This window comes from Lactuca virosa, chromosome 7 (assembly GCF_052849685.1).
Source record: "Lactuca virosa cultivar CGN04683 chromosome 7, Lactuca_virosa_CGN04683_v6, whole genome shotgun sequence".
In the NCBI taxonomy this organism is placed as follows: Eukaryota; Viridiplantae; Streptophyta; class Magnoliopsida; order Asterales; family Asteraceae; genus Lactuca; species Lactuca virosa.
This window is the reverse complement of record NC_136432.1, coordinates 190,889,829-191,034,007: the sequence shown is the minus strand read 5'-3', so window position 1 is coordinate 191,034,007 and position 144,179 is coordinate 190,889,829. Positions and strand designations below refer to the sequence as shown.

The 144,179-nt window shown below is 36.5% G+C and overlaps 1 protein-coding gene across 1 annotated transcript; it reads right to left on the bottom strand.

The window, feature by feature from the left end:
- Positions 1 to 73,906: 73,906 nt before the first annotated feature.
- LOC145127407 (uncharacterized) lies at positions 73,907 to 75,916 on the bottom strand. The gene is made up of 4 exons (XM_079062610.1): positions 75,491 to 75,916; positions 75,318 to 75,437; positions 74,800 to 75,087; positions 73,907 to 74,626 (listed from the first exon to the last, which is right to left on the bottom strand). The coding sequence occupies exons 1-4, from the start codon at positions 75,914 to 75,916 to the stop codon at positions 73,907 to 73,909; spliced, it is 1,554 nt and encodes a 517-aa protein (XP_078918736.1).
- Positions 75,917 to 144,179: the final 68,263 nt, after the last annotated feature.

Here is a 144,179-nt window from a genome sequence, read left to right as displayed (position 1 = left end):
TAATTCAATTAATCCCAAAATTAATTCCAAATTAATATCTGATTAACTATCAATTAAAAATATGATTTCTAATTAATATATTATTTTCATAATACATTAATAAATCATTTATATCAATTTATTATTCCAAATAATAAATTCTTCCTCTTCCTCAATTAATCATATTGTCAAGTTTCTTGTATGAAGGCAACCCAAAAGGACTGTGCTACTATCAATTCAAGTACATACCAATTATAGTTATGGGCTTAGACACCTAATCCAACAGTCTCCCACATGGATAAGTCTAATAACTATAACTACAAGTATAACTTCAAAAATTGACTAGCAAATTGTAGCTCTTAAAGCCGCGGTCAAACTCTGACCTAGTCAGTTATGCGCCCTAATATAAGGGATCATATAATCCTCCATTCTACAAGATATCATGTGGACAAATGACATCGAACAAAATGATTCTCATTGTCCAGCAGTTTGTTTCCCGATTTTTGATTTCTAATGACAAAGAACTTAATTGAACACATCAATTTAGTCCTGACCGGGCCTGGCTGATGAATCAAAGAATGAAGTATTAAACAAATCAGAGTATGAAATCAATTAAGAATGCGAGATTGAACACCAGATGTAAATATGATCTTGTTTCAGCTCTATTACGCTTTCGAATGTTTATAGAGTACAATGGACAGGTCTGTAAAAACTCTTATCTAACTCTAGTAAATATCCCTATTTATAGGGAACTGAAAGCGTACAAAAAATATACTAAGGCATAGACACTAACGCTTCGAAAAAAAACACCTTAGTAAAATACATTATAAGACATTCGAAGAGTACAGAATACAATTCGACTTATTACAATAATTTGACCCTTACAATCTCCCCCTTTGTAATCAAAGTCGAACTGCTTAATTTGTAAGAAGCTGGATGGAATACAGCATTACTCTTCGAATCTCCGTCTACCAGGAGATTATCTTCTTCAGCTCTTTCTTATCTCCTTCATTGTTCTTTTTACAGTGATTCATACGAACAATGAAATTCGTATATTGAGACGTTGAATACCTTTCCACTTCGCATGCCTGGAACAAGAACCGTTTTGCTTTACCAGCCTTGTCTTTTCCTGCGAAGACCATTCCAAAAGGCTTCAAGCAAATTTCACAATCAGCATACTTCTTCAATTCTGCCTGAGTCTTCGTAGGAGCCATCGGAGCTTTAATTTCCATACCTTTAGCCGTAGCTAACTCCACATCTGTAAGAGCCAAGCACTCATAGTAATTTTCGATGAAAATCTTGATGTGAGCAACCCCAAGCTTGAATTCATCAGGTTCTGTGTTTTGAAGGTATGAAAATGATTTGTCTTTTAAAATTAATGCAACTTGTATAAGATCATACAAGTTCATTAATGGAAAATCTGCAACAGTAAACTCACAAATATTTCCATTTGCCCTGGCAACCACATACTTGAAATTTTGGACTGTGTTTTCGAATACCACATCCTTTTTCATACCGATCACTTTCTTGATTTTAATCAATGACCACATTTCCTTAGGGGCTTTTGCAAGAACAACATGAAAATGAATTTTCATGTGTGTACCTTCATCCCTTTCTTTAAAATTTCCTTCTGCTTTGAACTGAGGCATGATGAACATCATTTCGTTTATTGGAAAATCCAGCTGGCTTGCATCAGTATTCCTGACCAACTAAATTTGTTTTGGTTTCTTCTCAAACGAATACATGTGATTATATGCTACCTTGGCCTCAATTGTTTCGTAATTGTAGTGTTTGGATGGATCACCTTTATCCATACCTTTCGGATCACCAGCACGCTGAGCCATAATGCTTTGAATCAACCTTAGTTTTTCAATTTCAGCTTCTGCTTCAGCCTTCTTTTCTTCTTTTGACTTTTCCACAATAATCGATTTCCCTTTATCTTTCAAGGCTAGATTGTCAATTGACTCTTTTGGTTTCGAACCACTCTCACTAGTCTCCGTAGATTTACCAATTACAATTCCTTTCGAAATAGGTCTTGTAATAGGTAACGTTGTAACAACTGTTCAAGTAACCATCCCAGCAGAAACTATAACTGGCTTTGTTGTTGGGATCTTTGAAGAAAATACCTTTCCTACAACTTTCGCATCTTCATCACGCGCCTTCGATTCACCATTTTTTCTTTCTCCCCCTTGCACCCCTGTGATAACAGGTGGGGCATATGTTGTTGGAAGAAGGCTTGATATGCGAAAGAGAGGAGCAAGTTGCTTGTTGAGAATGGCTTCGAATTGGATAAAATTTTGTGATAAAAATTCAGGAGTAATCAGGGAAGAAGAAACCGGCCTGTCAGAAATTTCTTTTAAGTCCTTGAGCAAAGTAATCACTTCCTCAAAGTTTGCACTTTCGGATGTTGAAAGTTGAGTTAGTTGTGGACTCAAATTTTCATACAATTTAACAAATCTTGTGACTGCATCACAAATGATATCAACCTTTTGATTCAGAGAAGCATAATCTTGTTGAAAATTTCCAATTTCTTTTTGCATGTCTTCGCGAAGTTCACGAATTTGCAAATTGACATCCTCCCTTACTTTCTTCACTTCTTGAACAAAAAGAACATGCCGTTCTTTTGTGACATTCTTCAATTCTTTCACATCACTGGTAAACTTTGAATTTTGAGAATTGATCCGAAGTTCATTATTTTGATCATTATGATCAACCTTCTCCAAAATTTGAGATTCAGAGTCTTGAATCATCCCCGATACTTTACTGACAATTCTGGCTTCGAACATTTTCAACAATGAATCAACCTCCAAACTTGAAACAGACGAACCACCCCCCAGATCAGCTTGAGATTGAATTATCGAATTCAACTTCTGATTCAGAATTTTAAATTGCTTCATGGTCATCAGCATATGATCTGGAAACTGCTCTTCTTCTTCATTAAATTCCAATTCTTCAAACATACCTCCAAACCCCTCAGTATCAGTTTCTGTCTCCATAAAAATGTTTTCTTGAACATTCGAATGCGGTTTGGGTGTGTCAGTGGATTGAGAAGAAAAAATAGAAGTGAATGGTTGATTGATAATGTTTTCGAATGTAGGAGAATCAGTGGTTGAAGTAGTGGGAATAATGAATGGTGGTAAAGAAACAATACCTTCGAAGGAAGCAGAAGTAGATTGACCTGGATCTTCATTCTTCGCATCTCCATCACCCATATTGACATTTGCATCCGTATCAGATACGTTTGCAGGGATGCCTGAAGTTCGTACCGCCTCAGAAACTGATTTGGCAACCGAATCTTCGGGTGGTATGACAACTGTCTGCTCAGGAGTTGAACTTCCTTCGTGAGGAGTTAACTCAGGTGTTTCTGGAATTCTTTCATCATCATCTTCTGTTGAATCAGTAGAGATCATGAGTTTTCGGGTCTTTTTCTTCTTCTTCTTTGACAAATGTTTTTCCATATCCTCATCCCTTCGTTTCTTGGACACCGGAGAAACAGGTGTTGGCACTTCTCTAATTAAAACACCTTGATGAGTGATTTGAGGTGTTCGAACCACTTTATTTGTAGGAGACTTGATTTTATGAGTTGACTTCATTTTGATTCTTCGAAACATACCAGTCTTTGAAGGAATGACAACATGCTCTTGTGTTTCTTCAATTATAGGCTCAATCACTTAAGTCTCAGCAACAGACACTTCAACTGTTTCAGGCTTCTTCTTTGGAGATTTCGAAGATTTTAACTCTGTTTCAGTCTTCTTCGTTTTCTTGGATTTCTTATCATCTCTTTCCAATAGTATGCCAGTTTCGATTGTAGAATCAACGGTCTTCAAATATGCCACCAAGACAGAATTCGAAGGATCAACTCGTTTAAGCATTGCGTCGGGAATACGAGCAACTGATGGAAAAACTTCAACACTATCTATGACATCCTTCGGATAGTGGTACGATTGAAAAACGGCTTTGTCTTCATCATTGGGTACCAAAATCCCTTCCTTGTTGTAAAAGTATTGCAAAATCAAGCTCCAGTATCTTGCACACGAAATACCATGAATAGCATTCGTGTGTTCTACACCCTTTTGGAATTCCTTCCATAATTGTGTAGAATAATCCACTTGAAGATCATAATAGATTCCAGCAACCATTGCATAAACCTCCATTCTTCCTTTATCAAGACCAACTGTTCTCCCAGTTAAACATCTTAGAAAAATTCCAAATAAGAAATTCCATAGTCGTGGAAGACCAGATTTCTTAAAATCACTGATCTTTGATAGTGGAGGCTGATATCCCATCTCATTAAACATATTGACAATTTGTGTGACATCCGCCTAAAATGGATTCGGGTCAACCCAACCCAATTGGAAATTTAATAAACCCTACTCAAGATTACTTGACGCTAATAGGATCAAAACCCATACAATACGATATAACTTGACGTTAATAGCAACATAGTATTGTACAACGTTATAACTATAATCAAAGTAAATTATGATACCATATTAAAATCAAATCAAAGTATAATGCTCTAATTAAATTAAAAGAATCAAACTTGAATTCTCTAATTAAACTTCAAATCAAAGTAGATTGTTATAATCAAATAATAACCTATCTTTTATAAAACTCCATTTTTATAAACTTTACATTAAATTTTATAACACTCTATTTTTTATAAACTTTACTTTAAATTTTATAAAACTCTTATATTAATTATGTAAAAGATGCTTGTGTTAGTGGGAAATTATGAAGACCACCAAAAGCAAAAAGATTATTCCCATGGTCTCCCACTCACACCTCACATCCACTTTCCTTTCCTTTTTCTCCCAACACATTATTCTCTTCACCACTTAAATATTCTCTATTCTTTCTCTCACTCTCAATCTCGAAATTTCCTCCAAGAATACTCATATTCCATCCAAGAACAATCTATTATACTCAAATCTTCATCCCTCTTGAAGCATTCATCAAGGTATGTTGTTAAAAGTTTCAAATTCATACAAGAAACAAATTAAATCCACCAAAATATCTAAAACTCATTTTTTGCATAAACCTGATTTTTCTCAGAATACCATCAATAAAATAAGAAGTTTTGGAAATTTTCAGAAAATAACTTATTTTTATTGAATTATCATAATTTTTGCAATAAAGTAGGGCAATAATTCACATAAAATACTTGTTGCATTCAATAAATTCTGAGAAAATTCTGGGATGACTTGTATACTGATTAAACATGATATATGAAGTTTCATGCATTTATATTACTGTTTACTATTATTTATGATTTTATTGATTAATTAATAATGAAATATATAAAAAATACTTCCCATAGTCACAAATATCTGAAACTTATACACTGGGCTCTACATCATGTTATAAAACTATGATTAATTTTACAGATTTTTTGAGAATCATTTACTATTTTTCCCGAATTTTGTGTTGTTTAATCATTAAAATATTAAATAAATAATAAAACAGTTCAGAAAAATATACAAATTTTACAGTAATTCATATTGTATGAAATAATGATTTCCTAATAATTTCATAATTTTTCAATATTGTTTACTATTTAAAACTATTTTCCTAAGTATTTAAGCATGTAAAAATGCATTTTAATGATTATTTCATATAAATAATTGTTAAAATCTGTAAATAATTATAATTGGGCAAGTTATTATTTTAATAAGAAATTATTAAAATCTGGCCTAAATTGAAAATATAAATTAATTATGCAAAGTAAGTAATTCAATTTAAAATTCATTTAACAAATAAATACCTTAATATTATAATCAAAATGAATTATTGTTAATTCATCAAATATAAGAATATGTGTCTAATTATTTATTAATACTCCATTCTCGTTTAGCAGTTCCTAAACCAAAACTATTAATTATATTAGGTTCTACGCCATGTTGACCCGAATCGTCTATCGTACGACACACGCATTTCGTTTTGGGACTAAAGTGAGTAATCTACCCCATATTTTATAATTTTCAATACTTTTGGGGTGTATCATGTGGTTCTAATATGTTCCAACTTCATTTTATTGTTTTAATCACAATTGAGACATTGTTGGGACATTTATACGTCATTAATTGTATAACTATTGTTTGTTTACGCTACATGTACTTGTAGTGCATTACCATTTTTAGTCTAATCTCCATGACTATGCCCGTATTCTTGAGGTACATTATGGACAATAATAGCGCTATTGGGTTGACCACCCCGCCTTGGGACGCTAAGGTGATTGATCACACGTGGTTGAGTGTGTATGATGATTAGATGCTCCATCCTATATATATTTATATATATACATATGTATATATATAGGGTGAGGACTTATTGTTGTTGTTATCAATTGTTAATCAATTTTTGATTTATAAACCGTTATCTCAAGTACAATTGTTTGGCGACTTCAAAAGAAAACAGATTTCAAATTATAAATGTTTCAACTTCACAATTTTCTCTACTAAAATTTGATTACTCACCAACTCTCGTAGTTGACCTGTTTTTACCCATGATGCAGATTTGAAGAATGAAGAATGATGAAAAATAGGTTGTGCCTTAGAAATCCACAAGACAATTTAAATTTGATGTAATAAATGTGGTTTGTATTTGTATTTGTACTTGTATGTTGTGGATTTTGTTTGCATACTTAGTACTTAATTGAATCTAATCACATTATAACCTAGTTGTCATGAGACTTTGAACAATATATCACGCCCTGATCGATTCCGACAAGGATCGGGGTGTGACAGATTGGTATCAGAGCCCTTGACTATAGGGAATTAGGTTAATTGCCTTGACCTAGTCTATAGCTTCTAGGGTCCTCTCGTATGCTAGTTTATAAAATGCACACACAACTGTATGCAATTCGCACTTAGAAAATCCTAGGAATACCTTTGTGTGTTAATTGCTCCCTTATGTGCATACGTATTACTCCTGACACTTATATGTGTGCATACACTTGTGAATATTCTCCACTTTCTCTGAAAATCACACACATACTCAAGTTGTTTAACAAAATGTATATACATATATGTATTCCTTAGAGCTCATAGGAAATTCAAAGTCATCCACTCTAGTTGGGTAGGATCATAGTAATGGACGCGTAGTAACTGGAAGGGGGAGGTGCCGGTAGCCCGAAAGTCCTGACTAGGTAAGCATTCGTATACATCCCAATCAACCGAGGGACCAGTTTGCTTATCTGGGGACCAAAGGCGAGAGTTCCCAAACCTATAGGCCAAAGCGCGTCATTCACATTACTTTTGAGCCATCAAAATACCCGACCTTATCAAACGTATCCGAAAGGATACACTCCAAAATGGCCAACTCATTGGACTATTAAGTTCCCTAATGGGCCTAGAAGTGGGAAAGAAATGTGAAAACTTAGTTTTGTGGGGGCCCACGCAAGTGCTACCTGTTTCACATTTAGTAACCATGGAAAGCCCAAAAGGTGCCCAACACTCCTAACCATGGCCCAACAAGTGTTTTACAATTATTTTACCCAACAATGTCTAAAAACTTTATTTCCATAATCAATTTACAAATAACTCACAAGTCCATATGCGTGTTTCTCGTAGATGGCATTACGACCCCCATACGCTGCTCGCAACAACAGAAGGCTAGCTGCCCTGGTCGCCAAGGAGGTAGCAAACGTCATCCCAACAATTGCAACCCAACTTCATTCTCTTCAGCCACAAGCTCCAGCAACAACTCCTCGTTGCTCGTTCAAGCACTTTCGTAACTGCAATCCGCCTTACTTCAAAGGCACCGATGGTGCCACCGCACTCCTCACATGGATTGAAGAAATGGAGAGTACGTTTATCCATAGCGAGTGTCCTGAGGACCTGATGGTCCGTCATGCTACAGGGTGCCTCCTAGGTCATGCTCTCACATGGTGGAACCTAGAAAAACGGGCAAAGGGAGAGGCTGTTGCCTTGGGAATGACCTGGTCAAAACTAAAAGAACGCATGATGGAGAAGTTCTGCCCTGACAGCGAATTGCAAACTCTCGAGGATGAATTCTGGAATCTGAAACAGGAGGGAGGCGACAACGCGACCTACACCAATAGATTCCATGATCTCTCGAGACTCCTACCTCACATGGTTCAACCTATGAAAACTGCAATACGCCGCTACATCAAAGGGTTACCACGCCAGATCCGTGATTCGGTGACCAGCAGCAGGCCATCTACCTTAGAATCCGCCATTGAATTAGCAGGTCAACTCAACGAGGACAATGTGAACGATGGTGTCCTCCCACGCAAGGGTTCAAAGATGTCAACTGAAAAGTCGACCCCTGAGACCCCCCTAATTGTCAAGTCCGAGTCCTCCCACCGACATGACCAAAAGAAGCGGAAAAGTCATCACCACAACCATGCTGTTATTACCCCTGCTACTCCTATCACCCAAGTCACCCCACCAGCCCAACCAAATAAAAAGCCGTATACCGGACCTCACCCCCTCTGTAACCACTGTAACTATCACCATATGACCACCAGCCCGTGTCGCCTCTGTACGAATTGTGGTCGCTATGGCCACTTGGCGGACACATGTCGTGCACCAAAAACTCAGCGACCACTCTATCTACCCTCAAATCAGCAAACACAAACCCGATATCCAACTAGAACATGCTTCAACTGTGGTGACCCCACCCATTTCAAAAACGCGTGTCCTAGGTTAGTCAATGTCATCAACACCCAAGCCCAGGCAAATCCAACAATTCAGGTTCTAGCTCCCAAAGGCCGAGCCTTTGTCATTACCGCAACCCAAGCAAAGACCGATAACAAGGTCGTAAATGGTACGTTTCTCATAAATAACTGCTACGCGTCAGTACTTTTTGATTCAGGTGCCGATAAAAGTTTTGTGTCTTTGGAATTTGAGCCTATACTTCACACACCTCGCACGATTCTTAATGAGTACTTTACCGTAGAAGTCGCCGATGGAAAATACGTTTCACTCAATGCAGTCATCCAAGATTGCACTTTCGATTTTTCCGGTCATAAATTTTCTGTCAATTTAGTTCCTATGGAACTTGGTAGCTTCGACATCATCGTAGGAATGGATTGGCTATCCCAAAACCATGCTGAAATAGTATGTTACGATAAGTTCATTCGTATTCCTCTCGCCGACGGTCAAAGTCTTCGTATTTATGGCGAGACTCATTCGAAAAAGCTTAGTCTTATGTCATGTACTCAAGCTCGATCATATCTACGAAAAGAATACATGGCTTTCTTAGCCCATGTGGTGGAAACAAATGTCAAAGAAAAGAAGATTGAAGATATTCCGATAGTACGAGACTTTCCCGACATCTTTCCCGATGACGTATCTGGACTCCCTCCAGTACGTGAGCTAGAGTTCCGCATCGATCTTGTTCCTGAGGCTACTCCCATAGCCAAGTCTCCATATCGGTTGGCTCCAACCGAGATGCAAGAATTGGCAAGTCAGCTCCAAGAACTAACCGATAAGGGATTTATCCGCCCTAGTACTTCACCCTGGGGAGCCCCGGTTCTCTTGATCAAAAAAGAAAGATGGTTCGTTTCGTGTGTGTATCGATTATCGGGAGTTAAATAAATTAACCATCAAGAACCGATATCCGTTACCTCGGATCGACGACCTTTTTTATCAGCTTCAAGGAGCTTCATGCTTCTCAAAAATTGACCTTCGCTCGGGTTATCACCAACTTCGAGTACGGGAAGAAGACATCCCCAAAACCGCTTTCCGAACCCGCTATGGTCATTACGAGTTCACCGTTATGCCTTTCGGCCTAACAAATGCCCCTGCCGTATTCATGGACTTGATGAATCGGGTATTTAAACCTTATCTCGACCGTTTTGTTATCGTCTTTATTGATGACATCCTCATTTACTCCAAGACAAGGGCAGAGCATGAAAGACACCTTTGCCTAACTCTCCAAACGTTGCAAGGAAATCGGCTCTACGCCAAATTTTCGAAATGCGAGTTTTGGTTAAATGAGGTACAATTCCTTGGTCATATTGTAAGTGACAAGGGTATTTTAGTCGATCCCGCAAAAGTTGAAGCAGTCCAGAATTGGAAAGCCCCCCGTACCCCCAAGGAAATTCGGTCCTTCCTTGGTTTAGCCGGCTATTACCGGCGTTTCATTTCAAATTTCTCAAAGATTGCTTTACCGCTTACTTCTCTCACTTGCAAGGGTACACCATTTGATTGGGGACCCAAGCAGGAATACGCTTTCCAAACCCTTAAACAAAGTTTGTGTGACGCTCCGATTCTTACACTCCCTGAAGGATCCGAAGATTTCGTGGTATTCTGCGATGCCTCCAATCTCGGTCTAGGTTGTGTTTTGATGCAAAGGGGAAAGATTATAGCTTACGCATCACGACAACTCAAAATCCATGAAAGGAATTATACGACTCATGATTTGGAGCTCGGTGCCGTGATTTTCGCTCTTAAAATTTGGAGGCATTACCTTTACGGCACTAAATGCGTAATTTTCACCGACCACAAGAGCTTGCAACATATTATTAATCAAAAGGAACTCAATATGAGGCAAAGACGATGGGTCGAGCTCCTAAATGATTACGAGTGTGAAATACGCTATCATCCGGGCAAGGCAAACGTCGTAGCCGACGCGTTAAGCCGAAAAGAACATGCCCATGCGTTTCATCTAATATGTTCTCCTATCTTGTCCAATCTCAGGGACCGAATTCGAGGAGCCCAACACTCGGCAATTACCGAAAATTACATGCCCACGGGAATTGATGGGGAGTTGGAAACCAAATCTGATGGTATTTTCTATTATCAAGATCGCATCTGGATCCCAGATCGTGACAATCTTCGCATATTCCTGATGGAAGAAATCCATAAAACCCGATATTCCATTCATCCGGGCACTGACAAGATGTATCATGGCCTGAGAACCAATTATTGGTGGTCGGGAATGAAAAAGGATATTGCTTTATTCGTGGCCAAATGTCTTACATGTTCCAGGGTCAAAGTAGAACATCAACGACCCTCTGGACTATTGGTCCAACCAGAAATCCCCAGGTGGAAATGGGAAGCGATCGCCATGGATTTCGTAACCAAACTTCCCCGTACCACAAAAGGACACGACAGCATTTGGATAATCATTGACCGTTTGACCAAATCCGCTCATTTCCTTCCCATCCGGGAAAATTTCAAAGTCAAAAAACTTGCTCGGATTTACATCAACGAGATAGTTAGTCGGCATGGCATTCCTCTCAGCATCATTTCAGATCGTGATGGGAGATTTCTCTCTCGGTTTTGGCAATCACTTCAAACAGCCATGGGAACCCGCCTCGATCTCAGTACCGCCTATCATCCTCAGACCGATGGTCAATCTGAGAGGACAATTCAAACACTCGAAGATATGTTGAGGGCGTGTGTCTTGGATTTCGGAGGAAACTGGGACTCTCATTTACCGTTGGTGGAATTTTCCTATAATAACAGTTATCATTCTAGCATCAAGATGCCACCATTTGAGGCATTGTATGGCCGTAAATGCCGATCTCCTATTTGCTGGCATGAAATCGGTGAGTCCCACGTGATTCGCGCAACAGTGGATTCTCCAATCGTTGGTCCTGAGCTTATCCAGGAAACAACCGACAAAATCACTCAGATTCGCGATAACCTTCTCGCAGCTCGTAGCCGACAAAAGAGTTATGCCGACAAGCGACGTAAACCGCTTGAATTTACCATAGGTGACATGGTCATGTTAAAAGTGTCCCCATGGAAAGGTGTGGTTCGATTTGGACGCAAGGGTAAATTGGCACCACGCTACGTAGGCCCGTTTAAGATCATAAAAAGGATCGGACCAGTAGCCTACGAGTTGGATCTACCAACAGAGCTTAAGAAAGTTCACCCGGTATTTCATATAGCCAACCTCAAGAAGTGTTTAGCAGACGAGAACCTTCATGTTCCTCTCGAGGACATCCAAATCGACGAGACAATGCAATTTATCGAGAAACCCTTGGAAATTGCTGACCGAAAGGAAAAGCAACTCAAAAGAAGTCGCATTCCCCTGGTTAAGGTCAGGTGGCAGTCGGCACGTGGACCTGAGTATACATGGGAGCGTGAGGATCATATGCGTACCAAATACCCACAACTTTTCTCTTAAGGTACTCTCTTCTTAAATTTCGGGACGAAATTTCCTAAAGTAGGGGAGACTGTGACATCCGCCTAAAATGGATTCGGGTCAACCCAACCCAATTGGAAATTTAATAAACCCTACTCAAGATTACTTGACGCTAATAGGATCAAAACCCATACAATACGATATAACTTGACGTTAATAGCAACATAGTATTGTACAACGTTATAACTATAATCAAAGTAAATTATGATACCATATTAAAATCAAATCAAAGTATAATGCTCTAATTAAATTAAAAGAATCAAACTTGAATTCTCTAATTAAACTTCAAATCAAAGTAGATTGTTATAATCAAATAATAACCTATCTTTTATAAAACTCCATTTTTATAAACTTTACATTAAATTTTATAACACTCTATTTTTTATAAACTTTACTTTAAATTTTATAAAACTCTTATATTAATTATGTAAAAGATGCTTGTGTTAGTGGGAAATTATGAAGACCACCAAAAGCAAAAAGATTATTCCCATGGTCTCCCACTCACACCTCACATCCACTTTCCTTTCCTTTTTCTCCCAACACATTATTCTCTTCACCACTTAAATCTTCTCTATTCTTTCTCTCACTCTCAATCTCGAAATTTCCTCCAAGAATACTCATATTCCATCCAAGAACAATCTATTATACTCAAATCTTCATCCCTCTTGAAGCATTCATCAAGGTATGTTGTTAAAAGTTTCAAATTCATACAAGAAACAAATTAAATCCACCAAAATATCTAAAACTCATTTTTTGCATAAACCTGATTTTTCTCAGAATACCATCAATAAAATAAGAAGTTCTGGAAATTTTCAGAAAATAACTTATTTTTATTGAATTATCATAATTATTGCAATAAAGTAGGGCAATAATTCACATAAAATACTTGTTGCATTCAATAAATTCTGAGAAAATTCTGGGATGACCTGTATACTGATTAAACATGATATATGAAGTTTCATTCATTTATATTACTGTTTACTATTATTTATGATTTTATTGATTAATTAATAATGAAATATATAAAAAATACTTCCCATAGTCACAAATATCTGAAACTTATACACTGGGCTCTACATCATGGTATAAAACTATGGTTAATTTTACAGATTTTTTGAGAATCATTTACTATTTTTCCCGAATTTTGTGTTGTTTAATCATTAAAATATTAAATAAATAATAAAACAGTTCAGAAAAATATACAAATTTTACAGTAATTCATATTGTATGAAATAATGATTTCCTAATAATTTTATAATTTTTCAATATTGTTTACTATTTAAAACTATTTTCCTAAGTATTTAAGCATGTAAAAATGCATTTTAATGATTATTTCATATAAATAATTGTTAAAATCTGTAAATAATTATAATTGGGCAAGTTATTATTTTAATAAGAAATTATTAAAATCTGGCCTAAATTGAAAATATAAATTAATTATGCAAAGTAAGTAATTCAATTTAAAATTCATTTAACAAATAAATACCTTAATATTATAATCAAAATGAATTATTGTTAATTCATCAAATATAAGAATATGTGTCTAATTATTTATTAATACTCCATTCTCGTTTAGCAGTTCCTAAACCAAAACTATTAATTATATTAGGTTCTACGCCATTTTGACCCGAATCGTCTATCGTACGACACACGCATTTCGTTTTGGTACTAAAGTGAGTAATCTACCCCATATTTTATAATTTTCAATACTTTTGGGGTGTATCATGTGGTTCTAATATGTTCCAACTTCATTTTATTGTTTTAATCACAATTGAGACATTGTTGGGACATTTATACGTCATTAATTGTATAACTATTGTTTGTTTACGCTACATGTACTTGTAGTGCATTACCATTTTTAGTCTAATCTCCATGACTATGCCCGTATTCTTGAGGTACGTTATGGACAATAATAGCGCTATTGGGTTGACCACCCCGCCTTGGGACGCTAAGGTGATTGATCACACGTGGTTGAGTGTGTATGATGATTAGATGCTCCATCCTATATATATTTATATATATACATATGTATATATATAGGGTGAGGACTTATTGTTGTTGTTATCAATTGTTAATCAATTTTTGATTTATAAACCGTTATCTCAAGTACAATTGTTTGGCGACTTCAAAAGAAAACAGATTTCAAATTATAAATGTTTCAACTTCACAATTTTCTCTACTAAAATTAGATTACTCACCAACTCTCGTAGTTGACCTGTTTTTACCCATGATGCAGATTTGAAGAATGAAGAATGATGAAAAATAGGTTGTGCCTTAGAAATCCACAAGACAATTTAAATTTGATGTAATAAATGTGGTTTGTATTTGTATTTGTACTTGTATGTTGTGGATCTTGTTTGCATACTTAGTACTTAATTGAATCTAATCACATTATAACCTAGTTGTCATGAGACTTTGAACAATATATCACGCCCTGATCGATTCCGACAAGGATCGGGGTGTGACAATTTGAGGGAATGTGAAAGCAACATATGGAGGTGAATTCGGAATTTCAAGAATTTGACAAAATAGTTTCTTGGATAGCCTGACCTTTTTGTCGTTCACCAGATGAAAAGTAATCGTATCAGAAGCTTTGTTGTAAGTAGCAGTTGATCCTTCTTGAGAAAGCCAGGACATTGGAACAGAGAATGAACTGAACATCGCCTTAGACAAAACAGAGTTCTTCAAGGCAACGATTAGCATCTTCAATTCTTCCGGGTATTGAGAAACATCACCCTCCAAGTGATAGTTTGTTGCTTGAATCTTCATTAATGGTAATGAAGAGGCATCTTCAGTGGTATGAGAATCAACATGAGCAGAAGTCACCATTGTTAGGGTTTGAAGATTTTGAAGATCAGAGAATTTGGGAATTGTTCTTTTTGATCGCGTAAACTAATAATGAACCCTTGAATGCCCTTTTATATGTAACCGTGAAGTTTGAATTTGAAGCGGGATAGGTATTTAATGATATCCGATGTGGCACCTTGAAAATCGGACCATTACTGCGTAAAAGTAGCCATGCGTCAAAAAGTAGCTGTCACATCTCCTTGAAAATCGGACAGAATACCATACGTCATTTATATACAGCCTTTATTGTTATCCCCATGATGATTGTAACCGTCAGAACCCTTCGTATGGAAGCAAGGCTCTTTCACTTTTGGGATGAAAAGCGAAGTCATATGCCAGATGTTTGAAATCATTAGCCTGAGTTGGTATTACTCATAACCTCAAGGATTTCGTGAGTGCAGTGTTCCAAAGAATTTAGACAAGAAACAAAGATAAGAAAAATTTGGGATATTGTGATGTCAAAATTTCAATTTGACACAAAAGCAGATGAAATCCCGGGCAAAGATTGTTTTGTTAATCATTAAGAAAAATGATCAACAGCTTGTGTATGTTCCCGTGAATTACAATCGAGTACTTGTTCATAAGTATCGAAGGGTTTCTTTTATAATGCTTCGTGGGTAGGAAAAAAAATTGGTTACATATCATCCTAAACATAAGGTGAGAAATTGTAACAGAAATTACTTGTTTAACCAGTGTAGTCAGTGACAAGTGTGTTTTGAAAATTTTAAGTGACATGGACTTTCGAATGAAACTCACACGGAAATCATATTCAAGAAAAAATTTTGTGTTGGATCTTGTTGGGTAACAAACATCATGGTTTTCGAATGTTTGATCAAGACCACTCATTATGTTGAAAAATGTTTTTATATGTGATCATCACTGAAATAAGACGAATTGGTTTTATATTATCTAACAAATATTATCAGTTATTTCAGGTTGCGTGGATTCGTGCTTAATTATGAAATAGAGAAATATGCAAAAGACGAAATACGCAAAGACGGAAAAATAGACGCAATATTTGGTCGTTTGAAGACAAAACAAATCAAGACTAAAATTGTCAAGAATTTAAAAACCTCAAGGGTCAAAAATGGAAATTCAATTCACAATTGGATATATATATATATATATATATATATATATATATATATATATATATATATATATATGCATGATTCATATATATATATATATATGCATGATTCATATATATATATATATATATATATATATATATATATATATATATATATATATATATATATATATATATTGGAAAGAAATCTTCACAAAAGCAAAAGTACCAAACATCATGTGTGCTTCCAACCTTTACAATCATTCACTTCATTACTTTTCCTTAAACAAACAAGAGTTGTTTGATTCCTTTGCATATATATAGATGCATGTTTACATGAGTTTTTGTGTGTGTTTTGTGTTTCCTTGTAATATATCTCCTATTACTCACTCAACTCCAGAAGAATAAACACATAGCCAACCTCAAAATACTCTCCAAACACCCTCCAAATACCCTCCTTAAACCTCCTCCAAAAACCCTTTCAAATCACCACAACCATCATCACCTTGCTGATTTTCGACTTCAGAATTTGCAAGTTAAGAAAAAATTCACCGAGCACAACTCAACAAGATAATACGGGAGAGATTTGCAACGCAAATTATTCAGGACCTTACCTACATCCAGGAATTTTTCTCGATTTTTTTGACCACTGCAAACCCCAGAGAGACGCGAGAGAGAATTGGCTATCCAGAGAGATTTACTACGAAAATCTATATTCGTAACCACCCAAAGCTCTTTCAACATCACCCTCTTTGTTACCTTATACCACCAAAACTACAACCTTATTACACCTTCTACCACCCTCCAAATACCCACTTCAACCTCATCAAATCACCTTAAAAAACCCCATACCCACATACAAAAAAACATTACCCGTGTATTTTGTATCGTTTTGTAAACAATTCATTGTTACATAAAAAGAACTTATTGTTACTTACCGGATTGAACTTTGAACAAATAGAGACACAGTCTATTAAGATCCAGTCCAACCCTAAGCCTGTTAGTCATTTATTTGACTAACAACTTGACAAAACAGTCGTTCCACAAGTCCCGTTCTAACACCACCTACTATATATATATTTATATATTTTATTAACGCTTTATGTCATTTAAATACTATCATTTATTTCTTTTATAGCTTTCAGTCATTTATAGCTTTCCAGTATTTATTTATTCCGCACTTCTTATCTTTCCGCATCTAATCTCATTAAATATATATATCTGTCACCCAGTAACTGGTAACCGAGCCTTTTATTCGTGGTAATCAGATTGTTATATATTTCTAACAATTGGTATCAGAGCTTGTGTGATTTACCTTGAAATTTTTGTCGAAAACTTTTGGTTAGCGTTTATAAACCTTCCATAAGCTTTTCTTTAAAAATTTCATTTTAATATCACTTGTTCAAAATCCTTAAAAAAAAATTTATTAAAAAAATTATAAAAAAAATTATATAAAAAAAAAAATCTTAAACAAAAAAAATTCAGAGCTTGTGTGATTTACTTTGAAATTTTTGTCGAAAACTTTTGGTTAGCGTTTATAAACCTTCCATAAGATTTTCTTTAAAAATTTCATTTTAATATCAATTGTTCAAAATCCTTTCAAAAACAAAAATTTTATTATGTCTTCTGCTAATTATTCCAACATGAACTCTGTTTCTATTGCTAACAGCTTGGGATCTGGTTCACGGGCACCCATACTTATTCCTGAAGAGTATAATTCGTGGGTTGGCCGTATGAATCTTCATCTTAACACCATAAGTGAAGATGTCTGGAATTGTGTAGAAGGAACATATGTTACTCCAGAAAATATGGCTACTCTTGCTACAAATCAAGCCACTCTTGCTGAAAACGAAAAAAGGCTGGAACTCCAAGCCAAAAAGGAACTTGTGTCTGGAATTCCCCACAGTATTCTAAGTCAAATGGATGACATAATACTGTTGACTGCAAATCAAATCTGGGAAAATTTAAAAAATCGTTTTTGTGGAAATCAAAGAATTATTGGAAACAAAAGAACATCTGTTTTAAATGAATTCGATAATTTCAAGATGCTTTCATCAGAAACCATCCATGATGCTCATGATAGGTTCAATTTTATCATGGTAAAAATGAACAATTTGGGCATCAAAAAGACACAACACGAGATAAATCTCAAGTTTCTAAACAATCTTTACGAAAGCTGGAAGATGGTTAAACTCATCATTCAGGGAAATCCAGCCATTCATACTGAAACTTTATACAATTTGTATGGAGAACTTCAATCGTATGAATCCTCGATTAACCCACCAACCACTACAGCTTTTGGAGGACCACTTGCTCTCGTTTCCACATCTTCTCAAAACCAAACACCTTTTAATGAACAAAACTTCAATCATTTTAATCAGACATCTTTTCAAAACCAACCCTGTTTGAACAATTCTTTTGATCAATCTGATTTAAATGATGAAGCAGACTACCAACAACTGTGTGCTTTGGTAGCAAACACAAACCTCCAGAGATTTATTCCAAATCACGGTCAATCGAATTTCAAACCAAATTTTCAAAACCGACCATCATTTGGACAAAATAATTCTAGATTTCAACCAAGACCTCAACCTGTTCAAAACAACTCAGGTTTTCAACCAAGACCTTATTTTGGACAAAATTTTCAAAGACCTTCCTTCCAAAACAATTCAAACCAAGGTTTTCAAAACCAGGGATTTCAAAACAATCCCAACTCAAGTCATCATAACAATAACCAAAACAACAGTTTTCAAAACCAAAACAGAGGATTCCAAAATCAAGGTTACACTAATCAAAACAATGGCTTTCAAAACAACCAAAATTTTGGATTCCAACAGAACCCTTCCCAATCTTCCCAACAAATCCAAACTCAAGCTCCTGAAAGACTTTCGATTAAAAGTCAAAAGGATGACAGTGATGAAGAAGTGATCATTTGTCACAACTGCAAAGGAACTAATCACTATGCCAGAGAATGCCGAGCCAAAAACAAAACCAAAGTCAAAGACTCAGCATACTACGCTCAAAAAGCCGATGAATTAAAGAAACAGGAAAATCAAGATAAGCAAAGAGCATTGATGGCAATCCATGAACTAAACGTGGAATACTGGCCAACTTCTGAAGACGAAGGTAACAATGAACCAACACAATCAAACTTCTGTTTCGTAGTTGGTGTTGATAGACCTTCAAGAGCTCCAAACGTCATAGAACAGGTATGGTCTATGATCTCTGAACTTGGTCTTTCGAAATCAATTTTTGAGTCCCATATAACCAAGATTGAGAAAAGTCTAGAAGCTGATCTCAAAAAATATCATGACACAATGATCAATTCCGATATCTGCAAATCTGAGTTACAAACCTTGCAACTCAAATTTGGAGAATCAACAAGGATAAAGAACAAATTGGAAAGAGACGTTGAAAGAAAATCAGAAGATTATAATCACGTCTTGGAACAATTAAATCAAACCCTAATTCAGAAAAAGGATTTGGAACAAAAAAATCAGTCAGTCATTTCCTCTGAAACAAAAGATGTTTTAGAAAAGGAAATCCTTCAGTTGAAACAAAACTTTCAAGAATCAACTGAAAAATACAAAACTTTAAATGAAAAACTGACTGATTCTTTAAACCAAACCAATTTTCTTGAATTTGAAAACAAAAGATTGATATGGAATATGAATTCTATCAAAATTGCTAGAAAACTAAGTGATGATGTTTTCACCAAAGCAAACACCTTAGGAACTGGCAAAATTGATACGAACTACAGACCAGGAATTGGAAGAGAATCCTTTAAAAATGAACTAGCTAAACAAGAAAACATGACAATTTGTGAAAACTCTGAATCCACTCTTCCAGATCTTTTCACATCTGCTAATGAGGAAGATTCAGATGACGAAACAGTTATCAACTATAGCCCAGATGACACTGCTTTCACTGTTTCCAAAAAGTCTATCAAAAGAGTTGTAAAATCTGAAACAAACTCTGCTAGTTCTTCAACAAACCAAATCAAACATACCAATGAAGCAATCATAACCCCACTTAACAAACCAAAGGCTTTTGAAAACAAACCAAAGAAACCTGTTAAACCATACGTCATACCTCAAAAACAGGTTTCCAAACAAAAACCAAAACCTTTTCAAAAACCTTTTAAAAACCGCTTTCAAGAGATCACCTTTAAAAATTCAAGGAACTTTCAGAAACGACCAAATCAGAAAGTTTCAAAACATCATCTTCAAAAAGCCTTTCATAACCACCAATCACATCCCAGATATGAAGATAATTTTTCAAAAAAAATTTCACATCTAGGATATCATTCACCAAATCACAGATTTTATCAACCAACGAATTTTCAGAAACAAATCACTTTTTGGGAAAATTTGATAAATAAAATCAAACCTCAACCATTCCATCCTTATAAACCAAACTCTTATAGCAATATGAAGTCAAATGCTACAAGAAGTTCAGTAAACAAAAAACCCAAAATAAAAACAACTAACAAACTAGGACCCATTCAGATTTGGGTACCTAAATCTTCTGTCTAAATTACAGGTATCTAATGCTGGAGAACCCAAGGATGATACATGGTATATTGATAGTGGCTGCTCCAAGCATATGACAGGAAACCGAAACTACCTTCGTGACTTCAAACCCACCCAAACCAATCAAGACGTTACCTTCGGCAACAACATGACGGCAAAAATCAAGGGTTATGGAAACATAACAAATGGTAACTTCACCATAAAGAAAGTTGCCTATGTCGATGACCTGAAACACAACCTCATGGACGCCAAAACCAAAGAAATCATTGTTGATTCTTATCGTGCCGGAAATATGTATCCACTTGACATGGATCTTATCTATGGTAAACCCGATATATGTCTGCTATCAAAAGCCCCAGCAGATATCAGTTGGTTATGGCACCGCCGCCTTTCCCATCTAAACTTTGGGTACATCAACAAACTGATCGGCGATGATCTTGTTAGAGGACTGCCACTTCTGAAGCTTGATAATGAAACTCTGTGTGCTGCATGTGAAAAGGGAAAACTTTCCAAATCCACTCACAAAAGCATCTCAGAATCTAGTGTATCCGAACCACTAGAATTGCTGCACATAGACCATTGTGGCCCTGCCAAAACCCAAACCATACAAGGGAAGAAGTACATTCTTGTTGTCGTTGATGGCTTCTCGCGCTTTACTTGGGTCTTTTTCTTAAGACTAAAATCAGAAGCACCTGAAGAGATGATCAACTTCATCAAACAAATCGAACTGAAGCTCAACCGACCTGTTCGAAGAATCCGAAGTGATAATGGTTTAGAGTTCAAAAACAAGACTCTAGATTCATTTCTCAAAGACAAAGGAATTGAACATAACTTCTCAGCCCCATACACTCCACAACAGAACGGAGTTGTCGAAAGAAGGAACATAACTCTATGTGAAGCTGCAAGATCAATGCTTATCTTCGCTGATCTGCCACAATACTTCTGGGCAGAAGCAATAGCCACAGCTTGCTACACTCAAAATCGTTCCTTAATCCATAAACATCTTCATAAAACACCATATGAAGTCATTAACAACCGAAAACCAAACATCAAATTTTTCCATATTTTTGGTTGTCGATGCTTCATAAAGAACAATAAAGATCACCTTTCAAAATTTGAATCAAGGTCGGACGAAGGAATTTTCCTTGGTTACTCGTTTTCCTCAGCTGCTTATCGTGTACTGAACAAACGTACCAGAGTAATTGAAGAAAGTACCGATGTTCATTTCGATGAATTTTATGTTAGAAAATTGGATCGTGAACATTTTGGTTCTAAAATGATTGATAATATTTTTCAAAATCCAATTCAACAAACATCTTCTCCTGACATAGACATTGAAATCGATCTTGATTTACTTTTTGAACAACCCAAAACCGCTTACAATTCTGAACTTCTAACTACTTCTATTGATTCTACAGGAACGACCACCGAAGGAACTCCACAAACAAACCGAAATGATGCAGATCAATTCAAGGGGGAACCACCTACACATACTTCTTCATTGGAACAAACACCAAATCCTCCTTTAAATACCCCATCCCCAAATATCCAAAACAATCCCGATGCATCATTTATGAGGAAACCTTCAAACCTATTCCAAGATGAAACTCACGGAGAAGAACAATGGGATACTGAAATTCCAATTATTATAGCGGAAGAGAATCGCTTAATAAAATGGACCAGAAACCACCCAACTGACCAAATCATCGGAGATCCAAACTCAGGCATCCAAACTAGAGCCGCAACTTCTAATGATTGTTTATTTGGAGCCTTCTTATCCATGACTGAACCCAAAACCATACATTCTGCTCTCAAAGATCCAGACTGGGTAAAAGCTATGCAAGAAGAGCTAGAAGAATTTGAAAGAAATGACGTATGGAATCTTGTCCCTACCCCACCCGATGTTTCTGTTATAGGTTCAAGATGGGTATTCAGAAACAAAACTGACGATCAAGGAATCGTTTGTCGAAACAAGGCACGTCTCGTAGTCAAAGGATATTCACAACAAGAAGGAATCGACTACGATGAAACATATGCTCCAGTTGCCAGAATTGAAGCAATTCGCATCTTTCTTGCATATGCTGCACATAAGAACTTCAAAGTATTCCAAATGGATGTTAAATGTGCATTCCTACATGGAGAGTTAGATCGCGATGTATACATCCAACAACCACCAGGTTTCGAAGATCCCAAATTTCCTGATCACAGCTTCAAATTGCAGAAAGCTGTCTATGGCTTGAAACAAGCACCCCGAGCCTGGTATGCCACATTGACAACCTTTCTCGAAGAATCAGGTTTTAAAAGAGGTTCAATCGATCAAACCCTCTTTCGTAAAATCTATAATAAACATCTTTTAATCGTACAAATATATGTTGATGACATTATTTTCGGTTCTACTGATGAATCTTTGAGTATTAAGTTTGCAGATCTAATGAAGAGCAAATTTGAAATGAGCATGATTGGGGAGATGACTACTTTTCTCGGACTTCAAATTAAACAGTCAACTGATGGCATTTTCATCAACCAAGAGAATTATGTCAAAAACCTACTCACTCGCTTTTCAATGGACAAATCCAATACCGCAAAAACCCAATGGCTTTTGGATACAAAATTGATGCAGACTTAAATGGCAAACCTGTTGATCAGAAAAGATATCGTGGAATGATCGGATCACTCTTATACCTCACTGCCAGCAGACCTGACATCATGTTTTCTACATGTGTCTGTGCCAGATACCAAGCAAATCCTATGGAATCCCATGTAGTTGCTGTGAAACGCATCTTCAAATACCTAAAAGGCACTCCCAAACTTGGCCTTTGGTATCCAGCTAAATCCGATTTTCAGCTGAACGCTTTCACCGACTCAGACTATGGAGGATGCAAGTTAGATAGAAAGAGTACATCTGGTAGCTGTCAATTCCTAGGAGGTAGACTAGTGAGTTGGACTTCAAAGAAACAGACTTGTGTATCCACATCAACAGCAGAAGCTGAATACGTCGCTGCCGCCAGCTGTTGTTCGCAAGTCATATGGATGCAAACTCAACTGCGAGACTATGGCTTCAAAATTTCACAAATTCCCATATTTTGTGACTCAACCAGTGCAATTGCCATTTCTCACAATCCCGTTCACCATTCCATGACAAAGCACATCGATATTCGATACCATTTCATCAAAGACAACATTCAAAAGGGTCATATCGAATTACACTTCATCAACACCGAAGATCAAATTGCCGATGTCTTCACTAAGGCTCTCGATGAAACAAAGTTTCAATACTTCCTATGCCGTCTAGGAATGTTAAATCCAGATAACATCCATCCTTAAACTTTTACTTTTTGTTTGTACAAAAGTGTCTTTACTTTCATTCAAAAGGAAAATTCAAAAACAATTGAAAATTGCTTTCCTTTCAAAAATACCAAAAACATTCAAATAACCAATATTTCCAAAAACATTCAGAAAAACAAATCATCAAAAAAAATTTAATAAAAGACTTGCCATAATAAGCTTTTATAGAACCTTGTGATTAATCTTCTCTTGACTTAATTTTCAGATGCTTATGCTCGATGAAGATTTTAAGTCCTATTGATTCTCAATTGGAGTGAAGGTTCAAATATCCTACTTTTCATAATGTATATAACTTTATTTCCTTCGATTTTATTTCATTATTGACGATTTTAAACAATCAAGGGACATAAGGTAAGGAGGTTCAGATGAAAACAAAAACCCATGTGAGAATTTGTGCCTCGTCGATCTAAATCATTGTGGAAATCATTTCGTGTGAGCTTAGGTGTGTCACTATTGCTTATAAGGTATACCCAATTATACCTTGTCACGGTCTCATTTTTGCTTAGATATCAAAATGACCAGGGACGATACATTCATTTCTTACATACTAGACAAACTGTCTTTTATGCCACCTATCCCTACCTAGATAAAAGCCAACCAAAAATGAAGACTTGCGATCCTATGATCCATCAAGCAAACAACGACATATCCTTACAAGAAAACCAAAGGAAAAACAAATATCTATCAACATCCAATCCTCAAAGACAAATCAACAAGAAAACAAATGGATTCAATAAAGATATACCAAACAAAACAAAAAAAATATATTCTATATTTGGTATTTTCAAACAAACTTTCAACCAAATGGTTATTTCAAAACAAAAATCATAAAATCCCGCGATTTTTTTTAACCATTTTTCACAAAAGAAGATATCTCAATCACTCAAGTCAAATACTCTTAAAAAGGTCTCAAATGTAGCAAATTCTCAATGCTAAAACAAAATATCTTTTTACAATAAATCGATATTGATCAACAAACAGGATACTATCAAAGAAGAAGCTGCAACAACAATGGATTTCCCGGGATACTGTAGCCTTCATCACTGAAGAATCTTAGTTGCAAACTGCACTATGAAAATTGCTAAACCCCTCTACATGTGTTTCCCGACGGAGAGAGAGTGAACTTTAATGGCATGAATGAAGAAACCCGCTGAGTAATGCCGAAACCAGTTTATGTGATTGATTATCTAATAATGAGACTAAGTGACTTTACAGGAAAAGCATAGCTGAACACCTCCAATATGAGTGTGAGTCGTCAGAGAGAGATATCACTCATTTTTAGTGATCATTAACTTGTTCTGCTGCCAGAACAACCAAACACCCAAGTGAAGTGTGAGCTTTACCTATGAGCGTTCATCTGAATCGACCTGTTAGACCACTTGTCGTCATTAATAATGCTATAAAATCTAAGGAAATTTCTTTAGATACATATATGACTACCCTTTGATAACCGAACCCGAGACTTTGATTCGGAAACAAATTTCTGAAAATCTTTTACATAAGATATGTTAAACCAAGTCACAAACTTTCAAAATGATTACAATGGTTTTATATATATCTTCTCATTGACAAAACTTTTATCCCAAATCTTCAAGATTAAAACTGTTAATGTGATTATATCTATCCTTATTTCATCAATGATCACATAGGGGGAAATTGTTGAAAAATGTTTTTATATGTGATCATCACTGAAATAAGACGAATTGGTTTTATATTATCTAACAAATATTATCAGTTATTTCAGGTTGCGTGGATTCATGCTTAATTATGAAATAGAGAAATATGCAAAAGACGAAATACGCAAAGACGGAAAAATAGACGCAATATTTGGTCGTTTGAAGACAAAACAAATCAAGACTAAAATTGTCAAGAATTTAAAAACCTCAAGGGTCAAAAATGGAAATTCAATTCACAATTGGATATATATATATATATATATATATATATATATATATATATATATATATATATATACAAGTGTTCGTGTGTATATATATATATATATATATATATATATATATATATATATTATATAAATATATATGTATATATATTATATTATATATATATGTATGTATATTGTATATATTATATATATATATATATATATATATATATATATATATATATATATATATATATATATATATATATATTGGAAAGAAATCTTCACAAAAGCAAAAGTACCAAACATCATGTGTGCTTCCAACCTTTACAATCATTCACTTCATTACTTTTCCTTAAACAAACAAGAGTTGCTTGATTCCTTTGCATATATATAGATGCATGTTTACATGAGTTTTTGTGTGTGTTTTGTGTTTCCTTGTAATATATCATATTACTCATTCAACTCCAGAAGAATAAACACATAGCCAACCTCAAAATACTCTCCAAACACCCTCCAAATACCCTCCTTAAACCTCCTCCAAAAACCCTTTCAAATCACCACAACCATCATCACCTTGCTGATTTTCGACTTCAGAATTTGCAAGTTAAGAAAAAATTCTCCGAGCACAACTCAACAAGATAATACGGGAGAGATTTGCAACGCAAATTATTCAGGACCTTACCTACATCCAGGAATTTTCCTCGATTTTTTTGACCACTGCAAACCCCAGAGAGACGCGAGAGAGAATTGGCTATCCAGAGAGATTTACTACGAAAATCTATATTCGTAACCACCCAAAGCTCTTTCAACATCACCCTCTTTGTTACCTTATACCACCAAAACTACAACCTTATTACACCTTCTACCACCCTCCAAATACCCACTTCAACCTCATCAAATCACCTTAAAAAACCCCATACCCACATACAAAAAAACATTACCCGTGTATTTTGTATCGTTTTGTAAACAATTCATTGTTACATAAAAAGAACTTATTGTTACTTACCGGATTGAACTTTGAACAAATAGAGACACAGTCTATTAAGATCCAGTCCAACCCTAAGCCTGTTAGTCATTTATTTGACTAACAACTTCACAAAACAGTCGTTCCACAAGTCCCGTTCTAACACCACCTACTATATATATATATATTTATATATTTTATTAACGCTTTATGTCATTTAAATACTGTCATTTATTTCATTTATAGCTTTCAGTCATTTATAGCTTTCCAGTATTTATTTATTCCGCACTTCTTATCTTTCCGCATCTAATCTCATTAAATATATATATCTGTCACCCAGTAACTGGTAACCGAGCCTTTTATTCGTGGTAATCAGATTGTTATATATTTCTAACACATTAGAAATGAATATGATTTGGAGTTTCGAATTTCGGTACTGAAACAAATGTTTCGTGAAAATCTGGAACATTGTTCCCCGTCAATTCCTTAAAAGTATATTGAAAATTGGGTTTCACGTTCATCACGGTCTCATGATTTCAGATCATAAACACAGATTTTTGATACATCTAAGTCTCGATGGGTTTGATCAGAGACCTCTCGGACATATGTCTTTGTGTGTGATCGTGTAAGAACTTTATAGGTGAAAAAGATTGATGTTAGACACGAAAAGTACCTCTGTTATTTTTGGACCAAACAGTAAACTCTTAACTCATTTTGAGAAGACTCAGGTAGCTCAGAGACTAATGTGAATATAAGCCTGATTGGGAAGAAATTTTCCTATGAATAATTTCATTAAGGCTTTCGTACACACACATCGAGTCATTGGAGGCTTTTGGTCAACATGCAGCAGCATGCTTCTAGGGACAACTTTGATAGTTCAAGTGATGAAAAATGTATTGATTCATATGAAAAAAAATGTACCTGACCCTAGAACTGCAAGCATAATCCACTTTATATCTTCTTGATGTTCTGCAACAAAATACTAAAAAGAAATAAGATTCAAAATATTTTTGTTGTTTTGAATTTTTCGAAAGTAGAGACAGAACAAACAAAAATCTTTTTGGATTTTTAATTTTTCGAATATTGAATGACAAAACAAAAGAAAATGTTTTTGGATTTTTGATTTTTCAAAAATTGAATGACAAAATAAAAGAAAATATTTTTGGATATTTGATTTTTCGAAAATTGAATGACAAAACAAAAGAAAATCTTTTTGGATTTTTGATTTTTCAAAAATTAAAAATAAACTGTAATTGTTGCAAAAATGCAAAATTTTATCATCCCCTTATAAGTGACAAAAATACGAATTCGAAGGGGTCGAAGCATTGACTATGAATAATAACCTCTGAATCAACCCTTAAAATAAGTGACAAATTTACGAATTCGAAGGGGTCGAAGCGTTGACTATGAACAGTAACCTCTGAATGTTGACGGATATTGCCTTGTCTTTCATTCAGCGCCTCTTAATCATTCCTGGTCATTCATCATTCGTCTTTTTCACATGGAACTGAGCTTCCATCGATCATTCCAAGTCCTTCTATAATTTTCACAAGAGATTTTTCATCTAAAGGTTTCGTGAAAATATCAGCTAACTGATCAGTTGTTTTCACGAAATGTACTTCAATATTCCCATCCTCCACGTGATCCTTGATGAAATGATAACGAAGTGCTATATGTTTAGTCTTCGAATGCTGCACAGGATTATGACAATTTCTTATTGCACTTTGAGAATCACAATATAATGGAATCTTTTTCAAATTGATTTCATAATCATGCAATTGACTTTGAATCCATATAATTTGTGAAGTGCAAGCAGCAGCTGCCACATATTCTGCTTCAGCTGTTGAAATGGATACACATGTTTGCTTTTTCGATTGCCAGCTCACCAATTTGCCATGTAGAAATTGACATCCACTACTTGTGCTTTTTCGATCAAGATTACACCCACCCAAGTCTGCATCTGAATATGCTTGTACAAAGAACCCAGTTTTCGAAGGATACCACAATCCTAACGAAATTGTTCCTTTAAGATAACGAAATATATTCTTCACAGCAGTGAGATGTGGTTCTCGTGGATTAGACTGATACCTTGCACAATTACACACAGAAAACATGATATCAGGTCTACTTGCTGTAAGATAAAGTAATGAACCAATCATGCTCCTATAAAGAGTTATGTCAACTGCAGGTTTATCTAACGAAGGTGTCAACTTTATGCCAGTTGCCATTAGAACTCGTAACTTTGTGTTATTCGTCAATCCAAACTTTTCTAGCAGATTCTTCGTATATTTTTCTTGAATAATAAAAATTCCTTCTCTTCTTTGACGAATATTCAAACCAAGAAAATTATTGATTTTTCCCATCATGCTCATTTCGAACTTACTTTTCATCAAATCTTCGAATTCTCTAGATAAAGCAGGGTCAGTTGAGCCAAAATTAATATCATCAACATAAATTTGAACAAGCATTAGATGATCCCCAACTTTCTTTTGAAATAATATGGGATCAACAGATCCTTGTTTAAATTTAGATTGTTTCAAAAATAAAGTAAGAGTTAAATACCATGCTCGTGGTGCTTGTTTCAAACCATAAACTGCCTTATCTAAAATATACACATGATTTGGAAATTCCTCATTAATAAAACCTGGGGGTTGTTCCACATAAAAAGTTTCTTCAAGCTCTCCATTTAAAAATGCACACTTCACGTCCATTTGATAAACTTCAAAATCTTTGTGAGCTGCATAAGCCAAAAATATACGAACTGCCTCGAGTCTTGCGACAGGGGCAAACGTTTCTTCATAGTCGATTCCTTCTTGTTGTGAATATCCTTTAACAACAAGTCTGGCTTTGTTTCGAACAATATTTCCATCTTTGTCGGTTTTATTTTTATAAATCCATTTTAACCCGACAATCGAAACATTTTCAGGTTTAGGAATTAATCTCCAAACCTTGTTTCGTTCAAATTCAGACAATTCAGATTACATTGCAACAACCCAATCTGAGTGTTCCATTGCAACCTTAACTGTTTTTGGTTCAATTTTAGAGATGAAAACATTGAACACGCAAAATTCTTGATGAGTATTCAATACCTCATTTTTTGCACGAATTTGAGCTCTGTTTAAAACACCCTCTTGTGGATTCCCAATCACTTGACTCTTCAAATGATCTCTTGTCCATTTTTCCATTGGCGGATATGCTGGATCAAATTCCAAAGGTGCATCTTCGTATATATCATCATTCTCTGAACCTGCAATCGAACAAACATCATCAAAATCATTATTATTCTCAATGTTTTCTAAATGCTCCCCCTCAACATTATGCTCCCTCTCAACATCACGCTCCCCCTCAACATTAGCATTCACTTTTCCATTCTCCCCCTCGAAAGAATGCTCTTCCTCAACTAGTGTATTCGAATCCAATTGCTCCCCCTCCACTGGATTGTTTTGCATGCTTTCGCCTTTCTCTGGAGAAGTTGATGTTGAATCATCAGTAAGCTTTGTTAGTTCAGAGAGATGATTATCATTTCCATTTATTTCAGCATCAACCGCATGATCTGAAATTCCAAAAATTAAATCATAATCAATATCTAAGGTTTGTGAGGATTCAGATTCATCTTTTATGTTTTTCAGAATATGATGATTTTCAAACTGCAATGTAGTTTGTTTTATGTAGTAATCATCAAATGTAAGATTAAAAGTTTCTTCAACTTTTCGTGTTCTTTTGTTTAACACACGATATGCGACTGAATTATGCGAATATCCCAAGAAAATCCCTTCATCTGCTTTAGCTTGAAATTTTGTAAGATTATCCTTGAGATTCATAATGAAGCACCTGGATCCGAAAACATGAAAAAATTTGACGTTAGGTTTTCGATTGTTGAGAATTTCATATGGAGTAACGTTAAAACGACGATGAATGAAAGATCTGTTTTGAGTGAAACATGCAGTAGATACTGCTTCAGCCCAAAGGTATTGTGGAAGATTCGCATATGCCAACATTGTCCTTGCCGCTTCGCATAGAGACCTATTTCTTCGTTCAACAACACCATTTTGTTGTGGTGTGTATGGAGATGAAAAGTTATGCGAAATTCCTTTTTCCACCAAAAATGAATCAAGAACCTTGTTCTTAAATTCCGTTCCATGATCACTCTTAATTTTTCGAACAATCTTCTTCAATGTTGTTTCCATCTTTTTGATAAAGTCAATCATGATTTGTGCAACTTCAGATTTAAGCCTAAGAAAATAAACCCATGTAAATCTGGAAAAGTCATCAACAATAACTAAAATGTACCTTTTCTTGTTGAGAGTTGAAATGGTTGAAGGACCACACAAATCAATATATAAGAGCTCCAAAGGTGCAACAATTTTCGAATCAATCGTAATTGGATGACCTTGTTTATGTTGCTTTCCAACTTCACAAGCTGCACAAAAAGAATCATTGTCAAATTTAAGTACATGTAAACCTCTTACCAAATCTTGTACCACTAGTTTATTGATGTTTCGAAAATTAAGATGAGAGAGTCTTCGATGCCAAAGACAACTTAAGTTTAATGTTGCTTTCGAAAGAAGACATATAGCAGGTTTCCCTACTATCGGATTGATGTCCGAAGTGAACATGCCACCTTTCCTTTTAGATTTCAGTAACACTTCTTTTGTGTTGACATTCGAAATAACACTTCCTTCTTCGTTAAAAAGAACTTGATTGCCAGTGCCCACAACAAGTTGGGAAACACTTATCAAGTTATCTTGAAGACCTTCAACATATGCCACACGACTCACTGTGAATTGTCCATTCGTGATCTTCCCATATCCTTTGACTTGACATTTTTTATTGTTCCCAAACTTCACAACTCCAACATTTTTTAGACTTCGAAAATCACGTAAATTCTCCTTCTTCCCAGTCATGTGACGAGAGCAACCACCATCGATGTACCATTTATTATCATATTGCTCGTCACATAGTACCTACAATCAATGGAAAAATTTAGGTACCCAAGGCTTTTTGGGTCCTTGGAAATTAGATTTCAATTTCGAATGAAATGAAGAACTTTTAACCCAATCACAAACTTTGGTTTTGAGACTATCAATTAAGTTTGCATCTTCATTTAAAGGAACCAAAACATAAGTTTTTGATGGTTTCTATTGTTCACTGACATTACCCTTCGAATTCTGAGTTTGTGAATGAACATTCTTTGCTTTTATTACTTGTTTCCAAGCTTTGACTGAAATGTTCGAATCCTTAGAAGATGAACTGCCGTTTGATGAAGTATTCACATATTTCTCATAAGCTTCGTGAATTTGCTCCTTTGAAAATGTATTCGACTGATACATCTTTCCTTTGCCTTCAAGCCAATGATCAATGTTCTTCCTTGAAGTCATTCCTTTTTCTCGTGAAATTTTCATAGTTTCTTTCTTCTTTTGATTTGGAAAATTTGGCTTTTGAGGAACAAAATCAACTTTTGGTTTTGTTATAAAAGACTGAGCATATGATTTATCAACTGTTGATTTAAAATGTTGACTTTGAAGAAATTTTTGATTTGGATTTGAGTTATTTGAAAATTTTCTTGGAATATTAGTTTCTGAAACTTTCGAAAACCTTGGTTGTTTATTCACTTCAGACTTTGAATGATTTGATTGAGATGAATGTTGAGGTTTGTTGAAAAAGAGGAATTTTTAGCTTTAAAAACAATTTTTGGTGATTGTGATTCAGACATCTTTTGAGACTCAACATTTTGCCAAAATATTTTCTTTCTTGCTTGTCTTTTTGAAATGTTTTATTTCGAAAATCTGTCAATTTGATCTTTGAATTCCTTGGAGTTTAGTTTGACAACTTTTTCATTTTCCTTTACAACTTGTTTTGAATTCTCTTTTTCAATTTTTGATTTTTCAACCCATTTTCTTTGTGGTTTTTGACGTTGGAACACATACGAATTCTTTGTTAAGTTGTTTTCAACTGTGCTTTGATTTGCGAAAAAACCTTCATCAGTTGTTTTTGAATTATCCTCTTCAACTAACTTATTTAATTCTGGTTTGATTTTCTCAACATTTCTAGTAGTTACGAAAACTTGATTTGGAAAATTGACATCATCTGTACACTTGAAATTTGGATAAACCACTATATTCGTTTCAAGATAGTGTTCACCTTTTTCATTCATTACTTTTTCGAACTTTTGTGTATCACCATACACTTGATCAACCACTATTCGAGGAGTTTCTTCATCCTTTGATGATTTATTTTCCTTCGAAATTTTCTCTTCATCTTCATCATCACTATCATCAGTTTAACTGTCTTTGAGATCCACGAAGTTTATATCATAAACTTTCGAATTGAGGGTATATCAGTTTTATTCTCAACCATCAAATCCTTAACCTTTTCCTTCCCTTTAGATGTGGATGCAACATTAACAACAGATAACTGAGAACAATCAACATCTTCAAGTTCACTAATTTCACTAATATTGTCAGAATTATCTTCAATATCAGCAAAATTAGATTGAGAATCAGATGTTGCATTCTCGGTCTTTTTCAAAATTTGAATTTGTTCAGATTTAGTCAAAGTATCATTCACGATGTTAACTAATTCATTCGCATCAAGATATTCATCAATTTTGACAATTCCATATTTATATCTATCATCAGGAACTTTGTCAAAATCAGCTATTATTTGCTCACAATCATACGAAATATTATCTACCTTAGCTCTTTCGAATGCTAGAAAAGGTAGTAATTTTCTATGTTGCTCTTTACTTATGTCACATGAATGATGTAAATCAGTTAATTTGCCATAAAGTCTTTTAGCAGAATTACAATAAATGTTTCTTTGTGCTAGCAAAAGTTTGACTTCACTCGTTAAAGTATCCCTATCACACATAATATTTGTTATTTGTAATTCCAAACATTCAATTTTTCTTATTTTCAAGTCTAATCTCTTTTTGGTCTCTAATAACTCCATGGACAATTTGTTGGCCTCATTGCTAGCAGACACAACAATTGAATCAAAATAAGTAACCGTCTCATCAAAAGATATTAGTTCAGAATCATAAGCATGTGTAGGAATACTAAAAGATTCGAAAATTTTACGTACCTTTGTTGTCATTGGAGATTTGTCTGCCGTTTTGGATACAAAGCATCGTCCTTTCACTTCGAATTCCTCATCATCTGAATCCTCCTCCATTTTCGCATACATCGCTCCATGTGTTGGATTTCTCATTTCTTCATCGTCTGATCCGGATGACCAGATTTGATAAGTTCCATCTTCATCCTTATGTTCACCCTTTGCAACCAATGACAAATTCTTGGCTTTCGCACGAACCTCCTCAAGCCTCTCTTCATAATACGCCTCATCCTTGACTTTATTCTTCCTCTCATCCTTCTTCCGAAGCATCCATTCATTCGCAAGATGATTAGCACCGTTGCAATAATGACAATCTATTCCAGCATCACCTTTCAGCTTTTTCTCAATCTTTCCTTCAGACATTTTCGAATCTTTCTTCTCAACTTTCTTTTTCTCCTCATTAGTAGTTTTACTCACAACACTTCCTTTTACCTCAGCTAGCTTAGTTTTCGGATTGAACGACTTTTTGAAAAACTTCTTAACACGATTATTCGAGTAAAAAGCTATCGCCTCATCATCCGAATTCATGATGAATCCTTCTTCTTCCTCAGAATCACCATTTTCAGCTTCTTTCTCAGATATCTTTGACACAAGTGCCAATGGACCTCCCAAATTTAGCTTCGTCTCTTCAGCAATTTCATTAACCTCAGTTTCGTGTGTTTTCAACTGATTGTATAAATCATTGAGAGTTGATGTATCAAAACTTTGCTGATTCTTGACCATTATACTTACACTTCTCCATTCTTTTCGAAGACCCATCACAAAGATGAGATTGAATTCCATTGAAGTCCTGGTAATTCCATAGCGATTACAACGATAGATTAACTCGTTCAGTCGATCATAGTAGACTTCGATTGTTTCACCTTCTTTTTGTCTGAAATCTTTCAGCTCAACCAAACACTGTTTGACTGAATTGATTTTCGTCTTCTCACTTCCTTGAAACTTATCTTTCAGATTGTTCCAGACCTCCTTTGCAGTTGTACAACTCCTAACGTAATTGTACACAACTGGAGGTAAAGCACCTCGCAGTTCCCTCATACACCTCTTCTCCAGTTTCTTCAGACGATCAGATTGATTATCAACATCAGAACTTGTGGAAGAAGATCCGATTGGTTGAACATTCACTGGAACATTGACATTTCCAGTGATACATGACCATAATTCTTCATCATGACCATTCAGATAATCCTGCATACGATCAGCCCACTGATCATAATATTCAGGAATTAGCATTGGAATTTTGGTTGATGAACCTAACAGATGAGAAAACGAGGTCATCGAATTGAGATTGAAACTCACCATTGTTGTACGGAAGCTGAATTTGAAACTTTTTAAGAAAAATGGAAATTTGAAAACAAACTAGTTGATTCAAATCGAAATTGAAAGAAAAACACTCGATTCAACAATTCAAATGCAGAATCAAATCACAAACTGAAATCTAGACAAGTTTTTCACGATCAAAAAGTGCGGAAACTTTTGAACCAAAAATTTGATTCAAAAACATTTTGAATGGATGAAAATCAGATCACAGATGTAATTCCTGCTCTGATACCAATTGATGAATCAAAGAATCAAGTATTAAACAAATCAGAGTATGAAATCAATTAAGAATGCGAGATTGAACACCAGATGTAAATATGATCTTGTTTCAGCTCTATTACGCTTTCGAATGTTTACAGAGTACAATTGGCAGGTCTGTAAAAACTCTTATCTAACTCTAGTAAATATCCCTATTTATAGGGAACTGAAAGCGTACAAAAAATATACTAAGGCATAGACACTAACGCTTCGAATAAAAGCGCCTTAGTAAAATACATTACAAGACATTCGAAGAGTACATAATACAATTCGACTTATTACAATAATTTGACCCTTACACTGGCACATAAGTCAACACCAAATCATCGAGGGGCCCAAGATATCGCTTTTTTTCCCTTTAGGGTAAAAGGAACATATAAACTTTGACTTATATGCTTGCACTATTTACTCATTAAATCATACACAAGAATGCGTTTTATAACATCAAGTTACTGATGCGTTTACACATTATCAATACACAACCAACTCGTAAAAAAACAACTCATATATCTCGGTTTAAAGATTATACAATATTATCTTCTCAGAATACTCGTGATAAATTCCATGAAGTAATTCTCAGAGCGTGGGTTAATCCAATACTTAAATCCCTATTTCAAAAGTACTCGTGAATGTTGCAGCAAACCATTACCATGACTAAACCCTTAGACAATCTACAACCCAATTCGCGACAGTCTTAATTCACTACTTACTTCCAAAGTATGATCGATTGTGGATGTTTTGAATAATCCAATTACTCGGGAAGTAAAACATGCAAAATGAAACACAATGATAAAAAATTGACAAAAGATACTAAACAATACTTATAAATAAATCTCCATTATTTAATCATCAAATGTCAATTACATATATTTGTTACAAGTTTCTAAATATCTATCTAATCACTAAAACTAATCTCATCCTTCAGACCAATGCTCCTTGCATGCTGAATGTGCTTAACCCTACTCAGACCCTTCGTGAGGGGATCTGATGGATTCTCTTCAGATCATACCCTATTTACGACGAGGTTTCCTTCTTCTACTCTATGTCTGATAAAGTAGTATTTTTTGTCGATATGTCTTGATCTACCATGATCTCTTGGTTCCTTGGTCAAGGTAACCGCTCCTTCAGTATCGCAGAAAATCTCCATTGGCTCCTTTATGGATAGCACTACTCTAAGATCTCTGATGAAGTTTTTCAACCATATATCCTCCTTCGATGCTTCGCTTGCCGCTATGTACTCTGATTCACAGGTAGAATCAGCCACCGTCTCCTGCTTGGAACTTTTCCAAGTCACAGCTCCTCCATTAAGGGTAAACACCCAGCAAGATTGAGAATGAAAGTTGTATCTGTCTGTCTGAAATTTGGCGTCACTATACCCAGTAACTCTTAAGTCATAACTGCCACCAAGCACAAGGACCCAGTCCTTAGTTCTTCGCAGATACTTAAGAATGTTCTTGACCACTATCCAATGAGCTTTACCTGGATTTCCTTGATATCGACTAACCATGCTCAAAGCAAAAGCCACGTCAGGACGAGTACATGTCATAGCATACATGATCGATCCAACGGTGGAAGCATATGGAACTCGACTCATTTCGGCTATCATCTGCATCGGTACTCGGACTATGAGTCTTACTCAGTTTAGTATTGCTCTGGATATGCAACTCTCCTTTCTTGGAATTCTCCAAGCTAAAACGTTTCAACACTTTATCCAAATATGTGCTTTGACTACGTCCAATTAGTTTCTTACTCTTGTTTCTCAAAATCCTTATTCCAAGAATATAAGCAGCCTCCTGTAGATCCTTCATAGCGAAACAATTTCCAAGCCAGGACTTAACTTCCTGCAAGGTTGGAATGTCGTTTGGTATGAGTAGTATGTCATCAACATACAATACCAGGAAAGTCACTATACTCCCACTAGCTTTGACATATACACAAGATTCATCCTCAATTCTAGAGAAGCCAAACTCTTTAACTTTCTTGTCAAAGCAAAGATTCCATCTGCGAGAAGCTTGTTTTAATCCATAGATTGATTTCTCAAGCTTACACATTCAATTGGGCTATTTAACATCCAGAAAACCTTATGGGTGACTCATGTAAATATCTTCAACCAAATTCCCATTAAGGAAAGTGGTTTTGACATCCATCTGCCAAATTTTATAATCATAAAACGCAGTTATAGCCAACATAACCCTAATAATTTAATTTTAGCCACTGTGTAACAGTTCAAATTTTTACGGAAAAATTTAACTTTTAATTTCATAAATATCAATCACAAGATGTCCAAAAATCATATTACATATCCATATCATTTTAAAATCCAGAGTACGGAAACAAAATATGAAAACCTCGGGGGAATGCATGTCGTGCCATCAAGCCGGGCCCTTGCCCTTATTAAAAGTAGTGCCTGAAACATGCAATAAAATTGTAAGCACAAGCTTAGTGAGTTTCCCAAAACACTCGAATCATATAATAACATAATACCATGCACACACATAAACAAATATAAGTTTTCCATGGACTCCCTCCATGGTCTTCATTGAAACACCATGGGTTACCCCATGGTCTTATATCCCTGAGCCATGGGCTCCTCCCATCGTCTTGCCAAATGCCATGGGCTCCTCCTATGGTCTACACATAAGTCAACACATAATTCCAATAACAAAGAATTACATATTCCCATACAAATCATTCCACAACCATTAATTGACCGACTTTGGTGCCTTCGACCCATGAGTGTGGCGAGAAGACTCACCTCAAATACTGAACAATAGCTGACTAGGTCCCGACTCCGAATATAAACTCTACTCAACCCCTAAATAGAAACAATTCCTTAAATACAACTCAAAATGCCCTAAAACCGCTTAAAAGTCAAACGTGGTCAAAGACTAAAGTCCAAGGTCAAAGTCAACGGTCAGAGTTGACCCAACTCGCTGAGTTGTCCTTCAACTCGTCAAGTTTCTTCGTCAACTGTACAGATCAGGAAAACCCTAATCAACTCATCGAGTTCACTAGTGAACTCGCCGAGTTAGCCAGAAATCCAACAACTTAATGCATTAAGTTGTTTCCATCGAATCAAGGAACTCCAATACTCAGATCTCCTTCAAAATTATGTCTAGAAGGGTAAAGTTTCCAACTTTACCCTTAGGAGCCATCCTAGTTGAGTCAAAACCAAACCCTAGACACATTATAGTGGCGCTTGACCCATTAAGCCCCTAAACTCTCAAAATAAAGTCCCAATATGCAAATCTGGTCCAAAAAAGTTGGAAAATCACGTAAAGATTCCAACTTTACGTCCATGCATGCTAAAGGGAACCCTAGGGCTCAAAATGGGTTTAATAGAGGACTTAATGCATTAATGGGACCTAAGACCTAGTAAAGTTTGAAACTTTAAGCCAAATGAGGACATAACATGGCTAGATCTAACATGACAACCCATGGAATACTGAACTTCTTGGACAACTCAACCATGACCCCAAAATCAAGATAAGACCCCAAAGTTATAGCTCCACACAATAACAAGGTAATGTATAAACTTTATACCTCCAAATGACTGAAATGGGTGAGGAGATTATGGATCTAGGTCTTCTCTCCAAGCTATGCACCTTCAACTTCAAGGATCCTCCAAAAGCGAACAAATATCAAGTCTAAAGGCCTCCACAAGCTCACACACTCACAAGGACGATGACACACACTTTTAGGGTTTTTCTAGTCAGAGGAGACTGGTAAGGACGCCAGCCAAGAGGATTAAGGCCTTTAAATAAGGTGCAACACCCTAAAATTAGGGTTTCCTTCCCAGCCGCCAACTCGTCGAGTTGAGGCACCCCAACTCGTCGAGTTGGTCCATTAATACTCATGGCCAAAATCCAATCAACACGTCGAGTTGAAGCCTTCAACTCGCCGAGTTCAAAAAGAAAAATCAACAATTTAAAGAAATAAATTCATACCGGAACTAAGCATTACACACTGGTGAGAAGGTCTCATCATAGTCAACCCATGACGTTTGAGTAAAGCCCTTCGCAACCAGTCGAGCTTCGAAAGTGTGTACCTTTCCATCCAAGTCGGTCTTCTTCTTGAAGATCCATTCACACCCAATTGTCTTATGACCTGGTACATTGTCAACCAAATTCCAAACTTGGTTGTCATACATGGACTTGATCTCGCTGTCCATTGCCGTTTTCCACTTGGTAGATTCAGGGCCCGCCATGGCTTTTTTGTAGTTAGCGAGTTCATCCAAATTTACTAGTGTACTATCACTTGTAAACATATCACTTTCTATAGTTATATGGAATCCATACAACACAGGTGGAATGCTAACTCTACTAGAACGCCTAAGAGGTAACGATTCGTCAACTCGTTCAACCGAAATTTATTCCTCACGTTGATCGTTAGTGTTAGAGGTTCCTTCACCGTTTGACTCTTGAATTTCTTCAAGATCAAATGTACTCACACTGTCCTTTTTGCATATGAGCTCTCTCACACGAAAGACTCCCCTTCGTGCTACGAAGACCACATTCTCACTAGGTTTGTAGAAAAAATATCCAAAGGAATTTTGTGGGTAGCCAATGAAAATACATCGCTCATTTTGAGGTTCAAGCTTGTCGTGAGTCTTTCGTCTAACGAAAGCTTCACAACCCCAAACCTTGATATGTGCCAACAAGGGAACCTTCCATGTCAACATCTCGTTTGGTGTTTCGGCAACCTTCTTTGTGGGGACTAGATTAAGAATGTGGGCGGAAGTCTCTAAGGCATACCCCCATAATGATATTGAAAGTGAAGCTCGACTCATCATGGAACGAACCATGTCACACAAGGTTCGATTACGCCTTTCAGCCAAACCATTAAGTTGTGGTGTCCTAGGAGGTGTTAATTGTAAAACAATTCCACATTCCTTGAGGTAGTCGTGGAACTCGATACTAAGATACTCACCACCTCTATCAGATCTGAGCATCTTGATCATCCTGCACAATTGATTTGACTTCATCTTTGAACTCTTTGAACTTTACAAAGGATTCTGACTTATTCTTGATTAAATAGATATAGCCATATCTGCTATAATGATCAGTAAAAGTCACAGAGAATCGATTTTCATCCCTTGTGGTGGATCTGAAGGGATCACACACATTTGTGCTTATGAGATCCAACAATCCTTCACCTCTTTTACAAGAACCGGTGAAAGGTGATTTAGTCATTTTTCCAAGCAAACAAGATTCGCATGTATCATCTGACCTTAGGTCAAATGATTCCAACACTCCATCCTTTTGGAGTTGGGCAATGCACTTCTTGTTTACATGTCCAAGACGACAATGCCACAAGCGTGCTTTGTCTAAACCATTAGACGAATCAATTTGCAACACAATATTTCCTAAATTGTCTACAACCATCGCAGTTTCATACACGCCATCACAAGGTAATGCTTAAAAATAAAATACACCATTTTTATAAGCATAAATAGAACCATTCTCATTATCAAAAGAATATCTAAAACTTTGTCAATATAAACCATGAAAAGAAATGATCTTTCATGTAATCTCTGACGAGCAGCAACAATTATTTAAATATAAACATAACCCACCACTAAGCACTAAAGAGTAAACACCAATCTTGGTAACAAGTGACGATATCCTATTGCCCATAATCAAGTTCATCTTCCCATGCTCCACATCTTCACTTCTTTTTTAATCCCTGCAAGTCATAACAAATGTGAAAACCACATCATGTATCTAGGACCCAAGAATTCGATTGTGATGAATTTTTAGATGGAATAGTGTAAATACCTGCCGAGGTTGGCTTCACCTTGCTATCCTATATCTCCTGCAAGTATTTGGGGCAGCTTCGTTCCCAATGACCTTTTTCATGACAGTAAAAGCAAGTAGCCTCATTAGGATCAGAGGCAGGGAGAGCTTCAGAACCGAATTTTCCTTTAGGTCCATTGCTTAACCCTGCTTGGGACTTTCCCTTCCAGTTCTGCTTGGGAGCAGCTTTCATCTTCTTCCCTTTTCCTTGCCCTATTGCCAGGACAGGAGCAGCAACAGTAGGTGTGGATGCAATAATTTTTCCCTTCATCCCACTTTCAGTGGTTCTCAGCAAGCTTTGAAGTTGACTCAATGTGGTTTCCTCCTTGTTAAAGTGATAGGTCATAATGAACTGATCATAACAGCTAGGCAATGAGTGCAAGACTATGTCAATAGCCAATTCCTCATCGAAGTTCACATTGGGTTTTAACAAACGATCCACAAAACGTTGCATACGTTGCATGTGGGTCGTGATGGACTCTCAATCCTTCATCTTGATAGTAATGAGGGACTTTACTATCTCATATCTCTCTTGACGAGCTTGTTGATAGTACTTCTCCATCAAGTCCTTGTTCATCTTATACGGCTAGTAATCCTCATAGAAACTTTGTAGCTCAAGAGTCATAGTAGCCACCATGATGCAAGACACTTTGGTTGCATCATTGCATTGTTTTCTATACTCAACTAGTTCTTCAGGAGTAGCTTTTTCTTCATCAAGCTCGTCTATTTGCTTTTCGAGCACATACTCCTTGTCATCGAAACACAAATCCATCTTGATGTTGCGCATCCAATCATTGTAATTGGAGCCATCAAAGGTGACCTTTGAGCAAATTCCCAATAAAGAGAAGTTGTTGGAGGAACCAGAAGCATTGTTGGAAGTTGACATCTGAAAAAGAAGAAGAAGGACAAGTTTTGCTTACATAGTAAAATCCTTAATATAACACCCAAATGAAATAATAAGGCTAGGATCCAACACAATAATTCACAATTCAGAAAAGGGATGCTGTAATCCAGTTGTAACTTATCTGAAGGTAGATATATGACGATTTACCAATTTCACCACGAAAAATGAAATTTGAATGTATTAGGTTTTAAATGAAATTCCTAGGTATTTTTTGAGATTCATTGAACTATTCAATGACATGTTTAATCTCGATTATTCCCTTTCCATTTGTGACTGGGATACTGAGGATCATAAAAAAGGTGTGAATAACCATGCAAATTAGTTTGGTACTCTCGATGTCATTTATCACCTAATTAATGTGTCGGTTAACCACACATGCTCCATTAATCAATGATAATTTAAGAGACACCCATTGCCACCCTTTATAAGTCCATATTACTGTGCCAATTAACCACACACTCTCCACTAACGACTTTTATAAATTGCAATGTGCAATTTCATGGAATAGCATCAAATTCACATTTTCCTAAAGTATCTATGATTGGGAATTTAATAAAAGAATTAAGTTACTTTATTAGTTTCATTATACTTGTTAATGAGGTTTAAGTGTCCTATCAAACCCGTTCGGCTAACGACCCTCCACTAGTCAAGGAAGCGGTGGGTGAGAGTTGACACCCATTCAATCGTCATTTTGTAGGCAATTTCCTTATACCCCCTTATAGAGTAGCTTCGTGAATGAGACCTACAAACAGTAAGATTGACTTTTCTTATACATATATAATATTAAACATTTAATTTTATAATATATATATAAGGTGTATTTTAAACTTTTCAAAATACTAGGGTTTTTAAATTTATTAAAATTTCAAAAATTAAAACAATTTAATTTAAATGTTAAAATTCAAAAACTTTTGATTTAATAATTATCTATTAATTAAACATTTAATTAATTTATTAAATCAATAAGGCTTATCCATTAAATTAAACAAATTAATTTAACATAATCCCTTGTCCCCTAATTTTCGAAAATGGGAAGAGATTTATATGATTTCATAATTATATAGTCAAGCAACAAGGAAGATAATTACCAAATACAACAACCCTATCAATCCCTAGAATTTCTGAAATCTTGGACATGGAGTGGAAGGCGAGGCTTTCTACAAACCCTAGGGTTAGGAAACCCTAGATCTCGAAATTTTGGAGGCCAAAGGAAGGGTTAGAAAACCCTTTGCAATTTTCGAAAAGAAGGGTTACGAAAACCTTTTTGCGAAAAATAATCCCTAGGGTTTAAATGCCATAAACCCTAATTTTGTCAAATTCAATCAATTGCATCAAATCTAATTGAAAACAAAAACCAAAAGCTCTGATACCACTGATGGGTTTTGAGCATAGCAAACAATCTTATGTGTGCATGAAACCCTAACTACTTGGATATATGTTTTGTCTTAGGAATGATAGCCGAAATCTCAATGGGTTGGAGGCTCCTTATATAGTTGAGGTGGCTTAGAGCCAAAGCAAGGATTAAGATAAGGAAACCCCAATTGCTTTGCTTAACCAATCAAGCCTTAAACCTTCCATAAGGAAGCCTTATGGCCGAAAATTGTAGAGTCCCTCTAGAATATTTCTTCCAAGCCTCTTAGGAGAGTTCTAGGGCTTCTTCCTCAACTATAAATAAAATACCAAATAGCCCCTAGACTTTTAATTAATTCATTTAATCCCAAAATTAATTCCAAATTAATTTCTGATTAACTATCAATTAAAAATATGATTTCTAATTAATATATTATTTTCACAATACATTAATAAATCATTTATATCAATTTATTATTACAAATAATAAATTCTTCCTCTTCCTCAATTAATTATCCTTTCAAGTTGCTAGTACTAAGGCAACCCAAAAGGACGGTGCTACTATCAATTCAATTATATATCAATTATAGTTATGGGCTTAGACACCTAATCCAACAACACATACACCATAAAATCTAAGTGTAAAATGTTTCGCTCTAATTCATGAAAATGATTATGAGGAAACACTTTCGTTAGTAGATTTTAAATCTGGTTAATATCGTTTTGGTTAGCAGTTGTGATAATTGCGTTCTCCAATTCACATATGATTACAACATCCCTTTTCATAGATCGAATTGTGAGAAATGGCAATAAATAGTTTGGACGTTCAGTACTTATAGCTATAAGTTCTGAAAGGTTTTAAACACACATATGCTATCTAATGAAGGTGTATGAGCTTGAGAAGTCTAGATGAAGACTAATGAAAGCGTCACATATCAGAAATATGCATTATAGTAAGAAAGTCAATAGTATTGATTTCTAAAAGTCCAGTTGATTTCTGGATACATGTCATAGCTAGTGGGAGCATAATTGTTATGCTGAGTATTGAAGGTTGGCAATACTAGTTGTAGGAAACAAAGATTTCAATTTTGCAAATTGTAAAGTTTGGGAATAGTTTCGCTACAAAAGGATTTAGGGGAGAAGACACTTATACTTCATTTCAAATCTAAAAGTTTGGATTGAAAGTATTTTAAAGAACTTGGTCATGGGCATATATGAATATCGTGTTGAAATTATTCAACATAGGAAATTCAATATATGGAAATATTATAGCAAGAGACTGATCAGATATCAGGTATTTATCTAAGACATCATGTATCAATCCCATATACTTTAGATATAGGATTGATGCTATAATACTCACTTGTTCTTATTTTCCAAATGCCTAGGGCATTAAGCGGGAAAAGGACTAGAACTGGATGTGACTAAAGTTGTTAAACAACTGTTAAAGAACAATCTAAGGTTTGCTAAAGATTGGTTGCTTGTGGGAAGTTGAAGGTATAGTAATATTTGGATGGACCATACTGACATAATTCTGAGTGGAGGTGATTTTTATTCAGAATTGACTCTTGTTCAGAATGTATATTCGTATGGAATATGGAAATGTTTCCGTAGTAGGATTTTCTTATTTAGAATGTACATGTGAGTTAGAAGCTTTAATGCAAAGAAGGTGTTCAAGGAGTGTATCTTGAATTTGAAACTTGATTACCATGAAACTATTTTAAGTAACAAATTTTCAATGGAGCATTTTGTGACATCGTTGGCTATGTCTCGGTGACTTTGACGCCACGCCATCATAGAAGGATATTGCATGTAAGGTTGAACTCAAACACATTTAGAAATGAAAAGAATTTGGAATTCTTACTTTTTCTAATAAGAATTTGAATTTATGAAATGAGCATCATTGGCATAATGTCCAATCGATCTATTCACAAAGGAAGGACCATAGAGAGACATAGTATGCATGTTTATTACATGGCATGACTGATGTTTAATTCAATTATTTAGTTGAGTAATTGAAACATTATACAATTAATAAAGTCTAATTAATATCGTGATTAAATAATAAGTTATTTATTTATATTCAATAGTTTTGAAACCATAGTTAATTAGGTTATTATTGTGTTACACTTCGCATGTTTTACTTCCCGAATAATTGGATTATTCAAACATCCACAGTCGATCGTACTTTTGGAAGTAAGTAGCGAATTAAGACTGTCATGAATAGGATTGTAGATTGTCTAAAGGCTTAGACATAGCAATAGTTTTGCTGCAATATTCATGAGTACTTTTAAAATGGGGATTTTAGTATTGGATTAACCCACGCTCAGAGAATTACTTCATGGATTTTATCACGAGTAATTTTGAGACGATAATATCTTATATTCTTGAAACGGGGATATATGAGTTGTTGTTTACGAGTTGGTTGTGTATTGATAATATGTAAACACATCAGTAACTTGATGTTATAAAACGTATTGTTGTGTGTGATTTGATGAGTAAATAGTACAAGCATATGAGTCGAAGTTTATCTGTACCTTTTGCCCTAATGTGAAAAGCTATATCTGTGGGCCCCTAGATGATTTGATGTTGACATCTAAAGCGCTTGGCCAAGCCTGGACTGAATTGATGTGTTCAATTAGTAGTCTGATATCATTCGTCATAAATCAGAAATCGGGAAACAAGTATTGGACAGTGAGATTGATTATAATTCATGTCTCATATCTATATGATATCTTGTAGAATGGAGGAATATTTGATCAATTATCTAAAGACACGTAACTGATTGGGTCAGAGTTCGACAACGACTTTTGGTAGCTACAATTTGCTAGTCAATTTGGTAGTTATACTGGCAGTTATAGTTATTAGACTTATCCAAGTGGGAGACTGTTGGATTAGATGTCTAAGCCCATAACTATAATTGGTATATACTTGAATTGATAGTAGCACAGTCCTTTTGGGTTGCCTTCAAACTTGACAATTGAATAAGGTAGCTTTTAGAGAAAGAAAAAGGATTTATTAACTTATTTCTTGGTTAATAAATTAATTAGAAATCAAAATAAATGATTTCTTAATGTATTATGGAAATAATATATTAATTAGAAATCATAATGTTTAATTAATATTTAATCAGAAATTAATTTGGAATTAATTTTGGGGTTTTAGGAATTAACTGAAAGTGCAGAGGCTAAAGGTGACATTGTTCAATAGTTGAGCATTGGGCAATTCTAGAACCTCCCATGTAGGGTGGACGAATTCTAGATGCTCTCTAGGGTTTTCTTGGGCTCTAAGGGTACCTTGGATGCCTTAGGGTGGAAGTTAAGGGATTAGGATTATCTTAGATATACCTCCCTTATCCAATACCTTCCTAACACCTTATAAACCCTCATAGGGTTGAATTTAATTTATGACTATTCTAAGAGGCTAAGGGCCGAAATTCTTCTCCATTCACTCTCTCTCTATAGTTTTTCTTAGTTGCTAGGGTTTGTTTGTGAACCATTAGAGGCGTGACACTTGTGATGCTTGCTACCAAAGGTTCTTCAAGTAAGGATTTAAGAGTGTTTACAATAACAATCTGAAAGGTATGTTTACTATCTTATTTCATGAATTTCCAAAAATAGTATATACCTTTTAGAGTTTATCTTTTGATGTTTAATACTTGTATGATCAATTAAAGAAAACATAGATCCAAAACAAATTAGGATGAACATATAGGATCGTTTGTTATGCTCAAAATCCATCAATTTTCCCGACACTGAAGTTCACAGGGCACCTTCCCTAACACCATCACCCAAAAACTCCCCTACCCATGAGCCTCGAGAAAAGAAAGCACAAATAAATGATCCATCTCACCCGCCACCACCACCACCACCGCTGGCCGCTCACCCATCAACTGACAAGGATCAAATTATTAGTGTCTTGCAAAACGAGGTCCGTCAATTGAAAAATAAGCTTAGTGAATGTCACGAGCAGTTGAGGTCACAGGATCAACATTTAGCAAAGCATGACACCACTTTAGCCAGGGTTCTAAAACTTATCAATAAGAATCCTGGAGACAATGTTGGCACCTCGAAGGGGGTGGAGGTACATTTTTAATTATTTCATCGTTTATGGTCGTTATGTTTATGCATTGTTTATAAGTATACATCATTGAACAGTACAAACATACTACATTGATGATGACTTATGGGAGCATAATTATGTCTTAAGCACCCTGGAACAGCCACTGAATGACGACCCTGAGTAGTCGTCTTTGTGTATTAAATCGTCGGATGTAAAAGAGATTCCACATGATGAATACAAAACACCGTCGCCAACACCTCTTAGGCGTTCTGAGCGCCAAAAAGTTATGTCCATATGGCATAAGTCGTCGTGGATACAAATGAAGAGGAAAGGTGTTACATGGAAACAACCAGCACCGTTTGACAATCTTTTAGAGCCTAGCGTACACAATGTATATAAAGAACAAGATGATTCGATGTTGTTTGGTCACAAATATTGACCGGTTTTGCTACGATTGAGTTTTGGACATGGTTGTATGCAAATAGTCATGAAGGATGGTTGTCATGTGATGAAAGTAATATAATTATTTTCTCATTACATACTACGCTTCCAATAATAATACTTACTTTACTACAAAATAAATAAATAAATAAATGAAAATGGCAGCACATCATGATGTGGATTTCATTGCTGGTAGAGTGTAGAGCGGATCATGCTCGGTGGACGGTTGTGCCATCAACTTTCAACACTGATACGTTTAACTGGAGTGATATGGTTGACGGATCTGTTAAATCAGCTTGGGAATAGTGTGATACGATATAATTTTGTTGGATTACAATACCTGAATATATATATACTAATTAATTATTTCTAACCTTTATTGTAGCTTTACATCCCAATCAATTTACCACACGCTCATTGGTTTTGGGGTGCTTTGGATTTGAAGACATTCAAAATGACTATATAAGATAGCCATTGGAAGGGCGGCTATTGTTCTGAAAATGAGGATTGTTTTATAGGTATGAGAGCCCACATCCACAAACTATAGTGGGAGTCAACTACTGGGATACCGAAACAACTGATTCACTCTCACTTTAAAGCTTCAAGATGACCCTCGAAAAAGCCCCAGACGTGCCACAACAGATTAGTAGCAGAGGGGATCATGGGGTGTTTTTGTATTGGTTCTTGGAGGCGTTGATCACTGGGAAATCGATTTCTATACAAGTTAAAACCGTTCCATGGGCTATAGGTTATCGAAAAACACTAGCAGAATTTTTTTGGGTTACAAGGATAAATATAGTTTGAACATCATATTTGTATTTAAACATCGTTTTTTGTGTTAGTTTATGTATTTATTAGTTAGTTGCTGATTTTAATTGCATTTTATATTTTATAAAACCAAAAGTTATACATTTTATAAAAGCAAAACTTATACATGATATAAAACCAAAATTTAAACTAAAAGAAAAAGCACATGTTACATGCAAAACAAAAAAAAGTATTCCGAAACCATGGTTCGGAATCATAATCCGGATTTCCGGATACCTCTCCGAAACAATGTGTTCTGAAAAATGTGGTTACTTTACAAAAAAAATAATAATAATAAATGGTCATTTTTGTCAAAAAGATCATTTATAAGGGTTATATTACAATTTCCCTATAATAATAAGTTAACCCTCCTTTATATCTCCAACCTCAAATCTGTTTATTTTTTTTTCTTTTCATGTAGGATAAATTTCGAAAAGAAGAAGAATAAATTTTTGATCCGGTACTCTATTGTTCAATTGATGATTCAAAAGTGTGTTGTTGCTTTAGTTTGGGTATCACTCCTTTTTGTTCTTTATCAACATCTGCTGGTCCAATTAATGCTAATTGGTTGTCGTTATCTGTTAAATTTCTACAACTCAATCTATGTTGTTCCTTTCTGGGACGTATTATGGGCACCCTATGGTACTATATCAACTCTAACTTATTCTTGTATATTAGATAACACATAAACATTGTATCTTGGTTCAAAATTTTAGGGAAATATATCAAATGTATACGAGGAGAAAGCATCTTGATAAAAATTTCACACTTTTGGAATTTTGTTATCTTAATAAAAATGTCCTGATTTTTGTGTTTAATTCGTAGGTTTGTTGAGTTTTTTGATAACTGGGTCGACTTTTCTTCATTTGTCAACCCTTCAACCAATGGCTTAAAGGGGAAAACCTATTGTATTTGAAGCTTAATATAGCATATTGAACAAGATAACTGCTAAGCTCTAAATTTTATATATTTGTAGAGGATTAAGGTTGTAATTTTGGGGCATTTTTAGTGTTTTACTTTAGGTTATGCTTACATCTTTTTTTTCCTTTATAAATGTAATAAATTGGTTGTGTTACATGCATCTAAAAGTATAGCGACAGGACATTCCTAGCAGATTTGCAATAGAAAACACACATCATTCAGTGGAAATATAATCAGTATGTTTCATGATGTTGACATTAATCACATACTAGAAAACATTAAGGTATCAAATCACTTTGTTAGGAGTCGTGGAAAAATTCATAGACAAATTTTTATACTCATTTATGTTTATTTGTATACTCACTTTTTTTATGAGAGAACCTTTTTAATCTCATCGGAACACTAATAAAAAACTAAAATGTTTTTTGACAAAAATAATGCAATATTAAATAATCATCATTTCATTATCATCATTATATACTTATAAAGCTAGCATTTTTCCTTGCACCACATTCATTTGAAACTCTCATTCATTTTTCCTTTCACCATATTAATTTGAAACTCCCATGACTTTTCAATTTCTTTCTAATAATGATTATAAGTTGGTTAATATGGTTAAATAAATATAAAACCTAAAGTTTAATCATATATAAACTAAATTTCAATATTAAAATTATATATTTTCTTATATTTATAAAGTTATGTTTTTAACTTTTAACATATTATACTTAATTTATTAGGTCTAATATGTTGTTGTATGTAAACCATTACCATTTTAAAGCTACAACTTTTGAACAATTTGTATAAAATACTTAAATTGCTCATTTAAATATAATCTTACAGGATCAACTTAAATATAAATTTTAGTTCAACTTAAACAACCTAAAGAATATTTTGTAAATAGTTAAAAGTGATAAATTGTAGTGACTTTCTAATAATGATTATAAGTTGGTTAATAAGGTTAAATGAGTATCAAACCTAAAGTGTAATCATAAATAAACTAAATTTCAATATTAAAATAATATTTTTACTTCTACTTATAAACATTGTCTTTAACTTTTAACATATTATACATAATTTATTAAATTTAATATGTTGTTGTATATAAACTACTATCAGTTTAAAGCTACAACTTTTGAACAGTTTGGACAAAATACTTAAATTATTAATTTAAATATAACATAACAATGTCAACTTCAATATAAATTTCAGTTCCACTTAAAAAACCCAAACAATATTTCGTGAATAGTTAAAAGTGATAAATTATAGTGCTAAATGCAAAAACTAAATTGTAATATCAATGTAACTAAAATATTTCCTAAAGATATTTTTATAATCGTTAAAAGCTTTCAAATAAGTAGCGTAAAATAACTTACAATAAAAATAGTTGAAAATAACTCTATATAAATGATTATATTGTTACCTTTAAAATAAAAAAAACAAAAAAATATTTGATGTTTTAAATAATTACAATGATAGAAATTAAAACATTAAGCAAATAAATTTTAAAAAATTAATTAACAATAACAACAACTATAAATAACATTAAACCATATATTATATATAATTTTATTCATGAGTCACCTGCGGGTAGAGGTCATTCAAAAGATTGAGATTATACAGTTTTAATAGATGTATATATTATCATATAATTCAAAATAGTTAATATATTATATCAACTTAGTATACGAATTATTATATCAAATTTAACAACAACATTATTGTTATATTTAAAAAAACATATATTTGTAAATATTTCAGCTATATAGATGCTTTTGCCCAACGCGCAGGCATTCGCCTAGTATCTTATAAAGCTAGCATTTTTCCTTGAACCTCATGCATTTGAAACTCCCAAAACCAATTTTCCTTAAACCTCATGCATTTGAAACTCTCAAGACTATTCAACTTATACAAATTAATTTATGATTAATTAAAATATTATGATTTGTAACTCTTCAAATCATGCTATTTAATTGATGAGTTAAATGAAATATTTAGCCTATATAAGAAATTTGTAGATTACATATTGCATGTATGTCAACACAAAATTATAGATTATATTTGTAGGGTTTGAAGAGTTATGTGAGTGCTTCCATGCATGTAAGAATATAATTGCAACTTTTCCAAATATAAATTCATGTGAACTCAAATTGGATGCATGTAAAGTTTTAGATATTAACCAATGTTCAAATTTAGATATGTTTGTAAATGTATACTTGAGATCATTTTTTAAGTTTATGTGTTATGCATCTTTCTATAATCACATGATGATGAAGTGAGATTGATAATTACTTCTCATGAGCTTTTGGTAAATCAACCATCAAGCTATTTATCAGTTAGAACAATTAACTTTGTTTGTTGTCTCTCGCTTTTTATGTTAAAAATATATTTTATGTACAAGAGAACATTATTCAATATGTATTTTATGCTATGTATATACTTTGTTAGTTACTATCGCTTATTTTGTTGTAAATAACATCAATTAAGTTTTTTATAATTGATTTTGAAAAAAGGAGTTCACAATTATTGTTCCAAATTGTTGGGGATAATGAAGAATTAGAACAAATGGTTTTTTATATGATATGACTTTATTGTTGAAAACCAATAATTATGTGTGTTATAAAAATGAATTTTTTATGTTCTACAAAAACTTATATGGATGTACCCAATTTTAATTGTTTTTATAGTAATAAAAATAAATTATCTTATTACATTTGTCAATTTCTTTTTTCTCTATTCGTTCTTTATCGTAAGGGAAAAGTAAAATAAATAAAATATTAATATTTTCATAAGAAAATATAAGTGATAAAAATATACCTCAAGTGTAACACTCATTCTCCCCTAACTCACTATTAACATATTTTTTTAAAGATTGGTCGCACTATATAACAATTACTATAGTTTTAAAATTCAAATTACCATTTTATTTGGACCGTTCATTCTCTTCAAATATTTCATAGATTTAAGGAAAAAATGAAAGTACAATAAAAGAGTATGACAGTTTTTTTAAATATAATAATGAAAATTTTCAAATAAGTAGTTTTTAATTAGTAAAAAGTAATAATTTTTTAAAATAACATAAAACTAAATAATAGATTATATTATATAAAAAAATTATTGTTATTTGAAATAATAATAATAATAATAATAATAATAATAATAATAATAATAATTAGAAAAGATTCTCCGGCGTTGCCGGGGTCGGAAGGTATTGCTTTGTAACGTAAAGTAGCATGTTGGTTGCTTTTTGTCTGTTAATGTGAGGGTAATTTGGTCTTTTCAGGTAGTAGGGACTGAATTTGTCACCATGGGTAAACCATATGGACAATTTATGTAATTTTGGCGGTGGTGGTGGTGGTGGTGATGACAGATGGTGGGTGAGTTTATGGTATTGGGTGGGTATTTTCTAATAAATAAAACATTAATTTAAAACCAAAAAGAGAATGTTAAATCTGGTAAACCACAGGGACCAATCGTGTAATTTTGTCTAACAATAATAATAATAATGATGAGGGACCATTTTTGCCAAAAGACAAAATACTAATAATATGTAATAAAAGGCGAGGGTTATGAAAAATTCAAATCAAAGTAAAAGAGTTGTTTGTGAACAAAAGCATAAAGATGAAGGGTCAATGTTGTAAGTTGGAGGACCAAAATTGACAAAAAAAGTGCCACTTTACTGTTAAAATCTTTCGTAACTTTAATATATATATAATAATAATAATAATAATAATAATAATATAGGTAATAAAAAATATTCAAATAAATTATTTATAAATTAGTTGTAGTTTAAAATGATTTTAAATCAAAAACTTAATTCAATTTGATTCAAACACAACTTTTTATATCTCTTTTATCGTATATTTAAAATTATTATGATATTAGTTACAACTTAGTATAAAAATCATTATTTCAATGATAAATACTTATAATATTGTTTTTATAACATAGAATTGTTAATATTTATATTATATTATTGGGCACAAATCAAGAGTTTAAAACTCTCACTACAACTCAATAGTTTTTTATTTAAATGTAATTATGATTTCAAATTTAATGTAATTTACCTTTATATTTTCCACTACATTCAAAAGTTTTTTAAACTTTTGGTTATTAATGTGCAGTGCTTTTTTATTTTCCACTTATTCATTATACACATTGTAGCTATTTAGTAGTATATAAGTAAGTTTTGATTAAAAAAATCATATGTTTGAAAAGATTTGTGATTCAAAAAGAAAGAGTTGAAAAAAAATACGTTTTGTGGCATCAATGGTTATTTCAACACAATTTTTTATAACAATGTTTCTATATATGAAATGTATGTTTATTTCTAAATATTCATTTTGAATGATTTATAAGTATTTAATAAGTTTTATTTGATGTAAATTTTATAATGTTGTAGTGTTTTTATTTTATTAAAAGCTATAGTGTTTTTTTATACTATTTGTTATTTGTTTTATACACAAATCGACAAACATTTTATATATGATTTCCACAACATAAAACTTTTTATAAAATCATCAAAAGTTGTACTATTTATTTTTCAAACTGCTTTGTTTTTTTATATATAGAAATTAATATATGTTTGATATATAATTAAACAACATAAAATGGTTTATAAATCATGAATTAATAGTGGAAATAACTAATGACATAAATTTATTAAAATTAATAAAACAAATATGTTAACTATAGAGTTTATTTTTGCTATTTACATTGGTTTTACATGTATAAATATTAAATCACAATTTGTTAAATGTTATTATTGTAATTAAATAATTATATTCATGCGCAACGCGCGGGGATTCGACTAGTATACTTATAAAGGAAGCATTTTTCCTTTCACCACATTAATTTGAAACTCCCATGACTTTTCAATTTCTTTTTAATAATGATTATAAATTGCTTAATCAGGTTAAATAAATATAAAACCCAAAGTGTAATCATATATAAACCAAATTTAATATTAAAAGAATATATTTTCTTCTATTTATAAAGTTATGTTTTTAACTTTTAATATATTATACTTAATTTATTTAGGTCTAATATGTTGTTGTATGTAAACCATTATTATTTTAAAGCTACAACTTTTGAACAATTTGTATAAAATACTTAAATTGTTAATTTAAATATAACCTTACAAGATCAACTTAAATATAAATTTTAGTTCAACTTAAACAACTTAAAAAATATTTTGTAAATAGTTAAAAGTGATAAATTGTAGTGTCTTTCTAATAATGATTATAAGTTGGTTAATAAGGTTAAATAAGTATCAAACTTAAAGTGTAATCATAAATAAACTAAATTTCAATATTAAAATAATATTTTTACTTCTACGTATAAAGTTATGTCTTTAACTTTTAACATATTATACTTAATTTATTAGATTTAATATGTTGTTGTATGTAAACCATTATCAGTTTAAAGCTACAACTTTTGAACAGTTTGGACAAAATACTTAAATTGTTAATTTAAATATAACATTATAGGGTCAACTTCAATATAAATTTCAGTTCCACTTAAATTCCCAAAGAATATTTTGTAAATAGTTAAAAGTGATAAATTGTAGTGCTTAATGCAAAAAGTAAATTGTAATATCAATTTAACTAAAATATTTCCTAAATATATTTTTATAATCGTTAAAAGTTTTCAAATAAGTAGCTTAGAATAACATACAATAACAATAGTTAAAAATAACTCTATATAAATAATTATATTGTTACCTTTAAAATAAAAAAAAATTGTTTGATATTTTAAATAATTACAATGATAGAAATTAAAACGTTAAGCAAATAGAATTTTAAAAATTAATTAACAATAACAACAAATATAAATAACATTAAAGCATATATTATATTTAATTTTATTCATGAGTAGCCCGCGGGTAGAAGTCATTCAAAAGATTGAGATTATGCAGTTTTAATAGATGTATATATTATCATATAATTCCAAATAATCAATATATTATATCAACTTAGTATACAGATTATTATATCAAATTTAACAACATTATTGTTATATTTAAAAATATATATATTTGTAAGATTTCAGCTATATAGATGTTTCTGCGCAACGCGCAGACATTCGCCTAGTGTTATATAATGTTAAGTAACTCTAATAACATTATAAGATTTTATAACATAAGCTCAAACATCTTCTAATATTTATTATTATTGATAATGCATTCGTTAGATAGATTTGACCTACAAGAAAGAAAACACTTTAAATTTTTAATTTTGCAACTTCGTGATCTTGACCGTCTTTCGCTAACTAAGTTGTTACAAAATCACTAATTAAAATAATCATTATAACAAATTTCAGCAATTCATTATTTCATTATTTTTCAAACATCTAATTTTAAAATAAAACTTTTCAAAAATTGTATCTCCAAAATACATTTTACATCAAAAACAAATGCCTTTTAGTTTTTTTACAACAACAAAAAGTATACTACGAAGGACCAAAATACCCTTCTAGTAATATTGATCAAGAAGGTTCAAGTCAAACATTGTATTTTTAGGATCAGTTATGTCATTAAGATGTCATTAAGATGAATGTTTGATAAAGTTGTTAGGTGACAAACTTAACCTGCTTTTCACATGATAGGATTCATGATAGGATTGAAGATGAGGGTCTTTTTTTTTGGAAAAAGTTCTTAACCATTAACTTGGTAAAGGACCTTAGACCAAAGAGGTACATCTGGTCTACTTTATGTACTTCATTGTAAATTAAAAAAGTTGTTCTTTCAATAGTTTTTTGAATAGTACCTAGGTTCACTTTTAAATTTGAATTCAGGAGGACAAACATAATAAGGAGTCGATTGATTGAAAGCATGGCTGCAAGAAATAGTCATTGCAAATGCCATATAACTGTTAAAAACCAAAAATGTGTTAGCTTATATGTTTAAAACAGGACCCACAAATACTAGATTTTGTTATATGATGATAGAAACAACAATCAAATAAACAGATCAACTTATATATTGATACAATTTGAGATATATGTCACGTGTTTTGTAGTTTAACAGTTTAAGTAGATTGGTGCATATGTTCTTTTGTAGTTTATATAAATTCATACATAATTAATGAAACGATACTTTTCACTTATAAAACACCTTTTTAATTGAGTTAAGTCATATCCATTCTCAGTTGCTAGGACTTTGAAATGAAGATATTTTGATGTTTATAAAGAGCCTCAAATTGCAAGTGTTCTTTTTATTACAAGTATATACATCTAAATATTTTTTCTTATTAAGACATTGTATTTTAAAAAAACCTGCCCGATTAAAACATTGTACTTCCTTTTAGCGATAGAAAAACTGCCCAAATGATCCATTGTGGGCCATGCTTAGCACGACCCTTTTAACTTCACTAGTGTATGTGTGTGTGTCTATATATATATATATATATATATATATATATATATATATATATATATATATAGAGCGACGTTCAATGGAGAACCATAATTAACAAGGAACCAAGGAACCAATCGTGAGCGTCAGAAATCATAATAATCAACGGCCAATGAAATAGATGTACACTTTTATATTGGAGGCACACACACGGGATTATACCAAAAAATTCACCTCCTTACCAAAAACCCCATATCTTTTTTTCGTTTAAAATTTTTTTTGGCCACATTTTTTATCAAAAAAAAAAAAAACTGAATATACCGTTGATCTCGACTTTTCGTCCTTTTTCCATAGAGATCAATGTTGATATATAAAAAACGAATTTTTTTCGAAAAAAACCCACTTTATTTTGTTTGTTTTTTCAATATTTAAATTTATTTTTATAAAAAAAACTATTTATACCAAAATTATTAATTTTTTGTACTCTATTAATAAACATCAACACCGACTAAAAAAAAGAAAAAAACCTCGAAAAGTGTAGATTAACACTGTGAATCTAAACTCTAAATATTTCAATTTTCAACATTCACAATGTGAAAAACTCGATCAGGTCAGATTCACAATGTGAATCTGACTTACTATTATGCAAACTGTGAATCTGAGAAGGTTAAAAAAAACTCCAATCAGTGTAGATTCACACTGTGAATCTAAACTGTAAATATTTCAATTTTTAACATTCACAATATGAAAAAGCTCGATTAGTTCAGATTCACATTGTCAATCTGACTTACTATTATGCACACTGTGAATCTGAGAAGGCTTACAATGTGAATCTGAATATGTTCACAATATGAATATAAACAGGTTCACAATGTCAATCTGAACATAAATATTGTTTTTTTTTGTTACATGAATATGAATCTATGTTTAAAAAGTACAAAAAGCATGAATTTTGATATATTTATTAATTTTTTTTCTATAAAAAAATAGACCTTAACTTTTCAACAAAGAAAATGAAGTGAATTTTTTTCGAAAAAAAAAGTTTGTTTTTTATATATCATCTTGGATCTCTTTGGAACGAGGACAAAAAATCGTGAACAACGGTATACTCAGTTTTTTTTTTTTCGATAAAAAACATGGCCTGAAAAAAATTTTAAACGAAAAAAAAGAAATGTATTTTGTTATAATTCGGTGCATGTCCGTCAATTGTAAAAGTGTACAACCCATCATTTTGTGGTTGATCGCTTTAAATTTCGACGCTTTGGATTGGTTCGTTGGTTCATTGATTAATAACGGTTCTCTATTGAACTTTTCTATATATATATATATATATATATATATATATATATATATATATATATATATATATATATATATATATATATATATATATACTTAAAACCAAGGAAACAACTTTTTCTTAACTTTTAGAGCTTATTTTTTATAAAAAAAAAACAAAAAATGTAGAAATTCATAACTTTTTTATCTTATTTCCATTGCAATCAAATTCGATATATATATATATATATATATATATATATATATATATATATATATATATATATATATATATATAACCTTTTTTTATTTGTTTAGACTGTGAATCTGCACAGATTCACATTTATCAAATTTGATATCAATGGAAAGAGGATAAAAATTTACGAATTTAGATACTTTTAGATTTTTTTTCGATAAAGAATATGCTTTAAAACTTGAAAATATAATGGTTCTTTGGTTTTATGGTTTAAAATAGTTTATGGTTAAACTTATATATATATATATATATATATATATATATATATATATATATATATATATATATATATATATATATATACACTCGTGTCTCGAATTGTGATTCGAAATCATAAATTTTGAATCGTGACTCGACTCGTAACTCGAATCATAAGAGTCAGGACTAACGTCACTAGAAATTATGTACAAAATATTATATATAAAATCATGTATAAACAAAATATAAGTTTAATATTTAAGCTATAGCCTTCCAATTTTCGGTTGTACCAAGTGCGATGCTTAAAGAAATAAAAAAGGTCTGTAAAAAAGATAAGGAAAAAAACAATAAAAACACCAATTTTACAGCTTTTACTTGAGAACCATCATCTGGAAAAGTTTTCCCCACTTTTGGCTACGCAATGAAAAAAGATATCAAAATCGTTTCTTGTCTTGGCTTTCCATAACAAACACAAACAAACAAAAAATGGAAACCAAGAGAATTAAACAAGAGAGAAGCATGAATAAGAAAACTCTCTCTCTCTCCCACCTTCCATCTCTTTCTCTCTATAATGTCAACATTTTTAAAGTTTGCATCTGATTTGTTTCTCTTAAACTCAACATGCTCCAAAAAATGAAGTTATTAACCACTGGGTAACTCGATTATATGTTGGATCATGATATTAACCGAGGGATACATTACTCGTGCGAGTCACGAGTTGACTCGATTCGCTACAAGTCAGGCGGTGAATCGGAAATTTTGGTCGAGTCAGACTTAAATCTGAGTTATACTGTGAGTCGCCTCGTTTTACGATACAAATGGCTCGACTCATACGAGTCGACTCATGACATGTACGAGTTTGACAACTATATATATATATATATATATATATATATATATATATATATATATATATATATATAAAGCATTTGTGACATTTCTTGAAATTTAAGAGGTACCACACCTATACATCATATACAATGAACTTATGCTTACCATTCAGTACATTTATTACATTTCCGTGTTTCAGTTTTTCTCTCAAACAAATAGCAAAAATCCTAATTAGAAGAGCCGACATGCACCTCTACACTTAGTTTTTCTCTGAAACAAGAAAACAACCCTAAATAAAAGGTTGACACCAAGGGATGAATAGGTGTTAACGTATCCCTCAGGGAGAATGTCAAAAAAGGAGAAGTCAATATAACGCCAAGCTTGGCCTGGTTAGAACCAAGTCATATCCAGTCTGAGGCTAAGGTCAGGCCTTCGCCAACGCCGAGTCACTAGTATGGTAGTTAAGGGGAAGAACTGCGCCTTGCCCTCTTCTCCCAGAAGAAATACCCCGGCAAACGTGGGACCAATCAGACAGTCCCATTTGCCCATCTGACGATAGCCACGATCATCACTATATCAAATATTCTCCTCTAGACAATGAGGCAACGAGGCAAAAAGACGCGATGAAGGATCCTTCAATACGGATCCGCCACGTCGCGCCTCACGAGGAAATACTCAACAGAATCAGTTAGGAGGCACGCACCTCACAACCAGGTATAAAAGGACCCTTCTTCTTCATGAGGAGGGGGACAAAACTCTTTTTCCTCAGATTTACCCTTTCTTCTCTCAGAATCCATTCTAACTTGATCGTCGGAGCTTCGTCCTGGGAATCCCTCCCGGACGTCGACTAACGATAACTTTTCTCTTTTGTACTGTGATATCAGCAGAAGGAACCAGCACGACTCTCACCCTTAATCTCAATTAAATCGTCTCCGACATATCACAACATTTGGCGCCATCCTGACGTATCTCCAGAACGATACATCCACGAAGCACAACCAAAGAGCAAAAATGGCAGGCAAAATTCCGGCGACGTCAAGAGTACCGAAAATGAGCCCAGTGAAAGATCTAGTATGCCCAAGAGTTATTATAGAATGATATTGCTAATAATATATGATCCTATAGGGTCACACTATATAGCAAGTTACCGTCAATTGATTATTTATTAGTATAATTTGATTATTAATAAATATATCAACACTTATATTTAATTGGAAAATTATTATTTCATGGAAATAATATTTTACTAATTGAGAATTTATTATTTATGGAAATAATATTTATTGGAGAAATAACAACTTATGAAATATATCATAAAGTATGATTATTTATAAGTTATATTTATATCTTAATAAACTAGTTCAATTTATATAAAAGATAGTTTTATATAAAATAAGATATTTATATATTCATATTTATATCTTAATAAGCTAGTTACAATTTATATAAAATATAGTTTTATATAAAATAAGATATTTATATATGACTATTTTATATATATATATATATATATATATATATATATATATATATATATATATATATATATATATATATATGTGTGTGTGTGTGTGTGTGTGTGTGTGTGTGTGTGTTTGTTGGGAATTCTTTATAAAAATACTTGATTTTTATAAAGATAACATGTATGTGTATAAAAACTAGCAATGAGACAACTTTTGTCTTCTTTTGGACATGCCTTTTTCGAAAATTGTAAGGAGACCAAGCATGGTCTTCTTTTGCCATGCTTGGGAAAAAGTTGTCCCTCTTTTACTTTATGGTCTCCCTTTGCTTTTTTGGCCTCTATATAAGGGAGGGCATGGAAGGTTAGATGGTATGCTTGAAAGCCCTCATTCTTCCTCTGCTTTGGCTAGCAAAACCGAGAGCAAAAGTGCTCCCAAGAGGTTGCCAAATTTCGAAGTTAAAGTATCCTTCTTCTCCTCCATTCTCTTGCATTTGATGTTAAAAGAATGTCCCTTTTGTTGCTTCACCTTTGAACATATATTTGGTATATATTTCAAAGGCTTATGAACAACAAATTACAAGTGAATACTAGCATGTTTTGATGGTTCTACTCTTGCTTTGTGGATACTTGTAGATAACTCTTGCTTTAGAGTTTCATGCCACACTTCATCAACGTCCAACCTCCCATGAAGATCAAAGTCTTCAAAGGTTGTTATGCTTTCCCTTTTATGGTTGTTTTAATCTTCCTAACTCTTGCAAAATGATCCTTGGTGGGTAAAATAGTTTTAGTTTTATTCAACATTTTTAAAGCTTTCGTTTTCAATTTTATCGATTGTGAAACCGGATTTTTGAATAAAATCCCAACACCTAGTACGTCCAATGCAGCCGTTAGACGGGGGGCAAGTTCCCACCCAGGAAGAACATCCTTCAAATCACACACCAGTTTCATAGACACCATCCAACTCTACAGCTGAAACGGCGACAACCTACATAGCCAGTCTATGGCGCCATATAGTTAACCCACCTCCACAAACATCAATCGTAATCACAACTCCACAGATCGCTGCAACACAACAAATAGAGATACCTGTTTTGCAACAATAATCGTTTCCACACACTTCGGGCATCGGAACCTGGATCCCTCACAATATTCAAATCTGGTCACAATATTCACAAATGGTCTACCCACACGCCACCATGGAAGGCTTTCCCCACGTGCCGCTATTCGTACAACAACAACCGATCTTCAACCCGTATGCACAACATGCCCCAGGTTCAATCCAAGAAGTGTCTCAGCCGCAAGTCACACGTGTACAGACCTCGATCAATCAGGGATCCAACTCTTAAGGATCTGGCGTTCAATTCTCAGTAGCACCTGATTCAGCCCCTTCATGACGGTCTCTCAACCATTTAATCCGTCCACGCAACAGTACACTGGAGCAAACCGATACATAGGTCACCCGACAGGGCAATATGCATTCCAACAATTTGGATTGCAGCCAAACTTACAACAATATCAACCGTATATATCGCCGACGGCCATGCACAATCAGGTATATGTGATCCCCTACCAGACGCAACAACATATGGCCTATGGCGGTATTTCCTACTCGTACATTGAGAACCCCATGGGAAGTGCAAGCTCCAATTTCAGCCATGAACTTCTCCAATACGAGATTCCGCACAATACCATGATACCGAACATGCCAAAATACGACTGTACTACTGACCCAGATGACCACATCAATAACTACGAGTGGACGATGACATCTCTTAAGGTGGATCATCACTTCACCTGCACCTATTTCCCCTGTACCCTAACATGAAACACAGGTAAGTGGTTCAAGTCTATGAGGCCAGGCAGTATCTCGAGTTTTGAGCACCTAAATACGTTTTCCTCAACAACTTCATGCATTTGAGGAGAGGAAAAGGGGACGCCAACTTTGATGGCGTGTAAGCAAAAAGAGGGAGAGTAGATCCGTGAGTATTACGATAGATTCACGTTAGGTACCGTGAATATCCCAGGACGTGAAGAGTTCCTGGTAATGGGCGCCTTCACCCAATGTCTGCTTCCAGGACCCCTATCCAAGAAGATGCAAGGTACAATCTCCAGATCCAGGGACGAGCTCAAGTTATGTGTCAAAAAATACTTGAGATATATCGAAGGGGAGGAGCGGAAGGAGGCCAATTTCAAAGTTGTGGCCAATGCATACATCAAACAGGAGGAGGCGGTGTCCCGGCCGAGCTCAGCCCAGCAGGAGAGGCAAGATGGCAACCAACATAAGCACAATCGCCACTCCAGACACATGTCGAGGAGATACATGCCTGTTGTGATAGGCTCTACAGGGGGTTTGGATGCTTAATGATGTAACTGCCTTGAGAGATTTCCTGAGAACACAATCACAGAAGAACCGTTAGAGGATGGTCGGGTGTTCTCCTGGGACGTCACTCCGACGATCAAGTTAGTTATATGAGAGAGAGAATTAGGGTAAATTCGTGAGAGTGAAGATGGATCCCTTCCTTGAGGCGGAAGATATACTTTTATACTTGTTACTAACGGATCATGGGGACCTCGTCCAATGAGTGTGATACGTGGCCTCCTCTAACTGGGAGAATTATGCCCATGTTAACTAACTTGTGACAACCCGAACCTTTTTCAGTCAACGAAAGTCAAATCCCGTTAAATAAAATTTCAAATTTTAATTATTATTATGTCAATTTTGTCAAGCTCGTAAGGGTTGAGAACAACTTAGATTATATAAATTAAATTTATATAAGTGTCGGTTCTAAAATCGTGCGAAGAATCAAGTTTTTCTATGAAAATCAGCCAAGTCTCGTTCATCCCGGTGTTTACGGCCGTAAACCGTTCACGGCCTGGGGACCCCGCCTCCAACCGTAAACCCAACCTATATATATATATATATATTGCTGATTTTTACCCTCATTTCTACATTTCTCGCCGAAAACTCAACATTCTCTCTCTAAACCCACCAACCGAAAAGTCAAGTTTTCTCTCATCTATCCTGCGGAAATCACCCATTCCACCTTGGATCTTGTTTTGGAGCATCAAAAATTCATCATTTCATCAAATCAAGAACTCTTCATTCTTGGGTTTACGGCCGTGAACCTTCAAATCTTCATATTTTCACCAAGAACACCAAGAACATGACGCAAACCATTCGAAGGCCGCAAACAATTCAAGGGACAAAAGATAGTTCATGGCCGCAAACAGCCCCGAATCGTGAATCTTGGCTGTAAATCCACTTTTTCCACTTCGATCGAGTCTCGATAACATTCCTTAACCAGAAGCAAGTGTTTTCTAACACTTTATTTAATGGGTTTGCTAATTTAAATACAAATATGTGTTTAATTATTATTAGGATTTCGTTAATTTTGCGTACAACAACTCGAGGGTCCTCATTCCAGTCTCGTTGTCCGACACATACACGCAACCAACTCTGAGTTCATACCGCTACACTTTTACCGTTTTTAACGTTTTCAGGGGGAGGATACAAGCAAGACACAAATGAAAATTTGTGATTATATATAAAGGATTTAAACATGATTAAAACTTATGCGATTAATACAATCAAAAGATCATTATATTTTATAAAACACTTAGATATTTTATCCCTTTTGTAAAATACTGAGCATAAGGGAAGTTTTCAACCATAATTGTTAGGTTTTCAGAGTAATACACGAATTGAATACGTTAACAAACATATAAACTATAATAAGTATAGTTTATGGAGCAATTACCTTATTAATGCACGAAACATAGATTCAACATGAATAAACATATAAACTATATAGGGTATAGTTTATGGATCATATAAACAATCATTTAAATTCAAGGGATTCATTGTATTCTACACTTAATCGTTAGCATAACATTATATGAGTGAGCATATTCGCATACTTACCTAAGTACTAAAAAAAGTCCTGAGATTATAACCGGAGTCTCCTGGAGGGAGAACGTGAGTTTGCGTATAAACGTATGCGGGACTGACAATCCCACACCGCAACTGTTAGCTACAGTTAGGCCGGCAGGCCTGGGTGACAAAGTCATTTCGATTTCGACACCTGAAGAATGTCGTTCAGGCAATTCAATGGTCAAGTATGGTTATAACAACTCATAAATTTGGTACTAAATAATACGATTAATGTATGAATGGTAACAACTTCAATTAGTTTTATTTTAAATTAATAGAACTACTATACATACTGGAGGATTCCAAGGTTTTCATAACATACAATACATTACTGGTGATAGCCAGGGATTTCATATCATAGTTTTCATACTAAAAAATACTATAAAATATCACTGTTGTATCCACGTATATAAACTAACAATTTCATATACAGCTAAAGAATACAATATCGAACTAACACTTCAGTCTTAGGGTTTAAGACTACTTTTTAATACTAAAGAAAATACTGGATTTTCTTGAGAACATGTAAACATTTTCACAGATTCACAGACATGTTTTCATTTCAAAAACATATTTATGAAGTCACCATCTTTAATGCTGATACTCTTTCAAAACCACTTGTATTCTCAGGAAATCATAGACAGGTACTCCCGCAGGCTTTTGAGAAGACGGAGCTTATAGTGTCTCGTCTTTTACACTTTTGTTATACTCTTGCTGTATACAAACTATGTATCAAATAGATGTAAATATTTTACTTATTCAATGTAATGGTTGTGTTTACTTTGATTACTATGATGCAATTGTTGTGATATTGTACATGATGTCCCCCACCCTGAACGTTTCCCCGTTCCGGTTTGGGATATATCTTGTACTATATCACCTGTCTTCTGACAGGTATATAGGACTTATTTTCGTTTCTCTCATTAATTATTTTAGAGAAAGATGCCTCCGAAGTGGAAGTCCAACCGAAAGAACAACGATCCTCCACCACCGCCGCCTCCTCAGTTCGATCATGTTATGTTCCAAGAAGTGGTTACAGCCGCTGTGGCTGCCGCAATGTCGCAGATCAATTCTGGCGGCACTAGCGGAACGAGAAGTGGAACCCACCTCTTAATCTTGATGGTCGCCAGGGACACCCGAAGGAGTGTTCCTATAAAGACTTTATGAACGCAAAGCCCAAATCCTTTGACGAAAATGGAGGTGTCATTGCCCTAACTTGTTGGTTTGAGAAGATCGAATCAGTTTTCGAGATCTGAGCGTGCCTCGAGGAAAGCAAGGTGAAGTTTGCCGCCTGAAACTTCACCGATAGAGCACTGACTTGGTGTAATAGCCGAGTCAAATCCCTAACTCTGCCGGTAGCTAATGGCATGGGTTGGGAGAATTTGAAAGAACTAATGCTTGTGGAGTATTGCCCACGGGGCGAGATGCAAAAGCTGGAGCACGAGCTCTGGAACCTAAAGATGAAGGGTTCGACATTGCTGCGTATACTGCTAGGTTCAGCGACCTGGCTGTTCTGTGTCCCGGGATGGTCACCCCGGAAAGCAAGAAAATTGAGAGGTACATATGGGGATTGACACCCCCAACTCAAGGGAGCGTCTTGGCTGCTAAACCTCTCACGTTTGACAGAGCCAAGTGTCAAGCCCATACTTTGATAGATCACGGGGATAATCATGAAACTGTAGCAGCCGTATGGTAAACACCTAAGGAAAGTGGTGGGAAGAAAAAGTTTTGGAATAAGCGCAAGGGACAGTCTTCGCAAGAGCCTTGCAAGAAGCAACAGACAGTGGCAATCCATGCTGCTACCGTTCCTGCAGTTGTTCCCACTACTCCAACAACTCCCAACAGTTATACTGGAAACCTGCCCCTGTTTAACAAATGCAACTTCCATCACTTGGGAGTTTGTATAGAAATGCAATGCGACAAATGTGGCAGAAAAGGGTACACGACTCGTTTCTGCAAGACACAAGTCCAACAAACCAATCAGGCCTCTGGAGCTGGAGTAGGCCAAGCCTGCTATGGTTTTGGAGAAACTGGGCACTTCAAGAGAAATTGCCCCAAGGTAACAACTGCTGGAAACACAGGGAAGGTGCTAGCAATGGGCCAGGAGGAGGTAGTTGCTGATCCCACCGTAGTTACGGGTACGTTCCTCCTCGATAACTCTTATGCATGTATTCTCTTTGATAGTGGTGCGGAGAGAAGTTTTGTCAGTCATGCATTTAAGCACTTACTCAAACACAAATCCCAACCTTTAACCAAAACATTCACCGTCGAGATGGCTAACGGAAAGAAAGAGAGTACTAACGACGTATTTGTAGGATGCACCCTCACTCTGAACGGTTATTCCTCTCCAATCGACCTTATGCCGGTTTCCATAAAAAGCTTTGATGCCATCATCGGCATGGATTGGTTGAGCCCCAATCGTGCTGATATTCTCTGTTATGAAAAAGCCATTCTCCTCAATCTGCCATCTGACGAAGCCCTCGTTATCTATGACGATAAACTCAGCACTAACCTTCGTATCATTTCGTGCATCACAGCCCAAAAATACCTACGAAAAGGCCGCAAACCATTCAAGGGCCGAAAACAGTTTACGGCTGCAAACAGCCCCGAATCATGAATCTTGGCTGTAAACCCACTTTTTCCACTTCGATCGAGTCTCGGTAACATTCCTTAACAAAAAACAAGTGTTTTCTAACACTTTATTTAATGGGTTCGCTAATTTAAATACAAATATGTGTTTAATTATTATTAGGATTCCGTTAATCTCACGTACTACAACTCGAGGGTCCTCATTCTAGTCTCGTTGTCCGGCACATACACGCAACCAACTGTGAGTTCATACCCCTACACTTTTACTGTTTTTAACAGTTTGAGGGGGAGGATACAAGCAAGACATGAACAAATTTTTGTGATTTTATATAAAGGATTTAAACAGGATTAAAACTTATGCGATTAATACAATAAAAAGATCATTATATTTTATAAAACACTTAGATATTTTATCCCCGTTGTAAAATGCCGAGCATAAGGGAAGTTTTCAACCATAATTGTAAGGTTCTCAGAGTAATACATGAATTGAATACGTTAATAAACATATAAACTATAATAGGTATAGTTTATGGAACAATTACCTTATTAACGCACGAAACATAGATTCAACGCGAATAAACATATAAACTATATAGGTTATAGTTTATGGATCATATAAACAGTCATTTAAATTCAAGGGATTCATTTTATTCTACACCTAATCGTTAGTATAGCATTTTAAGAGTGAGCATCTTCGCGTACTTACCTAAGTACTAACAAAAGTCCTGAGATTATAACAAGAGTCTCCTGGAGGGAGAACATGAATTTGTGTATAGATCTATATGGGACTGACAATCCCGTACCGCAACTGTTAGCTACAGTTAGGCCGACAGGCCTGGTGACAAAGTCATTTCGATTCCGACACCTGAAGAACGTCGTTCAGTCAATTCAATGGTCAAGTACGGTTATGACAACTCATAAATTTGGTACTAAATAATACGATTAATGTATGAATGGTAATAACTTAAATTAGTTTTATTTTAAATTAATAGAACTACTATACATATTGGAGGACTCCAGGGTTTTCATAACATACTATACATTACTGGTGATAGCTAGGGATTTCATATCATAGTTTTCATACTAAACAATACCATACAACATCACTGGTGGTATCTAGGTATATAAACTAACACTTTCATATAGAGCTAATGAACACAGTATCGAACTAACACTTCAGTCTTGGGGTTTAAGACGACTTTTTAATACTAAAGAAAATACTGGATTTTCTTGAGAACATGTAAACATTTTAACAGATTCATAGACAGGTTTTCATTTCAAAAACATATTTATGAACTCACCAGCTTTAATGCTGATACTCTTTCAAAACCGCTTGTATTCTCAGGAAATCAGTAGACAGGTACTCCCGCAGGCATTTGAGAAGACGGAGGTTATAGTGTCTCGTCTGTTACATTTTTGTTATACTTTTGCTGTATACAAACTATGTATCAAACATATGTAAATATTTTACTTATTCAATGTAGTGGTTGTGTTTTACTTTGATTACTATGATGCACTTGTTGTGATACTGTACACGACGTCCTCCACCCCCGAACGTTTCCGGCGTTCCGGTTTGGGGGTGTGACATAACTGCCTGACGATATCAATTCTGGGCGTCACCAAGGCTTTTGTCACATCATGATTGGTCGTGAGTAAATGAGAAGATCTCGGGGAATATTCGTCCCTCGTGGAGGGAAGCGAACTGTTGCCCCGGCGCTGGATTACTTGGGACAAGTCTGGGCCTTGGCCAAGGTTCTGACGAGATAACGTCTCGTTTGTACTTCCGTTGCGTTTAACGTGACCGTTCATGGAAACGTTAACAAGTCCCTTAGGCCAGTAGACTCATGCGTTGGTGACGTAGCGGAGTTATTCTGGTCTACTCACATACATGTGGTGGCCTGCTACTGGCAGCTTGTGTAGTTGGCAGGGCAAAATCGCCATTGTTCGGCAGTTTCATCATGAAAACGGTTCGCTGCCCCATTGATGGCATTAAAACCCCTTCTACGTGTTTCTCTTTGCCTTGTTGTTCTTGAGAAAAACCTTTTCAACCCTTTCTTGATATTTTTCCATGGCTACCACTTATACATTGGGGAGAGATCTTACCACTGAGGAATGGGAGTCTTTCGAGTTCCGATTCGGGTTTGTCCCCGAACACGGAGTGTAAATCCCCCTACCTGATGCATCAATTTACAGTCCTCCCCAGGGCAAATTCGATATCCCAATCGCCTTGTTCGAGGAAGGTATGCGCTTTCATACCACCTATTTCTTCAACCTGATCATCCGGGAATATGGGTTTTCAGTGACAGAGTTGACACCTATCTCTATAAACAAGATAGTGGGTTTCGAACTCCTCTGCCGTGCCCTAGGTCGCCTGCCAACTGTTCTGACTTTCAAGCACTTCTTCAATGCCTCTACTCAGTCGGGGACTCGAACCCTTTCCCGCCGACGGGGAGTCCATACTTTTATCCATGATAAAAGTCAAAGAGAAACTGGAGGATAAATTATTATGGGTGAACAACGATCTCATGGTGCTCAGTTACCCAAGGGATAAGGTGTACGTCGACCGTGCTCCCACACTGTTCGGTGCTGACCAAGAACTGGCTGATATCCTGGAGAATATCAACATCAATGGTGACGATTGGCTTGACTGGTTCTTGGCCACTGGCCGAATGAGCGCTGCTTGGAGGGCTTGCGGGAAGATGCCTGAGTTCTTCGTTGAGAAAGAGGGTATTCTCTTGCTCCTCTCCCCCCCTCCCCGCCCCTTTTTTTGAAAAATTGGTAAAACACGTTTAAATCGGCATTCTGCTTAACCATCATTATCTTTTGTTTTGTTTCCTGGTGTGGAGGAAGTTATTTCTTTAGAGAAAGCTCTTCATGGTCTGTTTGACATTGATCTTCACTGCCGTGACGTCGATCTTGTGGAGGCTCTTCCACCCCCTGTTTCTGGTCAAGGAATCGGGGCTAGACACGAGTCTCCTGCCGGTTCAGGCGGTGCCGTGGGTGATGGTGCTGGTGTTGACGATGAGTCGGATTTCCACGACGTCGTTGTCACTGGTGCTTCCCAGAAGGATCCTACCCCTTCTGGGTCTCCGAGGAGTCTTCACCGTGTCAAGAGGTGCTTCACTGTTATGGAAACCTCTGCCGGCGGTCTTGCCAAGACTGCTAACTCTGAGCCCCCTCTTCGCAAGAAACGTAATATGAGTTTCTTGCTTGAGGGTTCCAGGAGCTCCACCCGTGCCCCCGATGAGTGTCCTTCGAAACTGTCGGAGGGGGCACCCAATCGGGCAACTGAATCGCCCTGTCGTATAGTAGAGGGAAACGCCGATAAGGCCAGCCCTATTCCCACCGCTAGAGGAGTCGAGGCGAAGACTGGGTCTTCGCCTTCCCATGATCTTGCATCAACTTCTTTTGATAAGACCACAACCATCCCCCTTCTTGTAGGTTCTCGTCTGGATGCCTACACGCCTGCCTGGAAGCTAACTGCCCTAGACCTTGTCTCTGATCATAACGCCGCTCTCGAGTGGTGTCAGCACACGTTTCCTCCTGCTACCAATGAGGCCCTATCTGTCCTTTCGGACGAGCATATGGCCGAAAACTTGTTTTACGACGCTGCCCAAGTGTCATCTTACTTATTCGTAGCCACTGATGGTATTTCCAATATGGAGACCCTCAAGTCTGACTCTGACAGGAAGAACATTGAATGTGAAGAGCTAAGGGCCCAGGTGGTAAAGTTAGAAGCCGACAAGTGTGGCTTGTAGACCAAGCAGGAGGTGGTGCTGATCTAGAAAACAAGATTGGCGGATCAAGTGGCGAAGTCGGAGGAACAGGTGGGGCGGCTGAACGATCGTGTGGGGGCCCTGAGTCTGGAGAACGCCGATCTGAGCAGGCGGACGGCAGAACTGGAAGTTGATTTGGATGCTGAGAACGTCGCAAGGGGAGCGCTGGAGAATGATATTTCTTGGATCCTTAGCGACGGACTCAGTCGGGTAGTTGACTGGGTGATCGAGAGCCCCCAGTTTCCCCAGGGTTTGGTACAGGTGCGGGTGGCTTTTGAGGTGGTGGGGGTGGAGCAGCGAAAGAGGGCTGCTACAGAGCTGGTGATCGCTGGGGATTTTAATGTAGAGGCTGAAGTGGACGTGGACACCAAGGTCCAAGAGATGGAAGATGCCCTGGCTGCTTTCACTGAAACAGACTTTTCCAGCTATCTTCGCCTGGTTAATTTGGACATCGTCGGGCTCCGTAGTCACTGTCAAGAAGCTCAGAGCGATGGGTCAGGCTCCGGCCCAAGCTCTGCTCCTGGTGATAAGTAGCCCTGTTTTGCGACTTGTTCTCATGTGATTTCCTTGAACAATAGTTTCTTTTCCTTTGATTGTTTATGGTCTTTTCTGCCCTCTGTGGCCATTTGAAAGTCTGGGGGTCTGGCAACTATGACAATGTTTTCTTTATATTTGTGGGTATGAATGTTTGATACTAAAGAACATATTCTTTTTGTTTGGTTGCTTTATGTATGGTTTATGTTGGCCATCACATTGTATTGATGGAGGGTCTGTTTACACCTGACCTGAGTTCTTTTACTGGTGAACTCTTTATGCTTTACTGAAGCTGGTCTTTGAGAAATTTCTTCTAATTTGCTTCTTAAAGGCCCTGGGTGTAGCCAAGATCGTCCTCTTGAGGCTCACCCAGTTTTGTTTTTTTCTGATTAGTGGAAGGTTATGACTCTTCTACACTTTTATCACATGTTCTTTCATATGTATACTATAATGTATTTGATGAATATGTTTTGGGGGAAAGGTTATGAGCCTTTTTGATAAAACCCCCTGGCTACCTCCTTGTGACGATTTCGCTCGTGTGACGTTGGATGATCAGTCGTTGTTTTCACACAGTAAATGCACATAATCTCTTTTGCTTAATTTTTTAGGCTTAAAATAAGAAGCAACTAAATTGCTTTCTCTTTTTTGCTTGTTTTATTGTTGGAGCGTTATAAAACTAAAAATGATAATGTAATTTCTGTTGTTTACATTTATATGTCGAAACTAATATAAAATGCCTTTGCTAGCATTGAACGATGCTCATTTTAAGAGTAAAAATGGTGCAGGCTCTGCGCATTGCACGTTCTTGGAATTACACGCCCGTCCTGAGCTTCCAGGACATAAGCACTATTCTTACGGGATTCCACGATTTTGTACGGTCTTTCCCAAGTGACACTAAGTTTCCCCAATGGTTCAGCATGGCTAGACTCATTCTTTCTTAGCATCCATTCTTCAACTTTGAAGTTTTTGGCCTGGACTTGGCGGCTGTAATAGTTCTCAGTTCGTGATTTGTACAGTGCTTGGTGCAACTGTGCCGCCTCACGTTTTCCGTCGAGCATGTCCAGGTCTTGGCGTCACCCTTCTTCGTTGGCTGTTTCCTCGAAACTCTCTGTTCGTCGGGAGCCGACCACTATTTCCAATGGGAGGACCGCTTCCGTACCGTAGGTTAGAATAAATGACGTTTCTCCCGTTCTTAACCTTGTTGTGGTACGATAGGACCACGACAGTGTCGGGAGTTCATCCACTAGAGCGGACTTTGACCTGAGTAGCCTTTTCTTCAAAGCATTAACTATGGTTTTGTTTGATCTTTCGGTTTGCCCATTGGCCTGAGGGTGTGCCACTGACGTGAACCGGCGATGAATTTTTTTGTCTTCACACCACTCTTTGAAGGGATCTCCTTCAAATTGTGTGTCGTTATCGCTTATTAGGATTCTAGGTGTGCCGAAACAGGCCAAGATATTCTTGGTCATGAATTTTATCATTTGTTTTCCAGTAACGGTGGCCAGTGGTTCTGCTTCTATCCACTTCGTGAAATAATCCACGGCCACCAGAAAAAATTTCACACCCCTGCCGCTGGTAGGAAAGGTCCCACTATGTCAATCCCCCATTGGTGGAAGCGCCAAGGGCTGGTGATGCTAGTCAACGGAATGGCCGGTTGATTTTGGAAAGGAGCGAATGCCTCGCATTCCTTGCATTTCTTGGTTAGGGATGAAGCGTCGTTGTACACGTCTGGCCAATATACCCCTAGGCGGAGTATTTTTCTTGTGAGTGTTCGAGCGCCTTCATGTGCCGCCACATCCCCCGAATGACTTTCTTCTAGGAATGTCTTCCCCTCTTCGTTGGAGATGCACTTTAGCCATGGATTAAGATACCCTCTTCGGTATAGTTGGTTAACCGTGATTGCAAAATGTGACACCCTGATCTTGAATTTTCTTGCCTCCTCAGGGTCATCTCGTAGCACACCATGGTGCAAGTAATCAACAAACGCCATGGTGCAAGTAATCAACAAACGGTGTAGTCGATACTGTATTGACCTTTTGGTTATCGATACTTTTCTCCGGGAGCACTTCGACTAGCACTTTCTTTGTTAAGTGATCATAGGAAGTTGAGGATAACTTGTTGAGGGCATCCGCCCTTGCGTTCTGTCCCTGGGAGATTTGTTTTATGGAAAAGGTTTTGAACATGCTGGTTAGACTTCGGACTGCTTTTAAGTATTTTTGTATCCTTGAGTCTTTAGCATCATACGTTCCATTTATCTGGTTTGTGATAAGCAGTGAATCGCTGAGGGCTGCCAATTGCTTTGCGCCAACCTCCTTGGCCAGCCTCAGACTTGCCAGGAGTGCCTCATACTCTGCCTCATTGTTGGATACTTGAAAGTCGAATTGCAACGCGTAAGTGACCTCTTCGCCTTTGGGGCTTTGAAGGATTAGGCATGCGCCTGAGACTTCCTTACTTGATGCTCCATCGGTGTACAGCTTCCAGAGTTCCTTACCGGCTTCGGGCTCGAGTGGCTCGGTGGAGATGGTTGTTGGTACTCCCTTGATCGTATCTGGGATTTCGACCAAGAATTCTGCAAGAGCCTGGGCTTTGATGCTGGTTTTGGGGTGGTATTGGATGTCGTGTTCAACCAACTCTATGGCCCATTTGGCCAGGCGCTCGGACTTTTCTAGCCTTAGTAGAACTTGCTTATCGGGTAACTAGTCAGAACATCCACCTTGTAGGCTTGGAAATATCTTCGTAGTCGCCTGACTGCGTAAAACAGGGCGAGGACCGGCTTTTCCAAGGCCGGGTAATTGACTTCTGGCCCTTGCAGGGCCCTGCTAACGAAATGAATGGGGATCTACTTGCCTTCTCTCTCCACTGCTAGTACAGAGGAGATGGCCCCTTCAGAGGCTGCTAAGTACATCTGTAGTGTCTCCCCTGGGAGTGGGCAGGCGAGAGCCGGGGGTTGTTGTAGGGTGTCTTTTAGTTTTTGCAACGCCGCATCGGCTTCCTCTGTCCATTTAAACTGCCTTTTGTCTACACATCCCTTGAGTGTCTGGTACAGAGGAAGTGCTTTCTCTGCAGATTTGGCAATGAACCTTCCCAACGCCGTCAACCTACCGCTGATCTCCTGTACCCTATTGAGATTGTGGGGAGCTTTCGATTTGAGGAACTCCTGTATTTTAGTGGGATTAGGGAGAATCCCTCCTTAGATACCTAATACCCAAGGAATTGCCCTTCCTCGACTCCAAAGGTACACTTAGCTGGGTTTAACTTCATTTGCGCAATAACTAGCGTTCTGAAGGTTTATTCCACATCTTGGAGCAATATTTCCTCATCGCGGCTCTTGACTACCATATCGTGGACGTAGACGTTGATATTCTTACCAATTTGATCGGCACATACCTTGTTCATCACCCTTTGATAAGTAGCACCCACGTTTTTGAGCCCAAATGGCATTTTCTGGTAGCAGAAGGTGCCTTTTTCTGTATGGAAGTTTGTTTTCACCTCATCTATTCGTTTCATCTGTACCACGTGATAACCCTTGTACGCATCAAGGAAACATTTGAGCCGAAAACCTTCAAGCGACTGGACATTCTGATTGATCTACGGGAGAGGGTAACAATCCTTGCGCATGCGTTATTAAGATTCGAATAATCAATGCACATTCGCCATGACCCATTGGATTTCTTCACCATGATGGAATTTTCTATCCATGTCGGGAACATGACCTCCTGGAGTATGCCAACATTCACTAGGTCAGCCACTTCTATGTTTATAGCCCTGTTCCGGTCTGCTGCCTGGCCCCTTTTCTTTTGTTTAACAGGGTTGCTCCCTGGTGCGATATTAAGGCTATGTTCTATAACTTTTCGATCGACGCCCGTCAGATCGGTTGGTTTTCCAAGTGAAATAGTCGAGTATTGTTTTAGCAGTTCCACCAGTCGTGCCCTGGTTTCGTCTGACAAGTGAGTGCCAATTCGCACGAGCTCTTCTGGATATTCCATGCTTATTTGGTGGTGCTCGGTGGAACATCCCTCTTTTGACTACTTTGGCACTCGCACAAGCTCGGGAGCGGCTATGATTTGTTGATACTGTTGTGCCCTAGTGTTTGTAGCGAGGATCGTCACTGATCCCTGGCGTGTGCTAAATTTAACTATGTCATGGGACGAGGTGTAGTGAGGAGATTGCCGACCGTCCGAGCAGAATGTTGTGTTCTTTCGGATATCGGATCACAGAGAATTCAATTGTTCTTGTGATTCGATCCCTCTAATCGGGACTGACCATCGTTAAGGGCAGTTGAATTGTGCCCAATGGCCACAAGCTGTGTTCAGTGACCCCTATCAACGACCCACCAGTTGGGGGCTGTAGCCCCTCCTTCCACGCATCTGGTTGTTGTCTAAAATAGTGCTCGTAGAGTATATGAGAGAAACTACCGTTTTCAATATATATTCGATGGATTTTTGTGTTACGAATGAATGCAAATACGAGGAGCGGATATCACAGATCCCAGTTCAATGGTGTGGGATCGTTGCTCGAAAAATTGATATTGAGTAGATTTCTCGAGAGTACCTCTATTTCATCCCCTGTTTGATGAGTCGTGTTTCTCTTACGAGGATTACAGATAGTAACTACTTCTATGCCGTCATACGGAGGTCCTTGTAGTAGATCGAGATGCAATATCGCCATCTGAGGCGATGAACCTTCCGATGACAACTGCCAGAAACTACTTTGGAGTACTGGCCTCGTAGCCGGTGAGATCTGTGCCATGAGCACCTGGATTGGGGTCTATGACGTATACTTGCGGTGGTGTCCTCTGGGTATCACCAACAGCATTTGAAACAACTCTCCTACTGCATGCCCAGGTGTTGTTGGGCTTAGATCGCCGTTTTTTGAAGAACCAGCGTCGTTAATTGCTGTATCCTTCTGAGGATACGTCCGGATGGCGCGAAATGTTGTGACAGGCTCTACAGGGGGTTTGGATGCTTGATGATGTAACATCCTTCAGAGCTTTCCTAAGAACACAATCACAGAAGAACCATTAGAGGACGACCGACTGTTCTCCCGGGACGTCACTCCGACGATTAAGTTAGTTTTCTGAGATAGAGAATTAGGGTAAATTCATGAGAAAGAAGATGGATCCCTTCCTTGAGGCGGAAGAGATCCTTTTATACCTGTTACTAATGTATCGTGGGGACCTCGTCCAATGAGTGTGATACGTGGCCACCTCTAACTGGGAGAATTATGCCTACGTTAACTATGTCATTGCTGCTCACCTCTAAGATCGTCAATCAAATGAGTCAAGCATCAGAGCTAACAACTCAACTATCTGCTTCTTGAAGGACTACCGCTAAATTCTGTCGATAAGATATAGAGTTTGCTCATATTATTGTAACGAATATCTTTTAGCCAAGATCACTTCCGAACTTCCTAAAGCCCAGATCTTAGCTAAAGGACCCATCGAAGAACCAAAACTTGGTTTTGTCTAGCTCAAAAAGAAGGCCAATCAAAAGGAATTTTTCAGAGTGCTTGACAAACATCTTGTTCCTACCAAGATTCTTCAAAAGTTCACTTTAAATGCGGCCAAGAGTGATTCCACTCAACACATGAAGAAGAAATTCATTGAGCATCTCAAATGGTACATCTAAGTCCGAAGTTGGCTTAAAAGTGCTTATCTGTTTGTATTTGATGAGGCTAAGTGATTAGTCAAATGATTGCTAAGGTCATTTAGGGGGAGATTGTTGATACATGAAGAGTGATCCTTTAGCAATCTGAAGTGAAACCAGTTCCTAAGTAAGAAGTTTTCCGAGATGAATCCAGTTCTGAAGTTAAGATCTGTCCGAGATGCATCTTTAGTTTCTTGCTCTTTAAGTCCGTAATGTGCATTAAATGTTTCAAGTACTACTTTGTTCTTTAGTCATTGTTTTATTGTATATTACATGGGACAAGATCAACAAAAGTGGTTGTGTCAGTCTATTAATCTTCAGTGGTCTTTTAGTCTATGACTTTAACAAATTTGTCTTTTTGTCATTCCTTGTCTATTTAATGAATTATAACCTTATTGTTGAACACGCATGATGGCAACATTCTCATTCATATCAGTAGCAAGAATCATTCAGTCAAATCATTCTCTCTATCATTCTTATTGCACTTAAATCTCTCTGCACTATTCATACTTACTTACTTTTATCATATTTGAGCACTTTGTTGAACTTCTTAATTTCAAGACAAGACTGGTTTACCAGACTTGACTGGAACTCTAATATTAGTAGTAGACATTAATCTTAAGTTAATTCAACGTTTGAGTTTCGCACAGATCACTATTTTTTTTGCTTTCACACATGTTCACTCTTTCTCACTTTCAATGTTATAATTCATATACCCTGTGGTGTTAGGCATTGTCATGTGGTTTTTGCATTGAGATTTGGATTTTGAGTAATGGTGTAATTGTTGGGTTTTAATCAGGATCGTTTTCCCAAAAACGTTAAAAACGACAATAGAAGCTTTAAAATAGAATAAACGTAAAACTCTTTTTAACCCACCAATGATGATTTTGCAAAGCATGGAAAGATTAAAAAAATAATAGAAGGAAAAGTGTTACAACCTTTGAGGAATTTGATTCCTCTAAGGAGGCTGGTAGTTGATGAAGTGATGCATGAAGCTCGAAAGGAGAATCTCTCTAAACGTATCCACCAAGCAAGAGTAAACTACTTCAAGATGATAGTCTTCACTTGTATTAAGTTGTGCTTAATCTATTTAGACTTATACCGAATAAGCCGTAAGGAGAAGCAACTTTTGAACCATCAAATCTAGCACCAAATTGCAAGAAAGAAAATAGGGAATAAAAGCTCACAAACTCGGAATTTGCTAGCCCATATGGTGAGAAAATGAAACCAAAGAACAACCAAATAAACTAGCTAAAGCTCTGTTTATATACACACGAAGTGTACTAAAGTCAAGCCTAGTAAAATGGAAGGGTATGATCTTCTTACAAGCATGGAATGAAGTTAAAACAATCACAACACTCCAAATCCACTCACCATTTAAAGTTACGCCTTCATGTAGTCAGGATGGGATGTTTGTGTGATTTTCACTCAAGCCCTTAAGTAGCTAGCTAGAATGTAACTAATTGGTTACTCAAAGTGTCCATTTATTTTATACATATACATATTCATACCTTATGAATATAACTAGTGTTTATTCTCTTTTGTTATTATTTTCAATAAACAATAATTCCTAATATGATCATAAAATATTAGTTTCATAAAATATTGTTTTCCCAATTAAATACAAGTATTGATTATATTTTTTTAACAATAACCTTACTCTAATAAATAGTAAGTTGTTATAAGGTGTGCCCTATAGGGTCATATGTCATTAACAAATATCATTCTATAATGAATCTTGAGCATAAAGATCTTTCAATAATACCTAAATATTTATGTCTGGAAGCATTTTACAATGTCATCTTCCCAATTAGATTCTGACTGGAATGTTTGGGTTGATTTTTTTTGCTAGATTTATGTTTATTTTGCTTTTAGAAATCTCCATTTAAGATCATCATTTTGTGCCTTGGGCTTGTGATTGAATTCAAATTCTAAGAAATTTCCATTTGGGGACACATAATGTGACTTTAAAGCTAAAAATATTTATTCTCTTCTATTCATAATACAAAGCTATATATATAATATTCATTTTTGTTACATAAAAATATGAGATGATTTCCTATTTCCCTTCTTTATCTTCATGGAAGGTTTCCTTATGTATATGATCATAGTCAAAACCCTTATAATGTCACATATTAGGTCAACCATTTCAATTCCAATAGATGAACGAATATTTGCATAAATAAAAGTTGAATTTGTTATTTAGGCACATGAAATTCTCATATTTTTACATTGATCAACATTATGTTTAGATGGATAACGTTTCCAAAATTTTCATTATAGTGACAGAAACTTTCAAGATCTAAACCTTAATATACCAAAATGACCTAAAGGATCAAGATAACTTGCATAACTTAAAGGGAAGGAAGAAGATCATAACTTTCCTAATCTATGAGGTCCAACAAGCATTTCAAAATTGATCAAAAGATGTTGGACTCCACTCAACTCCAAGATTAACCATAAAATGGACCAGGAAGTGCCAAAAATCACAAACGACAAGACGTAGAGTACTAAAGAGTAAGATATGAAATTTATACTCACAAAAGTCAAGAAATGAAGTGACTTTGATGGATCCAAATTTGAAACAACATTCCTTACAACCGAAAGAACTTTTTTGATCTTCAAGCATCATCAAATCACCATCAAAAGCATCCAAAAAAGGTTTATGGAGAGAGGAGAAGCTCAAGTCATGAAGAGGGAGGGTAGGCGTGACAATAGAAGGAAACACATCACTAACCGTCGATAAAAATAATGGAAATAGACAAATATAATAGGCTAAAATTGACTATTTGTCTAATTATAATAAAAGTACACTATTACATCCTCTCATATTCGTAAAACTAGGAGTAGAGTAGTGGAAAGCTAAAAAGAAGGCAGTCAAAAAGTTGTGACTATATATATATATATATATATATATATATATATATATATATATATATATATATATATACACACACACCCATCACTAACCGTCGATAGAAATAATTGAAATAGACAAATGTAACAGGCTAAAACTGAATATTTTTCAAATTATAATAAAAGCAAACTATTACGTCCTCCCATATTCGTAAAATTAGGAGTAGAGTAGTGGAAAGATAAAAATTAGGCACTCAAAAAGTCAACCGCACACAAAAATGTGTGTCGTAATTAGCAACATAAAAATCATTGAATTTTAGCTAAAACAATAAAAAGTAAAGTAGTAGTACTCCTCGATATAAGACCAACAAGACCAAGAAACACAAAAAACGGAGTCAATATGAGAAAGTTATGATTTTTATAAAATCATTAGGGAAACCCCGTACATGATAATGAACTAAAAATAAAGTTGAAATTAGCTAAAAAATCTAAAGTAAAGTTGTAGTACTCCTCAATGGCTACGTGTGGGTATAAAGAACTTCAAAAACAGAGCTAGTATACAGAAGATACGAATTTTACAAAACCCGGTAAAGAGAGACGCGTGACACTTTTGACCCCTAGCGCGATCTGACGATCGGATTGGTGAAGATACGAGAGAGGTGGCCGTGTTAGGGAGTGACACATGTCCATGCCTAGGTGGAGCAAATGCGCCGAAACGTAGCACACACCATCGAAAATATGTGGCACATTTCCCAAAAACTACTATAAATAGCAGGTCGAGGTCAGACCATTCTCCACACCCTACTATGACCTCCCTCTCTCTAATATACCCGATTTTTTTTTTCTCTCTCTCTCTCTCTCTCTCTCTCTCTCGAGCGGTCCTGAGTTTCGGCGCCTCCCGACAGGAAACCCCAAGCTGTCAAGCACACTTCGAGGGTGACTTCGTGGCCGGACTTTTACAATTTCCAAAAGTTTTCGGGGCGGGGGGTATACATGTTAATTTAATAAATTATTCATTATAAAATTAACTATTATTGTTATATTATAATCAATATTTTATGCGTTGTTGTTTTGCTCAAATTTTATGGATAATATTTTTCCTAGTAGTTACTCTGCTCAGATTATATGGATAATATTATGCCTAGTCGTTACTCTGCCCAATCTTTACGGATATGATTGTACCTAGTGGTTACCTGTTGAAGGGGAAAAACTTTGAGAGAATCACACTTGAACAAGAGTTAGTACAAGTATAATAAGATGCGGAATAAAGTTTAACTCAAGGATCATATGCTCAACAATAATAATATGTTAGATGTTAAGGTGTTAGAGTGTTAGATGCGGAAATATAAAGAAATATAAATGACAACAAGTATTATATCAAGTAGACACTTAAGTTGATTCTTAACAAATATTGCATTCAATCTAAGTTAGTTAATGTGATCAAACTTAGTGATGAAGTCACGAATGATTTGCTCCAAAGGAGATTACGATCAGTGAAATAATAAGAGTATTTGAAGATGAGAGAGTAAGATGAGATATGAGATTCAAGAGAGATGTTTTTGAGAGATGCGTTTCATTCAGAATAAGAGAACTCTATTTATAGAGTTCTAAAGATTACAAAAGTTCTATCTGTTAAAAGTTGCACGCAGGGTACATTGGATAAAAGAAAGTACATTTAGAAAAACAGATAAAAGACTAAGACTAAGTGCTGATGACGATGACTGCAGTTGCGGTACTTGATTGTTGATGAGAAAGTGGTTGCGGATAAGAGAGAGGTTGCGGTTTGGATTAAGTTTAAGAGGGTCACTTCTATGTTTCAACAATTTCCCCTAAGTGACCTCTTCAACTTTCCTTTCATGCGTAGAGCTTGAGAAACTTGATGAGAATCCACCAGAACTTCCTGACTTCTTTAAGCCACACAATTCTCCTTGAAATTTCAAACTTTACTTCAGCAGTTGTGTGTTTTGATTTGTTGACTGCAGTTTGAGTGATCTATAATTGCTTCTGGGTCATGCGGTTCATGACAGTCATTGGAATGAAGGTTTTTGTTTCATCATTTAAGCGTTTGAAAATGACTCCAAGATCTGGGAAGTTAGTTACTTGAAGGGATCTTTCTTGAAAGTCTTCAGTCAGGACCGGAGCTAGTTCAAGAGGAGGAAGATTGAACTTCTGAGCAAGTGTTGGGTGGATGTCCGCATCAATTCTTGCAAAGTCACACATAGTCTCTTTTAGAAAGGTTCAAGCCCTTTCATACGCAGTCTTCATCTTTGGGTGTTTTTCAGAATTGTTCTGAAATACCTTTGCAATCAGGAAGATTTCCTCTGGGTTCATGCAAGGGAAATCAGCTTGCGTTCGAATGTAGTCTGAATTTCTTCTGGTGAGGGTATATTGGATGAATTCTGCTTTCATGATTTTTCTGGGCTTGTAGTTTTTGACTGCGGTTGGCCTGTCATTTGATCATATTTTCTCGATTGCAGATCCATGCTTGGCATGAAATCTGCGAAGTCTTTCAAACTCTAGTGGCAACCTTTGATCATCTGGGAGGTCGCGGTAAAACAATTCAAACACTGTAAAGAACTTTGCATTGGTAGAGATGGGAATGTCCCAATAACCGTCTGCGGGAGGTTCCGCAAAGGTGAGATAGGGCGTGTAGTCGTCATCGAGTAATCTTCGGATGGGATTAACCCAGGAATTGACAAGGGATTCATCCAGAGTAATGTCGAATCTGTGATCTCTCCAAATTAACTATGCAAATTTAGCTGCTCTCCAGTCATATTTCTTCTGTTTGGTTTTGGGAGAGTCGTAGGAGTTTTCGGATAACATTTCTGGGACTAAGTTTTTGAGATGAGGGGGAGTCTTCGGATGCTGTCAAGAAATATGTTCATCATCTTGAACTGGAGACTGATGAGGAGAATCAATTTGGCTTTTCTGAGGAGATGGTTGCGGAGAAAGTTGCGGGGTAGGAACCTTGTGTGGAGAGATAACTGTTAAAAGGAGTGGATGCGGACCAAGGTTTATGGGTGTCTGTATATGTTGATGCGGATGTGATTGTTGAGGTGAAGTGTGGTCTGCTCCATGGTTTTCACTTCCCCCACTTGAGGAAGGAGCACCGGGTTCCTCCTCAAGCCATTGCTTAAGACCATCAATCTCTCCACAAACTTCATCGAATTGAGCATGTAGTGCATCAGCAAGTTGTTGGTTGTTTTGGATTGCGGTGTTGAAAAGCAATTTGTGGATCTCTTTGGTGAGGCGCAAGATTTTCGGAACATGAAAGTTGGATGTCAAAAAATGACGTAGGCTATTGATAGTGGAATGCAGGACTGAAATTGTGGACTCATATGCATTATGAGTTTCATCCACAAGCTTATTCGATTGAGTGGATTGATCCACAATTATCGCTTGAAGTTGTGTCTTGATTGCGGATACCTCAGAGATAAGGCGCTCTCCAGTTGCCAAAAATTGCTGATGATCAGCTTTGCGGTTGGTATCCATTCCTCGAATACCCATTTCAACTTTAAGAGAGATTCTTTCTGCAGCAAGGCGTTCTCTGGTTTCAATTCATTCAATGCGATCAATGAGAGACTGCGGTCTAGGCATATCATCTTGTGGCGGTTGAGTAGATTTTACAGCAGCTAGGATCTTATCAACTTTATCTTGCAAACTCAAGATATCTTTTCTTGAGACGGCTAACTTCTTTTTCTTCTTCTTCTCCTTGGGCTTTGAAGTAGAATGTTGTGATCCGCTCGACTCTTCGTCTTCTTCTTCGAAGAACATCATCACCTCATCTGATCGTTCCCGTTGGTTGACCTCATTTATGTCAAAGTCATCAAAGCCAAAAGTAGGCCCAAAATTGACTTCTATTGCGGTTCCGTCATCTTGAGAGTCATGAGCAGCAGTTGTTAGAGGGGGCCTGGATTCACCTGCACCATCTGGAAGGGACTAAAATTTGCAGATGGTCTCAGCCATTGCGGTCATCCATTCTTGAATTTTGATTATGTTGGTTACGGTGTTGGCGTTGTTGATTGCATCTGCCAAGTATTACCACCGATTGAATTTCCTGCTCCTTGAGCTGAAGCTGTTTAGATTGCTGATCCTTTCTTGCTTGTATTTCCCTTCGAAAAGCTTCAAACTTTTTGATACCAGACTCGGTCGTGGGACGCTCTCGAGCAAAGGTATCATCAGAGTCATATCCGTCAAGTCCTTGATATCGCACCGAGGTGTCCCTCGGGTTCACGGATCCTTGCATATTTGTGCTCATCGTGCCTAAACCACCTGTATTACATGTAAGCAGAGTAGGATTTCCGGAGCTTCCTTGGTCTCCTTGACCCGTGGTCAAGTTTTGCCTTGGCTCAGTTCTGGAACGGACTGAAGAATTGCCCTGCAGTTCGAAAGGTGTATCTAGTGTTTGGGTGACCAACAAAAGGATGGAGCACAACTCCTCAAGGGTAAAGAAATGAAGACGGGAAGCCCTGGAGACCTTAGGGCGGGAACCAGTTAAATCCTCTTCGGAATGAATTGGGGGTGAGTCTCCATGAAAAGATGAATCGTGCACACTTATTGTGCCAGAGAAGCCGGAGAGGGTTGTAGCGAATGGGCCTGAGGGAGCCCCAAGGACTAACGGAGCCTTTAAGAGACTGTCGTATCGGTCCGGTCATGCATTTGGCTAGAGGTCTTGGTTTTCCTTCTCTTGAGAATAGAGATTGGTACAGAGTCATCATCAGAATTAGTAGGAGAGTGATGAGATTTGGACTCGTCATCTGAAGACACTATATGTCTTAGTTTTCTTTTCTGGGAGGGTTCAGCCTGCTTCAGTATTGAACTCTTAGTGGGAGTACCTCTTGTCTTGGAGTTCCTCTGGGGTCCTTGCTTGGATGAAACCAAACGCTCAAGTATTTTGGCTAGAAGATGGGGCTATGGTACGTTCAAGATTGGTGGCTGCGGTTGAGGATAGTATGTTCTGACTGGGTAGAGGCGGGGTAGAAAGGTATGGGTCAATACCTTCCATAGCCTCTAGATGATCCGTGATGTCTTTGGACTTAAGTCCAACCGTAGTCAGGATGTGCATGGGTAAACATCTGATTGGTCCAAAGATAGATTGATCTTTAGAGGGTGCGTACCTTTTGAGATCACGTGTGATAAAGAAGTTGATATCGTTGCCCATACTGATCTTGGCATCGGAATGAAGATCTGAAATGAAGAGAGCCCAAAATCTTGCAAACGTGAGCTCTGTGGGGTTTTCTCTTGGACATTCCTTAGGGATGTATTGAAGGAAATCATCCCATAAGATTTGGCCGTAGTAGACATCATGGCCTGTGAAGATGCTCCATATTAATTCCAGTAATTTGAGGCCTATGTTGTTTGTGCCTCCGGTTCTTCCTGACAGACTACGGATCACAAAGTGGCACACAAAATGCCATACCACAGCCAACTGGCTCTTCTTGAACTCACATATGCCCTTGAGCTTCTTTTGGTATCCCATCTGGTATAATGTGAAGAGAATGTCCGATACACTTGGTGAGAAAAACTTGGTTGAGGGATGCACCAAAAGATTGATTGCAGTGAGAAACTTGTCTTTGGTCAAAATGACCAACGAATCATCCACCAAGTTCAGATGAACTTCTTGAAGATTATTTAGTGGTCGGTACGCCGAGAAAGCACATTTAAACAGAGTTGAGATGGGAACCACATCAGTGAATGAGTCGGAAGGTCCAAACAATGGATGATCGGATACGAACTTGATCGTGAGACGGATTGAGTCATTATAGAAAGGTTGATCATCGAAGATTGCCCTAAAATTGCTAGATGCAATTGAAGGCGATTGGTTCCTTGTAGCAGAGTCGGAACCAGTTGGTTGAACAGATGCTGAGGTCTTCGATTGTTTCTTGGAAATGCCAGATTTCACCATTTTGACAAAAGATTTGAGAACTTTCAGAAAAATTGGGAGTGCAAGAAGGTGAAGAAGATGAAGTTCGCCTTAGAGAAATCAGAAAGTGTAAAACTTTCTTGGGAAGAAAAGAGTGTTTTTATAGTGGCAGATTTCAAATGATCATTGTTTTTACCCTAAAGGAAAACGGTTAAAGATAAAAACCTTTGAGTTTTTTTTTAAATTAAGAGAATCATTATCAGCCACAAAATCATTTAATGAAAAGTTTGTTTTGTTAATTTTCCAAACAAAATGGCATTTAATGAAGTGTCAGGCCGAATACCCATATCTGAAGAATGTGTGGTGAGGGGCGATAGTCCGTTGAATAAAGGTGGAATTTGTAATGGATTTGACATCTTGGGTAAAAGGGAAACGACAGTTTAAGGAAAAGATTTCCTAAAAAGATTTCTTTTATTGGAAACTGTTTTATTTTGGCATCACACCTAAAATAGGTCTGACAAAAGGTTTATTTGAAAAGAAGAACTGAAACGATCATATGCTACACAACGAATATTTTTTTGAGAATGTTTTTCTTATTTAATGAAGGATCATTAATTAGCACACAATGTTTCAAGAATTTATGAAGTAGTTGAGAGTTTATTCAATGTGACTGCGGATTGATACATCAATGCTGAGAGATTTTTCATTACGGTGAATGGTTCTCTGACTGCAGTAGAACGAACTGAGATAAACACTTTGAACAAGATCAGAAATAACAAACAATAAGGACCACAAAATATAGGTATGATATATGGTTGCGGTACACTAGGTATACTGAAACCATATATGATAGATATATTTTGTTAGGACCGCAATGGGGACCAGAGATAGTATGCGGTACCTATCAATTCAAAAAGAACTGAGGGTCCAGTTCATCATTCCTAACATTTGTAAGAAACTGTTGAGTTTTGTAGAGTCACGTGCTTTTGTGAATATATCAGCAATCTCTTCATGAGTGTTAACAAAAATCAATTCAGTATTACCTTTCAGAATGTGGTCTTTAATGAAATGATACCGTAATTCAATGTGCTTCGTCTTGGAGTGATGAATTGGATTGTAGGAAATTGTTATCGTACTCTCTGAGTCACAGTAAATCAGTATCCACAGCATCTTGTATCCGTAATCCATAAGATGTGTTTTCATCCACTGGACTTGTGAACAACAGCTGGCTGCGGCCACATATTCAGCTTCTGCGGTAGATAAAGAGACACAGTTTTGTTTCCTTGATGACCAACTGACGAGTCTTCCGCCAAGAAATTGACAGCCACCGGAAGTGCTTTTTCTATCCAATCTACATCCAGCATGATCCGCATCGGTGAAAGCTTGTAGGCTGAAGTCATTCCCTGCGAGATACCAGAGGCCTAAAGCCTTGCTGTCGTTTAAGTATCTGAGAATTTGCTTAGCTGCGGTCATGTGAGATACTTTCGGATCGGATCAGCAGAAAATGTCTGGTCGGTTTGCGGTCAGGTACATCAGCAGAAATCTTATATCCGAAGGATCAGCATAAATCTTATATCCGAAGGCCATAGGGACCTTGGCAGAGGAACAGTTGTCCATTGAGTATTTCTTCAGCCGTTCAGAGGTGTATTTCTCTTGATGGATGAATATCCCTTGAGGGACTTGTTTCACTTGAAGTCCTAGAAAGAAATTAATCTCTCTATTCATGCTCATTTTGAACTTGCTGGTCATGAGCATTGCAAATTCATCCACCATCCCCTGATCAGTTGATCCGAAGATGATATCATCCACATATATTTGTACAAGCATAAGGTGATTACCATTTTCCTTTCTAAATAAGGTGGGATCAATCACTCCTCTTTTGTACCCGGACGAGACAAGAAATTGAAAGAGAGTCTCGTACCACGCTCTTGGCGCTTGCTTTAGACCATAAACTAATTTCTCAAGCTTATAACAGGGATCTGGGAAATCAAGACATTCGAAGCCCGGAGGTTGCTGAAGATAAACCCCCTCTTTCAATTCACCATTCAGGAAGGCACTCTTTACATCCATTTGATGTACATTGATATTCTTGTGAGCAACATACGCTAAGAAGATGCGTATGGCCTCCATCCTGGCTACTGGGGCGTATGTTTCATCATAATCAACACCTTCAAGTTGACTATACCCCTTAGCGACTAATCTCACTTTGTTTCGGACTACCGCACCGGATTCATCCAATTTGTTCTTGTACACCCATCTGGTACCAACAATAGTGTGACCATTTAGCTTCGAAACGAGTTGCCATACTTTGTTTCTTTTAAACTCTTCCAGTTCCTCTTGCATTGTTGTTATCCAATCAGGCTCCATTAATGCTTCTTTGATGGTTCTGGGCTCGACCGAAGACATAAATGTTGCGTAGTGTCAAAGATCAGATAAATCTTTTGAGGATCGAGTTTGAATGCCTGCGGACGGGTTGCCGATGATTTGACCCGGTGGGTGGTCCTTCGTCCATATGTGTAGACGAGGTTGAAGATGATCAGCAGCTGCGGTGGATGGAATGTCTTCAATATCCGAAGACTCTACGGAAGTAGACGGCAGTTCCCCCTGGACCTGTGAGCATCCTGCTGAATTGTATTGGATTGGAATGGTGGGATTAATGTTTCTTTGAGAAAATGATAGAGGTTCCCCCTGGATTGCGGATAGGAGTTCCCCTTGAACCTGAGAGGGTTCCCCCTGGATTGGTGAAATAGTGATAACCCTTGGATCAGTTTATGTGTCAATGTTCTCTATATCTTCGTCGTGAGAGTCTGAGGAGACATTCAATGGAAGAGTGATTATGCGGGTAGGGACCATAAATGTTTCCTCAGGTACTGGAACCTCGATGGTTGTCACTAGCTCCAGAGTGGAGCTTTCCCCCTCAACCGGCAAGGTGGAAGTATTGAGTGACACATCATCCGATAAAGTAGGTCCAGAAACGTCGGCATGCTGCTGTTGAGCTTCCGGAGACACAAGAACTTTGGAGAGTTGAGCAGTCTCTACGGGGTCGAAAACATCATCATAGTTTACTTCAACGATTCTTAGAGGACCCGAGGAGGCTGGGATATCACTTTCCAGGATTGGTTTGGTTTCATCTGAAGGGGCAGCGTTGAGGACGTTATAGTCATCGAATTTGACATCGAAGCTTTCAACTATTAGTCGCGTGCGTCTGATGAGAACCCTATAGGATACTTTGTTCGTGGAGTAACCAAGGAAAATTCCTTCATCCGACATTGGTGCAAATTTGTTTAGATGATCCTTGTTGTTGATCACAAAACATCTACATCCAAAGATGTGAAAGAATCTGACATTTGGCTTACGGTTGTTAAGGCCCTCATAAGGAGTTTTGTTGAGACGTTTGCAGACAATGCTTCGGTTTTGAACAAAGCATGCTGTGGCCACAGCCTCTGTCCAGAAGTAGAGAGGGAGGTGTGCGAAGTTAAGCATAGATCTGGCTGCTTCTACCAGAGTTCGGTTTCTTCTCTCTACTACACCATTCTGTTGCGGTGTGTAAGGAGCTGAGAAGTTGTGACTGATGCCTTTTGAAACCAAGAAACTGTTTAGAAGATGATTGGTGAACTCGGTTCCGTTATCACTTTGGATGCGGCGTACTAGTAATTTGATATGAAGTTCAATTTCATTCATCTGCGGCGTTTCGGATTTGAGTCTCAGGAAGTAGACCCAAGTGAAACGATTGAACTCATCAACTATAACCAGTATGTATTTTTTTGTGATGGAGACTGGCTACAGTAGATGGACTGCAGAGATCAATATGTAAGAGTTCCAATGGTTCAGAAATTGTAGAATCGATCACCACAGGATGGCTTGCTTTTGATTGCTTGCCACATTCACAGGCTGAGCAGAGAGTGTCATTGTTGAATTTGAGAATGGGAAGAACTCGGACGAGTTCTCCGGTGACAAGATTGTTGATATACCTGAAGTTGAGATGTGTCATAGCCAGCTGACTTCAGATACTGCTTTTGATAGAAAGCATAGTTGCGGTTTCCCAATAATCAGAGAAACGTCCAAGGGATACATGGTCCCTTCGGACTTGGATTTGATCAATTAGGTTCTTTTATCGCTTGTCATTATGTAGCAGTATTCATTGTCAAATTCAACTATGTGGCCTGCTTTATACAGTTGGCCTACACTGATGATATTGTGTTTAAGACCTTCTACATAAGCTACCTTCTGAATAGAGAAGCTCCCTGTAGTAAGCACACCGTAACCTCCGATTATTCCATTTGCATTATTGCCGAACGTCACATTTCCACCATTACTGATAGGCCTGAAATCGCAAAGGTATTCTAACCTTCCAGTCATGTGCAAGGAGCAGGCACTATCTGTTAACCACTCATCTTCTTGATCCTCCTTGCACATTGCCTGAAAATTACATGGTTAGTTTGGTCACCCAAACAAGTTTGGAGCCCGAGGCGACTTGTGGGTTTTTCAAAGATGCATGAATCGAGGTTGCAGGGACAGGTCTTATGTCAATCTTGAGACCTAAACCAGGATGTTTGTGAACTTTTGAAGTGTTGTGAGATTTGGAAAAGTTACGAGGTTTTTGAAAACTGCAAGATTTGACTTGAAATGATCCATTTTGACAATGACATTTACATGAAGAGTTTTTGTCATTTACCCTGACATACTGCTTGGTCAGCAGTCTGAAGGGTGTGGGAACAACTTTGTGATCAGTACGAGAAGAGTGAGATCTGACAGTGGTGCTCTTGGAATTTGAAAATGTGCGATTTGAGCTTGTGTAAGCACGTGTAGATTTCCTAGGATTTGATTTCTTAAAAGTTTGAGGTGACTTTAAAATTGTTGGATCTTCTGAGCAATAGATTTGAAAACAATTACTTCAAAAAGACTTTACATGTTTTTTGAACTTTGTCAGAGATTTTTGACACGGTTTGATAGACTGTAACTTCCTTTTTGCATGGTTTCCTATTTTTTGTGATATTGGAAAGATAGTTTGCAAAAACTGTTTTTCTGGACTCTTGGGATTCGAAAGTTTGGCTTGCCTTTTTTTTTTGAAAAACTTTTCGTCCTTTTAGTTTGATTTTAAAATTCTTCTTTGAAAGCCTTTTTTGCAAGAGATAATGGAGAACCGCAGTCAATGAGATTTAACTGCGGTTTCTTAGAGCCATTAAAAAGCTTTTGAACATGAGGACTTGATTCATCTGAACTAGAGGATTCAGGATTCTGAAGCATTTACCATATTCAAAATTTTCTATGGGAAACTCTTGATGAATTGGTTGAATGGTCACTGAACTCTTAACTACAGGCTACGGTAAGGAATATTGGACTACCGTAGCATAAGTCAGAATTGTTTTCTTTGTGGTACAATTGATCAGAGGTACTTGGTCTGACTGCGGATCATAATTGCAGTGAGTGGTACTGCAGTCTGAAGGCAGTGATGGGAAGTTCATGTGAACTTCAGGTTCCATAATAATTTCTTCATTGATGACGTCTGAGAGTTGGGATAAATTGTGCCAGAGATAGGAATTTGATCACTTGAGTGACCCGAAAATTCAGGAAGAATTTCCTCAATGACACAATTATTACTCAAATTATGAAGTCGACCAAAATAAGTTTTGATGTCCTCTGGAAAGGTTTTGTCATTGACTGGGAAATGGAACTCTCGGTCCGGAGGGACATAAAGTCTGTCTTTGTTAAACCGGGGTGAAGAATCTTTTTTGGTAGGATACCCATTGGACCAACCCCAATTATAGGTGTTATCTATGGTTCCATTGTTTACAAGGTTTTCGATAGCTACACTTTCATTGAAAAGTTTTTCTATTAAAAGATTCAAACGTACAATTTCAGTTTGAGCTAAGTCTCTCTGATTTAATGCTATGCCTAATTGAGTTTCACATAAAATTTTTGCATCCTTTTCTAATTGTATGTCCTTTTCTAGCATGGAAACTTTGAGTCTTTTGTCTTCTAATCGTCCTCTAACATGGAACATTTCTTGAGATGCAATGTTCTTCTCATCTAGGGCTTTGTTATAGTCTGAAAGGATGGCAGCACATGTGTCATTAAGGTTGTCAAGAAATGGTTGACAATAATGCACGCTATAATTAAGAGTTTGGATCACGAGTTTTACCTACTCAACGATGCTCAGAGTGCCATCCTTTGCCATGTAGCAATAATTTTTTTCAGCTTGGTTGACCCATCCTTATCCGTAGTGACCATCATGCAGATTTTACCTTTTCCCTTGATGTTGTTGATGTCTTCATCCTCATCTTCGGATGACCATACTTGATGGTCTCTCTTTAGTTGGGCTACATATGCCCTTGCTTTCTCATTTTCTTCCAGTTCTTGAGCCATTCGGAGATAGAATGCTCTGTCTTTCACTACATTGGCTTTGCAATCTTTTGCAAAGTGATTTTCCTTGTTTCAATTATGACAAATTACAACATCAGTTTTGTCTTCTGCTGAGGTACCTGAGTCGCTTGTCTTGACAGGCTGAGGTACCTCTTTGGGTTGAGATTACGGTGCTGGGTAAGGATTTTTGGGATATCGTGAGTGTGGGTTCTGAGAGTTAAAGTTGCACTTGTAATGATGTTTAGTAAATTATTGATTTTTCCTGAACGAAGAGGGTGGTAGCCTGTTGCACTGTTGGGTAACTAGAGCAATAGCATTTTGGAATTCCTCTTCATCATCGTATTCTGAGTCGGCTTTGTATACGAGGGAGAGTAAGATTGAGTGTGAGTTGCTTGTGCTACTAGAGCGAGTGGTCCTTCGAAGTCAGCACAGTCTTTGAGTACTGTAGATTCTTGTGCTTGTAGTTCACCATAAAGCTTGTAGAGAGATAGAGAATGAATTTTTCTATCTCCTTGGATGATCATCTTGGCTGTGGTACAATGTCTACCCAATCCATTGAGAAACTAGAGATTGGTCTCATGGTTACTTCGGAGGGTGCACACATTAGATAACTTTGTGACAATTAAGTTGAACCTCTTGAAGGAGTCTTCCAAACTTTCACCAGCATGAGCTTTGAAGTTGTTGAATTCATTGAGTGTGGTTCTAATCTTCTTGTCTTGAGCCTGTTCTGAGCCTTCATACAGGTTTTTGAGTACCTCGCATATTTCTTTGGCTGATTTCCAATTTATGATGATGTTGAAGTTGTCAGGAGCAACTCCACAAGATATCTCATAAATGCAACAACATCATTTTCCATCTTACCAAGATCGTCTTTGGTTGGACGATTCATGGCTGGTTGACCTCCTCCCAGTCTAGTTTGAGTGCCATCGTTTTGAACTGGAGTAAGAACAGGGACATGAGGTCCTTCTTCTACAGATCTCCATAAATCTCTTCCAAGTCTTCGTAAGTATCTCTCCATCCTTTGTGACCGATGATGATATTCATTTGCCACCAGTGTTGGAGCTCTATTCGAACCTCCAACACTGTTGGAAACATTTAGAGATAATTCTTGTGCCATATTTCCTTTTTTGAAAAGATTTTTTTGTTTTTTTTTAAGAAATGAGCTCCAGTGGTATTGAAGGCTTTTAGAAATCAGAGTTCTTGTTCAAAAAGCAACCACTTTGTCTCTGATACCATTTGTTGAAGGGGAAAAACTTTGAGAGAATCACACTTGAACAAGCGTTAGTACAAGTATAATAAGATGCGGAATAAATTTTAACTCAAGGATCATAAGCTCAACAATAATAATATGTTAGATGTTAAGGTGTTAGAGTGTTAGATGCGGAAATATAAAGAAATATAAATGACAACAAGTATTATATCCAGTAGACATTTCAATTGATTCTTAACAAAGATTGCATTCAATCTAAGTTAGTTAATGTGATCAAACTTAGTGATGAAGTCACGAATGACTTGCTCCAAAGGAGATTACAATCAGTGAAATAATAAGAGTATTTGAAGATGAGAGAGTAAGATGAGATATGACATTCAAGAGAAATTTTTTTGAGAGATGCGTTTCATTCATAATAAGAGAACTCTAGTTATAGAGTCTCAAAGATAACAAAAGTCCTATCTGTTAAAAGTTGCCACGCAGGGCACATTGGATAAAAGAAAGTACATTTAGAAAAACAGATAAAAGACTAAGACTAAGTGCTGATGACGATGACTATGGTTGCGGTACTTGATTGCTTGTAAGGGTCGAATTGTTGTAATTAGTCGAAGTATGTTTTGGACTCTTCGAATGTTTTGTAATATATTTTACTAGGGCGCTTTTATTCGAAGCTTTAGAGTCAATGCCTTAGTATATTTTTTGTATGCTTTCAGTTCCCTATAAATAGGGTTATTTACTAGAGTTAGAAAAGAACTTTTACAGACTTGTCTACTGTACTCTGTAAAGAATTCGAAAGCATAATAGAGCATAACAAGATCATATTTACATCCTGTGTTCAAATCTCGTATTCTTACTTGAATTCATACTCTGATTAATTCATTACTCGATTCATTGGTTCATCAATTGGTATCAGAGCTGGAATCATATCTCTGATCTGATTTTCATGCTGTTCAAAAGGTTTTTGAATCAACTTTTTGATTCAAAAGTTTCCTCACTTTTTGAAAGTGAAAAATTGTCTACATCTTAGTCTGTGATTCGATTCTGCATTTGAATTGTTGAATCAAGTGTTATTCTCATCAATTCGATTTGATTCATCTAGTTTGTTTTCAAATTCTCAAATCTTTTCAAACTTATAAAAATCATCTTCCGTACAACAATGGCGAGTTTTAATCTCAATTCGACGACCTCGTTTTCTCATCTGTTAGATTCATCAACCAAAATTCCAATGCTAATCCCTGAATACTATGATCAGTGGGCTGATCGTATGCAGGATTATCTGAATGGTCTGGATGAAGAATTATGGTCATGTATCACTGGAAATGTCAGTGTTCCAGTGAATGTTCAACCAATTGGATCATCTTCTACAAAATCTGGAGTTGATAATCGATCTGATCGTCTGAAGAAACTGGAGAAGAGGTGTATGAGGGAACTGTGAGGTGCTTTACCTCCAGTTGTATACAATTACGTTATAAGTTGTACAACTGCAAAGGAGGTATGGAACAATCTGAAAGATAAGTTTCAAGGAAGTGAGAAAACAAAAATCAATTTAGTCAAACAGTGTTTGGTTGAACTGAAAGATTTCAAACAAAAAGGAGAAACAATTGAAGTTTACTATGATCGTCTTAACAAGTTAATCTATCGTTGCAATCGCTATGGAATTACCAGGACATCAATGAAATTCAATCTCATCTTTGTAATGGGCTTCGAAAAGAGTGGAGAAGTGTGAGTATGATGGTGAAGAATCAACAAAGTTTTGATACATCAACTCTCAATGATTTGTACAATCAGTTGAAAACACACGAAATTGAGGTAAATGAAATTGCTGAGTAATCGAAGCTGAATTTGGGAGGTCCATTAGCTCTTGTGTAAATGATTTCTGAGAAAGAAGCTGAAAATGGTGATTATGAGGAAGAAGAAGGAATCATCATGAATTCGGATGATGAAGCAATAACATTTTACTCGAATAATCGTGTTAAGAAATTTTTCAAAAAGCCGTTCAATTCGAAGACTAAGCTTACTGAGGTGAAAGGAAGTTCTGTGAGTAAAAATGTTGTTGAAGAGAAAAAGAAAGTTGAGAAGCAAGATTCGAAGATAGCTGAAGGAAAGGGTGAGAAGAAGCTGAAAGGTGATGCTGGAATAGATTGTCATTACTGCAACGGTGCTAATCATCTTGCGAATGATTGTATGCTTCGGAAGAAGGATGTGCGGAAGAATAAAGTCAAGGATGAGGCGTATTATGCAGAGAAACTTGAGGTGGTTCGTGCTAAAGCCAAGAATTTGTCATTAGTTGCAAAGGGTGAGCATGAGGATGAAGATGGAACTTATCAAATCTGGTCATCCGGGTCCGACGATGAAGAAATGAGGAATCCAACGCATGGAGCGATGTATGCGAAAATGGAGGAGGATTCAGATGACGAAGAATACAAAGTGAAAGGACGATGCTTCGTATCTAAAACGGCAGACAAATCTCCAATGACAACAAAGGTACGTAAAATTCTCGAATCCATTAATATTCCTACACATGCTTATGACTCTGAACTAATTTCTTTTGATGAGACGGTTACTTATTTTGATTCAATTGTTGTGTCTGCTAGCAATGAGGCCAACAAGTTGTCAATGGAGTTGCTAGAGGTCAAAAAGAGATTAGAGTTGAAAATAAGCAAAATTGAATGTTTGGAATTACAAATGACAAATATTATGTGTGATAGGGATACGTTATCGAGTGATGTTAAACTTTTGCTATCACAAAGAAACATTTACTATAATTCTGCGAAAAGACTTTATGGCAAATTAACTGATTTACATCATTCAAGTGACATAAGTAAAGAGCAACATAGAAAATTACTACCTTTTCTCGCATTCGAAAGAGCTAAGGTAGATAATATTTCGTATGATTGTGAGCAAATAATAGCTGATTTTGACAAAGTTCCTGTCACACCCCCGAACCTGGACGGCGGAAACGTCCGGGGGCGGATGACTTCGTGTACAGTATCATAACAATTGAATATGAATGAAACATAGCAGCCAAACATCATACATTGGAAATACACACTTACATAGTTTACATATTGAATCTTGTTCATCAGTTACACAAAAGTAAGAAAGTAAAATTTCTTGAAGTCGCACCACTTGATCTTATAGTCGAACTTATTACCTGCTACTGGAATTCCTGAGAATACAAGTCGTTTTGAAAAGCATCAACTAAAAAGTTGGTGAGTTCAAAAGCAGTTTTGAATAAAAATGGTTTTTGTACTTGTTTAGAATCGTTTTCAAAGTGCTTTCAAAAATATCCGATACTTTCTAAAAAGAAATGGTTTGAAATATTTGTGTCCGATCTTATATTAATGCATGTGTGTTAATGGTTACAAAAATAGAAAGAGAATGATTTCCAGACAACCCGATGTTGTCTGCAATAGATAGTGCTGAAATCGCAACCCCGGTGGTTGAGTACCGATGCTTATAGATTTTCGTTTTATCAAAAAGAATGTTTCCCGTTTTATTCCAAAAAGAAGATAGAATGGTTTCCTGTTTTATCCCAAAAAGAAAATAGAATGGTTTCCTGTTTTATCCCAAAAAGAAAATAGAATGGTTTCCCGTAAATCTTATCACGTTAATTCCTCTAAGTGAGTCGCTATAACCATACATAATAATGACAATTTCGCTTGTCTTTGCGTCTTTGGGACACCGCCGGAATATGATAATGTTTTTGTCACCCTAGACTGACCTAGTCTAACTGTAGCGAACAGCTCAGGTGTGGGGTGTCACCCCCGTATAGATCTATACACAAACTCCCGCTTTCCCTTCAGGAAACTCTGGTTATAACTACAGGCTAAGTTTGTACACTCAAAGGTGCCAACCGACAGGTCTCACTAGATCCTTAATCGAAAATTTAAACGGAAAAGAAAGAAGAACACATATAAAACTCATTCCCAGGCCCAATAAACATGTAAGTGGACCACTAAGGCCCACTATACGTATCTATTATTTTCAGGCACAAAGGAATGTGAATGTCTACCCTGAGCCCAATATACATGTAAAAAGACACTAAGGCCCACTAAATATGTATACTATTTTCAGGCCCAGTAAGGATAAGAAAATCGTTTTTAACCCGTTTGTTATTGTTCTGTTTATTTTAGCTCGATTATTTACAAAATTGATATAAAAAGCCCACTTTTTGTAAAAATGACGTTCTTGGCCCAATAAGCCACAAAGTTTTCAATTAAGGCCCAATTATAGTAAAAATAACACTTTAGTCCCCATTTTGTTCAAAACTTGTGTTTATGACTAGTTTGTGGTAACAATAACATTTTATACCCATTTTTGTCAAAAAAATCATTTTTGGCTTGATTTTTGTGAATTACACATTTTAATGCTTTTTGGCTTTTCTGACTTAGTTGTTGGAAAATTTGTAGAAAAATCATCGTAAGTCGAAATTTGGATCTGTATATTCTGGAAGTTTGGAAATTTTGTCTACTTTGTTCACAATTTTTCTCATAATTTCTATTGGCCTCTAACAAGTGTGAAATTGCTCACCTTCACAGGTTGGTCCGAAATTATTTCAAATCTGATAGGCAGTTTTGTAAAATTCGCCAAAAATAGTAGAAAAATCGTATGAAAACGTGAGAGTAGTCATTTAAAAGGTAATAACCTGAATTATTTTCATGTAAAACAGTTTTGAAAAATATTTCCATTAAGGAGGTCAAAACAGTTCGAGATTGGAGTAAAACGTTTCTGTCAAGGGCTGATTTTTGAGTTTAAGTTATCTAAGTTTGTTCACAACATTTGTTTTTGCTATTTTAACTGGATAAATCCCAGATATACATGTTTACAAGTATTATATGTGAGGACACATACTTTTCTCAAGGTTTATATGAAGATCCAAATGATAAAATTCATTTTCAAGTAAAGATCTAAAAGTTAAACACATAAACATGCATATATACATCGATCTAACACAAAAGCACTTGTATTCTCCCCCAAAAACATTATAAAACCGAAAACAATGGGGTATGAACTCACCTTGGGTGTTTTTGAGATGTAGATGAAGTAGAAGATGAAACATTGAACCTAGCTTGAGTTTTTGGTGGGATCTTGAGATGAAGGTTGTTCTAAGGTCCAAAATCACGAAAATTAAGTTGTAAGAGGAAGGATTTTAGCATGGGCTTGAAATATAACATCTAGAGATGAATATGGACTTACCAAGTTATGATACTTGAAGAAAATCTTGAGGATGACACCACCACCCACGAATTTTTGAGAGAAATGAAGGAGGAGAGTTTTCTTGAAGCTAAGTCATGGAATAAATGAAGTTGTGAGGTGTATGGAGAGGGGTAGGCCGAGAGATAGAGAAGAGGAAGAGGAGAAGTTGACTTCTTTAAAACTTGATGGGATGCATGCCTTGATACATGATGGTCCAAGGCATAGATGTATGATGGACAACATTGAGGTGGCAATGCATTATCCCTTATTCTTTTCTCTTTTTTTTTTTTGATAATGAGCTAACCTAGTTTGGGGAGGCACTTGGGCCAAGGTTGGCCCAAAAGATCAAATCCAATTCTTGGTATGGCCCAAAAGAGTTTTTAGGCCAATAGAGACTAAGTGAAGAAGTTATGGGCCCATTAGGGCCCAATAAAGAAATCTTGGTCCAATAAGGGTTTTAGGTTGAGAATTTATGGGTTAAGGCCCAAAAATGATTGAGCTTGGCTTTATGGATCGAGGTTCGGGTTTATATGAGATTGTTTCGACCTAAATTTCAATGTATAAAAGTAGAATTTTTAATGACGTTGAAGTTTTGAAGTTCGCTAGATGAGATGTTGTAAGGTTACCCAAGGAGGTTATGTTGTACATGAATTCACATTATAACCTAATTTTGCTAGTTGTGACATCATCCCCCCGTTAGAGGGAATTCCGTCCCGAAATTCATTCTAAAGCAGCATCCCAAGCACTAAGGAAAAAGGTGTGAGTGTCTCTGTTTTGCCTAGTCTCTTCGTTCTTAGGAGAATTAAGTCTTTGCTTAATGTTCTAGAGGACTTTTGCTACTGGCCTTTGACCTTGCTCCTATGGTTAGTTGGGTATTTGTCATCTCAGCCCGACACACATGTATTTTTCCTTTGTTTCCTATATGGTGAAGTGAATGGATGGTTACGGTTAATGAGGATCACGTTCTTGACGTTCCATAAGTAGTGTCTCCTAAACCTTAAGGCAAACACTTATTGTCACCAAGTTACGGTTGCGTGCGGTATAGTTGGACTCATACTTCCTAGGTTGCCATGGGAGTTTCTTACTACGAGGTTTTGAATTAGTGGGAGGTTGATCTTTTCCTGTTTCTACAAGTAGGTTTAGTAAATCCTTGATTTGGGATAGGAGATATCGATCCTTGAGGATGGGTTCATTTGATCCTTAGTAGTCAGTGGTCCTATGGACACTTAGCCTTTCCCATTTATGAGTTGGATAGGCGTTCTCTGAGGTTCAAGTCTTGGTTTGATAACCTCATACTTACTGGGTCGTTCCATCGACCGGATACCTTCAGTGTTTATGTTGGTGCTAAGTAGTCTGGTGGTCTGGCTACGAGAATGGCTCCATGAGTTGAGTCGATCTCCGAACTCAACTTGGCATGTAGTGATGTTTCCGAAAGGGCTTTGGAAACATCTTAGGGGGTTTATAAATCTCTAGGTTACCCTTGGTGTCCTTTGCTCCTCGTTTCTTATCCCTATTATGGGCTAGAAATGAGTGTGGTATTACTTGCACGGGTACCTAAGGGTCTAGATGTCCGAGATAGTTCCAGTATCGTCGTTAGAAGTTGTAGGGGTCTCGTTAATCGATTGGTTAAGGTGAAGAGTCTCGTTGGTACATGAATTTCGTATGGTGAGGATCAAGTCAGCCCATGTCAATTGACACCGTTGGGCTTCTTATTGTAATAGATGTTGGATTGATCTGAAAGGGACAATTGTTTGAAATGATAGTGTGTTCTATGTACACATTTGTAATGCCACCCATTTCGTTCTTAGTGTTACTACTTTGGTTGTATCGGTCTAAATTTTTGGGTGGCCTAGCAATACAAGTGCCTTGGTATAAACGGCGTGATTTCATAGTCTGATTTCTATTAGACCTCTCTATGATGGTTCGATGTAGCTTAGTCGTATGTAATTCAAGATTGAAAAGGTTGTAGACTGAGTGGTTATGCCCTAAATTCACAGTCAGACAAGGAACAAGAATCAAGACGGGTCCACGTACTCTAAGTTTTTAGAATCTTAATTACACACTGCCTTACGTTTAAACTAAGTTATCATGACTTTCGCAAGGATCTTTAGTTTTCCTACAAAGGATATGATTAGTTCGGATGAGGGAGTACTTTATGATTACGATTTTTAATTGGCAAAATGTTGTGAAAATGCAATGCTTAACTTTTGTTTTTTTGAAACGTACCGGTAATCTCAGTAGGGTTCCTTGTTGCTTCATCATGTCCCATTGTTAAACTCCTCCTGGTCCTTCGTCATTCTTCTCTGTTGGACAATTCATCTTGAAGTGTCCCGTATCACCGCATGTGTGGCATACTGGACTTACTTTTGGGTTGAGGGTTGGAGTGACGTTTGGGGCCGGGGCCCTACAGATGCGGGAGATGTGCCCCTTCATGTTGCACCTATTGCAATGCAATTCCCGGCAGACTCCATGATGATGTTAGCGGCACTTGCTGCAGAGTGGGAGGTATCTATGATATGGTTTTCTCGGTGCTGGGGGGGCTAGTGGGGTTAGGGGCTGCTACAACTTGTTGCCTTTTGGGAGGCCTTTGAGTCCATCTGCTTCCTTTCTTTTTCCCCTGCTTTCGCTTCATGACCTTAGGTTTGGAGTTTGGGGTATCTGGGTAATTTGTCCCTCGTTGGTTTCCTTGGTTGTTACTACGGTTGGAGTTATCGACACCATTTCCATTTCCATTTGGATTGTTGGCGTTGAGTTGCGCCATGACGGCTGTCACGGCAGCTGTTACAGCGACTTGGAAAGGTTGCAGGGTCCATCTGCAGAACTGGTGTTTCGTCGGCTAGCTCGTTGTTCGCATGGGAAGACATGGTTCTGTTGCATGATGAGAAACTAGTTCGTGAGTAACTACGGTTATATCTAGTCGTATCTCATCTATGACTATAGATATGAACTTATGCGTGTACGCATATACATCACATGTTTTGTTGTACGATTCTCGTGGTCTTGACCTACATCCCTATGATGTATTAATGGTAGTATGTAGAAATAGGTATTGTACAAATGTTAAGTTACCCTAATAGATTATAGATATCAGATCCTTAAGCTGGCTCAGGTTACATGAGTTCTCGTAGGGCGTACCTCTCTCGATTTACTACTACTAGTTGTGACGAATTACATGGTAGACCTAGGACTTAGTGTGATGACTCTCATATGCCTAAATAGCGTAAAGGTGTCCAACTATTTCGCTCATCTCATGAGTGGCATCTTCCGCTCTCAGCTCTGCTAAGGCTGCCCTAGCCTCAGCTTCCATGAGCTATTGCCTTAGGGTGGTCACCTCCTCTTCAAAAGGGGCGGAGATGATTGGTAAGGTCTTCCTGTTCTGCGTGTTGGTTCGATATTGTTTCTGAGGGGGTAAGGCTCGCTAAGGATCTCTCTGGCGCCTTCATCCATGTCTGACTCCTCATCGGAATCCTTACCCTCGGGGTTCCCCTCTTGGTATTCTTCAGGACCCAATTTTGGGTTCTCCCATTGCACTTCCTCTGGTTCTCTCTCGGTCCATTCGTTGGCTATCACCGTAGGGTAGTAGGGGTCTTCGGGGTGAAGCTCAGTTATGTTGCCTTCGCGAGAGTGGAGGTATGAGATACATGTAGAAGATTTAAGTGTGGAGGTCATATGGTATTCTAAAATGCTACTATAGTATTACATGTTTGATCCTAGGACTTCTGGATGTACGAAATCAATACGTTTTTAGACTTGTTTTTATTGTTTAGTATCATAAAATACTCCTATAGTATTTTAAACCTTAGGTTTGGTTCTAATGCTCCTTTGCATGTAGGGTTTGTAAGTTTTAGACTTGTTGCAACACCACCATCACTCCCAAACACATGTTGGTCGTATCTTGAATAAATATAGTTGATCAGGCTCTATTTATTCCAGATATGATTACATAACTGCCCAGGTTTGATTGTAGTGTTCAACATCTAAATACTTTTGCTTTGTTCGTATTATGATACGGTTCTAGCAAGTATGTATACTTTTAGAAGATACTTATATTTTTAAGGTATACTTTTAGTCAGAGTGTTTTTAGTCCCATTGTATTTATAGATATATATCTTGTATGGTTAGATATACCAGTTCACTATAAACAATGCTCTGATACCAACCTGTCACACCCCCGAACCTGGACGGCGGAAACGTCCGGGGGCGGATGACTTCGTGTACATTATCATAACAATTGAATATAAATGAAACATACCAACCAAACATCATACATTGGAAATACACACTTACATAGTTTACATATTGAATCTTGTTCATCAGTTACACAAAAAGTAAGAAGGTAAAATTTCTTGAAGTCGCACCACTTGATCTTATAGTCGAACTTATTACCTGCTACTGGAACTCCTGAGAATACAAGTCGTTTTGAAAAGCGTCAACTAAAAAGTTGGGGAGTTCATAATTAGTTTTGAATAAAAATGGTTTTTGTACTTGTTTAGAATCGTTTTCAAAGTGCTTTCAAAAATATCCGATACTTTCTAAAAAGAAATGGTTTGAAATATTTGTGTCCGATCTTATATTAATGCATGTGTGTTAATGGTTACAAAAATAGAAAGAGAATGATTTCCAGACAACCCGATGTTGTCTGCAATAGATAATGCTGAAATCTCAACCCCGGTGGTTGAGTACCGATGCTTATAGATTGTCGTTTTATCAAAAAGAAGGTTTCCCGTTTTATTCCAAAAAGAAGATAGAATGGTTTCCTGTTTTATCCCAAAAAGAAAATAGAATGGTTTCCCGTAAATCTTATAACGTTAATTCCTCTAAGTGAGTCGCTATAACCATACATAATAATGACAATTTCGCCTGTCTTTGCGTCTTTGGGACGCCGCCGAAATATGATAAGGTTTTTGTCACCCTAGACTAACCTAGTCTAACTGTAGCGAACAACTCAGGTGTGGGGTGTCACCCCCGTATAGATCTATACACAAACTCTCGCTTTCCCTTCAGGAAACTCTGGTTATAATTACAGGCTACGATTGTACACTCAAAGGTGCCAACCGACAGGTCTCACTAGATCCTTAATCGAAAATTTACACGAAAAAGAAAGAAGAACACATATAAAACTTATTCATAGGCCCAATAAACATGTAAGTGGACCACTAAGGACCACTATACGTATCAATTATTTCCAGACACAAAGGAATGTGAATGTCTACCCTGAGCCCAATATACATGTAAAAGGACACTAAGGCCCACTAAACATGTATACTATTTCCAGGCCCAGTAAGGATAAGAAAATCGTTTTTAACCCGTTTGTTATTGTTCTGTTTATTTTAGCTCGATTATATACAAAATTGATATAAAAAGCCCACTTTTTGTAAAAATGACGTTCTTGGCCCAATAAGCCACAAAGTTTTCAATTAAGGCCCAATTATAGTAAAAATAACACCTTAGTCCCCATTTTATTCAAAACTTTTGTTTATGACTAGTTTGTGGTAAAAATAACATTTTATACCCATTTTTATCAAAAATATCATTTTTGGCTTGATTTTTGTGAATTACACATTTTTACGGTTTTTGGCTTTTCTGACTTAGTTGTTGGAAAATTTGTAGAAAAATCATCGTAAGTCGAAATTTGGATCTGTACATTCTGGAAGTTTGGAAGTTGTGTCTACTTTGTTCACAATTTTTCTCATAATTTCTATTGGCCTCTAACAAGTGTGAAATTGCTCACCTTCACAGGTTGGTCCGAAATTATTTCAAATCTGATAGGCAGTTTTGTAAAATTCGCCAAAAATAGTATAAAAATCGTATGAAAACGTGAGAGTAGTCATTTAAAAGGTAATAACCTGAATTATTTTCATGTAAAACAGTTTTGAAAAATATTTCCATTAAGGAGGTCAAAAAAGTTCGAGATTGGAGTAAAACTTTTCTGTCAAGGGCTGATTTTTGAGTTTAAGTTATCTAAGTTTGTTCACAACATTTGTTTTTGCTATTTTAACTGGATAAATCCTAGATATACATGTTTACAAGTATTATATGTGAGGACACATACTTTTTGTCAAGGTTTATATGAATATCCAAATGATAAAATTCATTTTCAAGTAAAGATCTAAAAGTTAAACACATAAACATGCATATATACATCGATCTAACACAAAAGCACTTGTATTCTCCCCCAAAAACATTATAAAACCGAAAACAATGGGGTATGAACTCACCTTGGGTGTTTTTGAGATGTAGATGAAGTAGAAGATGAAACATTGAACCTAGCTTGAGTTTTTGGTGGGATCTTGAGATGAAGGTGGTTCTAAGGTCCAAAATCACGAAAATTAAGTTGTAAGAGGAAGGATTTTAGCATGGGCTTGAAATATAACATCTAGAGATGAATATGGACTTACCAAGTTATGATACTTGAAGAAAATCTTGAGGATGACCCCACCACCCACGAATTTTTTAGAGAAATGAAGGACGAGAGTTTTCTTGAAGCTAAGTGATGGAATAAATGAAGTTGTGAGGTGTATGGAGAGGGGTAGGCCGAGAGATAGAGAAGAGGAAGAGGAGAAGTTGACTTCTTTAAAACTTGATGGGATGCATGCCTTGATACACGATGGTCCAAGGCATAGATGTATGATGGAAAACATTGAGGTGGCAATGCATTATCCCTTATTCTTTTCTCTTTTTTTTTTATAATGGGCTAACCTAGTTTGGGGAGGCACTTGGGCCAAGGTTGGCCCAAAAGATCAAATCTGATTTTTGGTATGGCCCAAAAGAGTTTTTCGGCCCATAGAGACTAAGTGAAGAAGTTATCGGCCCATTAGGGCCCAATAAAGAAATCTTGGTCCAATAAGGGTTTTAGGTTGAGAATTTATAGGTTAAGGCCCAAAAATGATTGAGCTTTGCTTTATGGATTGAGGTTCGGGTTTATATGAGATTGTTTCGACCTAAATTTCAATGTATAAAAGTAGATTTTTTAATGACGTTGAAGTTTTGAAGTTCGTTAGATGAGATGTTGTAAGGTTACCCAAGGAGGTTATATTGTACATGAATTCACATTTTAACCTAATTTTGCTAGTTGTGACAGTTCCTGATGATAGATATAAATATGGAATTGTCAAAATTGATGAATGTCTTGATGCTAAAGAATTAGTTAACATCGTGAATGATACTTTGACTAAATCTGAACAAATTCAAATTTTGAAAAAGACTGAGAATTCAACATCTGATTCTCAATCTAATTTTGCTGATATTGAAGATAATTCTGACAATATTAGTGAAATTAGTGAAGTTGAAGATGTTGATTGTTCTCAGTTTTCTGTTATTAATGTTGCATCAACATCTAAAGGGAAAGAAAAAAATTAAGGATTTGATGGTTGAAAATGACACTGATATACCCTCAACTTCGAAAGTTAGTGATGTGAACTTCATGGATATCAAAGACAGTCAAACTGATGATAGTGATGATGAAGATGAAGAGAAAATTTCGAAGGAAAAGAAATCTTCAAAGGAAGAAGAAAATCCACGAATAGTGGTTGATCAGGTGTATGGTGATACACAAAAGTTCGAAAAAGTGATGAATGAAAAAGGTGAACACTATCTTGAAACGAATTCAGTGGTTTATCCAAATTTCAAATGTACAGATGATGTCATTTTTCCAAATCAAGTTTTCGTAACTACTGGAAATGTTGAGAATATCAAACCAGAATTAAAGAAGTTAGTTGAAGAGGATAATTCAAAAACAACTGATGAAGGCTTTTTCGCAAATCAAAGCACAGTTGAAAACAACTTAACAAAGAATTCGTATGTTTTCCAACCTCAAAAACCACAAAGACAATGGGTTGAAAAATCAAAAATTGAAAAAGTGAATTCAAAAGAAGTTGAAAAAGAATGTGAAAAAGTTGTCAAATTAAACTCCAAGGAATTCAAAGATCAAATTGACAAATTTTCGAAGGAAAACAACATTTCAAAAAGACAAGCAAGAAAGAAAATATTTTGGCAAAATGTTGAGTCTCAAAAGGTGTGTGAATCACAATCACCCAAAAATGTTTTCAAAGCTAAAAATTCATCTTTTTCAACAAAACCTCAACATTCATCTCAATCCAATCATTCAAAGTCTAAAGTGATTAATCAACCAAGGTTTTCGAAATTTTCAGAAACTAATATTCCAAGAAAATTTTCAAATAACTCAAATCCAAATCCAAAATTCTTTCAATGTCAACATTTTAAATCAACAGTTGATACATCATATGCTAAATCTTTTATAACAAATCCAAAAGTTGATTTTGTTCCTAAAAAGTCAAATTTTCCAAATCAAAAGAAGAAAGAAACTATGAAAACTTCACGAGAAAAAGGAATAACGTCAAGGAAGAACATTGATCATTGGCTTGAAGGCAAAGGAAAGATGTATCAGTCAAATACATTTTCAAAGGAGCAAATTCACGAAGCATATGAAAAGTATGTGAATAATTCATCAAATGACAGTTCATCGTCTAAGGATTCAAACATTTCAGTCAAAGCTTGGAAACCAGTAATAAAAGCAAAGAATGTTCATTCACAAACTTAGAATTCGAAGGATAATGTCAGTGAACATTCAAAACCATCAAAAACTTATGTTTCGGTTCCTTTAAATGAAGATGTAAATTTAATTGATAGTCTCAAAACAAAAGTTTGTGATTGGGTTAAAAGTTCTTCATTGCATTCGAAATTGAAATCTAATTTCCAAGGACCCAAAAAGCCTTGGGTACCTAAATGTTTCCATTGAATGTAGGTACTATGTGACGAGCAATATGATAACAAGTGGTACATCGATAGTGGTTGCTCTCGTCACATGACTGGGAAGAAGGAGAATTTACGTGATTTTCGAAGTCTCAAAAATGCTGGAGTAGTGAAGTTTGGGAACAATAAAAAATGTCAAGTCAAAGGATATGGGAAGATCACGAATGGACAATTCACAGTGAATCGTGTGGTGTATGTTGAAGGTCTTCAACATAACTTGATAAGTGTTTCTCAACTTGTTGTGGTCACTGGCAATCAAGTTCTTTTTAACGAAGAAGGAAGTATTATTTCGAATGTCAACACAAAAGAGGTGTTACTGAAATCCAAAAAGAAAGGTGACATGTTGACTTTGGACATCAATCTGATAGTAGGGAAACCTGCTATATGTCTTCTTTCGTAAGCAACATCAGACTTAAGTTGGCTTTGGCATCGAAGACTTTCTCATCTCAATTTTCGAAACATCAATAAACTTGTGGTACAAGATCTGGTAAGAGGTTTACCTGTACTTAAATTTGACAATGATTCTTTATGTGCAGCTTGTGAAGTTGGCAAGCAACATAAACAAGGTCATCCAATTACGATTGATTCGAAAATAGTTGCACCTCTGAAGCTCTTACATATTGATTTGTGTGGACCTTCGACAGTTTCAACTCTCAACAAGAAACGCTACATTTTAGTGATTGTTGATGATTTTTCCAGATTTACGTGGGTTTATTTTCTCAGGCTTAAATCTGAAGTTGCACAAATCATGATTGACTTTATCAAAAAGATGGAAACAACATTGAAGAAGATTGTTCGAAAAATTAAGAGTGATCATGGAACTGAATTTAAGAACAATGTTCTTGATTCATTTTTGGTGGACAAAGGGATTTCGCATAATTTTTCATCTCCATATCCACCACAACAAAACGGTGTTGTTGAACGAAGAAATAGGTCTCTATGCGAAGCGGCAAGGACTATGTTGGCATATGCGAATCTTCCACAATATCTTTGGGCTGAAGTAGTATCAACCGCATGTTTCACTCAAAACAGATCGTTCATTCATCATCGTTTTAACATTACTCCATATGAAATTCTCAACAATCGAAAACCTAATGTCAAATTTTTTCATGTTTTCGGATGCAGATGCTTCATTATGAATCTCAAGGATAATCTTACGAAATTTGAAGCTAAAGCAGATGAAGGGATCTTCTTGGGATATTCGCATAATTTAGTCTCATATCGTGTGTTGAACAAAAGAACACGAAGAGTTGAAGAAACTTTTAATCTTACATTTGATGATTACTACATTAAACAAACAACATCACAGTTTGAAAATCATCCTATTCTGACAAAAACACAAGATGAATCTGAATCCTCACAAACATTAGATGTTGATTATGATTTAATTTTTGGAATTTCAGAGCATGCTGTTAATGCTGAAATACATGCAAATGATAATCATATCTCTGAACTCACAAAGCTTACTGATGATTCAACAATAAATTCTCCAGAGAAAAGCGAAAGTATGCAAAACAATCCAGTGGAGGGGGGGGGGACAATTGGATTCAAATATTCTAGTTGAAGAAGAGCATTCTTTCGAGGGGGAGAATGGAAGAGTGAATGCTAATATTGAGGGGGAGCATAATGTTGAGGGGGAGAATTTAGAAAACATTGAGAATAATAATGATTTTGATGATGTTTGTTCGATTGTAGGCTCATAAAACGATGATATATATGAAGATTCACCTTTGGAATTTGATCCAGCATATCCACCAATGGAAAAGTGGACAAAAGATCATCCGAAGGATCAAGTAATTGGGAATCCACAAGGGGGAGTTTTAACAAGAGCTCAAATTCGTGCAAAGAATGAGGTATTGAATACTCATCAAGAATTTTGCATATTCATTGTTTTCATCTCTAAGATTGATCCAGAAACAGTTAAGATTGTAATGGAACACTCAGATTGGGTTGTTGCAATGCAATCTGAATTGTATGAATTTGAACGAAACAAGGTTTGGAGATTAATTCCTAAAACTGAAAATGTTTCGATTGTCGGGTTAAAATGAATTTTCAAAAATAAAACCGACAAAGATGGAAATATTGTTCGAAACAAAGCCAAACTTGCTGTTAAAGGATATTCACAACAAGAAGGAATCGACTATGAAGAAACTTTTTCCCCTGTCGCAAGACTCGAGGTGGTTCGTATATTTCTGGCTTATGCAGCTCACAAAGATTTTGATGTTTATCAAATGGACGTGAAGTGTGCATTTCTAAATGGAGAGCTTGAAGAAACTGTTTACGTGGAACAACCCCCAGGTTTTATTAACGAAGAATTTCCAAATCATGTTTATATTTTAGATAAGGCAGTTTATGGTTTGAAACAAGCACCACGAGCTTGGTATGCAACTCTTACCTCATTTTTGAAACAATCTAAATTTAAACAAAGATAAGTTGATCCCACATTATTTCGAAAGAAAGTGGGGAATCATCTAATGCTTGTTCAAATTTATGTTGATGATATTATTTTTGGCTCAACTGACCCTGTTTTGTTTAGAGAATTCGAAGATTTGATGAAAAGTAAGTTCGAAATGAGCATGATGGGAAAAATCAATAATTTTCTTGGTTTGAATATTCGTCAAAACAGAGAAGGAATTTTTATTAATCAAGAAAAATATACGAAGAATCTGTTGGAAAAGTTTGGATTGACGAATAGCACGGAGTTACGAGTTCCAATGGCAACGAGCATAAAGCTAAAACCGTCGTTAGATAAACCTGCTGTTGACATAACTTTATATATGAGCATGATAGGTTCATTACTTTATCTCACAGCAAGTAGACCTGATATCATGTTTTCTGTGTGTAATTGTGCTAGGTATCGGTCTAATCCACGAGAACGACATCTCACTGCTGTGAAGAATACCTTTCGTTATCTTAAAGGAACAATTTCGTTAGGATTGTGGTATCCTTCGAACACTGGGTTCTTTATACAAGCATATTCGGATGCTGACTTGGGTGGTTGTAATCTTGATCGAAAAAGCACAAGTGGTGGATGTCAATTTCTTGATGGCAAATTGGTGAGCTGGCAGTCGAAAAAGCAAACATGTGTATCAATTTCAACAGCTGAAGCAGAATATGTGGCTGCTGCTGCTTGCACTTCACAAATAATATGGATCCAAAGTCAATTGCATGATTATGCAATAAATATGAAAAAGATTCCATTATATTGTGATTCTCAAAGTGCAATAAGAATTTGTCATAATCTTGTGCAGCATTCGAAGACTAAACATATAGCTCTTCGTTATCATTTTATCAAAGATCACATGGAGGATGGGAATATTGAAGTACATTTCGTGAAAACAACTGATCAGTTAGCTGATATTTTCACGAAACCTTTAGGTGAAAAATCCCTTATGAGAATTATAGAGGGACTTGGAATGATCGATGGAAATTCTGTTCCATGCGAAAAAGAAGAATGATGCATGATAGGGAATGATTCAGAGGCGCTGACTAAAAGATAATGCAAAGTCATTCAGCATTCAGATGTTACTGTTCATAGTCAACGCTTCGACCCCTTCGAATTCGCACATTTATTAATTATTTTAAGGGTTGATTTAGATGTTACTGTTCATAGTCAACGCTTCGACCCCTTCAAATTTGTACATTTGTTACTTATAAGGGGATGATAAAATTTTGCATATTTGCATCATGTACTATTTCAATTTTCGAAAATTCAAAAATCCAAAAAGATTTTCGTTTGTTTTGTCATTTAATTTTCAAAAATTCAAAAATCCAAAAATATTTTCGTTTGTTTTGTCATTTAATTTTCGAAAATTTAAAAATCCAAAAAGATTTTCGTTTGTTTTGTCATTTAATTTTCGAAAATTCAAAAATCCAAAAAGATTTTCATTTGTTTTGTCATTTAATTTTCGAAAATTCAAAAATTCAAAAATATTTTCGTTTGTTCTGTCTTTATTTTCGAAAAATCAAAACAACAAAAATATTTTGATTCTTATTTCTTTTTAGTATTTTGTTGCAGATTCTCATGAAGATAGAGAGGAGATTATGCTTGCAGTACTCGGGTAAGGTACATTTTTCATATGAATCGATAAATTTTTCATCATTCAAACTAGTTAGGATATCCCTAGAAGCATGCTGCTGTATGTTAACCAAAGCCTCCATGACTTAATGTGTGTGTACGAAAGCCTTAATGAAATTATTCATACGAAGATTTCTTCCCAATCAGGCTTATATTCACATTAGTCTCTGAGCTACCTTACTCTTCTCAAAATGAGTTAAGAGTTTACTGTTTGGTCCAAATATAACAGAGGTACTTTTCCTGTCTTACATCAATCTTTTTCATCCATAAAGTTCTTACATGATCACACACGAAGACATATGTCCGAGAGGTCTCTGATCAAACCCATCGAGACTTAGATATATCAAAACTCTGTGTTTATGATCTGACATCATGAGACCGTGATGAAAGTGAAACCCAATTTTCATTACCTTTTTTTTAAGGAATTGACGGGGAACTAAGTTCCAGATTTTCACGAAACTTTTGTTTCTGTACCAAAATTCGAAACTCCAAATCATATTCATTTCGAATGAGTGGTCTTGATCAAACATTCGAAACCCACGATGTTTGTTACCCAACAAGATCCAGCACATAGATTTTTTCTTGAATATGATTTCCGTGTGAGTTTCGTTCGAATGTCCTTGTCATTTCAAAATTTATCTAAGTCAACTTGTCACTGACTACACTGGTCAAACAAATAATTTCTGTTACAATTTCTCACCTTATGTTTAGGCTGACATGTAACGAAAATTTTGAACTATCCACGAAGCCTTATAAAAGAAGCCCTTCGATACTTATCAACAAGTATTCGATTGTAATTCATGGGAACCCACACACGCTATTGATCATTTCTCTTAATGATTAATGAAGTAATCTTTGCCCGGGATTTCATCTGCTTTTGTGTCAATGGTTTGACATCACAATATTCCATATTTTTCTTATCTTTGTTTCTCGTCTATATTCTTTGGAACACTGCACTCACGAAATCCTTGAGGTTCTGAGTAATACCAACTCAGGCTGATGATTTCGAACTTCTGGCGTATGACTTCGCTTTTCATCCCAAAAGTGAAAGAGCCTTACTTCCATTCGAAGGGTTCTGACGGTTACAATTTTCTTGGGGATTACAAGACAGGATGTTTATAAATGACGTATGGTATTCTGTCCGTTTTTCAAGGCGATGTGACAGCTACTTTTTGACGCATGGCTACTCTTACGTAGTAATGGTCCGATTTTCAAGGTGCCACGTCGGATATCATTAAATACATATCCCGCTTCAAATTCAAATTTAAGGGTTACATATAAAAGGGAATTCAAGAGGTTCATTGTCAGTTTACGCGATCAAAAAACAAATTTCCTAAATTCTCTGTTCTTCATCATCTTCAAACCCTAACAATGGCGACTTCTGCTCATGTTGATTCTCATACCACTGAAGATGCCTCTTCATTACCAATAATGAAGATTCAAGCAACAAACTACTACTTGCTCCTCTCTTTCGCATATCAAGTCTTCTTCCAACAACGATTGCCCCACCTGTTTTCACAGGGGTGCCTGGGGGAGAAAGAAAAACTAGTGAGTCGAAGACTAGTAGAGAAGATGTGAAAGTTGTGGGAAAAGTCTTTTCTTCGAAAATCCCAACAACAAAACCAGTAATAGTTTCTGCTGAACTTGTTACTTCAACTGTTGTAACAACAATGCCAATTGCAAGACCATTTTCAAAAGGAATTGTGATTGGTAAATCTTCGGAGACTGGTGGGAGTGGTTCGAATCCAAAAGAGACAATTGACAATCCAGCCTTGAAAGATAAAGGGAAATCAATTGTAGTGGAAAAATCGAAAGAAGAAGAGAAGGCTGCAACAGAAGCTGAAATCGAAAAACTGAGATTGATTCAAAGCATTATGGCTCAGCGTGCTGGTGATCCAAAGGGAATGGATAAAGGAGATCCAGCCAAACACTATAATTACGAAACAATTGAGGCTAAGGTTGCTTATAATCACATGTATACATTCGAGAAGAAACCAAAGCAGAGTTATTTGGTCACGAATACTGATGCAAGCCAGCTGGATTTTCCGATAAATGAAATGATGTTTATCATGCCTCAGTTCAAAGCAGAAGGGAATTTTAAAGATAAGGATGAAGGTACACACATGAAAATTCGTTTTCATGCTGTTCTTGGAAAAGCCCCGGAGGAAGTGTGGTCATTGGTTAAAATCAAGAAAGTGATCAGTATGAAAAAGGATGTGATTTTCGAAAACACAGTCCAGAATGTTAAATATGTGGTTGCCAGGGCAAATGGAAAGATTTGTGAATTTACGATTGCTGATTTTCCATTGATGAACTTGTATGATCTTATACAAGTTGCATTGATTTTGAAAGACAAATCATTTTCATTCCTTCAAAACACAGAACCGGATGAATTCAAGTTTGGAGTAGCTCACATCAAGATTTTTATCGAAAACTATTATGAGTGCTTGGCACTAACAAATGTTGAATTAGCTACTGCCAAAGGAATGGAAATTAAAGCTCCGATGGCTCCTACGAAGACACAGGCGGAATTGAAGAAGTATGCTGATGGTGAAATTTGCCTGAAGCCTTTTGGAATGGTCTTCGCACGAAAAGACAAAGCTGGAAAAGCTAAACGATTCTTGTTCCAGGCAAGCGAAGTGGAGAGATATTCAACGTCTCAGTATACGAATTTAATTGTTCGTATGAATCATTGCAAGAAGAACAATGAAGGTGACAAGAAAGAGTTGAAGAAGATTATCTCCTGGTACACGGAGAATCGAAGAGTGTTACTGTATTCCATCACACTTCTTACAAATTGAAGACTTCGACTATGATTACAAAGGGGGAGATTGTAAGGGTCGAATTGTTGTAATTAGTCGAAGTATGTTTTGGACTCTTCGAATGTTTTGTAATATATTTTACTAGGGCGCATTTATTCGAAGCTTTAGAGTCAATGCCTTAGTATATTTTTTGTATGCTTTCAGTTCCCTATAAATAGGGTTATTTACTAGAGTTAGAACAGAAATTTTACAGACTTGTCTACTGTACTCTGTAAAGAATTCGAAAGCATAATAGAGCATAACAAGATCATATTTACATCCTGTGTTCAAATCTCGTATTCTTACTTGAATTCATACTCTGATTAATTCATTACTCGATTCATTAGTTCATCATTGTTGATGAGAAAGTGGTTGCAGATAAGAGAGAGGCTGCGGTTTGGATTATGTTTAAGAGGGTCACTTCTATGTTTCAACATTACCCTGCCCAACGTTTATGCAAAACAATATGCTTAGTTGTTACTCTGCCCAATTTTTAAGGATAACATTGTATCTGTCGTTACTTTACCCATTTTTCCCTTTAGAGTAACCAAAACATTATAATTATATATAAATGAATATAATTATACAACAATACATTGGAATTCTCCTTATACTCTAAGGCTAAAGTAAACAAGGGTTAAATGAGACTACTATTCTTTAACATTAGCTAATTAATCTTTAGCTAAAACCCCTTCCTATAATCATTAAATCTTAAGTTAGCGGGAGTATTATGTATAGATGTATACGTGGTTGTCACCCCCACCTACGGTTTCTAGCTACAACCTTGGCTGTCGAGTCACAGCGGGGATAAGTCTCTTAACTTTTTACGAAATCTGATGAAGCGTCGTGTGGAGGCATATTATGCACAAACCGAAATCTCGATTATACAAACTCATTTTAACATTATTCCTCCATCCTTAAGATAATAAAAGTAGATATGAATGTTTGTGAGGGGCATGTCTTAAGGGAATAACTATCAGTTATACAACGAACGATAGATAAAATAGTAAAAGTATACACGAGCGTTAGAGAGGGGCACATCTCAGAGGAATAATATATATATATATATATATATATATATATATATATATATATATATATATATATATATATATATATATATATATATATAAATTGTAGAATGAATGATAATTGAAGTATGAAAGCAATAGTACCTATAAATAATACAATACTATTTTAGAAACGAATGTACCCTAACAATGTGAAATGAAATAATTATACAACTAATTAAAGTTTTGTATAAAAAGTACCTTTAAGGTAAATCATTCAAACCTGTGAACTCACCAGTATTATATTAACGTTTTCAAAATACCATGTATTATCAGATGAATTAAAGAGAATAATGGCATCGGTTGAGAAGTCATCCAGAGACGCTTTCGAAGTTATATTCTTTGATTATTGTTAAGACATTATGTTGTATTTGAATTTCTTGTGCATGTACTACGAAGACCATATAATATATAATTAAAGTAATTTTTATGTTATATCTTATGTGTATTGTTCAATATAATAATTATCTAAAGTCTGCAAAGATGTCGCACAGCTCGACTTTTCCGCCACTAGTCGGGGGTGTGACAAACGTTTTGATTCAGGTGCCGATGAAGCTTTACTACCCTTAAGTATAGACAATTATAGAACCACAAAGTTAGTGAACTTAAGGAAACTTACGTTGTAGAAATGGATAATGGCCAAGTCAGTAGTACCCAATAAGTATTAGATTATTACATATTATTGTTAAACAATCATGCCTTTCATGTTAACTTCATGCCTATGATTATTGGAAGCTTCGAATTCAAAATAGGCATGGATTGGTTATCCCCTCATCGTGACGAAATATTGTGCTATGAAAAGGTAACATGTCATCCTTTGCCCAATAGGGAGTCGCTAATCATCTACGGAGACAAACCTAGGAAGAACTTAAGGATCATATCATGTATGAAAGCCAAGAAATACATGAATAAGAAGTGTTATGCCTTCTTAGCACACATCATAGATAAACGAGCATGGGGAAAGAGATCAAGGATGTACCTCAGGTGTGTGATTCACCCGTTGTGTTTCCTGAGGATCTACCCAGATTACCACCTGTACGACAAGATGAATTCCAAATCAACCTAATTCCAGGAGCAGCTCATCAAGGTCGTTTTCTCAATCAAAAATAACCTCAAAAACCACTAGATAGCTAGGGTAAGTAAGGGTTGAATCCACAAGGATTTCATGGTCAAACTTTATGGTATAGTAATCAATGAAAAAGAACTAAAACTTGCAATTTTCACGAAAAATATTTAAACAAATATTCAACAAAAAGATTGAATTTTTATTAATTAAAATGAAATTCCCAATGAGAAAAGTAAGGAACTCCTGATTCAGTTGTCGCACAGTTCAAAGTCACACACTTTATTCCCTAAAATCCTAGTTCAAATGCTTAGTTGCAATTGAGGTTTAGCCACTTGTAACACATATGTTTCGGTACACATAATGTTCATTCAAGTAGTTGTCTTACTCCCTAAGTGTAATCGGATTAGGAAAAATTAGTGAATTGGCAATAAATCTTGCAACAAACTATTACAAAATTAAGGATTCAATATCACAATTTGGAATAAGACATGTGGATTCAACCATGTGTCTTTGTTCCTAAACTACTTGAACTTGAAATAATCAGTGAATTGACAATGTACTATTTTAATTATGAAATAAAAAAAAAGTTCATACAACCCAATTTCATTCATTATCACCAAATGATCATCATGAGAAACATAAAACAACAATTGAGATTAACTAGAACCAAGTAATAATCAAGTGTGTTCATCCAAAAGTCCTAAACATCAACGGAAGTAACCCAAATGGTTCAGCCTTCCATTGAATTCATAAAACCAACAACTTCAATGAAATGAATAAGATGCATAGTAATATCCATAAACAAACTTGCAATCATAGAGAAAATGTAATGTAATGAATCTCAAAGTTTGAAATAATAAAATCTAGTGGAAGAAGTAAGGAGATGTAGTGGAGATAATGAAAATTCCCATTTGAACGATCTTCAAATGTTGATTGCTTATGAACTTGAAGATTTCTCACCTTGAATCTAGATTGGAGGGATCAAAAACATGTTTGGAGAGAGTTTGAACGTGTTTGAAAGCATTCAATATGCAATAAAATCATAGGGAAGAAGTCCTTTAGGGTTTGGATATTAATGGTTATTTATTGGTGAGAAAAGGCTAGAATTTTCGTAAATTTCCATCACATTTTTCTCGCCACCATCCTAGAAATAAGTCTTTCCGTCCTACTTTAAAACTAGGATGGATTGAGTGTGAAATCCTTCTGTTTAAACCATCAAACTTTTGTATGAGCCATCCAAGTTCAAGAATAGGACTCCTACTCTTTTCCTTTGTCTTTCGTGGTCTGTTTGGAGACGAAACATCAGAATCAGCAAAAACGTAAAACACGAATGTTGTTGGAAATTTTCTCTAGTTTCTGAAAATTATTGATTAAGGTAAATCGGTGATCCATAGCTTGTGATATGATCAAAACATCGACGAGTGGTCAAATTTCCCAGCACCATTTTTCATTATAACTTTGTACAATTCGTCCCCCATGCTTGTTAGCTTCCTTTTTGCTCGTTTTTCTTGTAGGTTCCGCCCAATTCCTTCAATTTTTATTTCCTACAAAATTTTTCCACATTCTATCAAAGTATGGCCCTTTTTGGGTTATCAAACATCAATATAAACGAATTAAATCATTTTATATTAAACCAAAACACCCGATCAGCAGTGTCGGTAGCAAATTCTTCCTATAGGTTTGGACTGTCGGAGATACAACAACTCTCTAGCCAACTACAGTAACTCCTCGACAAAGGATTCATGAGACTGAGGTTCTCACCTTGGGGAGCACCGATTCTATTTGTTATTAAAAAGGATGGATCCTTCCGAATGTGCAACGACTACCGGGAGTTGAATAAGTTGATCATCAAGAATAGATACCAACTCCGAAGAATTGACGACCTTTTCGACAAACTACAAGCAGCCAAGTATTTCTCAAATTTAACATCTTGATTTTACTGGTATTCCGTTTTGACCCTTGGAGTGTGAATTGTTTGGAAAGTTGGTCCTTGATGGCATTTTAGTAATTTTTGCCCATGCACACGTAAGTTGGGCGTACACTGAGTACGCAGGGCGTACGTAGTTAGGGTGCATACCATAATTTTCATGGTTTGGATCCTATTCAAATATCATTATGGCCTCATACTCCCCCTTAACTCAAGCTTCCTTTCTCATTTCGAAACCTTAAAGTGTGTGAGTATATTTTGAAGCTTTGAGAGTCTTTTGGCACCATTTTGGAGCTTTTGGAGGTAAAGGAAGAACCTTGAAATTGTGGTGCTTTACTCAAGGCTTGGATCTACCAACTACCCTTGGGCGAGGCACCTGGGCGGGGCCCACATATGTTGATCTGGTTGAAATACACCCCAGGGCGGGGCCCATATGTATATATTGGGTTGGATTATACCTGAAGGTTAAGCCCAATTGTATGTTTGGTATATGGTACATTGGGGAACTCACTAATCCTTGTACTTACAGTTTATGTTTATGGTTTCAGGTACTTCTGGTTCGAAAGGGAAGGGCTCAGCGTGATGGCACAACATCCTCCCCTCATGTTTTCCGCATTTTGAATAATTGTATAATGATATTTTGGATATTATATTTGGTGATGATTTTTGAAACATATAATGAATGAAATTGTTAGTATTCAATGAAAAACTGTATCACTATTTTTGGTCTGTTAAATTAAAGATCGAGTTGACGTCCATGTATCATCAACGATCGGGAGTTGAATAAGTTGCATATCAAGAATAGATACCCACTCCCAAGAACCGACGACCTTTTCAACCAACTACACGGAGCCAACTATACCACAAAGATTGACTTCAGGTCTGAGTATCGTTAGCTTCGATTCATGAAAGAAGATATCCCGAAGACAGCATTCATAATACATTATGGCCACTAAAAATTCTTAGTAATACCATTTGGATTGACGAATAACCTAAAAGTTTTCATGGATCTCTTGAATAGTGTCTGTAAACCCTACTTAGACAAATTCATGAATGTGGTTATGGACGGTATATTAATATATTCATGGGCGACATTTGCAGCTAATCCTACAGCTGTTGAGAAAAGAAAAATTGTACCTCAAATTCTCCAAGTGTGAATTTTCGATTAAAGAAGTACATTTTCTAGGACATGTGGTCATTAGTATAGGAATTCACATCGATCCCTATAAGATAGAGGCTATCAAGAATTGGGAATCTCCAAAGATGCCAACAGAGGTGTGAAATCCCTAGGCCTTGCATGTTATTATTATAGATTTATAGAGAACATCTCCAGCATAGACAAGCCTCTCACAACATTGACGCAGAAGGATACAAAAATTTTCTGGCAAGGCAAACGTGAAGTTGTGTTTCAAAAGTTAAAGGAAATGTTGTTTAGTGCACCAATACTATCCCTTCCAGATGACACCGATGACTTCATCATATACTGCGACACATCATATCAAGGATTGGGATGCGTACTGAAGCAAAGAGACAAGGTCATCACTTACACCTCATTGCAACTCAAGGTACATGAGAATACGTACACTACCCACAACATGAAGATTGGAGTTGTAATATTTTCCTTGAAAATTTGGTGTCATTCACTCTACGTGACAAAATGTACCATATATACGGGCCACAAGAACCTTTAGCACATTTTCTACTAGAAGGAGCTCAACATGAGACAACGAAGATGGTTAGAATTGTTGAATGACTATGAATATGAGATCCGTTATCATCCTGGCAAAGCTAACATAGTGGCAGATGCTTTAAGTTGTAAAGAACAAGCAAAACCTCGCAGAGTTAAGGCGCTATCGATGATAATCCAGTCTAACCGAACCGCTCAAATGAGATATGCCCATAAAAAGGCTCTCATGGCGGAAAACATTGATATGGAGTGGTTGCGAGCAATGGAAAATTTGGTGTGATTAACTCTAGGTGACAAAATGTACCATCTATACGAACCACAAGAACCTTTAGCACATTTTCTACTAGAAGGAGCTCAACATGAGACAACGAAGATAGTTAGACTTGTTGAATAACTATGAATATGAGATCCGTTATCATCCTGGCAAAGCTAACATAGTGGCAGATGCTTTAAGTTGTAAAGAACAAGCAAAACCTCGCAGAGTTAAGGCGCTATCGATGACAATCCAGTCTAACCGAACCGCTCAAATGAGATATGCCCAGAGAAAGGCTCTCATGGAGGAAAACATTGATATGGAGTGGTTGCGAGCAATGCAAAACAACTTGAACTTAAGGAACGTGGAGGAAGGTACTTCATGAACATGATTTGGACGGAAAATTTCGGTGACATGAGAAACCTAGTCATAGACAAAGCTCATAAATCAGTATACTATATTCATCCCGGTTTAGACAAGATATACTTGGATTTAAGGAAATCTAATTGGTGGCCCAACATGATAATCGATATTCCCACCCATGTGAGAAAGTGTCTGACTTGCTCCAAAGTCATGGTAGTTAATCAAAAGCCCCCAGGATTACTGCAGCAACCAGAGATACCCGAGTGGAAGTAGGAGCAGATTGCGATGGACTTAATAACAAAACTGCCCTAGACATCTAGGGGTTACAAGACTATATGGGTTGTTGTCGAAAGGTTTACAAGTCTGCCCACTTCCTGCTAATAAAAGAAACTAACAAAATGGAGATGCTAATCAGGACGTATCTTAGAGAGATAGTCAAATTGCATGGTGTGCCCTTATCTATCATCTCAGATAGAGATAGTAAGATTACCTCTCGATTATGAAAAACCTTATAGAAATTCTTGGGTACATGCTTGGATATGAGCATAACTTATTGATGGGTTTTGAGCATTCTAACACTCCTAAGGTGTACATGCAACCCTAAATACCTTGGATCTATGTTTTCTCTATTATACATGCAAACTTTCTTTTCCAAGGTATTACCCTAACTAGCATACAAAAATTTGATACCTGGGTAATAAAACAAGTTAGATAACATACCTTTTTTTGTAGCTTGTTGCTTGGAGCTTTAACAGCGTAGCACCAATAATGTAAATGCCTCAAGTGGAATCACAAATCACCACTAACACTTGGAACGCTTGGAAGAGAATTCCTTTGCTCATAAAATCAGCTACACTCTTGCACACTCACTAGTGCCGAAATTGATAGCTAGGTGGTTACTTATATAGTGAGGTTACATTAGGGTTACACCATGTAAAACCTAATGTGCATGGCTTTCCACATTCCTCGTGATCCATGGGTTTTAACCTCGATGGAGTATGCATGGGTCACCACATGGGTAAAGCCCAACATAAGGAATCATGGATCATTAGTCCACATTATAAGAATGAATGATTTACACAATCAATCCCCATTTATTTAATTTGTCTCTTTTGATCACAAAATTAATTCCAAATTAATTCTTGATCGATACTAATTAAATAATATAATTTCATATTAATATATTATAACTTATAATATATTAATAAATCACAAACATCCTCTTAACAAAAGTCCAAATTGTTCTGATGAAGTGCAATCCAAATGGACCATGCTAAACCGGGTCATATACGTACCAAATATAGTTATGGACTTAGACACCTTATCCAACAGTCTCCCACTTGGATAAGTCTAGTAAGTGTAGTTGCAAGTATGACTTCAGGATCCGCCTAGCAATCGTGGCTTTTAAATGCCTTTGTTGAACTTAGACGTACTATTTTAGACAAGTGATCATACAATCCTCTATTCTCAAGATATCAACCGGACAAACACAGGGAACACAATCAAACCTATTGTCCAGCAGTTTGTTTCCCGATTTCTGATTTGTTTGACATAAAACTTAATCGAACACATCAATTTAGTTCTGACCGGGCCCAACGCATAGGTCAAAACAAAATCACTGAGGACTAAGAGGAACAGATAAACTTTGACAGTATATGCTTGTACCGACTATTCACTGAACCATACACAATAGCACGGTTTATAACATCGAGTTACCGATGTGTTTTCGTACTATCAATGTACGACCAACTCATAGTCAACAACTCATATATCTAGGTTTGAAGATTATATGATATTATCGTCTCATGATCACCCGAGATAAATTCCATGAAGTGATGCAAGTGAGCGTGGGTTGAATCCATTACTCAGACCTTATGAGCAATCATGAATGTCATAGCAATGTCTAACCATTTCTGACAATCTACAAGCCAAATTCATGACAGTCTTGATTCAATACCTACTTCCAAAGTATGACTGACTATGGATGGTTTGAATAATCCAATTATTCTGGAAATCAAAACATGCAAAATGAAACAATAATAAACAATTGACATGAGACAATACCATACTATTTTATAAAAAGAACCTTTTATTTGAACATCAAATGTCAATTACATCCTATCTATTACAAGTTTCGAATCAGCTATGTAATCATTAAAACTAATATCATCCCTCAGCCCAATGCACCTCGCATGTTGTAAATGCTTAACCCTAATCAGTCCCTTCGTGACGGGATCTGCCGGGTTCTCATCTGATGGTACCCTCTTTCACACGAGGAGTCCTTCTATCTTGTGTCTTATGAAGTGATATTTCATATCGATGTGTCTGGACCTGCCATGATCCCTTGGTTCCTTGGCTAAGGCAACCGTACTATCGCTGTCATAGAAAATCTCCATAGGCTCCTTTCTAGATGGTAAAATACCAAGGTCTCCGATGATGTTCTTCAGCCATATCGCCTCCTTCTTCGCTTCGGTTGCTGCTATGTACTCTGATTCGCACGTTAAATCAGCTACAGTCTCCTGCTTGGAACTTTTCCAAGTTATTGCTCCTAGATTCAGGGTAAAGACCCAGCCCGAGTGAGAGCGGAAATTATCATTGTCGGTCTGAAAGCTGGCATCACTATACCCCACCACTCTCAAGTCATCACTCCCACCAAGGGTAAGGACCTAATCTTTAGTCCTCCGCAGGTACTTGAGAATGTTTTTCACTACAGTCCACTGAGCCTTTCCAGGATTCCCTTGATATCTGCTGACCATGCTGAAAGCAAAGGCCACATCAGGGAGAGTACAAGTCATAGCATACATGATCGAGCCAACAACGGAAGCATATGGTAATCGAATCATCTCAACTATCTCAGCCTCTGTACTCGGACTTTGAGCCTTGCTCAGTTTGGCATTGCTCTGGATCAGTAAGTCACCTTTCTTGGATATATGCATGTTGAACCTCTTCAACACATTGTCCAAGTAGGTACTTTGACTAAGTCCAATTAGTCTCTTACTCCTGTCTCTCAATATCCTTATCTCTAGGATATAGGCAGCTTCTCCAATGTCCTTCATAGCAAAACACTTCCCAAGCCAGCATTTCACCTCCTGTAAGGTTGGGATGTCATTTCCGATAAGTAGTATGTAATCCACATACATTACCAAAAAGCTAACTATAATCCCACTAGCTTTGACATATACACAAGACTTATCCTCACTTCTCGAAAAGCCAAACTCTTTGACTTTCTCATTGAAACAAAGATTCCATCTACGAGATGCTTGTTTCAATCCATAATTGGATTTCTCAAGCTTACACACTCTATTAGGGTACTTAGTATCGAAAAAACCCTCTGTCCGACTCATGTAAACATCCTCAGCCAACTTCCCATTAAGGAAAGCGGTTTTGACATCTATTTGCCATATTTCATAGTCATGAAATGCAACAATGGCTAGCATAACCCTAATAGACTTAATCTTCGCTACTGGTGACAAGGTCTCATCATAGTCAACTCCCGAAGTTTGAGTAAAGCCTTCACAACCAGTCGCTCCTTATAAGTGTGTACCTTCCCATCCATGTCGGTCTTCTTCTTTAAGATCCATTTGCACCCGACTGTCTTACGACCCAGTACATTGTTAATCGAGTTCCAAACTTGATTATCATATATGGACTGAATCTCGTTGTCCATAGCCTCTTTCCATTTAGCAGACTCGAGGCCTTCCATGGCTTCCTTCTAGTTGTTAGGTTCATCCAAATTTACCAATGTGCTATCACTGATAAATGTATCACCTTCAGTAGTAATATGGAAACCATAAAACTCAAGTGTATTTCTAACTCTACTCGAAAGCCTCAAAGGTAAGGACTCGTCAATCGCTCAACAGGAGTTTCCTCTTTAGGTTGATCACTAGTGTTTGAAGTTCCTTCACCACTTGACTCTTGAGGTTCTTCAAGGTGAATTTGCCTCCCACTGTCCCCTTGGAAGATAAGTTCTCTCTCTTGGAAAACCACCCCTCTCCTCGCAACGAAGACAACATTGTCACTCGGTCTGTAGAAGAGATAACCAAAGGACTTTTGCGGGTAGCCGATGAAAATACACCGCTCACTTCGAGGTTCGAGCTTGTCGTGAGTCTCGCGCCTCATGAAAGCCTCGCAACCCCAAACCTTGATGTGTGCTAATGAGAGAACCTTCGCTGTCCACATCTCGTGAGGTGTTTTGGCAACCTTTTTAGTTGGGACTCGATTAAGGATATGGGTGGCAGTCTCCAAGGCATACCCCCAGAATGAGATTGGTAACGAAGCTCAGCCTGTCATGGAACGAACCATGTCTAACAATGTTCAGTTTCGCCTCTCAGCCACACCATTAAGATGTGGTGTCCTAGGTGGTGTCAACTATGATAAAATTCCACACTCCTTAAGATAGTCCAGGAATTCGATACTAAGATAATCATCACCTCGATTGGATCAGAGCATCTTTATCTTCCCGCCCAGCTGATTCTCAACTTCTTGCTTAAACTCTTTGAATTTCTCAAAGGTTTCTGACTTATGCTTGATTAAGTAGATATAACCATATCTGTTGTAATCATCAGTAAATGTCACATAGAAGAGGTTAGCATCCCTTGTGGCGGTTCTGAAGGGCCCACATATATCGGTGTGTATAAGATCCAGCAAACCCTCACCCCTTTCACAAGAACCAGTGAAGGGTGAATTAGCCATTTTTCCAAGCAAACAAGACTCGCAATTGTCATCCGACCTTATGTCGAATGACTCCAAAACTCCAGCCTTCTGGAGTTGGCCTATGCGTTTCTTGTTGACATGTCCAAGACGACAATGCCACAATGATGCCATATCCAAATCATTAGAAGAATCGATATGCAACACATTATTTCCTAATTTGTCTACAACCATCACAGTTTCATATACACCATTACAAGGTAATGCTTTCAAATAAAAAACACCATTATAATAAGCATTTATTGCTCCTATTTCATTATCAAATGAAAATGTGAAACCTTGTTTGTATAAACCATGAAAAGAAATAACATTTCTCTCCATTTCAGACGAGTAGAAACAATTATTCAAATCTATTTCTAGCCCACTACTAAGCAATAAAGAGTAAACTCCAATCTTGGTGACAGGTGAACCTTCCTATTCCCCATGATCAAGTTTATCTTCCTGTGCTCCACATCCTTACTTCTTTTTAGGCCCTGCACATCAAAAAAAAAATATGAATTCCACAACCTGTGTCAAGAACCCAAGAGTTATAATGCGATGAGTTTTTAGATAGAATAGTATATATACCTGCATGGGTGGGTTTAACATTCCCATCCTTAACATCCTGCAAGTACTTGGGGCAGCTTCGCTTCTAGTGCCCCTTATCATGACAATAGAAGCACTCTGGTTCTTTTAGGTTGGCCGAGGGAGTAGCAGAACCTCCTTTGGTTCCACTTGAAGAGGATCAATCAAGAGACTTTCCTTTCCGGCTCTAGGAAGGAGCCTTCCTCTTCTTTCCCTTACCTTGCCCGATTGCCAGAACAGGGGCATTATCAGTAGGAGTGGTTACAACATTTTCACCTTTGAGACCACTTCCGGCAGTCCTCAGAAGGCCCTGAAGTTTGCTCAAAGTGACTTCCTCCTTGTTCATATGATACGTCATGCGGAGCTGATCTGAACATGGAGGTAGGGAGTGTAGGATAATATCTATAGCCAACTCCTCATCAAAGTTCACATTCAGTTTGAGCAGACAGTCAACAAACCTTTGGATATTCTTTAAGTGGCCCGTGATGGGTTCACCATCCTTCATCTTTGTTGTAATCATAGAGCAGATGATTTCATACCGCTCTTGACGAGCACTCTGATGGTATCTTTCCATCAGGTCATGGTGCATCTCAAAATGGTAGAAGTCCTCATAGGACTTTTGGAGTTCGGGAGACATGGTGGCAAGCATGATACAAGCTACCTTGGTGGAATCTATCTCATGTGCCCTAAAGTCAGCAATCTTCTGAGGAGTAGCAGAAGACTCATTGATATCCTTCAGCTCATTGTCGAGGACATATTCCTTGTCCTCGTAGCGAGTGACCATCCTGATGTTCCTAATCCAATCATTGAAATTAGTCCCATAAAATATGACTCTCCCACAAAGGTTCATGAGAGCGAAGGAGCCGGTATGGTTTTATCCCGAAGCAGTGTTGGAAGACATCTGAAAAAAAGAATGACAAAGATTAGATTAGATATAAATAATCCTTAATATAACACCCAAAATGAAATATTAAGGCTAGGACCCAACACAATATTTTACAATTTGGAAGAGGGATGTCGTAATCCATCTTGCAAAATATTTGAAGGTAGGTAAATGACGATTTACCAATTTCCACCATGAAAACGAAATTTGTTAATTAAGTTTTAATTGGATTTGAAACTCCTAGATCCTTTGAGACTCATTGAACAATTCAATGGCATGTTTAAATCTCGATTATGCCCTTTAGGATTGTGACTGCGATACCGAGGATCACAAACAAGGTGTGAATAACCATGCAAATGTATTTGGTACTCTTAATGTCAATTCTCACCTTAATCAATGTTCCGGTAAACCACACACGCTCAATTGACCTTATGATAAAGATTAAGTTACCCATTGCCACCCTTACTAGTCCAAGTTAATGTGCCGGTTAACCACACACGCTCCATCAATGACTTTGTAAGGTGCAAAGTGTAATTTCATGGATTAGCATCAATTTCACATTTTCCTAAAGTAACTAAGAATGGGAATTTATAAAAGGTTTAGTTACTTTATTACTATCATTATACTTTTAATGAGAATTATAGTCTTTGTCCTACCCGTTCGGATAACGACCCTCCACCAGTCAAGGAAGCGGTGGGTGAGAGTGGACACCCATTAAACTGCCATTTTTGTAGGCAGTAACCTTATACCCCCCTTATAGACCGACTTTGTGAATGAGGCCTACTAACGGTAAGACTGACTTTATCTTATATATATATATATATATATATATATATATATATATATATATATATATATATATATATATATATATATATATATATATATATAGCTTATAATACTATAAGTATAAGGGTTGAATTTTAAACTTTTAAAATTCTAGGGTTTGGAATTAAAGTATTAATGTGTGACTTTACAAATTCCAAAACTTGAGGGCAAGTTTTGAAACTCTTCAAAACTTTTCAACTTCATAACATATGAGTTTAATGGTCTTTTAAAATGAGACTCTTAATTTTTCTATAACCTATGACTTTTAATGATTCATTTAAATGAAAAACTTTTGGAATTCCATAACTAGAGGACAATTTATGGAGTCCATTAAAATCATCAAGATCATCAATTAAACTAAAAAGCATGTTCAAGTTCTTGAATAAACTCATATGACCAATATAATTCAAATCAAACAAATTCCATGTAATTAGACTAATGAAATAAACTAATACAAAACATGAAAATTTGACAATTATCTTTTGAATTGGATAAGCATGATCATTACCACATCAAACACAGGTTTATAAGTTCAAAAATAGTTTAGGGTAATGATCCTAGTCCAATTCCAGCCTTAAAACTCGAAAATCTGCACTCACGAGCTCCGACTCGTCGAGTGTATGAACAAACTCGGCGAGTTGGGCTGTTTTGTGAAGGGACTCGGCTAGTCCCTGTTGGGTATTTAGTGTTGTGTCATGGGCTTTATTTTGTATATCCGGATTGGGCCTGTCCATCCGTGATTATTAATTAGGGTTAAGCTATAAATAGTGCATGCATGTATGCCTTAGATACGGACATGATTATTATTATTATTACTTTGTAAACCTAAACACCTCTACAGTCGAAGTTCTTCATCGAGCTCTTCTGAGGTGTTAAAGTTTAATCATTCGACATCAGTTAAAGTTTAAGGGTTTCAGCTTTTATCGAATATAAAGAAGCCGTCTTCTTCCTGTCGACGGTAACTCTTGTGTTTAATAAAACCCTAATCTCAAGTTTACAGGTCTGGTTTTAGCAGTTTCAAGAAAAGGTTCATCATGTCTTACGATGATTCTCAAACTAATCCCATCAACATCTCCAACAACATTGCATCCACTACAAGGGTTCCCATTATTTACACTCAAGACTATGAAGTATGGGCGCATCACTTTGAAGATTACGTAGTTGGATCTGAAGATAATGGTTATCTCATCTGGGAAGCTATCACGCTTGGGCCGTTTGTTCACTCTGGAACGAACAGGATAGTGAAGACTCAAAAAGAATATAATTAGCTTGTGGCGGACGTAGATAAGATGCCACATGATAAAAAGGACAAGGTGCTATGTAACGTGAAAGCCATGAGAATGATCAGATTCGCATTGAAATCTGACACTTTTCGTTTAGTCGGTTCATGTACGATGGCCAAAGAAATCTGGGATAGCTTAAAAGAACTCTACTCAACCGATAAGGATCTAGAACACTCAATCCAAACCTTGTTGCTCTCAGAATTTGGAGTTTTCGAACAGAAACCTGAAGAGAAACTGATACAAACCTTCGATCGCTTCAATCATCTCCTTAGCAAGATGATCAAGCATGGTATTGAAAGAAAATTGATTGAGCAAAAGGTGACCTTTATGAATGGTTTAAGACAAGAATGGATGGCAGTGGTTTCAACAGTGAAAGCTCATGAACAATTTAAATCATACTCACTCGCGAAACTGGTGGGTATCCTTAAATCTCAAGAAAGCGTGGTAACCAAGGAGGCGAAGATAGTTTCGGGTGTGGGATTGCTGGCCCTTGTCTCAAAAGGCAAAAGTGTTGCAGAAGAAGAGGAGGATTCAGATATGTCTGATTGTGACCTTACAGGCGAAGAATATGCAATGATGGTCACCAACCCAAAGAAGTTTGCACGAAAGAAGTTCCCTGTCAATAAGAACAGAAACTGGCAAGGAAGTTACAGCTCTGAGACGGTGAAAGAAGAAACGAAGAACTCCTCTCAAAAGGATGATGACAAGTAAGAAAGCAAGCTTGCAGGAGACTCTGGATTCGACTGCAATTACTGTCATGGCAAGAACCAGTTTGCCAAAGATTGCATGTTGAGGAAGATGGCTGAGAAAAGGGACGGTGAAGATGATGAGGCGTATTACATGCGAAAGTTGGAAGAAATAAAGAAAAAGAAGGCAACTAATAGTTCAATGAATGCCTTGATTGTGCAGGAAAATGTGAATGAAGATGAGTTCGGTGGCGTTGAATTCTGGTCAACCGATTATGAGGATGAAGAAGTAAGAAAACCCACACATGGAAGAGCTTACATGGCGAGAGATACTGGTTCGGCTGGAAAATGTTTGATGGTTACTGCTGGAAGACCAACCGAAGGTGAGCTGGAGGAGCCGAACCTGAATGAGGACAAGTGCTTTGCCGCCAAGCCCGTGAGTGAGAAGATCAACGACTGTGATCGGCTGATAAAAAAGGTACAATCCATTATTGAATCACTTAAAGTTCCTGTAACAAATTATGAAGAAGAATTAAATGAACTAAAATTTAATTTTTCTAACTTAAGTGGTAGTCTCATGCAAACTCGCTTAGCGCTTGGGATGAGATTATTTATTTGCAACGAGACAATTTAAAGTTTTTAAAACAAAGGAATGTTTTTTGATTGATTACTAAACGCTTATATACGAATATTACTCAGTTGCACTTAAACTGTGAAATAGGGAAAAAGATTCATAAGATGATCTTACCCTTCCTTGAATTTAAGGATGATGAGGTCATCGGTGAGTGTGAATCCATAATGTCCTCAGAAGAGACTTCCATCACTTATAAAATCGGACTAGACAAGATAGAGACCTTTATTGACTCTAAGGAACATAAATGTATGCTCAAAAATCTTTTCGATGAAAATGATAGGTTGAAAATTATGTGCGAGACCATTCAAACATTTGACTCATCTAACGCCAAATTAATTTCAGAACATAAAATGAATATAGAAAACACGTCTGAATTTGATGAGGAAAGTGAGATGAGCGAAATCTCGGTGGAAGATGTGGTTGATTGCTCTGAATTTATGAAGAGCGAAACCGAGAATGAAAAACTACTCATATCTGAGAACTCGGTTGAGTATGCTCGCCTGTCAAAGGACAAGCCGCAGAAACTCAAAGAGAAAGCAATGGTCTATCAGAAAGTTAAAACTGTGCCAAATCAGGTATATGCTGTTACAGGGGTCACTGAAAAACAAACAGCAGAATTGAAAATCTTGGTCGACACAGACAATGCTGAAGGATGCGATGATTATTTCTGGTCCGCCCCTATTGATAATGCAGACGAAACCATCGGCTTATCAGAGCGAACCTTGTGGAGGGTAAGAGGTCGATACGTTGCTGAACCCATCAACAAACCCTCAAGTATTGATAAACCAAGCACGAGTGGAACAAAAGAGATACCAGAAGAACCAAAGAAAGCATCCAATGTATCTTCCAAGACAACTGAAACTCAAAAAGAGAAGCCAAAATCAAGCTTCAATATTCATAAATCTCAAAAGCAGCTGGCTGAACAGAAACGCCAAAGAAATCAGAGATACATGAAGAATTTGAAAGTGCGAAAACGGTTTTGGCAGTCTCAAAACCCTAACTACGTTCCTTCCAAGAAAGAGTTAAGTGTCAAAGAAAATGACAAGCCAAACCGAAAGGAAAGTTTTAGTCCAAGCTCCTATTATTCCAATGCTAAGAACCGAACATCCAGTTTCAGTTCCAACCCCAGAGCCGTGAACCGAACATCCAGTTTCGGTCACACCGTCAAGGCTAACAACCGAAAGTCAAGCTTTGGTCCTTCTAGCTACCAACAAAAGCAGAATTCAGTGAAGGACATCAAAGGAAAGGGAAAGCTTGATTCGAAAACTGATATCTATAATAAGAAAAAGTCAGCTAACCCTAGGACTCAAAAGAATATTCCAAAACCATCTAACAAACCATCTGCAACACCACAATCTAAACAATATAAAAACAAAATTAAGGTGTATACCATCAAAAGAAAAGACGAAACCACTCTAATAAAAAGAACCTATTTGGTTGATCTTTTTGTTGCAATTCCTTTTTCTGTGAAAGATTGACCAGGGCCCAAAAAACTTTGGGTTCCTAAATCTGCTTGAATTTGCAGGTTATAAGTGACGAGCAGTTCGATGACGAATGGTACATAGACTGTGGTTGCTCACGTCACATGACAGGAAGGAGGGAAGAGCTGAGGGAGTTTTGGTCCCTTAAGGATGGTGGGTGTGTGAAGTTTGGAAACAATTCTTTTGGCACAATCAAAGGATATGGAATGATAACCAGCGGAGAATTCACGATTAGAAAAGGGGCTTACGTGGAAGGATTGCAACACAACCTCATCAGTGTATCTCAATTGGTTGTAGGAACCAGTTTGAAAGTTTCTTTCGATGATGAGGGAACATAAATAATTGAAAAGCAATCCAAAAGAGTTCTTTTGAAATCTGAACGCAAGGGAGAGATGTATCCATTAAATATCAACCCAATTCGAGGAAAACCAGCAATATGCGTGTTGTCAAAGCCGAACTCTGATGAAAGCTGGTTATGGCATCGACGCCTATCACACCTGAACTTCAAAGACATTAATAAGTTGGTGCTTGGTGTTCATGTTCAAGGCCTTCCTCTTCTCAAGTTTGATAAGGAACACCTGTGTGCAGCGTGTGAGCCGGGGAAACAAAGCAGAAAGAGCCATCCTACACGTATCAATACAAATATTGTTGAAGCTCTTGAACTTCTACATATTGACTTATGTGGACCTTCGGCTATCGAAAGCCTCAGTGGTAGTAAGTTCATTCTTGTTGTAGTAGATGATTTTTCACGCTTCACCTGGGTTTTCTTTCTTAAACAGAAATCAGACGCTACTCCCAAGTTGAAGGTGTTTATCAAACAAGTGGAAGTGCAACTGCGAAAGCCGGTGAGGAACATTAGAAGCGACAATGAGCTTGAATTCAAGAATAAAGATTTTGAAGACTTTCTGGCAGAAAAGGGGATATCTCACAACTTCTCGCCCCCTATACACCACAACAGAATGGAATTGTTGAAAGACGAAACCGTTCCTTGTGTGAGGTAGCCCGAACCATGCTAAGTTTCGCTTCTCTTCCACTATACTTCTGGGCCGATGCAGTTACAACCGCGTGCTATACTCAGAACTGATCCTTACTTAACAAATGATTCTCCATTACTCCGTACAAGATTCTTGTCACACCCCAAAACCGGAACGGCGGAATCGTTCGGGGTGGAGGACGTCATGTTTAGTATCACGAGATATGTATATGGTAAGCAAGTAATGAACAACCATTTCATTTCGAAAGAAATTGTTTACAATGTGTGTGTTCACAAAACATAGAATTCATACACAAATAACAAAACAAGACTTGAAGCTATAATGCTCCATCTTCTGAATCCCCAGCACGAGCACCTGTCTAATAGTCTCCTGAGAATACAAGTTATTTGAAAGAGTTGACCAGCAATTAAGCTGGTGAGTTCATAAGATTTAGTGATGTGAGTAAGTTGTAAGGTGTTGTTAAAAATGTATATGTAAATATGGTGTAAGTTGTAAGTTCGGTTTTGAAAAGTTCGCCTGTTCCTCTAGAAAATCCTATATTTCCTACTTTGATGGAAGTTTAAGTAAAATGACACTACAACCCATTCTATGGATACTAAGTGGGTACAAGTTATATAAGACTCAGAGTAAACAAACAATCGATTGTGCGCATCTGCCTCAAGCTCACAACCAAACGAGGAACATAAATTAAGGCGGATAGCACACATTCCATTGGTTGTTAGATCATCGTCATATATAACCCTGGCGTAATCACTTGTTACTCATGGAGTTAATTGTAATGTTTCCTTTATATCTAATGAAGAAGTTCTTTAAGAAAACCCTTATTTCTTATAGTAAAATAGTGACCACAGTGACTACTTTTATAATAGCTTAGTTTATACTGCTATATATAATCTAATATCGGATAGAAAGTTAATTGAGCGAATCTGCCCTAAGGCCACAACCAAACAAGGAACAGGAAGTAAGGCGGAAAGCACACATACAACTACCTACTGGGTATTAGTTTTATATATAAACATGATGTATAAACTAAGGTATTATAGAGTTACTCACCTAAGGTCTTTTAAATTGTACTGGTTTAATAAAATGGATGAAACCCTTTACTGGGAAGTTTCTAGTTTTGTATACCAAAAGTACTGAAAGTATGTTTTGTACTAGAAAGACTGTGCTTTGACTCTGTGTCCTATAACCTGACCCATACCTGGTACCCTTATGATGACTTAATGTCTACTAAGCATACATATACATATATATATATATATATATATATATATATATATATATATATATATATATATATATATATATATATATATATATATATATATAGAATCAGATAGAAAATAGATTGGGTGAATTCGTTCCAAGCCCACAACCAAACAAGGAACAGGAAATGAAGCGGAGAGCACACATCCTATTACCTGTCGGACCCTATTAGTATATATATATTCTGTGGTGTATACATTAAGGAATCATAAGGCTAGCATTATGGGCCTATCTTTTAATCGTATCCTTCTACCAAGACATCTTCTGTTATGTGCTAGACTCGACTGTTCCGTTTGTCGTTTGTAAGAATGTATATTTTTCCTAGTTTATAACTATCTTTACTCGAAAATAGTTTGAATTGGACTTTCAAGTGGTACTGTCACTTTATGAAAGAAAGGGAAGTGTAAGTACACAGTTGTCGTTTATAATGACATGCGGATGTACTAATAACCTAAAAACATATTTGTTTTATTACGGTTATAATGTGAAGGCTAGAACCCTTACTATACGCTCTCCCTGTCAGGAGATTAGGGGAACTAAACACGACCTCTGCAAATTCTTGCAAGCCATGTAATTCACATTAAAGTATATGATCGTGTATACCCAATATAACTATCACCTTTTATTTAAAACAATGAGTTAGTGATTCATTGGTATAATTAGATCCTGTATGTGTGTTATCATGGTATAGCAACCTAACTTGTTTGTTTTGTACTGTATATTGTACGTTCTCTCTGTATGGTATTGTTTGATTCTCTTCACTTTATGTTCTGTATGGTATTGTTTGATTCATGTAAGAACTGACTCTTTATGTGCTTCATTGTACTAGAAGTAATGAATAGCATTCTCTTAAACTCTACCTATTATAGTTTACTAATGTTATACTTGGACTGTTACTGAAAAGACTCGTTTATCTACCAAGTTATGCTTGTACTTTAAAAACCAAGTTTTGTATAACAAAAAGTAACATAACTTTAAAAGAGTTTTTGAAATGTTTTGAAAACTTATAAATAACATAAGTAACATTTTGAAAGATGTTTATAACAAACATTTACACAATTATCATTGTGCTCAACTTGTATTCCCCCCCTTAAACAGTTAAAACAGTATAAAAGATTCATTTCGGGGTATGAACTCACCTGATGTGGGTGATTCAAAGGGGTATGCGGGTAAGGATGAGAAGCTCCACGAATGAAGTCCCGAGACACAATAAGTCCTAAATGACATATAAGGACACATATTGACATGAATATAGTGTTTATAAACAACTATATGAAGGGAAACACCTTCCGGGACTAGGAAACACCTTGATTCGAGTGTTATAAGTACAAAGGATTGCATCTAAGGGTGGTAGGACATTGCTATTGAGTTTAGGGTTCAAGGGTAAACCCCCTTGGAGTTTACGGTTCTGTGACCATAACTCATTGAGTTTACGGTCGTGAACCCATGAGTTTACGGCCGTAAACTCATGGTACTTTTACCATGTTGAGTTTTGAAGCTTTACAAGTCCTAAGAAGCATTCCTACTTCAAGTCTAAGCCTTTGGAAGAGATTAGGGCACCATTTCACTCCTTTGTGGAGTTTACGGTCCTTGGACCATTTCTCTTTGGGTTTACGGCCGTAAACCCAAATGGTTTTTCGTCTTTTTGTTGTTTTGAGTTCCTAGCACATCATGGAAGGGGTCTAGACTAGTTTCCAAGGCTTGGTAAGGGACTAGGGCCACTTTGGCCCCTTTGTTAGGGTTTACGGTCCAAGGTGTTCTTGGACCGTAAACACCTTTGATCCTTTGATTCTTGGGTGTTTTCTTGATGATTATAAGTGTAACAAGTCTTATAATACACTAGGATAGAAGTACTTACTAGGTAGAAGCTTGAAAAGGTGCTAAAAGTCCAAGAGCACTAGTGTGTGTTCTTGGTGTTCTTGTTGATACTTGAAGATCTACACTTTTGGAATGATTTCATGGATGGAATCATGTAAGATCACTAGATTAAGTAAGATATCAACTTTTTAGGGATAGAAACACTTACAAAGTTGAAGATCTTGAAGAAAAGTCGGATGATACTTGAGAGAGAACGGGGTTTTGGATCTTGAATATGTGAAAAGTGGTAAATAATGACTAAGTGTCATATTTATACCCCCTTTTAGGGTTTACGGCCGTAAACACCTTTGATTAGGCCGTAAACTCCAAAATCTTGGAGTTTTGGGATATTATTGTTGCACAATAAACCCTAGGGCATCCTCTCTCCTATTATCTCCTGAAGTACTAACTTTAAAACCCTCAAACTTATTCCAAAAAGCTTGAAAGTTAGCAGAAACAGTTCTGACTTCTATTGAATCGAATGGTTGTACAGAATAGAAATTTCAGGTTGTCACATCATCCCCCCGTTAGAAGGAGTTTCGTCCCGAAATTAGCTTTCTTAGCATTACTACTGGGGTTGCGCTCTTCTGATTGGCAGAATACCCACTCGTAGACTTGGCAACTTTGCCCTTCTGTTCATGATAGGATTCGTACTTGGTCCATCTATCATTACCTCATGTATACAAGTCGTATATAATTAGGGTTAGTAAGACGGTCGGATGTGTGACTCTGCCCCAGGTCCACAACCAAACAAGGAATAGGAGATAGGGCGGAAACACACATACTAAATCTGCGTAATCATAATCATATACCACCCTCGCGTATACACTGAATAGTAATAGGTGGACTGTATTCGTCCTTAGCCTCTGTGCTCGAACTTGGTCTGCTGGATGGGTGGTATTCCGTGACAGTCTGTGGACGTCTGACGATAAGGCTTCGGAGGGCAAAGTACTCTTCGCACGAGTACTTCGGGGGTTTAGAATACGAAAGATAAAATTTAGGTTTAGGTTGGACCTTCGATACGAATGACAAAAGTTTCGAGAACTTGCTGATCGAGGCGATAGAAACATATGAACTTAGTATGGTGAGGACCACGCCAACTCATGACGACTGAAAGCAACAGACACTTTACCGAACTACTTTTTTGGGCCAAATGAAAGAAACGTCTGATATACGACGATGTATCCCTTGTATGTTCGATACTGTACTCCTAGTATTTTCGACAATGTACTCTTGTAAATGTTCCCGTGTTTCCTATTTTCTCTTTGAAGTTAACACTCCTACGTATCGTATCGCTATGTGCACATACATACAAACAAAAGTGCTCCACTAACTGGTAGGGATACTTTATATCATAATCCTCTTTGGTACCACTACAATCGTCTACCATATATAAGTTATGAATATTTAAGATGAACAAGGCAGTCGACTGAGTAACTCTGCCTCAAATCCTCAACCAATTTAGGAATGGGGACCTAAGCGGAGTCACTCACTCTAAGTCTGCAACATCTTAGTTGTGCACAACCCTGATGTATATGGTAAGCCATAATAGCTTCTCTAAGGGATCTTTTAGTTCTCTTGAATAATGTGACCTATTTCAACATGTGAGTTGTTATAGTTACGTTTAAGTGTTATCCCCAAATTTTAATCTTATATGAATATAAATTAATTTTAAAAGTAATTACTATTTCGAATACGTACCACTACTCGTCGACGACTCCGGGGTAGATTCTCCTGCGGTGATGATCAGAATGCGTCCATCCGCGCCTGAGTTCCTTTGTATCGGGCAGTCCCTCTGAAAATGTCCAGTCTCACCACAGCCATAGCAGGCTTGGTTTTCTTCAGCTCCGAGAACTTGGGATATCGGTTGAGTCAGTGCCCTGCAGAAACAGCCTGTGTGTCCCTTCCTGTGGCAGTTCAGACACTGCATTTCCCGACATACTCCGGTGCGGTGAAAGTTGCACTTTCCACACTTCGGAAGGTTTCTAGCATATCGACTAGCAGGTGCTGAAGCAATAGGCATCGTAGCGGCGTACATAGTACTCGCTCGTTGCTCTTGCGGGGTGTCTTGTGTTGTTCGCTTCTTCTTCCTCTTGTTCCCCGACTTCTGTTTATACTCCTCGTCCCTCGATGGCTCGGGAATAGGGACTTTTACACCATGGAGGACTCCATGGTCGATGAGTCGCTGTGCCAGGTGTTTAGCACTATCGAACGTGGTTGGGTTAGAAGAAAACACATTTCCTTGGGTCGGAGCAGTCAGACCCCAAATGTATCTTTCTATCTTCTCGCTCTCCGAGGTAATCATCCCGGGGCATAGAGCTGCTAGTTCGCTGAATCGGTCAGTGTAGGTCACTATGTTTGAGCCGACCATAGTGAGATCTCACAGCTCTTGTTCCAGTTTTTGAATTTCGCCTAACGGGCAGTATTCCTCCCGCATTAACTCTTTTAGGTTTTCCCAGCCTATTGAATTAGCCACTGATAGGGTCAGTGACTTAACATGGCTGTTCCACCATGTTAGGGCCTTGCCAGAGAAGGTGTAGGCAGCAAACTTCACTTTGCTTCCTTCTGGGCATAAACAGATTTCGAAGACCGACTCTGTTTTCTCGAACCATTGCATAAGGGCAATGACTCCTTCAGTCCCATTAAAGGACAATGGCTGGCAATTGGTGATGTCCTTGTAGGAGAACTCTCTCGAGAGCACGAGGACCTCACCTCGAGTAGAATCTGTAGGCGTTTCACCTCCGCTGGTACTGATGGGGTGATATTGAGCCATGGCTGTTGCCACAGCCGCAGCCACTGCAGCGTTTATAGCTGCCATATCGATATGCGAAGGAGGCGGTATTGGAGTTATCGGGGTAGTGCGTCTGATAGATCTGCGAGGAGGCATTTTTGCTAAAAGAACACAAAGATGAGACAGAATAAGTCTAAAGCAATGGACACAAGCCAAAAGATGAAAAGACAAGGTTATCGTAGTTTTGGATGTATCGGGTCCTGACTTCCACAGGGTTCTACAAACAATTCATAAAAGAGTCTATACCTAATAAACTCTATGAATTTGAAATAACTATCCTCGAATGAATATTTGTTTCCTGAATAACTGTTACCAGCTGCATGTAAGAAAATAATCTTAACAAATAATGTGAGCAGTGTTTCCACTCGCTCATTAAATTAACCAGATTATTATTTATTAGTGTGACGTGTAAGACGTTTTTGGTTACTTCGGTTGATCCCTCTTTGAAAACTTCTCATGTACTTGTTCTTGTTCCTCCTGGACTCTTATGTTGTCTACTATGAGGAAGTGGTTACATTTATCTGGGCTTGTCGTGCGAGAATGAAAGTGACTAAAAGAATCTATGAGCTTTAAGGTAACTTTTATGGGGTGGTCCTTACGGAGTCTTCCTATAATTGTACAAGGTACACAAGTTTGTATATAATTGAAGATTAAATAGACCTTCGAATAAGTGATCCTACTCTAAAGCTACACCCTTAAGAGGAATGGATAGCGAAGCGTAGACCAGAAATTCTAAGTCTATAAGATCTTGATTATATATAAAACTTTTAGGAATATACCTTGCAAGATTATAGACGTATCCGTAAGGGTCTTTTAAGTTCTCACATAAGTTATTTATATGGACTAAAATACTCCTATAGTATTCTAACTCTGAATGTACTTGTTCTGGTGTTCTCTTGACTGGTGTTCAGGTAGGTTTTAACACTGTTGCAACACCACAGCATTCCCAAACACATGTCGGTCACATCTCGAATGAATATAGTTGATCAGGCTATATTGATCCTAGCTATGATTACATAACTGTTCAGGTTGACGATAGTGCCCAACCTTTAAATACTTTTAGATCTGTTCTCCTCGTGACACTAGTTCTATTATGTACATGTATAAGCAAGTAGGTATATTTTTATAACCTATAGTTATATTCTAAAAATATATCATTATCCAGAGCACTTAAGCTCCATTGTATTTATAGTTGTATATCTTTTATCAGTTGATATACTTAGTTCACTATAAATAATGCTCTGATACCAATCTGTCACACCCCAAAACCGGAACGGCGGAATCGTTCGGGGGTGGAGGACGTCATGTTTAGTATCACGAGATATGTATATGGTAAGCAAGTAATGAACAACCATTTCATTTCGAAAGAAATTGTTTACAATGTGTGTGTTCACAAAACATAGAATTCATACACAAATAACAAAACAAGACTTGAAGCTATAATGCTCCATCTTCTGAATCCCCAGCACGAGCACCTGTCTAATAGTCTCCTGAGAATACAAGTTATTTGAAAGAGTTGACCAGCAATTAAGCTGGTGAGTACATAAGATTTTAGTGATGTGAGTAAGTTGTAAGGTGTTGTTAAAAATGTATATGTAAAAATGGTGTAAGTTGTAAGTTCGGTTTTGAAAAGTTCGCCTGTTTCTCTAGAAAATCCTATATTTCCTACTTTGATGGAAGTTTAAGTAAAATGACACTACAACCCATTCTATGGGTACTAAGTGGGTACAAGTTATATAAGACTCAGAGTAAACAAACAATCGATTATGCGCATGTGCCTCAAGCTCACAACCAAACGAGGAACAGAAATTAAGGCGGATAGCACACATTCCATTGGTTGTTAGATCATCGTCATATATAACCCTGGCGTAATCACTTGTTACTCATGGAGTTAATTGTAATGTTTCCTTTATATCTAATGAAGAAGTTCTTTAAGAAAACCCTTATTTCTTATAGTGAAATAGTGACCACAGTGACTACTTTTATAATAGCTTAGTTTATACTGCTATATATAATCTAATATCGGATAGAAAGTTAATTGAGCGAATTTGCCCTAAGCCCACAACCAAACAAGGAACAGGAAGTAAGGCGGAAAGCACACATCCAACTACCTACTGGGTATTAGTTTTATATATAAACATGATGTATAAACTAAGGTATTATAGAGTTACTCACCTAAGGTCTTTTAAATTGTACTGGTTTACTAAAATGGATTAAACCCTTTACTAGGAAGTTTCTAGTTTTGTGTACCAAAAGTACTGAAAGTATGTTTTGTACTAGAAAGACTGTGCTTTGACTTTGTGTCCTATAACCTGACCCATACCTGGTACCCTTATGATGACTTAATGTATACTAAGCATACATATATATAGAATCGGATAGAAAATAGATTGGGTGAATTCATTCCAAGCCCACAACCAAACAAGGAACATGAAATGAAGCGGAGAGCACACATCCTATTACCTGTCGGACCCTATTAGTATATATATATATATATATATATATATATATATATATATATATATATATTCTGTGGTGTATACATTAAGGAATCATAAGGCTAGCATTATGGTCCTATCTTTTAATCGTATCCTTCTACCAAGGAATCTTCTGTTATGTGCTAGACTCGACTGTTCCGTTTGTCGTTTGTAAGAATGTATATTTTCCCTAGTTTATAACTATCTTTACTCGAAAATAGTTTGAATTGGACTTTCAAGTGGTACCGTCACTTTATGAAAGAAAGGGAAGTGTAAGTACACAGTTGTCGTTTATAATGACATGCGGATGTACTAATAACCTAAAAACATATTTGTTTTATTACGGTTATAATGTGAAGGGTAGAACCCTTACTATACGCTCTCCCTGTCAGGAGATTAGGGGAACTAAACACGACCTCTGCAAATTCTTGCAAGCCATGTAATTCACATTAAAGTATATGATCGTGTATACCCAATATAACTATCACCTTTTGTTTAAAACAATGAGTTAGTGATTCATTGGTATAATTAGATCCTGTATGTGTGTTATCATGCTATAGCAACCAAACTTGTTTGTTTTGTATTGTATATTGTACGTTCTCTCTGTATGGTATTTTTTGATTCTCTTAACTTTATGTTCTGTATGGTATTGTTTGATTCATGGAAGAACTGACTCTTTATGTGCTTCATTATACTAGAAGTAATGAATAGCATTATCTTAAACTATACCTATTATAGTTTACTAATGGTCTACTTGGACTGTTACTGAAAAGTCTCGTTTATCTACCAAGTTATGCTTGTACTTTAAAAACAGAGTTTTGTATAACTAAAAGTAACATAACTTTAAAAGAGTTTTTGAAATGTTTTGAAAACTTATAAATAACATAAGTAACATTTTGAAAGATGTTTATAACAAACATTTACACTATTATCATTGTGTTCAACTTGTATTCCCCCACTTAAATAGTTAAAATAGTATAAAAGATTCATTTCGGGGTATGAACTCACCTGATGTGGGTGATTCAAAGGGGTATGCGGGTAAGGATGAGAAGCTCCACGAATGAAGTCCCGAGACACAATAAGTCCTAAATGACATATAAGGACACATAATTACATGAATATAGTGTTTATAAACAACTATATGAAGGGAAACACCTTCCGGGACTAGGAAACACCTTGATTCGAGTGTTATAAGTACTAAGGATTGCATCTAAGGGTGGTAGGACATTGTTATTGAGTTTAGGGTTCGAGGGTAAACCCCCTTGGAGTTTAGGGTTTTGTGACCATAACTTATTGAGTTTACGGTCGTAAACCCATGAGTTTACGGCCGTAAACTCATGGTACTTTTACCATGTTGAGTTTTGAAGCTTTACAAGTCCTAAGAAGCATTCCTACTTCAAGTCTAAGCCTTTGGAAGAGATTAGGGCACCATTTCACTCCTTTGTGGAGTTTACGGTCCTTGGACCATTTCTCTTTGGGTTTACGGCCGTAAACCCAAATGGTTTATGGTATTTTTGTTGTTTTGAGTTCCTAGCACATCAAGGAAGGGGTCTAGACTGGTTTCCAAGGCTTGGTAAGGGACTAGGGCCACTTTGGCCCCTTTGTTAGGGTTTACGGTCCAAGGTGTTCTTGGACTGTAAACACCTTTGATCCTTTGATTCTTGGGTGTTTTCTTGATGATTAGAAGTGTAATAAGTCTTATAATACACTAGGATAGAAGTACTTACTAGGTAGAAGCTTGAAAAGGTGCTAAAAGACCAAGAACACTAGTGTGTGTTCTTGGTGAAACTTGAAGATCTACACTTGTGGAATGATTTCACGAATGGAATCATGTAAGACCACTAGATTAAGTAAGATATCAACTTTTTAGGGATAGAAACACTTACAAAGTTGAAGATCTTGAAGAAAAGTTGGATGATACTTGAGAGAGAACTGGGTTTTGGATCTTGAATATGTGAAAAGTGGTAAATAATGACTAAGTGTCATATTTATACCCCCTTTTAGGGTTTACGGCCGTAAACACCTTTGTTTAGGCCGTAAACTCCAAACTCTTGGAGTTTTGGGATATTATTGTTGCACAATAAACCCTAGGGCATCCTCTCTCCTGTTATCTCCTGAAGTACTAACTTTAAAACCCTCAAACTTATTCCAAAAAGCTTGAAAGTTAGCAGAAACAGTTTTGACTTCTATTGAATCGAGTGGTTGTACAGAATAGAAATTTCAGGTTGTCACAATTCTGAACAATAGGAAGCCCAATGTTAAGTTTTTCCACGTATTCGGTTCAAGATGCTTCATTTTCAACTCAAAAGAGAACCGAAACAAGTTTGACGTCAAAGCCGATGAGGGAACTTTTCTTGGTTATGCACTCACTTCAAAGGCATATAGGGTTTTGAATAAACACTCCAAAAGTATTGAAGAAACCTACTATGTAACCTTTGATGACAAATACGTGAAGAAAACTCAAACAAGCGAAAGTACCTTGGGGGAAATATTTCCAGCATCAGGACAAGTCTCAGTTCCCATTTCCAACCTGTTTGAAGAGTACATAAGGCTATTTGATGAACCAGAAAAGGCTATACACTCAGAGGTGAAAGCAGTAGACAACAAAATCGACAATCTGAAAAATATCATCGATGAAGCT

Coding starts and splice junctions, on each gene's coding strand:
- LOC145127407 (XM_079062610.1), bottom strand. CDS start 75,916: ATGGAATATCCAGAAGAGCTCGTGCGAATTGGCACTCACTTGTCAGAC. Junction 75,088..75,317: donor ATCAAAGGGTGATGAACAAG/GTATGTGCCGAT, acceptor ACTAAAATACAG/GAGTTCCTCAAATCGAAAGC. Junction 74,627..74,799: donor CTGAAGGGGCCATCTCCTCT/GTACTAGCAGTG, acceptor TGTTCTGACTAG/TTACCCGATAAGCAAGTTCT.